We start from the raw sequence: 125,974 nt of genomic DNA, 5'->3' as shown, positions 1-125,974 counted from the left end.
AAAAATTTTTGGTAATCTTTTTTTTAATTTTCCAAAATTTTGATTTTTTTTTTAATTTCTTGAAAATAATGAATATTTCTTTTAATTTCTGAAAATTAAAAATTTGGATATTTTGTAAATGTTTGTCATTTTGAAGTTAAACCGTTTGAAAGTTACAAAATTAAAATTTGAGAGAGAGAGGGGGAGGGGGGAGAGAGAGATAGATAGGAGGGTGGGAGGGAGAGGGGGAGAGAGAGTGGGAAAAAAGAGGGAGGGAGAGAGAGAATAGATATATGGCAGAGGAGAAAATAGACGAGAAAATTTAGGTAAAATAGAGAAGAAAATAGAATTAAAATATAGAAGAATATAAAGCAGAAGATAGTGGGGAAGAATGAGGAAAATAAACGAAAGAATAGATGAGAAAATAGAGGAAAATAGAAAGGAAAACAGAGTAGAATATAGAAAGAAAATATGGGAATACAGAGGAGAAAATGGAGGGAAAATAGTGAAGAAATAGTAAAGTATGAAGAGAGAAAATAGAAGAGTAAATGGAGGAAAGTAGAGAAAAATATCGAAGCAAAGGGAGCAGAAATTGCAGGAGAAAATAGAGCGAAAATACAGAAGAAAATACGGGAGAATATAGGTGGCAAACAGAGGGGAAAAATAGTGGGAAGGAATCAATCAATCATATTTATTTGTCACAATTACAATAGCGTAATTATAAACAATGGTCAATAAAAAAAATTAAAATTCCATGTTCATATAGCTGTCAAAAAATTCATTAATATGATAAAAAGGATTATCTAAAAATCATTTTTTAAAACAACTTTAAATCTAAATAAGCTGAGTGGGCATTCTTAGGCAATCTATTAAACATATCTAAAGAAATAACATTGAACCATTTCTTGGTCTTTGTCTACCTGACCATGGGTGTTACAATATAATGATTATTTCTAGTACAATATTTGTGAAACTGGGTTTGAGAAGCGTGACTATTTAAACTAATCTCGGTATAGACTAAACAGTCATAAATATATTGATTAATTACAGAGAAATGAAGAAGAATTCTCTTGCAATTAAAACATCCTGATAGTGGACAGGAGTTTTGCTTGTAAGAGAATAATGTACTCACAATCTAGTGGTTAAAATTGGAAACATAGGAGGAGGAGGAGGAGGAGGAGGAGGAGGAGGAGGAGGAGGATCAAAAAAAGAATATATGTAAATTCCGTGAACTTAAGAATGAGGATGCCAGTCTAAGAATAAAACATATTTCTCTATTTATTATTTACCAATAAAAACTGTACAACTTCAAGTTGTCTAAACTTCTATGAAAAATTCCATATGAACTTAAATGTAGTCGAGGGCAAAATTCCACTAGGCAGGGTGTGATTTGTAGGAAGTGAGAATAACGGAAATTTCCCATGTGCTGCAAGAAAACATCCCCCATCTGCTCACACAATGTTTAACCACAGTCTAGTATATACAGTCACAAAGCTCAATATGTAGTAAATATGCATCTATAGATAGTTGCTAACCACTAGGATCGCTACTATCGCCTCATTACAAACAATGCGAAATAGTACCTGCACAGTCTATTGTTTCTAGTACCCTTATAAACTCAAGCTTCGTGACTGTATATACTAGACAGACTGTGGTTTAACTCTGTATTTTCTTCCAATTTATGAATTACATGCTTTCAGACAAATATTACCACTCTTTCTTTTTACTACTATCTCCAATCATTACACAAGTCTTATGCGTTTCTCCTTGTATGGAGAGTATTAATGACAGGAAAATTAATTTTAAAGAGGTTCTTTATTTAAAATTCACACATTTATCCAGTGGCGGCTCGTGGCTGAAAATGAGAGTGTACTATAATATGGGAAATTTACTTTTAAACAGTTGTTAAAATTTGGTTGATCTACTCACTAGTGGAACAGTATGAAGTTCATGCTGCATAATCTTCACTCAGTGTTCCCAACACATAAATTATATCCCTGTCAGTCTAACACCTGGAAATCCATCAGAATCCGTTAAAATAAAAAAAAATAAGACCACTTAATACATCTATATGAAAATGAAAGCAAATGTTAATGCAATTTTCTTATCATCTTGATTAAAATAATAATAATAATTCATTTACATCATCTGCCTCTAGTTCTGCAGTTTATGTGCTGGGTTGGTCTATGTTCCCTCTAAAATTAAACAATTAAAAATGACAACAGTTAAAAAAGTCAAAAGACAATGTAAATCATAATTTCCGCCAGAAAATCCGTCACCAGTCTTTTTCCGTTTGCTGCATTGAAATTCCGTCAGTTCTGACAGAACTGACGGAATTTCCGTCCAGTTGGAAACACTGCTGCCAGTTACTTTAAAATTCAATCCCTCCATGTCGGCAACCAGCAATCAAAATTTTAAATTCGAATAGCATTCCGGTGCATTCAAGCCATCTGTCGGAAGGTTTAAGGAGTAAAATAGGAGTACAGCATCTTTTAATTAAACTGTATTAAATATAGTACATATAAATAAGCTAATAATAAATGTTATAAACAATATGTTTCAGTTTTACAGGAAAGTTTAATAATTAGCATATGAATAAAATAGTCGTCCCTACATTCTGTGATCAGGACTTGTAAAATAGACACAAACTCACAAATAGTACACGACTGCTTCTCAGAGATGTTGTGATGTCCGCGTTGTTTGTAGATTGCAAACCATTTATACAAATAGTCACTCACTCCTGATTGGTTGTAGATTTTATAAAATGCCAATGCGAACGAGTCATTTCAATTCGCTGCTTTTCCTTGCAGCTCACACTGTTTATAATGGGAAACCATAGATTACATCACACAACAAGTGAATGTAAGCTCTCTGAACATGTGCAAGGTTCGCTGCATTTCACTGCAGTTCACTGCGATAAGGAAATCAGCACACATTACCGACTGGGACGTGCAGACAACACACAAGCTAAAGACAATAACAGTTTCCGATTCTGCGTGCATTGGAACGTGTAACACGAATGAAAGAAAGAAAATATAAATAAGATTATGTTAGGGACAGAAAATTAACTGTGTTCTCCAGCACTGCAGCATATGTAATTCATAAATAAATGTATTCTATACAAAAAAGAGTTGATTAATTCTTCCCCTCACCCCAATCAATGCAAAAATAATAATAAGTATTCATGTGAATAACCTAAAGAACAGGATTAAATACCAGAATAATATATTCCATGCTGACTATAAGAATAAAGATATAAAGTATAAGCAGCACTAAAAAAAAAGATAAAAAAATTAAAGTAAGTATATATAAATTAGAAATGTAAACGGAATTTAACCGCTAAAGTAATAAGTTAGCAGCTTTTACTTGTTCTACACATTTCCTTAACTGCCACTGCATGTATCGTCCTTTTAAAATATCTCATGTGTCTAATACTCCGAATTTGTCAATGAAATCATTATTGTTCTTGCTTCCCCCCACCCAAATATATGTAATAAAATTGGGAGAGATTATTTCCTTACCATAGAGCAGCAACTTGACCACATGTGCTCTCACACACCAGCCATGGAGAGATCATCTCATTGATGATTAAACACGGCAACACTGCTATTAGCAACTGTGTCTCAGCTTACCTCAGCTTTAGTAGAAACCAAATCAAGATTAGGTGTTGTACGCGTATATTCGAGTTTATAGCTTAAATTAATGACACATAGATATAAAATGGAACATTGAGTGTTCATATACGGTAAATACCTATTTATTAACATATTCAGTTCATACAGTCCAAAGACAATATCAGAAAAGATTCCCGGGTGTTGATATTAGAAGTTATCCAATGATCCGTGACCTTGCGAATAAATTATGGGTGACAGGAAGTGTTACAGAAAAGTAATGAAGATGTACTGACCTAACCCCTTCTGACTTTTTCTCTCTGAGAAACTTTAAAAAGATAAAGTGTATAAAAATAATTCAAACACCCTGGAAGAACTGAAAAACAACTTCTGGGAAAACATCACCCCATTTCTTAAATATCTGGACCAAGAAGAAAGGCAATTTCAGCATCTCCTTGACTTAATATGAGTGAGTAAATGATTTTACAATTGCTTATAATTAAACAATTATAATTTACATTAATAGTTGAGAGGATTCTCGAATCACAGATACCACACACTCTCTGTAACTACAGCATCACAGTCAGGGTGCGAATTAACGGGGGAGATGGCGGAATTTCCCCCTTGTTGGGAAGTTATCCCCCTCTCATAAATTCATATTAACATCCCTGCCAGAGATAACTTCTATCCCCCCCCCCTCACAAAATATAATTGTTTTAATATGAGTATACTTTATAAAGTATAAAGTAAGCAAAGAAAATAATATTGATATATTATCATGGGCAAGCTGACAACAATCAATAACTTAGGAATTACACATCTTATCTTAAGCCTGCTCATGGATATAATAATTGAATCAGTTGGTGGAAAAGGGGTAACATTCCAAAAAATGCGAAAATAAACTGAGATAGCAAAATTGTTCATATATCATAGTCCTACCTATTGAGCAGAAAAAGAGTAATATTCCTATCATCCTAATGCCAATGGCATGACCCATGTTTTGCCGTTGAGTAGAAGAACGGTAACATTCCAGGAATGTTACTTTTATTCCACTCAATAGTGGAGCACTATTGTGTTAGTTTTCATACTGTATGCAAGCACTGTAATAATCGTTTAGTTTCTTAGCTGTTTTAGTGCTTTGTTATTATAGGTGTTTCAGGTTATGTTTGATCATTCTTTTTTTAGTAGATTATTTTAGGACTCTTTATCAACATCTAGGTTATTTAGCGTCGGAATGAGATGAAGGTGATGATGCCAGTGACATGAGTCCGGGATTCAAAGCCGAAAGTTACACAGCATTTGCTCATGTTGGGTTGAGGGAAAACCCTAGAAAAAAACTCAACCAAGTAACTCGTCCCAACCGGGAATCGAACTCGGGCCACCTGGTTTTCCGGCCAGATGCGCTAGCCATTCCTCCACAGGTGTGGACTGTTTGATCATCGGTATTCTGTCTGCAAGATTTGGAAAATAATTTTTGAAGTTAGTGTCTTTGACTAAAAAAACAACAATGTCAGAAGAGGAAGATAATAAGCCAAGAAGAAAGAAAGGCAATGTGAACAAGAATACATATACAAAAGAAATGGAGAAAATATCTAGGAGTAGGGGAGAAGAGTTTGTAACCTACAAAGGCGTATTAGTCGAGACAACATTGTAACACCATTTTTATTATTGTTTCTTTTTCCACATTAGAAAAAAGTATTTGTGCACTTTTTTCGACAGTTACGTTATAAAGAAAACTTACTAATTGTTCAAAATATTTCTGTTCATTTTAACCAATATTCCATTTGACTGGAAAAAGAGTAACATTCCCAAACTTTAAACAATCAAATCTAAAAAACCAATTTATATATTAACAAACAAATATAAAGGCTGATATACTTGTAACTAGTAGTAAATATGACCCATTATAAGTTTTTTGATTAAATTAAAAATAAAGTCACAAAACAGTTTTCTTTTATTATCTCGAAAGCATGATTTTGGAATGTTACCCCTTTTCCACTCACCGATTCAATTATTATTATGATCAAGATGCAAGACAAGCAACTCAGTGCGACCAAGTGTTGAGCCGTATCGAATGAGGATAATAATAATAATGTTACATATGGTATTCTCTATCTTAATTCAACCCTGATCACAGTACATGGGTTAAAGGCTGGTTCACAATAAACCGGAAACGAGAATCGGAACGAAAACGAAAACGGTAAAATTGTTAAAATGTGTACATTTAAATGTAAGCATTCACAATTAACGAAAAGCTTGCCGGAGCCTGGGATCGGGAACGGAGAGTTGGCCAAGTTTCAACTTTGGCGTTCACGTTTCCGATCACAGCCCACTAGATTCATTCTATTGTCATCTAAAAGCTATTTTGTCATCGTATATTTTGTAGCAAGAAGACCATGACATAGCCTATGCATTATTTTGTTCTGTGCTGTGCATCATGGAACAAGTTTTATTTGATGAGATTCTAATTTTGAGTGTTGAGGAAAATCCTCACGTTTACAATAAGCGGCGCGCCTCGTATAAAGATGAGAAAATGAAGGAGAATACGTGGCTTTCAATAGCTGCATCTTTGAACATGATCGGAAGCGAATCATATTTTATTACTGTATTGGTTGTATTACACACTACATATTCATGCTTGAATTCAATAACTACCGTTGTGTTCATTTTTGTTCTATTACAAATGTTTCTTCTCTAATTATTTTACGTTATGGTAGACTTAAAATAGGTTGTGATAATAAATATGCATGGGCATATTTATAGTACCGTACCTAATGAAATGTTTCAGTTGAAATTTCGAAGTTGGTTAACCTGTGTTTATGTTGGCTGCATTGTACTCATGAGAGAATGTCATTGGTCAATTATACACAAATAACATCAGAATGCGTAATATCGACTTTACATATCGTTATTGACATACATATCGAAATGCATAGTCGTCTATGTTCTTGGTTTATTGTGAATCAAAAATTTTCATATTCACGTCCTCTGCTTCTCGTTTTCATTCTGGTTCTCGTTCCCGGTTTATTGTGAACCAGCCTTAATAATCTAGTTGTTGCTTCATGGTTAGGGAAATAATCTAGACATGCAGTATAATATTTCAGAACTTTACATACAAGCAAATAAGATTGGGCTATCTTCATTCCCCCTCCCATCAAGTCACACACTGCAACTAGGGATAAGGAAACCTTCACCAAAGGAAGATTACAAGTATATTTACACAATCAGGACATTATAAATAGCTCTCAGTCAGAGTCAGATGAATCTTCTTGTTTAGCGGTAGTGAAATCATACGATTTCCACCACTGTGAAAACTGCATAACTTTCTTCCGCTGCAAATCAAAATTCTCCCGTCGCTGCTTACGCCATATACTATGATCCAAATCCATCATTCCTCCTATTATTTCCTGCACAGAATTGATATAAATTACACACATTAATAATGCTAATACTAAATAAAATGTCATTTTAATATCTGTGTCTTTCCAAAGCATATAAATTATAACACTTACCTGTGCAAAATTTCTTGGGAACATTTTCTCATCTTCAATAACATGCGCAAACCCAGAATCTAGACCGAAATCCACAGCAAAATATGGTAATTCTTTTGGTACAGCTCTACGAACGTCTTTTCCACTCAAATCCACAAGTTTCTTGTTTGTTGCCCATTCTGTTTCACATTCCAGAATTGCTTTCTGTAAAACAGATCAAAACATTAACCACAACATCAGTAAAACATGACATGATGATGGACATAGGGACTAATGAATAAATATGATGATGATTAGTGCAATGACAACTTTGGAATCTGTAAGCTGCTGTTATATAATCAGGAGATCATAACTAACAGAGTCAGATAAGCCTTTTCGTACTGCTGCTGCTGCTGGGGAGGTGGTGGTGGTGGTGGTGGTGGTGGTGGTGGTGGTGCTGCTGCAGCTGCTGGGGAGGTGGTGGCAGTGGTGGTGGTGCTGCTGGGGAGGTGGTGGCAGTGGTGGTGGTGGTGGTGCTGCTGCTGCTGGGAGGTGGTGGCAGTGGTGGTGGTGGTGGTGGTGGTGGTGGTGGTGGTGGTGGTGGTGGTGGTGGTGGTGGTGGTGGTGGTTGAAATAGGAGAAAAAGTTTCAGCTATTAAATTTGATAATAATTGGAGAATATGTTTGTTGAAAATAGTAATTACCAGAGACCGGAAGTTTAGGCATTATGAACCATTAAAATAGGCAGGCAAAAAGGCATCATAAATAGCTAAAAGAGGCAGGCAAAAAGACATTATAAATAGCTAAAATATGCAATAAAAGGCAATTACAAAAACCTTGCACTAGACCCACAACCTTGCACTTTCCACAAAGGGATTTAGGCAGCAAGAAAAGCTTTACATAAGGCGAATGCAAATTGAGATTTTCAACTTTATGTTGCAATTACTGTTGGAAGCAAAGAAATCTTCTTCCCAGTAGCCTTGGAAAGTGCATTTTTGTGTTTGGTTGTACTGACATGTTGTGATATGAAATATTTAGTTAACTACAACAACGCCGTAATGAAAATTGAAAGAAAAATAACCGTTAAAAAATAACGTTAGACCCGCACTCATTGTTGCCTTGTCAAATAAACACAAGCGATATTAAAACGCTTATTGTTATACATTTTTGCACGGCAGCACCCATTGTTGCAAAGAGAATATGAACTGACTCAAAGACAATAATATACATTTGGTGAAGTCACTTTCATTGTAGCGGTTATAGAAATAAATTAAAATATACCTGTAGGCAATTTTTAATAATAACTGAATAAATAATAGATAAATAATCAAATGAAGGCAAAAAAAGCATTTATTTTGTAAATTAGGCATTTATATTAAGAAAGGCAGAAAAAAGCAACATAAAACTGTGACTTTTCAATCACAAAGGTATAATTCGTAGCCTACAGTTTTATTTTCAAAATGAAGATAGATTTAACACATTTAAAAAAGCATTCTGCCAAAGTTCCGGGCTCTGGTAATTACATTACTGGTTAGCATGTTGGTGAAAGTGGTAATGGCATTGGTGACTTAGGCAAAGCAATCAAACAATTTATTTACCTTGAAATATATGGGAGCTAAATCTCCTATTTCCTGTGGTACAGGTACACATTCCAGCATCATATGTGGGAACTTACGCAGATACATTGCAGTCTCGAAGAATATTACATCTTGATCAAACTTCTCTCGAAACATTTTAGTGAGCGTTTTTCTGAATGTCTGCAACAACAGCAACACAAATAAGAATGAAACATCTATGTTACTGAGAAAATGAAATAGAAAAATTATGTTTTACAATGCTGTGAGGAAAATAATAAAGAAGAAGATAATAAAAGGAAAGGGATTATAAAATCGAAGAAAGGAAAAGAATTTACTAGGAAAAGCACAAGAGAAAAAAAGAAACGAACAAAGGATTACAAATAAGGAGAAGAATAGGGAAATAAAAGACAATGAATGTAATGAAAAGAAAGGATTGGGGAAATGAAAATAGAAAGAAATGGAAGACAAGAATTGGATAGAAAAAAGAGAAGAAACGTTTAGAAAGCAAATTAATCGCCCCATGCAGAAAGGGCTTTAGTCCATTAGGCCTAGTTTTTTTTTTTCGTTGTTGGTAACTCTACAGCATCTATTAGATGCTTTATAGTTGTGCTAACAGATGGAGTTACTTGTCAACAATGTGACGCTTAAACGTGTGTTTAGGTTACTGCCCAGCGACAGTCCTGATGTATTTTTTTTTTTTTTTATTTATTTATTTATTTATTTTTTTTTTTTATCCAATGCCACCAGGTTGTCTTTTCGACATTTCTGATCTTCTCTCCTGGCCATGGCTTAGTTGTAACCCACTTCTGAGGTTGGGGCGCCTGGATGATTGGTTAATTAATATTAACCCAGCACACTCACAATCACACTCACATTCATACAAATTTCCAGACTCTAGACACCCAGGGAATTCTTCTTCTTCAAGAAAAATTCACCGAGCGCCGAGCCAGGGAATCGAACCCGGGACCTCCTGATCTGGAAGCCAAGATGCAAACCTAGTTTTGAGAAAACTAAAGAAAACATACTTTATTCCTTTCTGCATAGAACTCTGAGCCTGACACTTCAGTTTCTATCTTTCCAAGCATTGGACTGAATACCTTCTGCCGATGGAGTCACCCAAAAAGATATGATTTTCATCGATATCTCATTTTCTCAAAATTTGTGATTGAAGCCCTTTCTGCATGGGGCGATTCAAATATGAAAGAACTAGGAAAGAGAAAGACAGGAACGAAAGAAATGATTATAATTTATTGATTATTATATTATTCATCATAAATACAAATTTAAATATATATTTTACCTAAGTGTAATTAAAACTGGTATATTCCTTGGCATGAAACTGATGACTCCAATGTATGACAGAAACTACACACATACAATTATTTTTTATCCTATAATGTTCTAATTTAAACTAATGAATTTGTGCAATGTTTGTTTGACTCTTTTTTTTTTTTATAGAGTTTCACTGTATAATCTTTTAGTTCCCAAGATTTTTTGTGAACTATTGTACACTGGCAACTCTTTGAAGAAAATGGTCATACATGTCTAAAAACTCCAAGGCCTCTTGCTATGTTGACAGTGGTTTTCAGTCAGTCATGTCATTTTCTTTCTTTTCTTGTTCTTCGATGTGATACACCTTCACATTACTGTATAGCTGCTCTATATCTTTCTTCTCACATGGTGGAAGAGCACTGCCAGCTTTGAATGTGGAACCGATTCTAAGTTTGCCCCTGAATGTTGGACCAGACATCAGGGATCACTCCTGCACTAAAATTATCTTCATCAACAGAAGTAGCAGCATCTCCTTCGTATGCAGAAATGCATTTCCACTGAACCTAGCCTTCCTAAAGCAACTGAGATTGTTTTCCTTGCTGATTGAGTTCCATGCCTTTGCAAGCATTGACATTGCCTCGAGTATTGATAATGTATATTTGTCTTGACTGGAATTCAGTCTATGCAGCAAATTCAAAACATGGATCATGTAGAACTTTTGTTTAAGAGCTCTAATCAGAACTACGAACATCATTCAATTTTTTTTAATGTAGAAAACTTGTTAAAGCTTGTTGCATACTGTTATTTCCTTACTTCTTAGGCAGGAAATTCTTTCAAATGTTGTTGTTTTCTAATGCCAGGCGTTTGACAATAAAGTCATTTGAGCTCTTGCACTCCAATATTTTTCAAAGATATTATCATGGTCAGCCACTGAAGCACAGATTTTGAGATGTTCCGAATCCATTTCTTGGTTTGAGTTGCACAATGGGCAGTTAGGGGACTGATATATTCCAATTCTATGCAGATGTTTGGCCAAATAATCATGGCCTGTTGCCAACCTAAATGCAGCTACAGGCGATTTCTTTCAAATGTAAATGTGTTAAAACAGCAAAGTATAATTACTTTAATCATAAGCCACCAAGGTGATCTAGTGGCTAAAGCACTAGACTTATAATCCTGTGGACCCAGGTTCAATCCCCTGTGTACTACCCAATGTACAACTTATGTTGGACAAACACGGGTTTTCTCAGGGATCTCTGCTTCCCCTGTGGCACCCCAACAAATCTCCGTCATCATCTCATCTTATGGCGAGTGTAGTGTACAGCACAGCCTGGGCAATGACTCTGTCTACTCAACAGGCTTCATATGAGTGAATGTCGAAAAGTCAAGTACTCGCCATTAGCTAAAAAAAAAAAAAAACCTTGATCGTATACGAAATTTTGGTGCAAAATTATTCAGAAAAAACGTCTTAAGTGGTATCGTCCTAAACAAGTTTTCTTATAATGGAATAGAAACTAATGGAATACTGTAAATCAAAATAGATAGCAATAAAAAGAAAAAAATGAATTGAATAGAATAGAGCATACAGAATAGAAATACAAAAAACAGAAAAGATAGCATAGAATAGTTCAGACTAGAATGGATATATCGTTCTATAGTTAAATAACCAATAAAACGAGTCATAAAAAGAATAAGTAACAGCGAACAGGCAAAACATCAAAATTCAAAATGGAAAGAATCATTCAAAGATCCGAAACTAATTCCTGATCTACCTCGAAAATCTGCCGTGGCCATGTTTAGATTGATTACTGGTCATGATTGCTTCAGTAAACACCTCCATCGTATTGGAGTACTGAATTCACCTAAATGCTTACTGTGCACCAGAGAAGAGGACATGGAGATGGAGCACCTGGCTAATTGTGAAACTCTTAGGACATTTGTGGACCTTCCACCAAAATATTGGGAAGCAAGAAGGATGATGACTTCACTGTTAAATCCAGAGCATTAGATATACACACACACACACACACACACACACACACACACACACACACACACATAGTTAAATAAAACAGTATGAATCAAAATACATTGAATAGATGGAATAGAATATAAGAGATAGAATAGATTAGATATAAAAGAATAGAAATTAGAAAAGACTGAACATAATAGAAATGATAGAACAGAATATAGAGAGAATAAAATAGTAAAAACTGGAAGAAGTACACAGAATAAAAAGCAACATGACAATAATAATTTTTATTTAATTATATTTTCAAAATTGCTATTCATATCCATTATTGTATTTAACCATACACTAATTCCATTTCTACCTTCTACAGTCGATTAAAATGCCTTGTGTCAATTTGTCATTTATAAAACAGACGATATCTTATTTCTTAATGTGTTAAGGCAAAATAAAGCCCTGCCAGGATATGCATCCAGCACAATACCTTAATGTTAACACCCAGTCCACTGTTGTTTAGTCAACTGTCCGAAGACAGGTTTGAACCTCATAACTAACACCAGTAAGGCATCACTCATGAGGCAACTAGGCCAGGAGATAATGGGATAGGATGGCCAGTTCCTTTCCCCCTCCAATGCATACATCGCCGATTAATTATTAGAGGGATTTAATTTTCCTCATAGATGCCGATTAGGCATTAGGGGTTTTCACAAAGGACATTTAAACATTTGAAATGTGATTTTCAAACTTGTTATGTCTCACAAACACAACTTACTATGAATTAGGGATGAGCAGGGTCCGTCTATGCTTATCTACTTAACAAATATTAAATATTAAAATACTTGTCACATTTTATTAGCTTGAACGTTTTCGGCTTGAATAAGCCATCTTCAGAAAATTATGCCTGAGAATATATATAAATGTAGATTGGTACATGTAGTACAATGTGAACAAGGAGTTAATAATGAGCCTCTACTATAAACAATTGTGGACTCAAATAAATGTGAATAAAATAAAAAGCTATATAAGCTGTGGTCAATAAAATATTAAAATGTTAAAATATTAAAATATGAAATGTTATCCTGAGCTACAATTTGCTGAACCATCTGTGACAAAGCTCCAATGATGTCTTGAATGTAGGTAATTCAATATCGTGTGTGTGGTGATGGTAGTTCCGTACCCAATAGCAGTAGAGAGACAACTGTTCTGTTTATTGACCACAGCTTATATAGCTTTTTATTTTATCCACATTTTAATTAATTTGAGTCCACAATTGTTCATAGTAGAGGCTCATAATTAACTCCTTGTTCACATTGTACTACATGTAACAATCTACATTTATATGTATTCTCAGGCATAATTTTCTGAAGATGGCTTATTCTAGCCGAAAACGTTCAAGCTAATAAAATGTGACAAGTATTTTAATATTTAATATTTGTTAAGTAAATAAGCATAGACGAACCCTGCTCATCCCTAATTCAATGTATTAGCTTATCGGTCCTCATCATGTCTCTTAAATTTACAACTTACTATGTTTTTTGGTTTAGTTTTGCAACATCCTCCCTGGAGCAACCAGACACATTCTAATATGAATTTTTACGCAATCCTTTATCATTCTTAAAAGTATAGACATTAGCTACTCTTCAGAATGCAAAAGGTGTACAAGACAAAAATACAAAATGCTATTAAAAATATGAAAGTTTACTATTTCATCATCTACTCTGTACCAGATACCTGCACAACGGCCCAGCCCATGGGCTGCTTCAGCACTGCACCGCACTGGGCTATACAGTGTCGCACGGAACTAGCCCGTGATGTCACACTGCATCACTGCATGGGTCGTGGCGGACTGCTTTTGGAGTGGTTTAGTGCGGTGGACTTGTTTGTATCAAAGCATCGAGCCCAAGTTTCCGCTTCTACCAGTTACTTATGAATTGAGTTTGCGCGCGCGGGGGAGGGGGTGTGTGTGTGTGTGTGTGTGTGCGTGCGTGCGCGCGCGCGCGTGTGTGTGTGTGTGTGTGGGGGGGGGGGGGTTCGATCAACGATCAGATTTTGATTTCTGTTTTTCAAGATGAGTCCAAATAATGATACATCACAAAGAAAATACAGTCTCTGTGAGACTGCTATTACACTATCAAAGTTCTTTGACAAAGAATATTATATTATAGATATATTAATTTGTCCTACAGAATTTATCTGTAATATTGACACTTAATATTTTAGGAGAAAAATTCGATCCGGCACCGGGGATCAAACCCGGGTCCTTGTTTCTACGTACCAAGCCCTCTGACCACTCAGTTACCATTCAATCCACAGCACCGGACCGAACTCTCCTCCTTCGATGTTTCCCTTTGTGGCCTGACTCCAAGTTAGGCATATATATGTTGACGTGTATCCAATGTCAACAGCCATTATACTAGGAGCACACTCAGTTGAGTGACTTGTTGGCCGCAGTTATTATGCACTGCTAGCTAAGAGAATATTATAGATATATTAATTTGTCCTACAGTAATATATCTATAATATTCTCTTAGCTAGGAGTGCATAATAACTGCGGATTCCTGGTCAAGAAGTCATTCAGCTGAGTGCGCTCCTATTGTCTGTAGACATTGGATACACGTCAACATATATATGCCTAATTTGGAGTCAGACCACAAAGGGAAACATCGAAGGAGGAGAGTTCGGTCCGGTGCTGTGGATTGAATTCGGCGTAGCTTAGTGGTCAGAGCGCTTGGTACGCAGAACAAAGGGCCCGGGTTCGATCCCCGGTGCCGGATCGAATTTTTCTCCTAAAATATTAAAGAATATTATGGTAAAATATTTTATCAAAGATCTTTGATAAAAGATTGGGGTATATTACACTACATAAAATCCTTTAAAATCTTTTATAAAAGATTTTATCACACATAACCTAATATTAGGAACAAATCTCTCCTTTGTTCCACAACAATGAACACGTGTTCCGTGGATTTGTTGATGCTGATATTTACGCAAGTTGAAAAAGAAACGCCTTTGCGTTAAACTCCTGATCACAAAACAAATATGTGGTCAGGAGTTAAACCATGGATTGCAAGACGTGATAAGAGAGGTATACATCAGATCTTATTAAAAGAGCTACAATGAGAGGACTTGAAAAGTTATACAAATTATTATAAAATATTACTTACTTACTTACAAATGGCTTTTAACGAACCCCCAGGTTCATTGCTGCCCTCACATAAGCCCACCATCGGTCCCTATCCTGTACAAGATTAATCCAGTCTCTATCATCATATCCCACCTCCCTCAAATCCATTTCAATATTATCCTCCCATCTACTTCTCAGTCTCCCTACAGGTCTTTTTCCCCTCTGGCCTCCCAACTAACACTCTATATGCATTTCAGAATTCGCCCAGTTAATATAAATATCATATTATAAAAATTATTTATTTACAACATTTCATTTCCTACACATTCCAATATCACAATTTTTCCGGTAGCAACAGTCCAGTTATATTTGCATTCCGCAATACGTGGTACAGTCATTAAGTTCTAATACTGAGCATATAGTGGCGTTGTGGTGCACTATAGCGCATAGGTGGTGCCTTGGTATGATACCTTGTCAGTTAGTCTCTCGACCCAACAAGAGACAGTTGAGTGCATGCACTGCAAGCAGAACTACGGTCTTTGTTGTGATGGTGATTTGAATGCGCACGTCGGAACCCGAGATGTCACAGTTTGAGCAACGGGCAAACATCAAGTTCTGCCAGAAATTAGGCAAAACTGCTGCCGAAACGTTTCAAATGATGCAGCAAGTTTACGGTGAGGACGCAGTGAGTCGCAGTGTTGTGTTTAGGTGGCACCGACGTTTTTTGCAAGGAAGAGACAGTTTGGAAGATGATGTGCGTACTGGTCGGCCACAAACAATTCGAACTGAATGCAAGATCCAAGAAGTTGCAACGTTGGTGCGTGCTAACCGCTCCCAATCGGTAGACGATATCGCAGCAACAGTAGGGGTCAGCCATGGTACTTGCTACAAAATTCTGTCTGATGACCTGAACATGTCTCGTGTTACCCAGCACAGTGTGCCACGAATCCTGTCACAAGACCAACGTGATGATCGCATGACGATTTGTGGTGACCTCATCAGTAGTGTTGACGATGATCCGACGTTTCTCAACCGGATAATAACTGGAGACGAAACTTGGTGTTTCCTTTACGATCCGTAACTGAAACGACAATCCGCCACCTGGAAAACGCCGTTATCACCACACAGAAAAAACCGCGACAAGACAGGTCAAAAGGCAAGGTGATGCTTGAACTGTTTTTTGATTCAAATGGAAATGTTCACATGGAATTCATCCCAGAAGGTGCAACTGTGAACAAAACCCGCTACAAAGAGATCCTTGGCCATTTACGAGATTCAATTTGCCGTAAGCGACCTGAGCTATGGCGTATAAAGAATTGGCTGTTGCTACATGACAGCGCTCCTGCACATCGCTCTGTCCTTGTCCAAGAGGAACTTGCAAGAGAACAGGTGACAGTTCTTCCACACCCTCCGTACTCTCCTGATCTCGCACCATGCGATTTTTTTCTCTTTCCTCGCATGAAAGCAACCCTACGTGGGCGTAGATTTCATTCTTCCGAAGAGGTCATGACTGCCACAAAAGAAGCCATACGGGACCTTCCTGCCAACATCTTTCAACAGTGCTTCCAGCACCTATACCAACGTTGGCAAACGTGCATAATGGCCAACGGAGACTATTTTGAGGGAGGATGTGGTTCTGTTTAAATGTACGCTGTGTTATGCGGCATCTTGTGATACATCCAGATTCTTGTGGGAGCCTACCCTCCAGGCGTCAAGTCTTAGAACTTAATGACTGTACCACGTATTTGTATCAAGGTAGAAATTTTTTATCAAAGATAATAAGCTGCACTTACAGAGACCCGCAAATCCGTTGCACTTTTTTTCTAGACTTTATTCTGACTACCTCAAATGTTTCAGTCTTTAATATCTGGAAATAATGGCGATATCGAGGAACGGAATGCGGTGTTGTATTCCCCATTGACTTACTAAGCTCACAATAGCATCAAACTGGGAATCCGGAACACAAGCCGATTTCCGAGAAAAAAAATACCAACCTCTGATCCGCCAACATGCTCGCTGCCATAACTACGCCGTATGTGTAGTGAGAAAATAGCTGATAAGTGGAGCGAATAGAGCTCCTCGAACTCTATCTGTAGTGCAAAGGACAACCCTCTGTCCCCAGCCATATGGACGGTAGAGGCCAGCAAATTTAAAAAAAATGGTCATTTTGACTTTCTAAAACAGACACTTATCAGATTTTACTCTACACAAGGAGAATGAAGGGGCACACAGACCCGCCCTCTTCACAGTAGCATCCCCGCATGTTAACTAGTAATCATACGTAAAATGGAGCAAATCCGTTGCACTTTTTTTTCTAGATTTTTTTTCTGACTACCTAAAATGTTTCAGTCACTAATCTCCGGATATAATGGCGATATCGAGGAACGGAATGCGGTGTTGTATTCCCCTTACTTACTACACTCTCGATAACATCAAACTGGGAATCTGGAACACAAGCTGATTTTCGAGAAAAAAATACCTCTATTCCACCAACATTCTCGCCGCCATAACTCCGTCGTATCTGTTGTGAGAAATAGCTGATAAGTGGCGCGAATAGAGCTCCTCGAACTCTATCTGTGGTGCAAAGGACAACCCTCTGCCCACAGCCACGTGGACGGTAGAGGCCGGAAAATTTAAAAAAAATTATCATTTTGACTTTCCAAAACAGACATATCAGATTTTCTCTACACAAGGAGAACGAAGGGGCTCAGAGACCCGCCCTTTCCACAGTAGCATCATCGCATGTTAACTAGTAATCACAGTAAAATCGAGCAAATCAGTTGCACGTTTTTTTCCAGACTTTTTTCTGACTACCTAAAATGTTTCAGTCTCTAATCTCCGGAAATAATGGTGATATCGAGGAATGGGATGCGGTGTTGTATTTCCCCTTGGCTCACTTCGGACACGATAGTATCAAATTTCGAATCCCGAACTCAAGCTGATTTTCGAGAAAAAAATACCAACCCCAATTTCGCCAAACATTCTCGCCACCACAACTCTGCCATATGTGTAGTGAGAACAAAGCTGATAAGTGGGGTGAATAGAGAGACACGAACTCTATCTATAGTGCAAAGGACAACCCTATGAACCAGTCATATGGAGAGTAGAGGCCGGCAAATTAAAAAAAAAATGGTCATTTTAAATACACAAAACAGACTTTTGTCTACACAAGGAGAACAAAAGGGTTCAGAGACCGGCCCTTTTTACTTTAGCATCCCCGCATGTTCACCAGTGATCTCTAATAAAATCGAGCATATATGTTCTATTTCTTTTCTAGATTTCTTTCTGACTACCTAACATGTTTCGGTCTCTAATCTCAGGAAATAATGACGATACCGAGGAACGGGATTTGATGTTGCATTCCCCCTTGGCTCCCTTCGGACATGATAGCATCAAACTGCAAATCCCGAACACAAGCAGATTTTAAAGAAAAAATACCCCTATTCTGCTAATATTCTCGCCGCCATAGCTCCACTGTACATGTAGTGAGAATGAAGCTGATAAGTGGGGTGAATAGAGCTACTCGAACTCTATTTGTAGTGCAAAGGACAACCCTCTGGCCCCAGGCATATGGATAGTAGAGGCCGGAAAAATAAAAAAAAATGCTCATTTTGACTTTCCACAAGTAGAACGAAGGGGTTCAGAGACCCGTCGTATTTACTGTAACATCCCCGCATGTTTACTAGTGATCACCAATAGAATCGAGCAAATTCGTTCTACTTTTTTTCTATATTTCTTTCTGACTACCTAACATGTTTCAGTCTCCAATCTCCGGAAATAATGGCGATATCGAGGAACTGGATGGTGTGTTGTATTCCCCCTTGACTTACTTCGGACACGACAGCATCAAATTGGAAATTCCGAACACAAGCTGATTTTCGAGAAAAAAATACCAAGGCTTTTAACCCCTATTCCGCTAATATTCTCGCCGCCATCTGTCATAGGCTGCGAAGCCCAGTGCGATGGGCTAGGAAGCGGCCGCGTCAAGCAATGTTGGTCTTGGGTGGGCTGGGCTGCTTACGCATTAGGACTGGCAGCGCTGAGCGGTGGTCCAGCATGCAGGACTCTGCTCTGTACTCAGTCTGATCTTAATTGAAGAACTGTGTGCAATAACAGTGTTAATGTAATAAATATCTTTTGAGAAAAATTACATAAAAAAATTTCCAATTTTTAAGAACAAAATCTAATTAAACTTATGTCAAGGGCTTACATATTAATAAAATTCAAGATTTTATAATCCATAATAGTTGGGAAAATCTATCTACGCAATAACAGTATTAACCAGCTAACTCTTGTATTGCACTCAGCTTCTCATTATAGCTCAACCGAAATGTTAAAACAAACAAATCACTACTGTACCTGCAACTCACTCCAAACATCTTCATCCAGTTGTGTAGCACATGGGACGTGGTACATGGGCATTATAAAACAATGACCTTCCGTTAGCGACTGGTGTGGTGGTAAGCATAAATACGCCTGAAAGCAGAGAGATTTAATTAATTTTTTTATTTAGATTAACTAACAAATCAGATAATTTATTTCATTTAACTCAATTATTGTAGTAGTTCGACATTACTATTTTAGAGACTTCTTCTACCTTCATCCTACTCCTTTCTCTCCCTTATAGATCTCATTATCCTAGTTACCTCCATCTTCAGCCTTTTATCCTCTCTACATGACTGCTCACATATAAAGATATTATCCGAGGTCATTCAGAGAGAAACTGGACACAACTATGAAGCCTCTGATATGACCCACAGGGGAATGAGTAAGTGCAAAAATTAACTTTGTTTGCCTCGTTTCTGGTCTTATATTTTCAAATTATAAATTTAGTGTGTTATTGCCTTTCTCCCCGGCTGTTGATCATAAGCGCCAATTTATGGCAGGAAAGATTGCATAAGCACCAATGACAGTATTACAAAAGCATCAATGAACCATATCAAAATGTGCCTACATCAATATACAATGAAACATGGAAAAAATACATAGAAATGTAAATTTGGCAACATAGCTGCAGAAATACGCTAATTCTATTCACACATTGATTAGTATGATAAATATAATATAAACTAAAATGATTGTATTCAAACATACGATACGATACGATACGATATATGATATGGTTTATTCTCACACTAATCTCTCTGGTCCTGCTGGCCCTTCACATTTCTATCTTCAGGCCAGCAGTCCCGTTCTTACTATTTACAACTTTTACATTACCAGACTTGCATAGTTCATCTGATCATTCACCTTGTCCTCCATGTTCATTCATTATACTTGTTACTTACTATAGCCCTATTTCTACGTTTATTATCTAACCCTGCTTATCTTCTAATCCTATCTTCTACTACTTCCTATTCATAACAAAACCTAACAATTTCCTTTACTACTCCATATTCCTACAGTCCCTATTTATTTACATTTGATACTCTCTGCCCACTATTTAAATAAAATCATCATTCCTACTCCTAATTCTTAATCACTATTCTTCCATATTTCACTGCACACTTCTTAACTAATCCTTGAATCCACTAACACACCATTTTCTGAGATTATAAGAGGGTTTATCCTTGCTACTGCCCACTCGATTTTCACTATCTGCTCTATTTACTTTTACTATACTTCCTCTTCTTATCCCTAACTCTCCTTTTTTACCCCTATCATCTTTCTTGTGCTCCTTAATCTTTACCAGATGTTGACTCACGTAGCATTTGTTTCTCTTGCTGACACCACAAATGTCCCCGTCATTGCTCCCACTCTCTTGACACACTTCACTCCTATCGTGACATGGTGACATCATTATCGACTTCGCCCCCTCTCTACTTTTCACAGCCTTCCCTCTCTTTTCTTGTGTCAGCACAAAGTTCTGGATCTTCGTACTGTTCCATGCTGCTCGATCAGAATTTGCTGCATTCAACAAAACTCCAACTTCCGCATTCTCTTGCAGCAAATATATTATTTTCATTCATTCATTCTCCTGGCACTACAGTTCATGAAGGAACCTGGCCTCACCTATAGCTCTCGCCCAATCTTCCCTGTTCACAGCACACCTCCAATTCCTTATTCCCAGCACCTGCACATCTTCTCTGACATTATCCATCTACCTCTTCCTGGGTCGTCCTCGTTTCCTCCTACCTTCTGGGTGTTGAGCAAGAATCTTCTTGAGAACTCTCTCCTCTTCCATTCTCACAACATGACCCAAGTAGCACAATCATCTCTTCTTTGCTTCTGCTACCAGGCCTATTTCCCCATAGTCTTGATACAGTTTCTGATTATATATAATATACTACTCCCCCCTTTCACAGATCGCCCCAAAAATCCTCCCTTAACACCTTTCTCTCCCACATTTGAAGCCTATTTTTGTCTCGTTCAGCAAATGTCCATGTCTCACACCCATAGAGAATCACCAGTCGAATTATGACGTGGTACACAGTTAGTTTAAGCCTTCTTGAAAGCCTGGAGGATTTAAATAACTTGTTAAAGACTTATTACCTGCTGCTATTCGTGCTTTAATCTCAAAACATATTATATAGTTGCGAAAAAAAAATTGGACATACACAGGCCGTGTTTCAAAGCTACATTTAAAGCTGAAGTGAATTAGATAGTCGACTAAATAGTCGAATGTGACATAAGTCATGATCTAAAGCTGCATAGTGCATAGCAATGAAGTCTGTAGTAGCTTGTAAACAAAAATTCTTGCTCGACTGATGACTTGTTCACTAAATAAACATGGATGTCTCATTATCAGCAATTGGAGCTACGGAATCTGAAGACACTTTCGAAGTATAATGAAAGTATAATGTAGAATAACACATTAACGTTTAACATTGACATTGTTAGTACCCATTCTTTTAAGTATTGTAATATTTTAGGCCCTTATTTTTCCACATAACTCATAATAAAACTGCATTACTCTTCTTTACTTAGCGCTGCACTGTGATGTCACAGTTTTTAGAAAAATAGTGTATGAAGAAGGCCTTGATCCTAGTATACATGTCCAAAACTCCCTAGTGTACAGTTTGCTAGTCACTAGTGTGTAGTATGGACTTGGGCTTTGGAACACGGCCATAGATGCGTCATCAGCTAAAATATCGATTTCTTCATTTGATAAAAACTATAAATTACTTTGAATTGTTAACATAAAGATTTCACTGTCAATATCAACATACTGAATTTGCTCGAGTTTGTTAGTCAGAACGTGACTTGTATATTTTTCAATTGTAATACAGCTTCTTTCAAATTTATGAGAGCAATAGGAAATGACTTCTTTCCTTTCCTTTACACAGCCATTCGAACATTAAAAAAAAAAGGGTTATTTCCTTTTTTTCTGTACACAGCCATTCCAACATTCAAAAAGGGCTATCATTTTCTATCACACTTAACTCTATTGTATTATCTTGTTGGGTTTATCTTTTAATTGATCCTTTGCTATACAATTACAACTAGGCTATTCCGTAAAACATGGCTATCCAATACCTGAACATTCAATGCTTCATATATGCATGATTTCCAGACTTGCTTAAAATGTCTGTGATGCATGATTTCCAGATTTGCTTAAAATGTCTGTGATTTTGTCGTTAGTTACAATTCTACTTGAACAAGCTTTAAAAGCATGCTATTTCACCACCGCCCATTAGATGCATTTTTCAATACTTCTAACTTTCTCGCAATGTGCACGACACAACTTCGTTTGTAGCTGTGTTGTCAAATCATTCTTAGAGATAATTAATATTAGAGGAGAAAAATTCGCTCCAGCGCCAGGGATCGAACCTGGGTCCTTGGTTCTATATACCAAGCGCTCTCACTATTGAGCTATGCCGAAGTCCAATTCACAGCACCAGATCGAACTCCCCTCCTCCTGTGTTTTTCCCTTTGTGGCCTGACTCCAAGTTGGGCATGTACGTTGACATTTATTAAGTCAACTGCCATTATACAAGAAGCGCACTCAATTGAGTGACTTGGTGGCCGGGATTCTACAGTAATATGCACAGTAATCTGTACAGAAAGTGCACTGTTGCTAGAAGAATTCACTAAAGATTTTTTTTAATTTTTTTTTTATTTATATTCTGTAGAACCAAAAAAATAATAATCTTTAGTAAATTCTTAGAGATGCTTTCATTTATTGCTATTATTATGTTTTCAATGGCAGCATTGCCGCTTCAGTTGTGTCGTCACTGATGCTTATGACAGTCCTTATAAACAATAGTTGGTGCAACATAATTCATCGTTCTCCCCAAGCATCCAGTCATATGTACTTGAGATGTCTTTGTACTTTTAGTGTTAATTCAGTGTTGTATTTGCTACCATTTCTTGTGTCGTAATTTCAATGCATATTCTATACTTGACGACAATGACGAATTAAGTTCATCGTAAAACATATACTGGAATGAGACTATAATGGATCACTAGGATCTAACACGTGAAGGACATGATGGTGATGGTGATGGTGATGGTGATGGTGATGGTGGTGGTGATGATGATGATGATGATGATGATGATGATGATGATGATGATGATGATGATGATGATGATCTGGTTTTCATACTTTGTGTATATGTATCTTCTAGCATCAAAGATGAAAGAAATTTAAACGGTCTCTATCAGGAATGGGTTAAGTATAAATGCAATGAAGAGAAGTTACAAAAAATGTAGTAGTAATTGTACCTTATTTCCAATGGCCACAATAAGATGTTTCAGCATTGCCTTGCTATCAAAACACCAGTTGCAATTTTCCAGTACTCTGTCCACGATTTTGTGTTCTTTGATAGCTTGACTGCGTTCCCTTGCTTGTATCTTGCCATCAGACTCCTTCTGCCGTACACGTTCCGCGAATATATCATCCATATCATCATTATCAGTAACCTGAAAAGAAAAATTGATCAAATATTAATTTATTATCAAGTAACCAATCACCAATATTTATAATACTGGGTATTCATTTCAAAGTGTGTCATGACATCACTGTTGGTGAGTCAGTGATTCAAAGCGAGTTTCAACTTTTATGTCAGAGAAGTTGCCTATTAATCAAGGCATTCAATCTGAACTTGAGAACGTGTACGGTATAACTTGAACGTCGTAGCAACAGATGGCATTCTGTATGGTCTGTGTGCTACCATAACCTCTTTGGAACTGTGTTTTGAGCGGGCAAGTCATACGCAGGGTATTTGTTATCATCGGTTGCGTACAGCAACATTCCACAACACAAATCAAATACTCCGTGTCCATGTTGACCGTCGAAGTTAATGTCAACAAATTCTGTACGTAAGTAATCGTCTTAACCCTCTCCCCATATTTCACAGTAACAAAAAAACTCTCCTCAGTACGTGTTTCCAAACAGTTCACATTCCTGCCACTACCAGCATTACGGTACGTATCGGTAAGTACTCTTCTGAATGAACGCCGTACTTGCTAGGCAACTTCTCTGGCACATAGATAATACACCTCTGTGGAAGTGTAGAAAGATTGAATTCTCTAGGCTCATCAGCTAGCCACATGACGACATACAGTGAGCCATGACACACTTTGAATTGAACACGCAGTAGTACTAAGTAAAACAATGCTCCACTAATCACATAACTGTAGCATCTGCTTTCACGCAAGAGATCTGGACCCTATCTTGATTACCAAGTGGAATTCGTGGGGTCAGGGCATGTTTTCTTGGAGTACTCTTATTTTCTTTATCATCATTAAACCATTTCTCCATAATTCATTATAGTTAAATCATCCTAAAAATCCTCGACATGACAGCCCAAGGCCAACCAGCCAACTGCTAGCCTCACGTCCAAATGCCTCGGCAGAGGTGAACAACCATCCTACCAGTACACTAGCCAAAATTTCATGAGAAAGTTTCCATGACATCTTCGACCAGACAGCTACAGTAAGAGACTTACCATTAAACCATTTTTCTGTAATTCGTATGATTCTTGATGACACAGCAGTTTCTTTCTTCACTACCCAATTATCAAAGACAATATACAGATTCTTAGACAGAAAAAATCCTAAGTAGCATCCATCAGATGAGGAAGTAAAGAGTAAAGCCACTGTTTCAGGTACTAGGTTTACTGCATATAAACAATTCTTTGTCATGTGTAAAGAAACATAAAGGCAAAATTTTATGTAGGGTAAAGATGCCGAATGTGAGACACTTTTTCAAAAAACTATATAAATTCTGAAGTTTCTACAAATAAAATTTGACTGAGACTGAAGTTTCGATTTCAGTTTCTGCTTTGTATTCTTCATTGCCAATACTGAAAACAACCTAGTTTATTTTAACAGAACAAAGTGGTTATATTAACTATACTCCTAAGTGATATAAAGTAATTGATTAAATGGCGATCTTACTCGTGTTAATTATGTAAGCATGTGCGGCTTACAGCTGTTTTGGTGCTATTTGACACCATCCTCAGAGCCTACTAGATCTCGGCGCTATCTCAACTTCGCTGCCTATTGTGTGGATGCATTCATGTGATGAAGAGTTGTGTCAAATAGTGTGTGTGTTCTGAAATTGATCTGTATGTTGAGAATTTGACTGGGGTGTGTTTTAGTGTGTCTGTATATTTCATATTGTTCTAGTGTGTTGAGTTTTTGGTTTTTGGGTTGTATGTGTAGGATTTCCATGTCTGTATTTATGTTATTGTATGTGTGGTTAGCATTAGTTATGTGTTTGGCATATGTAGATGTATTGTGTCCTCTGGTTATTGCTTTAATGTGTTCTTTGTATCGAGTTTGGAATGATCTGCCTGTCTGTCCAATGTAGAAACTGTCGTAACTATTGCATGTGAGTTTGTATACGCCTGTGTGGTTGTATTTATTTGTTTGTGTTGTTTGTGTGTTGAGATGTCTTTGTAGGGTGTTTTCTGTTCTGTATGCTATGTTGTATTTCTGTTTTCTGAATGAGGATGCGATCTTGTGTGTGTTTTTGTTTTCGTATGTTAGTGTGATGTATTTCTTGTGTTCTTGTGTTTGTGTTGTGTTTTGTGTGTTTGTTGAGTTTTTGTTTTGTCTTCCTTATGATGTTATCTATTATGTTTGGGTTGTAACCATTTTCTTGTGCTATGTATTTGATTGTGTTCACTTCTTCATTGTAGTGTTGCTGGCTCATGGGTATGTTGAGTAATCTGTGTACCACTGTCCTGAATGCAGCATGTTTGTGTTGTGTGGGGTGATTAGATGTGTTGTGTATGTGTGTGGTGGTGGTGGTGGTGGTGGTGGTGGTGGTGGTGGTAGCATTTAATCAATTATTTATATTCAAGTGTTAAAAGTAGTGTACAAAAGATTCAACATGGATGATATGAAGTGTTAAAGTGTGTAATCAAGATGAATAATTAAACAAACATTTTTTTGTGCGAGATCGTGCGTAATTGCTTGCTTTCCGCACAAAACCAATACGCGGTAAGTGTGAAATACCACATTCAGTATTCCTAACGTAACACACATAACAATTTCCCTCTTCTTACTGCTTAAGCACCATATTCATTTTACTGCTTTAGGCTTTTAACATATTATTTTTAGAGACGTTTAACATAGTAATAATTATAAATTGGAAACTTACCACTGCAATTTCACCTAAATTGCACTGTTAATTATTGTTTTTAAATATTTGCAAAAATTAAGTAAACTCTACAACACCACAAAAGTTACTGCATTTGTAATGCAAGTAACATTAAGGAAGCCGTGAAAAAATCAACAATATTCCAGATGCCGATGTTATTATTGCAATATGTTATATAAATAATATTGTTGAAATATTAAAATGAAAAATAAATCATTACATAACCTTACCGTTTGTTTTAAGTTCGCATTTATAGACTGGGGGAAAAAAAAGACAGACGTATATCACAGCCTGCTGGAATATAGTAAACACAGAAAACATTTTATAGCAACAATGTTGAAGGTAGATATATTTGTTTTCCAAAGTTGCCGTCATTGAACAGAAACCAAGATGGAGATTTCATTGCAACTAATTAGAAATTCCTCTTTCAGGTATGTAATAAACGATCTTCGCACAAAATAATATACGATACACGAGCAGTATGTTTGTTTTCATGTTCTCGGAAATTAAAAAAGCTCAACTACGTTTCGCTTTTTCAATCTTTTCCTCGAACATGAAAACGTCAACATACCGCTCTTGTAACGCATATTACTATTTTGTTGACAACGCAATTAACAGTGTTCATTACAACACTTGAGGAGGGATTTTTACATCAGTTCAGAAACTGCAAGGTAAAAACTTCATTCACCAACAGGATAGTACACCATGTAACAAGATCTCAGTAGCTTCAGACCATAATATTGAGATTCTATTATGGCCTGTTCGAAGTTAGAACCTCAATCTTACTGAGAATCTCTGGAACTCAATGGCCATGATTGCCTCAGTAACATTTACACACCATTGGTATTACTATATTAGTGACAGACAGCCATTAATCACGATTATCTTTGATCACAATTACCGAAAATATGTGTAGGTACACACTAGATCACACTTGATCCCATCTGGTCAACAGCTCAATTACCAGAGAGGAAAAAGTTTCCACTATGTTCATACTTTCGATGTTTGTTTCCCTCCTGGACAACAGCATAAGGTCACACTTTCTTTCGATGTTCTTTTTTTTTATATACCATTTCCTGCACTCTGATATAGGAATTTATTTGTTAAAATTTCTTAGAGATTTTATAACCAATACAATTTATACCATTACTACTTATATTATTCTATAATGAAACGTATTTTTAAAGTGAACCCTAACCTCAACAATATTGTCGTAATACAGGCTCAAATTGAAAATTTACGAAGGAAATTAGTTGACTGAAGATTTTACTGCAATGAAATATCTTTCAGCTGTCTTTTCTTGTCCTCCATATATGAATAATTCCTCCACCATTTGTTCATAGATAAACTTATTTCTTTTTTACTCTTCTCAAATCTGCATTAAATTTTTCCCACACTTCTAATAGTAACAAAATGTTATTTTTAGCTATTCACTTCTTTTTTTCTTCTTCTTCTTCTCTGCCATATAATGCAATGAAAGGCGCACAAAATTCCACAGCAGCAGCTATCACGACTTACTCAATTATAGAAAACTTCAAAATATCAAGGTGGTTCAAAACCATGCCTCAATGCAATTTTATAGTTCTGAAAACTGGATTAAAATTCTGATCACCATCAGACATGTATACACTACAAGCATGAACACAATTAGATTGATAATCATGATTACAGTCTGTAATCTGTCACTAGTATTATGGAAAATCCTACATGTCTTTTCTGTAATCTTAATGAGGATATAAATCAAAATCATCTTCTTCAATGTCCAACTTTTACTCAATTTTTTAGTCTTCTTGCAAAATATTGGACTGCATGAGAGCAAATGGTATAGTCAACTATTCCAACATCAGATATCAACCAACCAACCAACCAACAATAAAGAGTTTCAAACATTAAATATCTGTATACAGTCAACTCCGGTTATAGTGAACCTCTGTGGACCAGCATATTTCGTTCACTATATCTGAGGTTCACTAAAACCGAAGTGTCTGTTTTTAAACTACTAACGTTGCCATACATGCAGTATTAATGTTCGTTTGGGTCAGACCACGTCCAATATCAGTACTAATGTTTGCTGTATCTTCCAACTTAAACACTTTACGCTTCGACATCCTCATGTTCACAGTTCGAAACTTGAATCTAATCTGGCCATGTAGGTAGTAGGCACTGACCGATTTCGCACCTCTTCCGATTAGAGGTATGCTACTGTGTACTCAGCCTTGGAATTTCCTCAGGTTCACTTCTACAAAGATGCGGGAGAAAGGGTTGAGGACCATTATACTCCAATCCTTCTTGTATTTACCCATTGGTCTCTACTTCCTTTTACAAAAGAAAACACTTTTTCTTCCTATTCTTCTAATAAGCTCTTTCAAAGGAGTCAGAACTAATCCTTCCTTTATCCCTCACTGCGCACTCTATTCTCTTTAACATGTTTCAAGCTGTCCACGAAGCTGAACAAATCCTTTGTCTTTCAATGCATTTAAGGTGTAGGAGGTTTGAGATTTTGTTCTGAACATGTTCTTGGAAGTTTATAGGAGAAAGGGTTTCCTAAATTACCATTTTGGCCATTTTTAAATTATATGTTCTTGGGAAGTTCTAGTTTTAGGTTCACTATAACCGAAGTGAGGGTTCACTATAAACAGAAATATTAATGTACTTTATAATGCATGCGGGTCAGGACGAACGATTTAGGTTCACTATAGCCGAATGTTCACTATAACCGAGTTCACTATATCCAGAGCTGACTGTACCTATATTTTACTTCACAATCTGGCAAGAGTGTAAATGGGTCTCCAAGTCACGTTAAGGTTATGGAAACAGTCCACAACTGAATCCACATTTTTCTGATCTATAGTCTGTTATACTAATAACACAACTATCTTACTTTCACATAAATCTACACAACAGAATGAAAAAATATTTTCAATCTTGAAATTAAGATTTACCTTGCCTGCCAGTTTTGAGATCATTTCTTCTTCATCTCTTGCTGTGCTCAATTTTTCACGTTCAAACTGGAAAAAATTAAAACCTCACATTAAAGTCTGAGAAATACAAAATTCCACACATTCTTTTAAACTTAGTAACCAGATACATTTCTCTATAAATCAGTCCACTCTTTCATATATATTATTAACTATACCAATGAAACAGTGCAATCCTAGCACTCTAATAAAATTTTAATAAAACTACAGACTATCAATTTTTCTATTCCTAGTACATTGAACACTCCAAACTCAGCGCAAATGCAATGACTGAATGCTATGACTTCTGAACAACATCATTTAACTATGTTTACAGAATTTCTCTCTTTTGAAATAGCAGATATATACTGGAACCTCTGAAGTTGTTCAGGTTCTGGGTAACATTAGTGTCCTTGGTGGGTTATTTTACGACACTGTATCAACATCTCAGGTTATTTAGCACCTGAATGAAGTGAAGGCGATAATGCCGGTGAAATGAGTCCGGGATTCAGCACCGATAGTTACCCAGCATTTGGTCATAATGCACTGAGGGAAAACCTCGGAAAAAACCTCAACCAGGTAACTTGCCCCAACTGGGATTCGAACCCAGGCCACCTAATTTTGCGGCCAGAGGCGCTAGTCATTACTTCACAAGTGCGGACAACATTAGTGTCACTAGGCATTCAAAGTGTAAATATATAAATAAATAAATAAATAAATTGTGTACATAAGGAGAGAAGGCATCTCATTACTTTCCTTCAGACCAATGATAGAACATATTATTATTTAAAAGTTAGTTTTACAACAAAAAAGTTTTGTGTAAGAACATTACCAAATCCTTCAACGAATATTTGTCATCATCTGCGAAGTACCGCACTCTTTTTCCATCTACATGTGTTTCCATCTTTTGTTTTCTTCTTCTTCCACCCACTGGCTCAGTGTGCTGGCCTGTTTGCTTTATAGGATGTATAAACCCTTTTGAGTCTGTCCGGGTAAGAACCACAGTTTCCTCTTCATCCTTTGCTGCTGACTTTGTGTCACTTGTTTCTTTGGGTTTCATTGTGCGGACTGCACGAGCTGCATCCAGCTTCTTCTTCAGCTCCTTTGCCAACGTCTAGAAAATGCTAATAAAATTAAATTCTGCAGAGTTGCTAGACAAGATTTATTTTCTATATTTTCATCTACTTATTACACTCTGGCTACTATCAACAGACATCTATAATGAACACAGATCAAATACCCCTCATTTCTCATGAAAAACAAGAACTGAAAAACTACAGTGGACTATAGTGGACTTTACGTTGTCAGCAAACAGCTGGATACATTAAGAAGATTGATTGATTGATTTATTGATCTACTTATTAACGATAATTTTTTTCCTCTTGTATGGATGAGAACCCGAAGGCTTGCATTGCAGTCTGAGGCGTATTGTGCTTACCACTCTTATTCTGTGAATGATAGGGTAGCCGAACGGCCATGCTCTTATACAAGTACAGCACACTGCACCATGGATTTAACCCGGGCTATTGTATGGATGATGATGATGATGATGATGATGATGATGATGATGATGACGACGACGATGATGATGATGATGAAAAAATTTAAATTTAAATTATGGTTTATTTAACGACGCTTGCAACTGCCAAAGTTATATCAGTGTTGCCGGTGTGCGGAATTTTGTCCCACAGGAGTTCTTTTACATGCCAGTAAATCTACTGACATGAGCCTGTCGCATTTAAACACACTTAAATGCCATCGACCTGAGCCAGGATCGAACCTGCAACCTCGAACACAAAAGGTCAGTGCTATACAGACTATGCTACCAAGGCTAACGGATGATGATGATGATGATGATGATGATGATGATGATGATGATGATGATATTTGAATTAATGATGGCGAAATGAGTTCGAGGTCCAATGCCGAAAGTTACCCAGCAAATTCTGCTTCGATTGGTTGAGGGAAAACCCTGGAAAAAACCCCAACCAGATAATTTGTCCCAACCAGGATATGAACCCAGGCCCGCTCGTTTCATGGCCAGATGTGTTAACCATTACTCCACAGCAGTATATGATGCATCCACAAATTACCTTTCCAACTTCCAATCCCATTAAAATAATGGAACCAGGTATCACAGTTTTTTCACTTAAAAAGAGAATGTTTTAAAGTTTTGTTTACGTTGGTTTCTCAGGTGTGCTGAGCAAGTGATGGAGAGGAGAGATCACATTTCCACAAAATGAATGTTCCACAAAGGCACAGTGTTTTTCCTGGTTTCTAGAGGCAAGATCAGACACACAGATCCAACGAAATTTCTGGACAAAATATGGAAGGAAGTTATCAAGATCAACAATCCTCGAATGGCAGAGAAAGTTTTTATGAAAATGGCAGTGTCCTGCAGTCATGGTAGTGGCTCATGTGGCAGGTGAGGCTAATGTGGGTATTACTATTATTGTTATTATTTTTATTTTTATTATTATTTTATTATTAGACTGGATTAATTTTAATATTTTGGTACATCATAGTAATATGATAAAGCATAAGTAATCACTTTGTTATTCAAGACGGCGCCATGTTCCGTTGAACCCCGGCCACTTAGTCACTCGTAATGAGTGCATCTCTGTATTACATGGGACAAATAGGAATACTGCTGCTCTCCGAGGGCGCCACTATCATGTTTATATGCGTGCTAGGTGGGAACGGGGAGTAGAGGGAAGAGAGAGAGAGAGAGAGAGCATGTACACAACCTGCAAAGATGCAGTAACGTACCTAACCGAGACACATATGAATAACTCGGAGCATGAACTTACATCGAATCGTAGCAGAGAAGACTACTACATGTCAAAATGTTATCCGTAGCTGGGAAAATGTTCTATGTTATAGGCATACATTGCGTGCCTGAAATGCTAACTTTCTCGCATTCTTTTGATACGTTTCTGACTGATTTTTCACTCTTTCCACTGCTTTCACTGTTCTTTTCATAGTTCTTTTCAGAGGAATAGCTAGACCACTCTTTTCTTCTTTACAGAATTTAAATACATTATATTTTATCTTTCTACTTTGCGAACGTATTTTTCCCGCAGTGACTTCCTAGCCGGAGTTTCCATGTTTCAAAATTACACACAATGTTACCACTACGTATAAAATACTTCTGAAGCAGTGTTGCCAACCATACAATATGAATCGTGCATGTACGATATTTTGGTATCATGTACGATCTTACAATCCAATCCAAGGATAGTGCGTAAAATGTAGGATCCTATTGGCAAAGAGATCATCTGCCATCCATATATTGTTGAATTGTCACTTGTCACCAATATCTAGTAAGTATTAAGCCCTGGTAGAAATGGTGTGAACCTGGCATCATGGTACCTAACATCATAGAGCTGCCATGAAGTAATTATAGATTAGGAAATCTCTACGATACTGTATAATCTGTAGTCTACTAGTCGTTAAAATTGAAGAATATTGCTGGAGAACATTAATTTTGGTTTACAAGACCAATATTTTTGTTAAATTATTAAAACTAATGAAAATTATCTTTTTTTCTTTTTAAGTGTAGTTTGTAATTTAAATATGTATTGTATTGATTAAGGCTGGTTGAGTGGAAGAGAAGGCCTTATGGCCTTAACTCTGCCAGCGAATATAAAACATTGTTGGTGTTGGTGTTGGTGTTGGTGTTGGTGTTGTTGTTGTTGTTGTTGTTGTTGTTGTTGTTGTTATTATTATTATTATTATTATTATTATTATTATAGGTTTAAGAATTATATGCACTAAAAGCTATGAATGCCACTGAATGTACTCTAGTAGATATGATGTTCATTGGGAGGGTTTTCAGGGGTAATTCACAAGACTACGAAATCTAACAATAGATTGTCACATAGATTGGTGAATAAGGCCAGTAATGGTATCAAAATAAAAGTCCTAACCATCACTTACACATCATCACTTAACATGTGACTCAGTTATCTACTTTTAGATTTCGCAGTCTTGTGAACTAGGCTTAGAAACATTCCCAGTGAACAACACATCCATTTCAATATGCTAGGTGGCATTCTTAACTTTTAGTGGATATAATTCCTAACAAAAATAATCAGTCAATAACACATGATACATGTTGAGAAAGAAGGACTCTGAGTTACTTCAGTAAGTATAAACAACTGTTACATACCTCATTTCCTAAAATTTCAGCCTTCACAAGTTTTGCTCCAAGATCATTCATTTCCTTGTCTGTGAGCATAGCAGATTCTTCACCTTTCTTCTCTTCCTCATTGCCATCATCATCTGACGATGGTGACGATGATGATGACTCTGCTTTTTTAGAAGATTTAACATCTTTTGGTTTATTTGACCCAACATATACTTTTTGATCTCCAGAAGTTTTCTTCCGCCAATTTCCGGATGAGGCACTGCTTCTGTACTTGCTAGAGTCAGGTACATTTTTTTCATGTATGCGAAAATCTCCACGTTCTAAAAGATCAATATCTTCTCCAGGTTTCTGAAAAGAACGTTTGGAATGGCGTTCAGAATTCCAGTCTCTCTTTGAGCAACCAACTTCCTCATCTCTATCATCTGGTGTCCGAAAAGATCTTGAAGTACTTTCACTGCTATCTCGATGCCTATGTGGACTATCATCTTCCCTAGGTTTATGAAAAGATCTTGAGCTACTGCTGATTCTGTCCTGATCATTCCTGGCTGATCTTCTTTCACTATCAGGCTTTCTTGTTCCATCTGTGTCATGTGTGTTTTTTTTCCAACTATTTCTCCTACTTTCTTGTTCATACTTATCATATTCTCTTTGGTTACTTCCTTGCTTTCTTTGTCTTCCACTTTTTTCCTCTGCTTCTGCTATCAATGTCTCAAGTTTCTCCAATGACTAAAACAAAAACAATACAAGTTTCCTCTATAACAATGCTAAAACTGAGTGGCACAGTTAAAATTGGTTAATTTGATATTGAATAATTCGAATTATTGGATAAATAATAATGTTCATTTCCACTGAAATTCCTATTGAAAACCAATGTTAAAAATGCAAGTTTAATTCAAATTTTAGAAGCTTATACTTGGACATAATGACAAAGTGAAAGGAAGCGACTAGAAGCATTCGAAATGTATATATGGAGTGTGTGAAGTGGACAGACAAACTAAGAAATGAAGCTGTGTTGGAAAGAGAGGGTGAAGAAAGAAAGATGCTGAAACTGATCAGGAAGAGGAAAAAGAATTGGCTGGGTCACTGGCTAAGAAGTAACTGTCTACTGAAAGTTGCACAGGAAGGAATGGTGAATGGGAGAAGAGTTCAAGACAGAAGAAGATATCAGATAACAGACGACATTAAGATATATGGATCATATGCGGAGACAAAGAGGAAAAGCAGAAAACAGAAAAGGTTGGAGAATGCTGGGTTTGCAGAGAAAGAGCTGCCCTTGGGCAGAAAACTATGAATGAATGAATGAATGAATGAATGAATGAATGAATGAATGAATGAATATTTCGATATTTCGGAACCAGGACTTTATTGATTTCAACGAAAAAAGGGTCCAATCTGGAATTCTAGCATTTCTTTAAAACCTCGGTTATTAATGATTCCAAGAATTACAATTCTCCTCTTCAAGTTTATAATGATCCACAGTTAGTGGAACCGAAAAAGATTGTTGCTACTGTTAATAGATTTCGTACTGTTATCCAATGACTGAACACTGGTACGAGCAACAGTGGGATGTTCAACAATATACAGTAGTTCTACAGATGTGTGTTCCTCTCCCATCAGTCAATAACTTGGAAAAGAACAAATTTGTAAAAACCTTCGTTATTGTGTGTACAGAAGTTACAGCGTTGCTGGCTTTTCAGCATTCACAATGTCGAAGCATGGAGCCATACACAACTCTAATGCTATCAATGAAAAGTTTAATTATTTTCTTATATTGGTAGATTAATTTTTGTGTGGATATGGAAAAAACATGAGCACAGTTCAGGTAAAATATTCGTACATTCCACATTCATTATTCATTACTAAAGACAGGATTTCCACGCAAATACATATTTTTATATAAGCTTGCTTGTAAACACTGAAATAATGAAACAATTATCTTTAGAGGCAATTAATATTAGGTACCCTCCACAAAACTGGCTTCATTTATACACCAATGGATCCTTGATCTCCAGTGAACAAGGTGCCGGTGCAGGTGTTACGTGCTGTCTCTTCTCACTTTATAGATCTCTTGGGTATGGAACAACAAGTTTTGATGGAGAAATAATTGCAATAAGTGAAAGTCTCAGGAATATTCTGTGCCACATCAATAAATTTAAGAATGCAGTTATATTGTCATACTCCAAAAGCAGCTATTCTATCAATAGTCTCTAAACACACACCTTCATCTCAAACAGCAGAAATAACTAAAATGCTCACTCAATTAATATCACTCAATAAAAGAATTGTATTCCAATGGATACCATCCCATTGTGGAATCCTGGGAAATGAGAATGTGGATGCTTTAGCAAAGAAGGGCAGCACTGCTACTTACAGACCTGTTACTAAATCTACGTATTACTCTGTCAAAAGATTTATTAAATCTACATACTTAGACTTCAACAAACAAAATTTGAGAACACAATCTCAAGGGAAAAAAATGGAACAATTAATTCCCGATTTATCTTGCAAATCATCTGTAGCTGCATTTAGATTGACAACAGGCCATGATTGTTTGGCCAAGCACTTGCACAGAATTGGAATATATCAGTCCCCTAACTGTCCATTGTGCAACTCAGATCAAGAAATGGATTCGGAACACTTCAAAATCTGTGCATCAGCGGCTGACCATGACAATATCTTTGAAAAATATTGGAGTGCAAGAGGTCAAATGACTTTACTGTCAAACGCCTGGCATTATAAAACAACAACATATAAGCTTGCTACAGTTCTCAAAATTTGTAAATATCCATTTTATGGCTTAGTGAGTCATAGAAAGTATACTATTTTCCATGCAGATTTGCATGTTTTGGCCTTCTCAGAAATAATGCACGTTTTTTTTTTTTTTTTTTTAATTTTAGATTTAATAGAGGATATTTAGAGGTTTATTACCAAGCACTAATTTCCAGACCCGAATTATCAGCTCTTGGTATTGGATCCAACATTTAGGTTTTCTCCCTTCTTTGTCTATCCTGATGATACAAGTAAATACATAACTCGGAATACTGGATATTTCTACATCTATGATACAGTGCACTCTAATCATTATGTAAAGCATAACAGATTTTTGAAGTCTGTAACAATAACTTACACCCCATCGTTCTGCTGCAACTTCTTCTAGAGTTCTTCCCTCTTCTGCTGCTTGTTCTTTAGCACGTTTCAGAGCTCGGCGTAGCCAGTCAACTCCTTGATCACCCACAGCTTTTGCAGGAAGTGAATGCAATTCCTTCTTGCCTCGTTCATGTTCTTCCTCTTGAGGTAAGCCAGTGCCTCCATCCTTCCAATAAGGATTTAACTCACGATCACTCTGTCCTAGCTGAAATAAAAGTACATTTATCAGTTACTTGTAAATATATCACATGTTGTTTCAAACAAATTTATACAGGCATAAAAAAGCAATAATGATAGATAAATTAAGCACAATATAATATGAACATTTCAGAAGATGAAACTAAGTCAATGACAAAAAATAATAAAGGACTTTCTAGAGTATAAACAACAAAACTATGGAACAAGTGACAAATTTTGTTATTTAGGAAGTGATATTTCACAGTTCGAATACCAAAAAGATATAGAAAGAAATTTAGAAAAACATGTATAACAGATTACATTGAATTCTGAAAATAAATTGTGGTATATAAACACATGAGAAGAGGAATCCAAATTCGGCATCATAACATAATTTCAAAACCACGTTTCCTTAGTTGAAAATCTGAAATTATGAACATCTGTAACGTATGTTAGTTTAAAATTTTAATTGTGTTGTGATATGTTTTAAAAACATGTTTATATTCATTTTTAACGAAATGCATGTGGCTACACTATCCCAAAATTATGCATCAATGATAATAGTATTTGCTTGTTGACAAGCCAAAAAAATATTTCACAGGAAACTAGAATTTCATGGTTTATTCAAATGTTATTTTGTTCTTGAAAACTCATGAGACTCATAGCTGTCGAGTAACTGTTCAGCGATATAAGCAATGAGAGGGAAAGAAACTAGGCACCCTACCCCATTGGGTGGTATGTATAAAGCTACAGTATTACCTTTTGCTTTTACTGTAGAAGATTCTTGAAGTAGAAGTAGGCTATATACTTCGTTTTCTATGCATAAACTTGATACTATTACTATGAAGTATGTACTACATGTCGGTAGTATAAACTATCAAGAGTATTCGATTATTATCGATTATCGACAGTATTTCGGGTTTATCCACTAAGATTCGTTAGTTTTTGCCTTCCATGTATTTATAATAAATTTTTGGTGGGTGAAATTGATTGTAGTCGTTAAAATTTAGTTGATTTAACAAGAAAATGGACGATTACAATGAAGTGGGAATTGTAAAGAGAGAGATATGGAGAACAACTGCTGTTTGTTAATCTACTAAAAGAATAACCAGCATTATTGAACAAATTGCAAACTTCTACCACAAGAAGTAACAAAGAAAACGCCATCTAGGTTATGAACGTTGAGATGAAAGTTTACAGTGGTAAAAAAATTGACAAAAAGCGAATTATGAAGAAAATAAATAACATGAAAATTAAGTAAAGTCAAAATCAGACAGATCCAAAATGTTATTCATTAAATTAACATGTAACCTAAATATTGTAGGCATATGGAGTTTTTTCACGTAAATTAAATGTATCGGTATTACAATTATACCTACATCATAGAATCATTTTGCTAAAAATATATTATTTTTAATAATAACCAAAATCAACTAACAGAATTCCAGTTCAGTTATTTCAAAATCATCTTTTGAGTAGTCCATTACAAAAATTAATCACATGACATTTTTTATTCATAAAACCTAAGATATAACTTCTTATAATCGCGTTCGGATGGTTTTCGTCTTTCCTTGTAGGATTTTCTAGCATAAATTTACATAAATTCTGCCATTTTAAATGTTCTTCTTCTTCTTCCCTTCAAGTATTAGGCCAAATGGCCTGTTACAATCTCACAGTTGAATTTTCAATCCAGCGCTTCTTTGGACGACCAAGAGATCTCTTCCCATTTGGACGATAGTGGAGCATGACTTTTGGGATTCTATCTCAATGCATGCGATGCAGATGATTTATCCAGTTGTTCTGATGTTTTACGTAATTAATTACAGGTTCTAGTTGTAGTTCTTCCATTACATCTTCATTGCGTTTATGATCCCATTTCATATATCCCGCTGTATATCTCATAAATTTCATTTCATTAGCCGTTATTCTGCTTTCGTCTTTCTTCCTCTATGTCCATGCCTCACTGCTGTAACAAAGTACAGGTCTCGCCAAGGTCTTGTAAAGGCGAATTCGAGTATGCCTTTGTACTAGGGAAGGTTTCATAATGGTGTTAATTATTCCCATTGTTTTGGTGTATTTAGAAATTTTCTGTGAAATGTCTACTTCATCGAAAAAAGATAATGTGTATCCGAGATATGTAAAATAGTTTATCCTTTCTAATATTGTTGAATCTAAACATATTTTGCTAGGCACAAGGTATTTTCCGCAGAAGGCCATAATTTTAGTTTTTTCTTTATTGATTTTCATATCATATTTAATTCCAATTTTGTTAAAATTAAAAATTAAACGTTGTAATTCATCTTCTAAGGATGCCACCAGAGCTAAATTGTCTGCAAAAAGTAATGAATCTAGTTGTAAATGTCTATTCAGTTGTATATATCCATGAGGCAATTGTTTCCATTCTCTAATTATTTGATTCATATTATAATAAATAGCAACAGATGAACGGGATCGATAATTTTAAATTGTACAAACCCTTATGCTAAGCTAACAAGTCTCGAACAGGGCAAACTACGATTTTTCTTAGTTTATACTTAGAAGTAGAAGTATATAGGTCTTGTTATGCATACAAATAGTAGTTTATACTATCAATTCCAGCATAAACTAAACACAGCCTTCTAGATCAAGTTTCTGTTACACAGGAAAGAATTTACCATGAGTTTTTATACATAAAGATCGTAGTATATACTACGAAAACCTTAGCAACGGCATAAACTTTAATTTTATGCATACCACCTGTTATCTCCTGCTTAGTTGCCTCACAAGTGATGCCTTATTGATGTCACTTATAAGGTTCAAACCTGTCTCCAGACAGTTGACTAAATAACAACAATCTCACGATCTGTCTCTAGCATGAATATTTATCCAATATCAGTACAGTATTCTCTGTGGTCTTCAGTGAAGATTCAGCACTATGGCTGCCATTTGTTATGTCTGTTTAGTATGTGAAGTTCGGTAAAAAATATCGAACCCCCATAAAATTAAATGCTCATGAAAAAGATTGATTTGTTAAATAAGAGAATAAAATTATATAACTCACATTATCTAACATATATCTATCTTTTTGTCTTTGTTCTTCTGCTTTACTTAGCCGTCCTGACTGTTGTCTCAATTGTTCACGTGACACAGATGGGAACAAGCCAGGTAGAGTCATCCATTCATCCCGCTCTGTTGGAACTTTACTTTTCTCTGAAAATTTGAATAAATACAACAGCATAAAATTTAAATCTTGATCCCAGAATAAAACCAATAATAAAAATCCAAACACAGCATTATCCCCACTGATTAGTAATTTATCCTTCCCCAGTATGAACCATCTGGACAGTAGAACATTCAGTAACAAATCTGGAGCATCGTATGAAATGCAAGCTGAATAAGACGAAATTAATCAGTGAACTATGAGAGTTATTTCGAAATATATGAGTCGGTTAGAGTCATAACTCACATGCTCCAAAAAATGAAAAATCGAGACACCGTTATATTCCCTTGCGGTTATCCGCATAGAACACGATTCAGAGGTTAATTTTTCACATTTCTTACATGATGCTTGTGTAAACAGGCGACAAACTTCCCGATTTCTGTCAAAAGTCTCATGATCCTCTGGATCTTGTGAGTTCTGTTTCATAGCGCTTCTCGACCAATCACCGATCAGTATTTTCCTCCCGCTTCTCCACTTCTTGTTGTGCAGAATAGGGTTGTGGATGAGTATCTTGCATGTGCGTTGTTATTTTTATAAATATCAGTGAATTTAGCAGCTGTGATTGAGAATTTCGTAAGTATAACATTATGGAAGTGCATGTATTACCAGTTGGAGAGAGAGGATGACCACGGAAATATACAGCAGCTCCAGAAATAACGAAAAGAAACCAGGCCAAATTAGCAAGGTTAATATTCCTTTCTGATTCTGCTTGGCTCCTACTGATATATTGGTAAATTAACCAGGGCCGAGTGTTTTATCACAATCATAATATATTCAAGTTCTACATGATGGCGCCATGAATAATAATTAATCAATTCGACAATACTGAACATATGTGCGAATTGATGGAAGCAGATATTAATCTTGTGATACAAAGGAATGTAGTAACGAAAGTTTGAGTTTTGATAAAATTTATAAAAAGTATTTCTTCTGTAGGTTGTAAATTGAAAAGTCAACTCAAATAAGGGGAGAACTAGCTTTTCTAAGAAAATGTAGTTTTTTCTCGTCTCTAGAATGTTGTGTCATAATTGCAATAACTTTGCCATAGCTTAGCCCACTGGAATTTAAATTTCCACCATAAATTCTCAGACTGTTCCTGAGAATACCTAATTTCCCTATTCCAAGATTATTTGTGACTTATCCTTCTCTTTGACTGGACCCCTCAATTTATATTGTACTATATTATTTTGTAAAATGTACTCATCTGAAGAATTTAATAATTAGAAACCTATTCTTTTACATTGAATTTAAAAATATGCTTGAGGTAATGTTCTTGTGTATTATTTTAATTTGTTACTGTCAAATCTCACATGATCCCAACTGGTCACTTTCTAAACTGACATGTACCAAACGGAGCACTCTCAGAACACTCATGATCCAAAGGTCATTGTCAAAACTCGTATGATCCATAATTTAAAGCTAAATAACGTTTACTCCTGTATAAATAAATATGGTTACAAATCAGAATAGTAGTTTTTAATCATTGCTATTTCATTTATTAACCTTCATTGTGAAGAAAATGGGCTCCAAGTATTACAAATATGTTTTTCCTCATTTGTGAAAATTTTCATTTTTGGAACGAGTTATGATTCTAACCAACTCATATGAAAACGAATTTTTTCCCATACGCATTTTATTGAAAGTATTCTCTTACAATTGACTGTGAAATCAAGCAAAGGATATAGTGACAGCAGAGAATGCACATTTAAGATGAAGTTATTTTTTTATCTCAAAAAATTAAACTGCACATGGGTTACATCAAGATTAATTTAGGTTGGTCCACAATACACTGGGAACGGCAACCAGAACGAGATCGAGTACAGAATGTAAAGCAATATCAATAACAATATGTAAAGTCGATATTATGCATTCTGATGTTATTTGTGTATAATGGACCAATAGCATTCTCTCATGCCAGCCAACATAAACACAGGTTAATCAACTTCAAAATTTATGACACAGAATATTTAAGAATTCAATTCACGTGCATCAGTTTGGTCACATAGACACATAGCATATAACGAAAGTGATTCTACTGAATATGTGGATTAGTTAGAAACGATGGATGAACAAGTAATTATGTTACAGCTGCCTTGCTACAAAATATACGACGATCAAACAGCTTCCATTAGCTCGTAGAGTTCTATCCCACTGGTAGATGGATTTGCGAGTAGGAGGATTCACATTCCATTCCCTCTATATGTGCCACTGAACACGTGTAACTGAATTCAATTCTGCAAACCAGAGCTCGCATTGAACTTTTTGCTGTAATGTCCACTTCTCCATTGACAAAGAACTAGACTGATAAATGCAAATTTTCATTCATGCAACAATAAACTTGAAACGAAACATTTTACACAACAATGGCCATGAAACACTAAGCTTGAAACAAAACACCGCACACAATGACCATGGAAAAGCTATAAAATGAAATCTTGGAGAGTTTTTCTAGTGATTGAGCTTTACATACCTTAAGGAATTATAATATACGGTTGTGAAATTATAAGCTATTATTTCTGTATAGGCCTACTCTTAGTGTGGACACGGTGTATTATAAAACAATAATGCTACCATTTTTGCTTGCATAATTTGCACTCCACGTATTTGGCGCACCCTAATTTTTTAACGATTAATTATTTTGGATTTCTGTTTTGCTCTGCATATTTTACACTCAACTCATCAATTAATGATTACTGAATATATTAATAAAAAAATAATCTGTGGTATAAAATCCATGAAGAACCCAGACCAACCAGCCAGTTGCTGGCTTCACGCTCACATGCCAAAGCAGAGATGGACGATCATCCATCCAGAATGGAGGTATCGTGTGGTTAGCACGATGATCCCCCCAGCAGTTATAGCTGGCTTTCTCAACAAGATTTCGCTACCTATCGTAGCTCCCCAAATGCATCACGATTCTGGGTGGGCACCGGTCCCATACACTGGCCGAAATTTCATGAGAAAATTTCTTCCCCCATGAGGACTCGGACCAGCGCACATTCCGTAATGCGAGTCCTAGGCAGGATGCCTTAGAACACAACGCGGGACAATGAATATACAGTAAAACCCTGATAAGACGCTGTTCAAAGAACCGCATTTAAACCGCGTATTAGGCGGGTATACTAATTTTAGACTTATATACAGTATCTATTAGCATTTCTCTTCATTGAAATACATGATTCATGAAAGGTAATACAATATTACTCTATTACTGTAATGTACGTTAAAGACATTTACGATACTATATGTATGTACTGTACTTAATTCTTTCCAAAAGGCTCATTTATAGTTGTTTGCCGTGTACGTGTTCTCCAAGTCCTCATGTTTGCCACACTTCACTCTCTTGCGCTTACACCCTCCCGACGTCGCAGCTGCAGTGATTGAGTTGCGATTTTTTATTATCGGTCTTAATGTCGATGATGGGATTCCTAATGAATCAGAGAGTTGTTTCTGATTAAGAGTACTGTTTTCATCGTACTTTCGTAAGATTTCCAATTTTTCTGGCACAGAAAGCGCTTTTCGTTCATTGTAATCACATTCACAGATACTTCAATACACAAAGGACAACAAACTGACCAGCAAAAATTTCCAGAATTTTATTACGGTCATGTGAAGAATGTTGTGTAAGAGAGAGAGAGGATTAGCAAGAGGGTGGATTATTGTAACTGTATGTGAGCTGCACTGGTAAAGGTTTAAATGTGCAGGTAAAAGGTCGAATACCAATACTTTTCAGGTTAATGGCACCAGTAACTTCAATGACCAAAATGTTTCATTGCTGAAAATTACATCGAAAATATTCCGCAAAAGTAGCATATTATGCCGGACTTGAGCACAACAAACGGGGTATTTTATAAAGGCGTTATATATGAAAAGTTCAGGGACCGGACAAAGAAAGCGTATTACACGGGATAGCGTAATAAGCAGGCGCATCTTATCGAGGTTTTACTGTATTATGATATGTATATATAGAATACATTCATTATGTTTACAATAAATTCAATCATTGCTAAATCAAAATTATGAAAATATTTTATTACTACAAAACTGCAATAAAATATTGGCACAACTTACTATATTCTCAATCACACTAGAATAAAACCTATATCAAACCTTACACTAAAATATTCCGCGTATTTTACTCAACCCAATTTTTAGTGGCCAGAAAGGATTTTAAAAAGTGTGCAAATTACGTCATCAAATACTTTTTTTTTATTACATTATACCTCAAAATGAGAATCACAAAAATACCTTGGCTCTGCTCTGAAATAGATTTCTTCTCAGTTTCCTTCCCACTTGATAGTGGATCCGTCTTCTTCCCATTCTGTTCTGACAATGTACCAACACCAGTCTTGGAAGGGACATCAACACCTTTCTCAACCCACTCTTCATCCTCACTGTCATCATCACTGTCCTGAAAACTGTATACTTTATAGTAGGGTATTGTGTAAGAGTATCCTATTGTTTTTACATTTCAATAACTGAAACAGTCATAATTTGTTTCTGCAAAACCATAAATTATTCTGTTCAAATTCTTCAGCTACTTATGATGTAATTTAACACTCAATAAATGCAAATACGTCAACTTTCAATATACAAAAATATTCCCAAATTATTGCAAAAAATGGACCTAGAGCCAAATTTGGACACATTGTAACTCAAATACCATCATCATCATTATTAATATTAATTACATAAATCTGACCTTGTAAGCTATGTTCACGCTCGAGAGAAAACACTGAGTCATATACATAGTTAAAGAATGCATGTTTCTAGTCCTAAGCATTGGATAAAGAATGATCAAGACATGGTGGACACCTTTCAACCTTAATAGTAAGCAGCCTATGGAAAACAATTTGAACACATTTTTTGTACGATTAATTAATTCTGAATTTTCATGGCAATATTATGTCAATTCGCTTTCAAAGACCATGTTAATTTCTGCACCTATTCTGCAAACCAAAGCCTTGAACTAGCAAAGCAATTAGACACGGGAATTTTACTTGAAGCAAGTAAAGAAATAGGTTTGGAAGTAAATCCCGAAAAGACAAAGTATATGATTATGTCTCATGACGAGAATACTGTACGAAATGGAAATATAAAAATTGGAAATTTATCCTTTGAAGAGGTGGAAAAATTCAAATACCTGGGAGCAACAGTAACAAATATAAATGATACTCGGGAGGAAATTAAACACAGAATAAATGGATTTCAGTCAGTTAATAATATGGTGACTGCTCGGCAAGGACTGGTAATGATAATAGTAATAATAGTGCTGTAATGGCTACTGATCATACAAATAAAGGAATTCGTTCTGGTTTTATATTAATTGGCTTTATATTAATTGTTGTGGAAATGAAATTAACAGCTCCTAAAATGTTATGTTTTATTTAACGACACAACTGCAGAGGTTATATCAGCGTCGCCGGATGTGCGGAATTTTGTTCTGCAGGAGTTCTTTCACATGCCAGTAAATCTACTGACATGAGCCTTTCGCATTTAAGCACACTTAAATACCATCAACCTGGCCTGGGATCGAACCCGCAACCTTGGGCATAGAAGGTCAGCGCTATACCAACTTGCCAACCAGATCGACCACAGAATAAATATGGGAAATGCCTGTTATTATTCGGATGAGAAGCTTTTATCATCCAGTCTGTTGTCAAAAAATCTGAAAGTTAGAATTTATAAAATAGTTATATTACCGGTTGTTCTATATGGTTGTGAAACTTGGACTCTCACTTTGAGAGAGGAACATAGGTTAAGAGTGTTTGAGAATAAGGTGCTTAGGAAAATATTTGGGGCTAAGAGGGATGAAGTTAAGGAGAATGGAGAAAGTTACACAACGCAGAACTGCACACCGTGTATTCTTCACCTGACATAATTAGGAACATTAAATCCCGACGTTTGAGATGAGCAGGGCATGTAGCACATATGAGCGAATAAAAGAATTGTATTCTAATGGATACCATCCCATTGTGGAATCCTGGGAAACGAGAATGCGGATGCATTAGCAAAGAAGGGCAGCACTGCTACTTACAGACCTGTTACTAAATCTACATATTACTCTGTGAAAAGATTTATTAAATCTACATACTTAGACTTCAACAAACAAAATTTCATAACACAATCTGAAGGGAAAAAATGGAACTCTCTGCATCATAATCCACAGTTAATTCCAGATTTACCACGAAAATAGTCTGTAGTTGCATTTAGATTGGCAATAGGCCATGATTGTTTAGCCAAACACCTGCAAAGAATTGGAATATATCAGTTCCCTAACTGCCCATTGTGCAACTCAAACCAAGAAATGATTCGGAACACCTCAAAATCTGTGCTTCAGTGGCTGACCATGATAATATCTTTGAAAAATATTAGAGTGCAAGAGGTCAAATGACTTTATTGTCAAATGCCTGGCATTAGAAAACAACAACAACAACATATGAGCGAATCCAGAAATGCATATAGCGTTAGTTGGGAGGCCGGAGGGAAAAAGACCTTTGGGGAGGCCGAGACATAGATGGGAAGATAATATTAAAATGGATTTGAGGGAGGTGGGATATGTTGATATAGACTGGATTAATCTTGCACAGGATAGAGACCAATGGTGGGCTTATGTGAGGGCAGCAATGAACCTCCGGGTTCCTTAAAAGCCAGTAAGTAAGTAAACTTTAATAGTGTTTAATGAATGAGTTACGAAAATAAATTTATTCAGAAAATGAGATTTTATCAAGATGATTCACCAGTGGAATAAGCAACAGAAAGCTGATTTAATGCCAGTAGTGTTAAACAGAATATTTTGTACTTCCTGCTGTTTGCGGCATCCATTTTGTTTTGCATTTATACAAAAGATAAAATATTCCATTTTAATTTCACACTTGAACGTGGAAACCTGTACACAACGGAAAAAATAATTAGGATCATGTTACTTCCGTCTTGAACAGTTTTACTGTTGTGTTATTTGTTTCTAACATAATAATAATTACTACTTTGCTAGTGAAATATTGCAACTTACAGAGCTGGAAGACTTTCTCTTCTTTTTAGCCTTTTTCTTTTTCTTCTTATGTTTCTTTTTCTTTTCCTTGTCTTTGTCTCCTTTTATCCTTGCTTCCACAGAAGGAAGAATCCATTTATCATCGCCTCTAAGTCGAGCTTGCTCTTCTTTCTGCTTCTTGCGGTAATAGTCTTCCTCAGCCTTCAGAATTGAAAAATAACATTCAGAGTCTTAAAGAAAAAGTTAATCTTTGTTTATTGTTGAACAACATTTATGTCTTATGAGTTGAGAAAAATTTATTACATGTTTAAAAACTATTCTGTGTAAATAAATTAGTCTCAAATAAAGTGAGGTTACACAGAAGTAAAGTTAGTTGTATAAACCAGAGTTCAACATTGGTTTCTATACAGGCAATATTTTTTAACTATCATATTACAAGTTGTATGAATGATGTTAAGTGCTCGCCATTAGATTACAAATATTACAGTAAGTATAGACACAAATATAAATAAATTCTAACAACATGCTTTATCACCTAAAAGATGGAGAAAGACAAGTAATTTTAGACAATAAAACCACATATGTTAATGTTCCACTCAACAGCTAGTGGGCGGCAAAATCGACCCACTACACATTATGTGTACAAGAACATATTTGGAGGGGCAACATGCACATCATTATGTGTTGTATCGTTGTTGCTTAACTCTTAACCTCAGATCGTTTCCATGAGATTGTATTCGTTATTTATCCCTTTACTTCAAATTATTTCCATGAGATTATATTATTTTGTTACTAAATTAAGAACTATTTGAATTTCTGATTTGATGTCATTTTTTATTATATTTAAACTAGTGCTGTTGATCGATCAAAATATTTAATCGATTAATCGATAGATTGATTGAGATGAAAAATGTTTTAATATACTGTAATACACAATTATTGTTAAATTTAACTTGTGTTCGGTGAAAATCATAAGTATTAAATGTTGTAAATCTGTATATATTGTATAGTTATATTACAAAACAACTATCTTAATTACTTACTAACATATTTATTATGAGGCTTATAATTTATTGTGTCAATTTCTCCAGGTATTTTTGAGAGAAACATAAATAACAAAAAATATGAAGAGTCACCTAGTTAAAACTGCTTCATCCATGATTTTAAACATGTGAGTGCATTCACATGCTCCGAATTAAGTGCCGCTCTATGTTTAGTAACAATGTTTCCTTAATCACTAAACACGAAAAATTTTTTTTCTGTCAAGCACTTCTCCACTCTCATTCAATTTAAATCCAAACGTTTCACTGAGTTTACCTCTCAAATTCTCATATGACATAATGGAGTTTACACTTTCCTCAAACCACAGAAAAGTTTTTTTTTTTTCTTTATCAAACTAAACACATCAATCTTCATACACAAACTCAGTACAGAAACTGCAACTGCAAAAGTAGAGCGGTCGAAACCCGAAGACTGGCTCCTCTTGTAATTGAATTACCAGATTTTAGAAAGAGAAGAAGGTAGTTACGCTCTCACTTGCACACAGTGTAGACATAGTTATTTTATAAGGGATGAGGGGGACGAATCCCAGAAAAGTATGTATTTCATATGCTAGGAGGATGAGCTGACAACAAGGTGGAAGTTTTCTTGGAAAACCATAAAACTTAATAAGGGTTTCACATTGATTCAACTTTCAATAGAGGTAGACTAGGTCAGGCCTCATATCTCCATCTCTTTCTGAAGTGTTTGTGCAAAGATTTTTTCTACGCTACCTAGTTTATAGTCAGACAGTAAGAGTAAATTGTGCTTTTAAGTAAGCAATTTCCGAGAGAGAAATATTGCCGGAATTTTTAGTACGAGTTTTGTATTAACAAAATAATAATTAATATCAACTACAACCGATTAATTTTAATCGACTCGATTATTTGATTAAATATTTTAATTGATTAACCTTACAACAGAAATTGATCGATTAATCGATTAAATCCCACAACACTAATTTAAACATATAAAAATATGAGTATACATTGATTCTTTACAACAGTACAGCATTTAGTATATATAAGGAAAACTTTTAGTGCACTAATTATTTTTATTGGCCTGAGCTGTCCAATTGTACTTTGTATTTAGTTAGGGTTGTATTCATGAATTTTCCAAGTTCTCTTGCATTGTATCAGTCATGTTTGAGAGGAACCTTCCAATTTTTTCTTAACTTATTCTTGGCTTTTGAGTTTTGATTTTTTAGTTTCTTTCCAAATATGTCAGATTCCTGTTACATTGATGCAGCTCAAGGAGGAGCTGATGGCAAAGCCTGTTATTGCTGCAGACTTCGTTAAATGTCAATGATGTTTGAACAAGTCCACCATCCATATGCAACACTACTAACAAGTGTATGCCTGGAAATAGGTTTTGCTTAGCATACTGCTGTTCAAAAAGGACATTGGGTAACAGCTTACTTAGCTCCTCAGCTTGGGCAATAAAATCTCGCGATATGTACGTTACATTATAGACGGAATGTATTGGCTTGTCTTATAGTAAGAGTTGGAACTGTCTACTGATGTAAATACATTCAGCATGACATTTTTTGTACGATTTCTTAGTAATATCGGCCCTATACTGCTGAAATTCACTGTTCTAATGTCTACTGCACTACTACGAATTAAAATTAATAGCACTGAATGGAAGTCAGCTGTAAACTAATGCTCTCTGACGTCCCTTTAGCCTAAGTTATCTGTCCTTACTAAAGTCTATTCACTGAATTTTTAATTCTCATGTCAACAAATGCAACTGTGAACTGATTTTTGCAAATGACTTGATAATGTGGAACATAAAAATATAGTTTCATAATATGGTAGTGTTTTCAATGAAGGACATATCTAATTTTCATGCACATTTCCACAGCCAAATACATTTTATTTCAAAATATATATTATTACTAGAGAGCGGAATTCTAGGCCCCAAAAAGTTGCATTTTAGGCGCCTAAAATAGTCTCTTAAACTCCTTTATTTAGGCTCTATAAAATAAAAATAGGCCTTGTTTTGTTAAAGAATGTCACTAATATAAAATTTAACATTTATTTAATGCAAAATTCTAGGATTAAAAGAAACTTCTACACATTTCACATTTTACAAGGGTACACATGCATACACAAAATGAAGACATTCTGTCTTTAAGTTAGTGTTTTTCATTCACCAAATCACATTTCCATAGTTTGCTTCACAGTAGATGATCAGCATCCATTGTGGCTATTGTGTTGTTCACTACTGTACTTACAAATGGTGAGAAAAAAGGAAGGGGTTGTTATCTGTCTTGGAATGTAAGAGAATGCTTATTCAGATACAACCCAGAGATTTTGTGTTAAATTGCTGACAGAGGAAGATATAATATAATAATAATAATAATAATAATAATAATAATAATAATAATAATAATAATAATAATAGTAATAATAATAATAATAATAATAATAATAATCTGTCCCGCAGTAGTTCTTTTACATGCAAGTAAATCTATTGACATGAGCCTGTCGCATTTAAGCATACTTAAATGCCATTGACCTGGACCAGAATCGAACTTACAACCACAAGCACAGAAGGCCAGCACTATATGACTACGCTACCGAGGCTGACTGAAAGTTGGAATTTTAGGATTGAAAGATTGTAAGAATGAGAAGGAGTGGCCTGGAAGTATTTCTCTATTGTGTCGTTCACTGCTAGGAAGGAGCTGTTGTTATCTGGTATGAAACAGTTACGAAAAGTGATGCAAAAATTTAAAAAAAAAAAAACTTAAAAATAGGCACTAATGTCGAAATAGGCATTTTTAGGCACTATAAAACCCCTTTATTTATACTTATATTTCCATGAAAAATGTAAATATTAAATCTCAAGCTTGTACGTATCAAGAAAAAAAAAAGGTTTTTGCCTAAATTCCGCTCTCCAATTATTACCAAAAAGGGGTATATCAGTAACTGGAAATAATGTTTTAAAATACATTACTGGTATTGGCAACAGGCATTGAGCTTTAACTTTAACTCAAGAGAGTCAGACCGCGTATCAAAGCTACATTTACAGCCGAAGTGAACTAGAGTATACACTAAACAAACATGGATGTCTCATTGGCAATAAAATTGGGGTTATGAAATCTGAAGATGACCTTAATAAAATGTAAGTACAATGTAGAATAACACGTTAACATTGAACAGTGACATTGTTAGTGTCGTTTTACATTTTTTAAACATTGCAATATTTCAGGCCCTTATTTTTTCCACATATTTCGATTGTTGATAGCAAAACGTAATTTTCACAGATATCTTTTGAACATCTTTTACATTTATATAGCTTTCTACGTTTCTTTTCTAGGGTCTGAGTAAACTACCATTCAGTCCATAAACCTGAGAATCAAGTTTATGAATTGTTCACTGGAAAACCGTTTATAATCACAGAATTAAGATTTCCAAAAAATAACAGTTGATAACTCGTAATGAAACTGTATTAGGACAATGCCTTCTTAATTTAGTGCTACACTGCTGTGAACAGTATGGAATGAAGATAAATGCCAACAAGACGAAGACCGTGGTCATAGGAAGAAAAGTAAAGAAGGTATCCTTGCGAATTCTCTTAAAAAAAAACATAAAAAACATAACATAAAAAAAAGATTAAAATTTGATAACACAATCTCAAGGGAAAAAATGGAACTCTCTGCATCATAATCCATAGTTAATTCCCGATTTACCACGAAAATCGTCTGTAGCTGCATTTAGATTGGCAACAGGCCATGATTGTTTGGCCAAACACCTGCATAGAATTGGAATATATGTCTCCTAACTGCCCATTTTGCAACTCAAACCAAGAAATGGATTCGGAACACCTCAAAATCTGTGCTTCAGTGGCTGACCATGATAATATCTTTCAAAAATATTGGAGTGTAAGAGGTCAAATGACTTTATTGTCAAACACCTGGCATTAGAAAACAACAACAACTTGCGAATTCTAAATGAGGCAATAGAGCAAGTGAACAGCTTCAAATACTTTGGGTGTACTATAAGCAGTAACATGAGCTGCTGCCAAGAAGTCAAAAGGAGAATAGCAATGGCCAAGGAAGCTTTTAATAGAAAGAGGAGCATCTTCTGCAGACATCTGGAGAAAGAACTAAGGAAGAGACTAGGGAAGTGCTTTGTATGGGGCAGAAACATGAACATTACGACGAAGTGAAGAGAAGCGAATAGAAGCATTTGAAATGTGGAATGGAGAAGGATGGAGCATGTGAAATGGACAGATAGAGTAAGAAACGAAGCTTGCATGAAGAAAGAAGGAAAGAGAACATAACTGATTGCACAAGAGCGACATAAGGAACATGGGTGCTAGAAAAGAGATGCATGTAGATTAGAAGAGGATAAACAAGTCAGAACATGTTAAAGGGGGCATTAAGGCAGGTAAAAAGGGCATGTTGAGTTCAAAACAAGACTCAGAAAGTGTAAGTGAAAAAAAAGTGCAGAAGGTGTGAGTGCAGTAGTAGAAGAAATAGTGATGGAAAAAAAAATAGTAACAATGTAGAAGAGAATATCAATAGCAATAAAGCAGAAATATGGTAGAAGTGAACAGTACTTAAAGGATTGAACCAGAGAATGTGGTAATGGATGAAATGAGGGGAAAAATGGATATACTAGTACATGAGATAGTGAGAGATGGGTGTGAGAGCATAGAAAATAAGATGAGTGTTTCGAAACCGAATAAATGAGAATAATGTTATTGTAGTAAAGAGTTAAGGTGAATAGTGTTAATATAGTAAAAAGTAAAGGGGAATAGTATTAATATAGCGGTAGTGCGTTTTGAGTTATGTAAATTGAGTTGATAGTTGAGAAGAAAAGTGGTATTTGATCTGTTGGGTAGAGAAATTCATGATTTTAATAACAGAAACAAAGGAGAGAAAAGTAGATGATGAGGAGAAAAAGTAATAAAATGGCAAATAATGGAATGAGTTATGAGGCTTCCTAAATACAGGAATGTCAAGGTACACCGTGACATTATAGATGATGTTTGACTAATAAATATCATATCTTATCATAACCAGTGAGGGAAGTGGAAGAAAATCAGAGGTGGTATGCTACCCCAAGATTTTCCGCTGACATACCCCAATTTAAAAAAGGTATACAACATAGACATACATGATGTGTACAATAAATATTGTTTCGTGCAGTCAATAACGCGAATCTTCAAAGTTTACGCAACATATTAAATTTCTTAATTAAATAATTTCAAGTTACTTCAGTTATTTGCTAGATTATTTTGCAATGTCCATTGAGGCTTATCATTTAAAATACTGTTAAAGTTTCAAAGTGCCTTAATTAATTATTAATAAAAAGTGCAACAACAACAAAAACGACACAGTCACTAAATTGGCAACAATGGCCACCAGAAGCTACAGATCATAGCCTTCTATACTTGAAATATTACCATTGTAAGCATTCCAGAGGTTGACTTATCAAATAAACGTGCCTAAATACACATTAACTACAGTTCCAAAAGGCTATGGTTTAGATTTACGAAGCAAACAGATAGTAAGTACTCTTTGCTGTGAAGAAATATATACGGTAAAGAAATTATTACGGATCACACTTTTTCAGTGATGGTATCTATGTCGTTTTTCACTAAAGGTATGTTTTCTGGCCATATAAACCAGTGGCTTTATTCCATACCGGCGCATATTGTCTCACTTCCCTCACTGATCATAACTGAAGGGTACACGGGAAAAACGATCAAGGTCCATCAAAAATCGAAATTGAGTTAATAATGCTATTTTATAGTGGAAAGGAAGTACTATCATGTGGTCTAGCTAGTAATAAGAAATATTCGTTCTTGACATTCCACTACGTCAATTTCTATTAAATACACACATAACAAAGTATTAAGCACTTAAACTTTAAAATTAGTTTTTCTCGAAACTTTATAAAAATGGACCTTGATCGTTATTCCCGTGTACCTTTCAACTGATTGCAAAACAGACTCTCACGATGATTTGAACACGGAAATATTTGAAAATTGACTCCAGAACACACTAATGAAAAACCTTTCTCTAAATGAATGTTGTGCAATTGTGGGTGATAATGCAAGTTATCATCCAAGTTTGTAGCTGTAGCCCTAACTTTTTGAACAGTTCAGTAATACAGAGTCCCCTATTTATAAGCCAACCCGATATCTGTTTGCTGTTTCTGTTGGCAGAAGGAGACGTATAGTTTGCCAGTTTACAGTGATATAAATGGTAAATCATACATCACGAATGCATGACATCATGAACATGAATACAGGAAGACATGTTCAGAGTCGTCTCTCTCTGTAGTTATGCAATAATGTACAGTACAATATGGTTCACTACAATTTAGAACAACATATATTTATGACTGTTACATGATGCACAAAAGCTTTAAAAAGTGTAAAATAAGTTCGAAAGGAAAGTAAGTTCATCGAATGTAATAAGAGACGTGTTCATGATAACATAATTCTGTAGTAATGGTTATTAGAGGAGAAAAATTCTCTTCAGCACTGGGGATTGAACCCGGGTCCTTGGTTCTACGTACCAAGCACTCTAACCACTGAGCTACGCCTAAGTTCAATCCACAGCACCAGGGAAAAAGAGTGGAGGAGAGGGATTCGATCCGGAGCGCATTTTTCTCCTCTAATAACCATTGTTATCATAACATATAGGCCTATATATTCTGTAGGACCAAAAAAATTAATCTTTACCTATAATTCTGTAGTTTTTGGTCAGAACATGATAATTCCAGAAATTACCTGTTTTAGCTGAAAGCGCAGCCCTATACCCGTGATATCTCCATATGTTATTTTCATTTATGTAAACTAGAATTACTTATGATTTGTATAGGAAAAGTAAAAATAAAAATGCTTGTATCTCAAAACAGGTTTATTGGAGTTATCATGTTTTGACCAAACACCACAGAATTAAGAGAAGAATGTGATTTGCGAGATCACCTGATTTAAATCCGTGAGATTTTTATATGAAAGGAAAACTGAAGGTGAAAGTTTATAAATATAATCCGCATATAATAGAAGAATTAGAAGTTAATATTAGTCTGGCTTTAATAATGATGACTACACTGGCAAAACTTCAAGGAGTATCACAGAATTTACTCAATAGGTGCCAATTGTGTCTGACTGTGAAGGAGAGTAAATTTATTGAATGTAGGCCTACTTTCTGTTGTTCATAAGTACATCGTTTACTTGCTTTTGCTCGCAGAACTTGTTTACTTGCTTTTGCTTTCCTGAGAGTATTCCATTGGCATATGACTAGCGCAGACACCTTATAAATAGAGAATCCTGTAAAAAGGTCACGTTTGCAAATTAGGCCTACCTTCTTTAATATCCCTTCTCTTGCTTTCTTTTTTTCTGCTCTTTCAGCTTCCTTCACTCTTGCACTTTCAAAGTTAATGTAAGACATTTATAGGTTATATCTTGCCAGCTCTGTAACATAAAAAAACATAAAATCTGTAAAACTTTAGGTAATTATCCAGTTATGTGTAGTCCAAAATTGTAAAAACACTAATTATATTATAAACAACAAAAAGTCATAAATAATAAAAGTCTTCTAACCTTTCTCATTAGATTAAATATTCATAGAACTCTTAACAAACACAACACACTGCTATATAAAGGTAGATTTCATTAAGGCAGACAAAAGAACATCACAAGCTGCATAAATGAAAGTTATGAAAAGAACTGCTATCCTTACACTCTTCGACTATAAAAAGATATTTTATACAAATTTTAAATCGAACAAATTACAAAATGTAGCCTATAAAGACTTCCCACAATCAGTCCCTGAATGCTAGTACATACAAAAACAATATAATTTAACAGTTGGAGGAAAACTGTATGAACGTATTTCAAAATGTTCAAGTGAAAATGTAATAGGCTTAAAATACAGTGAATACCTGCATTGTTTACTTACATGACACACGTACGATGCGTAGTATATGATATCAAATAACATAAAATATAATTGTGGCTAACCGTAATGTATCGTATCAAAACTGTTTTTTGTATCCTAACAGAAAATGTATTCTCCTATGTCAATGGATTATAATCATAGATTTAGTATGTATATTGCAAATAGACTCCAGATGCCTGACAAGAAGTAGCAAATAAGTGTTAAGAAATACTTTTAAAAATGAAGAACATATTGAGGTTATATATTGTAAACAAAAATAATCACAAGTAGCAATCGAGAGCGATTACAGTGCTGCCAATATTTACCATACATATTTCCGTACGGTACGGTCTACCAACATTATTTCATACCCATTTTACAGGTGGCGACACTATTCACAAAACGTCTTTGGTATCACAGCCATCTTCAGTTGAAGGCTCTGGTATGTATGTATGTACAGATCGATTCAACGTTATTGGCCCCTGTCCTTGGTTGTTTGGCTGGTGAGCGAATTGTGTGCTACGTTATAAGAAAGACATTTTTATCACAAATGTGCATAGGAGGGGAAGAGGAAGAATGAAAAATAATATCTATGCTCTTAGCTGAGGGACACTCATGTCAAGAAAATATGTCATCATCACATTGTTTAGTCAACAGACGTAGTTGTTAGTAACGGCACGTGTGGAAGAATATTGTTTTTTTTTTTAAGTCAGAAAGTATCGCGACATGATAAGAAGGAAGTATTAGGCGTCATGACTGCGCGGCCTGACCTGTGTGGCCCAGCCCGCCAGTAGTGATGAGTAACTCACTCTTAGTAGACTACTTACTTTTTGCTGGGGCCAAAATCCCTGAATCAAGCTGTATGTATACATTATGAAGGTTTGAATAGGTTTGGTTGGGCTTGGTTAAGTTTACTTGGCTTAGTTTAATATTCTCCTACATTATTTCTAACCTTCTATTGATGAGGAGGATACAGAACACTTGCAGCTACTAGAAATTCGTGGACTCGGTTCTCCAAAGGGTTACAGTACCGGAACACGTTTTCTGCTTGATATCCCAGGAAATTATCTCTCTTCCTACCAGATGTAGGAAGAAACTCGCTCATGTTTCGCCACGTCTTCTCGATGGTATTTATGTGTACACCACTGTCGTCACACTCGAGACTCTCTTCGCTCTCTTGGTCTATTACACCACCCCTCTCCGTGTCCACGAATTTAATACAGTAGTTTTCCCTCAAATGCCGGAATCTCTCCCCTTGCAAGCAGTCGTAAGATTTCCAGCAATCGGAAACTACAGTACTGCCTGGTCGAATCCACTGTCTGATAATATCTACCAGAGTATTGCTGTCTCTGGCTTTTCCTGGTAAAAGAAAAAAATGTTTCCTGTTCTTTCGTTCAATCCCTCCAAAAACCCACTGTCCTTCACCACGCCTACCACAATGGTATTTTCTTTTGCCGAAGATGGCCTCCACTATGACCCCAGGACCACCAATCTCCGTTGAATTCTTTTGCATCCAGTCCTCACAAACTTCTCGACAATAAGACGACCAGTTGGAAATAGTTTCCGTACTCAGTCCTAGTTCGTGTTGTATTTCCCGGTAGCGCAGTCTGTCCAGTAGCAACCAATACGCTACAAAACTAATGACTGTTTTTGGAGGTAGATTTCCTTCGATAAATGACCCCTTTTTTCCAGAGATTTCTTTTCTGCATGTATTTGTGCCACAACGGTGTGCAAGTGTTTTACGTGACCATGATAAATTCACAGTATTCCCACACCGATCACAGAGTATTGATCTTCTCAATATTTCATGTGACAACAAAATATCTTTACATTCTTCGTCCGTTAATCTATTACATCTATTTATCGTAATATCGCACCCGCCACAAACTGCCATCGTAACTTATCTGAAACCGCCACACCATCATTTGACTTCGCGCTCAATTCCGAACTACGAAGAAACGCATTTCCCTCCATCAACAATGCTGCAACTTTTCAAAGGTTGGCTACATTAATTCTACGACTTCCGCTAGAAGCCGCACTAATAGAATGCGTATAACACAGCCAATAAGAGCCCTTTCAATGGATGTGGACACAGCCAATCAGAACACTCTCAATGGATGCTCTTCCTGGTTCGTTTCAATTCATCTATAAAACAAGAATGCATTATAATACGCATTGACAACGGAAACTCGCATAGCATATGGTTTCGCTTTACTCACCACCCAACGAACCCCTCCCCGAACCCCTTCTATACCACAACAACCTCCAGAACATCAAATAGCAACCGACATGGCAGACTTCAAACGAACACAGCCACTTCCCCAACCTCTTGCTACTGTTCTACAACTGCAGCATTGCCAACTCTGTTAGAAAGTTTATTACTAACTAGCTCGTAGAATCTGGTGGAAAAATCTGTCAGACAAAATGTTTTGTATTTTTAATTCTATGACTCTTGTTTACTGTGACGAATTAATGTTTTTGAATCACAATTATATACCATGAAATTGAGAACTAGCAATTGTAACATGATTCACACATCACTCAGCAGTTAAATGAAACATGTTAAATTAAAATTTTCAATCCCAGTCCCTCGCCACTCTTTTTATAACACAAAATTACTTCTTTTATGCATGAATTTTATTAACGTATTATTATGTCATATTATGACGAAACGTTTATAATGGTTGCCCTCTGTTACAGTGTTATGACACACAGAACAGTTTCATGTACAAATTAGATTTTTCAATTAGCCAACTTAATGAATAATCTGGCATTCATCATATATTTAAAATTTTACTTTTTACTAGTTGAATAGCGTAGCCAATTAATAATTTCAATGCTTAAGCCACTTGTATAACTGTCTACCCACCCTCCCTTCTTCCCGCAGGAAATAGTGGAAGAATCACCTTGAGTTCAACACGGATTATAAATAATGCGTCACTTTAGAGACCCCTTGCAATTTTTGGTTTCTAGTCAGGATTGTCTGGGGAAACATCATACACTCAGCCTGGTAACCTCTCCTGATTTCCCCTCTGTTTGCCAAAGAGGAAGAAATGGATATGAAACATTTCCCATTCTGTGAAACTCTGAAGCTTCATGAATAGGCCTACACACTGTACCTTACTTCTAAATATTGGGAAACACGAAGGATAATAACTTTGACGTTGACTCCTCAACATTAGATACACATACATTGTTATAATATAGAATTATATCTATTTCTCTACGATTTTTTTTCAAATAGTTCCTGGGGCTTCTCAAGTAGACTATAATCACTACTTCAGGTATGCAAGGATAGAAAGTTCTTCACTGTTAAGAGAAAATATCCTCTCGGTTCTAAAATAATTTGTTACTCTCGAGTTAATTAGTAACTGACGGAAGGTTCAGAAAAAAAGGATAGGTTTGTAAAATTTTTATAACATGAATAGGACCTACATACTGTAGGCTACCACAAGTTAAACTGTACAAGTCAATTGCCTTAATTTGTATGCAATCATTAAAATAAAACTCCATCATATTACTTAGGTATTAAATGATTTCGTTTAGGTAAGTCTTGTGAAAAATGATTCAAGAAAATAAACCATAAAATATGAGTACCTACCAGTGACGAAATAAGGTGTAAATACTGGGTAGACTGAAAAAATCTGCTTACCTTATATCTTTTTATACAGCAGATGTTTCTCGGCTTTTCTATAAAAATTTTTTGTGACACAGGTTCCACAATAAGATGATGACCACTCATTTTCATCCCAAACAGAATACAGATATAACTAGGGACGAAAATTCCATGCAAATGCATGTTTTTTATAGGAACATAGGACATAGCTCAAACTTACCGTAAAGAGGGGTGACTTTGAACAGTAATTTAGCGCCTTTCTAAATTAAATGCTGTACCCAATTGCGATAAAACTGTTTAAGTTGTCAATACACTAGTTCAGTTCTTTCGCAATGGGGTACAGCATTTAATATAGAAAGGCGCTAAATTACTGTTCAAAGTCACCTCGGCGTTCAAAGTCACCCCACTTTACGGTATCCATTTCATTACTTTCTGATTCCAAATATGTGTACTTTTTCCGTGTATATTTGCATGTTTTGCCCTTTTCGGAGATACGAACATGCATAATGCATATTTAAGCAATTTTTATCTTAATATACATTACCGGTATATTCAATTTAAATGCATGTTTTAATGGTTTAGAGTGGACATCTCAGTTCCTCGATTTTTATGTCCCTTACTTTAACTTCAGGAAACAGGATAGAAGAAGGAAAAGAAAAAAAAAACTAAATAACAGAAAGTTCATTCAAGTTTGCACCCATAACTTCTTGCAATGTAGAGAAGTCATTCTTTGCCTACAAGTGCAGAAACCTCACAGAAACCAATTTAGAAATGTTGTTAGTTGTTAACTATGAAAAAAAAAAAGTGAAATAAGAAATTTGGAACAAAATGGAAGTGCATATTTTAATGTATTTTTCACTTGATCGTGCATGTTTTATAGTTTGATAGTGCATAATGCATGAATATTTTGGGATTTTATAGTGCTTGAAATTCTCGTGTCTAGATATAAGAATATAACTTATTTGTCTCAGAGCACCTTGTTAGTCAAGGATATTTCTTATATCATGAAAATTTTTATTTTGTTTTCCTCCATCTACTATCTTTGTAAACACATTTTGTTCATACATCCGACTTGAAAACGGTTTCTCTTTTAATTCTACAAATAATGACCTCAATGTTCTCTCAGTATGCGCCATTTTACGCGAAAACTAATATGTAACACACACACACGCATGCACTTTTGATTAAACTAACATTCAACATTGAAGTGCATTCACAGAACACCAATATAACACGATGTATTATTGTAACAAAGAGGCTAGCCGCATTTCGCACTGAGCTGTAGCGAATTGATATCCCCTCCTAGGTTTCCTCTCATGCTTGCGAGTCAAGGTCATAGCAGAGGCTTCTGTCACAAGCCTCTCGCACTGTACTCTTCATCCTGGAGTGACTGTCAACAGTGAACGTAATGTATGGAAGGATAGGAGTGAAACCAAGTGTTGTGATACATTGTTATTACAAACTTACAGGCCTGCTGTTATTAAGTATAATAACTCAAATTTTTTAGGTAGACTAAGCCTCAAAACTGTCTTAAGAGCTTCGTCACTAATACTTACCATACTGTTGACATAGAGTTGATCCATGTGTCCATGCTAATGGAGTATGTTCCTATGTGTTTCCCATGATATGTACGCAAATTTGTAGAAAATGAGCTCGAACACAGAAATAAAGCATTTCTGGACCTATGTTTATATAACATATTTTCATCCTCTGCATGTGAGAAATAGTATTTCCCTAAAGTTTTGACATAACTTTTAATTATACTCTGTACAGAGGTGCCAACCTATCAGCTGGATTATCAGTAACCCCATGCACCACTTCTGGCAAGTCTCATGTGAAATATATTATATTGTCTATAACTACACATTACCTGTATTTCTTCCATGAAAAATAAAGAAGTGCTCTGTGGAATATTTTGCATCTAGCAGCTGTTTTTCTGCAAATTTCTTCTTGAAGCATACTTCTACTTGTGATATCTTGATCTTCTGGATCAGAAGTGATCCCAGTGTTGATGTGTTTAATGCAGGCCTTAATTCCGTCTGATTTTTCCTCAACACTGAAATCTTTTTCCTTAGGAGAGTCACAGCGAGATACAACTTCACTTAATGTTTTATACCGACTTTCTTTTCTTAAATTTGCAATTTTGATCCTAGTTGCATCTATTCTAGATTCTTTTATACATTTATAATGTACTCAGGAAAATATCACATTTGCAAGCTGCAAATTTCTCTTGAAGTTTGCCATATTCACCTTCATCAACCAAATTTGGGAATCTTTGAATAAAATATTCAAGAAATGTACATGAAACGTTTCTTCTGTATGCAATATCAACTACTTCTGCATGCTTGAGAAATTCAGTCTCAATTCAAAATTTCTTTACACATTTTTTTTACTATACTATATAAAATTTTGTTTTTCCGTAAACATTTTCTCTTTGGCTGTAATCCCGTAATAGTGAGAGGAAAAACCGTAATAATTACGAAAAATCCGCAATAGTTGGCGCCATCGGTGGATCCAGGGACTCTTGGGTGGCTAACCTCGAGCCAATAAGACAACACTTATATTTAAGTTCACGGAGTTATTTTATTTTTATGAAATTAAATCTCACAGTTTTATTTCCGCTTTATATATTATATAATATGAACGTCACCAAAGTATTTACTAGGGGCCAGCATACGTCCATTGAATATTTAGCAGCAGTCGGGACTGGTGAGTGGCAATAATAGAAAAAAAAATTAGCCCCACTTAAGGAATCCTGGATCCGCCACTGGTTTGCACCTCTGCAATTTATGTAGTATAAATAAATCACGTTATAAAATTAAAAATTTCCTAATTTGCTGAGATCCATTTCTAAAGGTATCAACTACTGGTACCTTTACCTTACCCATCACTGGAATTGTTGATAGTGAGATGAGGCTGAGGATTCACCATGTGATTACCTGACACGTGCCTTACAGCTGGGGGAAAAGCTCGTAAAATTCCAACGAGGTAATCAGCGCAAATGAGAATCGAACCCACGCCCAAATGAAACTCCAGATCAGAAAGCAAATGTGCCTATCGCTTGAGCTTTGTCGGTGGCCAAAGATTCATGTTACGTAAAAGAGGAAAAACTACAGCCCTTTTCTCCCTCTGCCTCAGTGAGATAACTTAATAGGCTTTGTAAAATTGCAGCAGTCTGTGATGCTTGAATCAGGAAATTATAAAAAATAGTTTCTGGCATCATTGCGAGGGTTCTGGGGATTTCTGCAAATTGTTAAAAAGTTGTGGATAGGAACGGGAATGATATAGTTCAGTACCTGATATTAAAAGGTGCTTAGGGTTAGCCATTCCCATACCTAGATCAATTCTTTGAGCTGGTGGTTAGCATGATGGCTTCCAGATCTGGAGGCCTTGGGTTCAGCTATCAGGAAATTTTCCTTGAAGAAAAAATTCCCTGTGTGTCTAGAACCTGTGAGTGTACAAAATTCCCTCTGCGTGTCTAGAACCTGTGAGTGTACGAGGTTACTACGAGTAATTAACCAATCTTAAAAAAAAAAAACCTTTTCCCTCCATTCTCATACCAGCTAATACATAATATGGAGTTGCCACTGACTGAAGGAGTAAGGTACTGATATACAAGAGGCGTTCAGAAAGTAAGGGCCAGTAACATATTACATGAGTAATGAAATTCAGTTCATGATCTAGTTAATAAATTATAACCTGTGTAACTTGGGAATAATAACTTAATGAGAAATCAATTCAGAAATCCCGGAGCTCTGTTCTTCAAGAATGGGTTCCCTCTAGTGGCCGCCCTCTGCACTATGTCATAGATGTCTATGAACGTAGGACTGAAGTCCACACGTGCTGAGGTGCACTCGTTATGAGTGACTAGTTGGCCGGGATCCGACGGAATAAGCGCCGTCTTAAATCACGAAGTGATTTACGCATATCATATATATTATTTTAATGTACCGAAGTACATATATTTCCATGCAGACATTCTGTGTCATCATACGATGAAAGAGTAATGGAACGGAGAAAAATTCTCTTCCCCATACGATTCATTAAAAAAATTGTAGGTTCCCATACGCTGTATGATCCCGTATGGTCCCCATGACAGCACTGGTTACAGCCACACCCATGTACAATGACATTTTTTTACCTCATTTAAAATACAAATAAAAAATGCGACCTAAACTCGTAACTTAAAAAAAAAAAAAAGAAAGATAAATCTTGCATTCTGCATTTAGAAGTTACATTGACAAAACTCCATGAGGAAACACTGCACGGTCAGTCACATGCTAGCTATCTACATATGATCCACCAATACCATAGCTACTTCTATCTCCTCTGATCCCTGTCAAACTGGGCCACATTCATCAAGAAGAAATTTACTAATATATACTAAACTCAACTTCTATATGATTTTATAAGTACCACAATTTTTGTGTTTTGGTCTTTTTTTTTAATGTATATTTCGGAATCTAGTACATATGTCTGCCTCTGTATGTAAGGTGGATGCTCCTGTTATGGCCATGTTCCTGATATGGCCACCCCCCTATTGTGAGTTAGTTAACCAAAAAATCCGCTAAATTGCAGCAGCATCCAATGAAAGGGCATCCTGGTATGTCACTTCATCGTTTTCCATCCAGTCAGGTTGAGGAATATGGCGTCAGTTGCCTGTTTTGCGGTTTTCATGTGACCTCTTCTTATTTTTCTCTAGTAAGTCTTTGTTTTATGCATGTTTTTCAAAGACTTGTTTCATGAAAACCATTGTACTCCATTCAGTTTTTAATGTTCTGTTGATTGGTGTTGTCGTTGATGGCGTATCTTTTACGAGTTGTTTATAATCAAACGATTTTCGTGAAAGCTTACCTGCTCCTGATATGGCCATATCAAATGCACCATGGCTATATCAAATCCACCATGGCCATATCAAGTTCATTTCACTTCTATTTTTTCACCTGACAAATTTACATGCCTTATAGCTGGGATTACGCAAAAATTTTGTATTTTGAGAAAAACAACTTAATTTTTTATGAAAAAACTGTTTTGACTACACTTTTGAATTATAAAAAAGATTATTAAGTGTCATTTTTATTCATTTTACACCAAAATTATTTAATTTTAGCACAACTGTGCTATCAAACTGAAAACAATCACGATTTGTAGAACATGGAACAAGGATGGCCATATCATGTGCACATGTTCCTGATGTGGCCACTAGGTAGACTTTTGGAATTTGGGACTTTTTGGACAATTAAAGCTATTTTTATGGGGAAAGGAAATTGTTTTAATTAAGTCCATTAGACTGAGAACAAGTAAGAAAAAAGTGGTTTACATTTTTTTTTCAAAATGGCGGCTAGAAAAATTCTCAAACCTTAGCATGGCCATATCAAGGACACCTACCTTAATTAAGTTCTGACCTGAATTATATTTATCTCTGGCTACGGCCCTATTTTACCTGAAAAGGGCAATTCTAATGTGATTTTGCAATACCTTTTAAAGAAAAAAAAAACAATGTGGCGTTTGGATTCACTTTACTTCACAAGAAGTAACTAGAATTTGCACGAATTCTATTTTGTCAAGTGCATAGCTTGTATACGAAACAGTCCCTTATTTTTCTGAACTCTTCTTGTAAAATCGATCACATTTAAGTGAATAAAACAATTTTAAGAGACATATCACACATTTATTCTCTTAAGAGATGAAAAACAGACACAGGAGGGGAAAACAAAAAAGTAATGAAGTGTGGTATGTAAACTCCTTTACAATGTTTTTTTTTTTTTGGAGTGGTTCTTGTTTTTATTCTGCTGGCATGCAAAGGCACCTACGGAAGGCATTTAAATCTAATATTCTAATAATGACTCAACTAGAATATGAACTACATTCTGCGCGTGAATGAATTAAGCATGTGAGGATGATATTGATGATAATAGTCAACACACAAACAATAAAATGAATACAATGAAGGAGAAAAAACAGACTCGATAGACAACACGTGGCCACAACTGGTAATAAAAATATATATAGCAATACTGCACCAATATTATTTCACATGTTCTCTCAACAATGTTCTCACCAAGAAGCAGTAACACAGCAAAGTGGGGCCTCCACAGCATGCATCAAAATCAACAGTTAGGATTCTAATGTCCCATTTGACTGGTGCTAAATTACCAAAATTACTTATCAAGATTTGATCATAATGGTCTGCATCTGTCAAAGCCTGGATTCAGATCCTAGGCAAGACGTGTTTCTCATTTCACAATCATCCCTGTTTGGGATAAGGCACTGCATGCCCCGTGGTTCGATTGTAAGGCTTATCCAGCAACCAAAATCAAATTCCCAACAAAATACATGTACAGTAAGGAAAGATAATCATATATCAAATAAATTTTTCATTTAACAATATAAAGAATGGAATTATTTTATATATCTGATTCACGTACTGAAATCAAAATTGTTGTAATGTCATATCAAATATGTATGCAATAATTACTTCTCTTAAAAGTCGAAATTATGCTTTGTGTTTGAACTTCAATGCTCATTCCAAAGGCTCAATTAATCTCATACTTAGTGCTAAAGAAAAGAAGAAAACGTTACATATATATTTTAATTCTTACCAACTTTGATTTATGTTTTATGGAAGCACTTACTCCAAATACATACTGTCTGGAAGATACTTCAGGAATATAACAGAAATATTCATTTACATATCAATATGGAAACATAATCGTTCTTTAGACGTTAAATTATTTTCAATTTTGAAACATGGGCATGTTTAACTCGTAACATGAACCAAATTGTTAAACTTCCCATTACCCTGTGCCCACCTTTTCTTAGTATGGAGAGGAAAATGCCAATATTACATCAAAGTAACTCTAATGAAAAAGTTTATAATCCTTCAACATATCAATACAAATATGCCTGCAAAACATACATAACCATTGCTTCCTTGGGTTATGTGATCAATTATCTTCAAGTTTATTTATGTTTCAAATTATATCATTAAAAATTTTACTCAAGGAATTTCAAAACAAATGTGCAGAAGACAAGACAAAGCTACAATTTCACAATGTCAACAAAACAAAAATGTTATAATATTGGCCTTCCAATAGAAACTATTAGAAGTCTGAATCCATACAAACAATACAAACTATTTAATATTTAGTAAATATTTTCTATCAAATTATGATTTTAAATACACCAAGTACCTTTACTTATTAACCGTAAGACATTTGCTCACAACTGTAAGACGAATCGTTTCTTTGAATTCCAAGTTTCATGTAGATATGAAATAACCAAAACTCCAAACTGATTTCATCAAAAACAAAATACAAGCGACATCCACCTTGACGGCAGAACCTACTCTACGCTTTTCAACATAATATTTAAATAAACAACATAATGAATCATGTGGAAACAAAATGAATTTCAAATGTTGAAACCAAGACTTCGTCACTCATTCCTTGTGTAAAAACTCTTCTCAATATTTACGGTCGAGAAATACAATCGATATAATAAGTTGTATTATCACGTGACTTTAAATGTTATATAATTTAAAGCAATTTTACATACATTTCTCTTACTCGTTTTCACATTTTGTATGAATAAAAAAAAAGTATAACTGAAAACTTTCCATGGTACCTTATCACAAAGCAGAATTAAATCAAATTAAATATAAATTACAAGATACAATTTAACTCTACCTATAACAGCAAGAGGAGTGCAACATTACCAACCCTTATAGAATTTGTACAGTTACTTTCCCATTATACTTCTCTACAACACGAGCTTTGTACTGACAGATTCACTTGAAGTTACAGCAAGTATTAACTCTTAATTTTGTCGATACTTGAAAGATTATTCCTCACCCTACACACTCCTCCTTTACCAAAGTGGATACTTGTAACTGCAATTCCAACTTCGTTCATGGCTACAGAGGACTGGTTTTGCAATGTAGCCTGGAAGACCCTTTCACATAGGTTTGGTCTATTCATGTACAGCATAATCATCAGTTCAATTTACACAGTGACAGTGGTAAGCAGAATAATTATTAAATAATTATTTTAACATACATAAAATCAACTTAGCATTGGTATGAAGCAATCAGAAAGTTTGATGGTTAAAAATACGAAGAAAAAACAAAAGCATTCCCCCTTCCTGAATTAAAAAATTAGAGCTGAAATAAAGTTTACAAAAATTTCGAACTTTATAGACATACTTCCTTGTAAAAACATCCTTGTCCATGCATTATAAGAACCAGGGACATAAATAAAACCCCATATGCCTTCAAGACCCTAGTCTGTTTCCTCATTCCCATTACACGTGCCAGATTCTTGGAATGGGTAACTGGACTGTCATAATTTAGCACCAGAAATAAGGAGCACGAAACAAAATGTTTCCACTCCCCAGAGACTAAAGGAAGGAGGGCTCTGCAAGGAAAATAGACATAATAGCCAACCAATTGTGTGATCAGGTTATGTCTAATCTGAACAAGAAAATATGGACAGGGGGAAGCTGTGTACCTTGGTTCTGTATGTCTCACGCTAAGCATTTTCTAAGAATTATATCTAAACGAAAAAAGATTTTTTATAAAATAGCATTTGAAAAAAATCCTACCTGAGTGACCACACAAACCATTTTTTTTGTTTCATTTTTATAAATATTGATTTTTACTTTTTAAATTAAATATATTATATATATATTCTGACTCTATATTAATAATATAATAATGTAATATCTATTCTCTTTACAAGTTATGGTACAAATGCTAGGATGATAAGCATTTTCGTGAAACACAAAAATGCTCATATTTCTGTTCCTTTAGAAGACTTTCACAAAATGTTACATTATTTATTCTTTGTTGTCCCTAATTTTTTTTCCATTTACAGTTTCAACAAAGTTGGTCTCCTCATTACAACATTTTGTTTCATTAAGGCTTTGATGATATATATATATATAATTTTTAACTCTCTCTCAATCTCTCTCTCTCACTTGCGAACATTCAAAGGCCCTCATGTCCTTGATGTTCAACACAGATCCACATCTTAGGTCCACATGTAGTTTGCCATTATCACACACAATTTCACATAATCACTTTCGTAGATTGTGACCATTCACTGAAAGAAGTCCGCCTTGAAAAGAAAATAACAGAACATAAGAAAGTGACAAATCATGACATCAAAATTCAGGGCTGTTATAAACCTATTCAAATTATACTAACTTATCACATTGTCTAATAAGCCCCGGTTATACAAAAAGGATTACAATTCTCAAAGAAATTTAAAATATATTTCAATACAATCAAGGATGTTTAAACCACTAGTGACGGTTAATATTTAAGATGAACTTGGATTTTACAAGTTAGTTGTACTACGTCTCAAATGTGGGCCCAACATCCTTCATCGATCCCGGCAATTCTTCCACGTTCCATCTGCTCTGATTATTATATTCTTGAAACATAAAACTCCATCTCTGCCTATGTGCCCTCGATGGAAAATGTTTTACAGATTCATTGCTGATATATACACTAAAAATTAAAATTTGTCATGAGGCAGAGTGTTGAAGTTTGATGTTTGTGAAAGAACTACCACCTTCCAAAGACCTGGCTGTCAACTAATCTATCACTTGGTAAGTGCCAACCTCGTGACACTCGACTTGTGCACGTGTTGTTAACACACATGCAGCAGCTCTATTCCGAATCTGCCAGTAAGTTTCAGCCAGGATTCTTTAGGATACGACGCTGTCGAAAATCGTAAACTCGGCGGCAGAAAAACACCAGCTCGGGAGCAACGCAGCCAGGAGGCTGTCTGTTCTCTCGTGGATATCCGTGGTGTTGTGGTACTACCAGACCTGGTTCTCTCACGCCATCTTCCAACCTCCGAACGCACTTACGATACCTGCAATCATTAATTATATTTATTTATCTATTTATGTCCATAACAGGGCAAAGCCCCAATTACAATAGACAGTACAGATAAAAAAAAAACATAGAATTGAATACAACACGAAAAAAAGAGGTAAAACAGATACAAGTGTAATTACAAATTAAAAATGGAAAAGAGAAGGAAAAAAAAAAAACAAATAGATACCACCTAAATAAAAGACACAGATACAGATATAAATGAAAAACACCAAATAAAAACAAATCAAAAAGAGCCAAGTACAGACATCACAGCCAAAAATGCAAAATGTAGGCGTAGCTATAATTGGCAAATTGCAGAGCAAATACAACAACATGTTAATAAATTCAATATACAGCACTACACAGCAGGCCCAATAGGCTCAATTAATTTATTAAAAAAACTCACCAATACAGAACATGTGTTTCAAGTAATGCTTTGCACAGGGGCGTATTTTGCGGGCTATCGGGGCTACTGGTGGTAGCCCAAGGAAATTACAAAAGAAAAAGTTTATAATATAACATAATGTAATAATTTTGTATTATTAGTTTTACCATAGTAATTAAAATTAAAGTAATTGTTAGATATATTTTGTGTAATAATAGGGTCAGCGGTAGCCCAAACCCTTTAACCAGTATACGCCACTGGCTTTGCATAACTTTTTCTTGTACATATTGTACGATAACGAAAAATCTAAATCCTGTTTATTTGATAGATGATTGTAAGAGCGAAGCATTAATAAAAGTGGTGACATTTTATGAGATGTTTTTGTTGTCTGTAAATAAAAGAGAGATCGCTTTCTCAAATTTGATTTATCAGTATTGAAACTAATTAGCTGTAGAAGATCAGGGTTGTCTATTAAGCCATTTATGGTTTTGAACAAATACATTTGTTGTGCTGTTATCCTGCGACTACTGAGAGATGGTACATTAAATTCAACCAGCATGCATTCATAAGATTGGAATATGTTGCAACATGAATGTTTTTTTCATATAGCAGTTTTAGGATTTTATTCTGTACTCTCTCTAGAATGACCGAGTGAGAGTGATAGTGAGGGTTCCAAACTATAGATGCGTAGTCTAATTTACTTCGTATTAAACTATTATATATTTTTAAGACAGTTTCAACATTCCTGAAATCTTTTGAGTTTCTGTAGATGTATATGTGGAGTCAATTGGAGAATGATTTCATTCAGTGGCAGCTGCTGATTGGGATAGTTTACACTACAACCAGAAGAATGAATGTAAATTATATTTAAAACAAGTAATAATTCATTTTTCATTTAATACCATATCCATAAATTACATATATTTCGTTACAGTGGGTGTTTCACTCAACAGTAAGTATAGTTCGCCCATCTGTAGGGGTACCGAACAAACCAGTGTTCATACAAAAGGTTAACTTTCTCGCAGCATAAAAGTCTTGAACGGTCTTGAGGATTTGGAGGAATGTGAGGGGTAAAACATGTAACATGGTTCTTATGGACCTATAATGACTGGTTAACACCATAGTGACGAAATGCAGTGCGTCTGTTTCAGCTTGCGTGTTACATTAATTATATTCGGTTAATTCTTTATTAGAAAAGTCACTTTCATCTCATAGTTTACAAGAAATGAGCGAAATAAAACATCTGGATAGACCAACCCTGCATCTTGATATGTGTATCTCAAAGTGCGATAATTACACTGAACAACAAGAATTTTGCTCCTACTTAAAACAATGTCTCTTTTATGGTTTGGAGTGCGCTGAATCCGAAAAATGCATATCTTTTTTTCGTACCACGTAAGGTTTTTAAGATATACTATGATTTCACTTTTCGATAAGCGCTTCCCCAGGAAACATCTGGCGCGGATTGGAGGTTGTAAACCAAAACAAAGCTAATGCATTTTATGAATTTATGACATTTCCGGTTTCTTATAATTGTTGGCATGTTCTTTGTACTTCTAATAAATAAACAGATATTGGTCCCCTCTATTCAGTAAATTTCATAACAGTTCAAAGTGAGATCTACGCAATGAACAAACAAGGGTGCGATTTTCAGTATTTAAAAGACAAGTTTACTATTTTGAGTGAAGGTAAATTAAAAGAGGGCATTTTCATCGGTCCAAAAATTCACAAAGTTATGGCTGACTCGTTTGAAGAAAAACTTTCCGTTACAGAAAAAAATGGCATGGCGCACTTTCAAAGATGTTTGCTCAAATTTTGTTGGAAATTCTAGGACAGACAACTACAAAGAACTTGTGGAAACCATGTCAAGTGCATATGAGAAAATGGGGTGTAATATGTTTACATTCTCACTTGGATTTCTTTCCTCCTAATTTTGGAGTGGTAAGCGACGAGCATGAGGAAAGATTTAATCAAGAAATATCTAAATTTAAAAGGCGATATAAAGGAAGATCATCATCCAGTATGCTTGAAGACTATTGTTGGTTGCTTGTAAAATACAGTCTCGGGTCTATTTATAAACAGAAGTCATTCAGAAAATTCTTTTAAATGTAAGTTCAAATTCCGAGATTTTTCTCATTATACGCATGAAATATTTTTATTGTTGTTGTGTTAAAAACTATGTAACATAATTTTTGTATCCAGTGCACATTTTTCAAGTATTATGAGGCATTCTGAATCCCTAGTGTCTTGTAATTTTACCAGTAGCAGTGAAAAATAAGAAAGATAAGTTTTTTCCATAAAAACTTCGATTCATTTTCCCTGGAAAATGGTGCGTGATGGGGCAATTTGAATTTTAAATTCAGATTTAGGGCACACATATTAGTAATATTCACCTATTTTTATTTCGGAGCAAGACAAAAAGTAAAAATTTGTTGTTCAGTGTAATCAATGTAGAGGTTGTTCTGGAAAAAGGTTCCAATATTTAGAGAGGAGATAGCATGCACCAAAACAAGAAATAAAAGTCCTACAAACATGGATCCTAAAATTAATATCTTCTGAGAAGTGAGCAAATGTTTACAAAAAAGAGTAATTAGAATAATAGTAGGTGCCAAATCTAGGGAATCGTGTAGGACTATTTTTAAAAAACTACAAATAATGCTCATGGCTTGTCAATATATTTTTACATTAATAATTTTCCTCGTATGTAATCGTGAAAACTTTATAACTAATTCAGGAGTTCATAGCATAAATATGTGTCAATACTCCATCGGCAAGCCTATCGTGCTATCAAAAAGGAGTGTGTTATATGGCAGTAAAAATATTTAACAGCATCCCTGTTGATATAAAAAATGAAATTCAAAGCATGAGATTTCGGTTTGGAAGTAAATCCCGAAAAGACGAAGTATATGATTATGTCTCGTGACCAGAATATTGTATGAAATGGAAACATAAAAATTGGAGATTTATCCTTCGAAGAAGTCGAAAAATTCAAATATCTTGAAGCAACAGTAACAAATATAAATGACACTCAGGAGGAAATTAAACGCAGAATAAATATGGGAAATGCGTGTTATTATTCGGTTGAGAAGCTCTTATCATCCAGTCTGCTGTCCAAAAATCTGAAAGTTAGAATTTATAAAAGAGTTATATTACCGGTTGTTCTGTATGGTTGTAAAACTTGGACTCTCACTCTGAGAGAGGAACATAGGTTAAGGGTGTTTGAGAATAAGGTGCTTAGGAAAATATTTGGGGCTAAGCGGGATGAAGTTACAGGAGAATGGAGAAAGTTACACAACACAGAACTGCACGCATTGTATTCTTCACCTAACATAATTAGGAACTTAAAATCCAGACGTTTGAGATGGGCAGGGCATGTAGCACATATGGGCGAATCCAGAAATGCATATAGAGTGTTAGTTGGGAGACCGGAGGGAAAAAGACCTTTAGGGAGGCCGAGACGTAGATGGGAGGATAATATTAAAATGGATTTGAGGGAGGTGGGGTGTGATGATAGAGACTGGATCAATCTTGCACAGGATAGGGACTGATGGCAGGCTTATGTGAGGGCGGCAATGAACCTTCGGGTTCCTTAAAAGCCATTTGTAAGTAAGTAAGTAAGTAAGCATGAGATTATTTAGGGTCAAATTAAAGAAGTATCTAATTTCTCACGCCGTCTGTTCTGTAGGTGAATTCATGACATTCAACAATGTTTCATGAAATTGATAATAAAACTTTGTGTTGTACTTATAGATTATATTGTAAACCTGTTCTGTATATATTTCAACTAGACTGTGACTATAAATTTTATTAAGACTTTATAGTAGTATTAAATTTTTTTACTTGTTCCATATTCTAGCTGTAAAGCAATGTACAAATACCATGGAATGTTAATATATATAATCACTGTAAGAGCAGCATATCTTCCACTGGAAGCTCTTTGCCAAGAAACAAATGAGGAAACAATACAACTGTTTGTCACTACGTATCAGTTTCGTACCTATTGAATAAGAGCATGTTTTGTTTCTTGCCAAAGAGCTCACAGTGGAAGATATGCTGCTCTTACAGTGATGGTAAACATTTTGCTCATTTCTCAGAAGATATTAATTTTAGGACCCACGTTACTGTTACAACAAAACATGATTCGATTCAACAGATATGAAACTAACTTACTCGACTGGTACAGCAATAATTACTGCAGTGTAGAATCAGTTTACGATTATGAACTCAAATGTACTGTCATCTGCTTAAGCGTCATTCATTCATTCATTTATTTTATTCCATAGATCTTACATGACCAATGAAGCTTTAAGATGTGGAACATGTCAACATTTTACAATATTACAATTACAATTTTTACAAATTTTTATAGTTTTACAATTTAGTAATTTTCTACAATTTTTACAATGTTGTACAATTTTTTTACATTTTGGCGAGATGTCCTCTTGATACAAACACAAACAAAGGTAAGCTGTGTAATACACAGTGGCAAACAGTTGCAATCTGTTTCCTCATTTGTTTCTCGTCAAACAGCTCATAGTGGAAGATATGTCACTCTTACAGATAAATTAATTGCAGGACTCTTTTATTTATTGTTTTGATGCATACTACCTCCTCTCTAAATATTGGACCTTTTATTCAGAACACTCTGTGTGTGGTTGTGTGTGTTTTTTTTTCCAAGACATTTTTCTATCCCTTCTACCCTATGACCATGTCATTAAGGGATTTCCAAGAATTTCAACTGATATTTTTAGGTTGAGAAATTTTTTCTTCATTTCTTTCACCACAGAGATGAAGTTGGAAAAAAAAAAGTTTTGGAACTCGTAATTGTGTATAAATGTCTCAGAATTTCGCGCGCACTGCAAAATAAAAAATTTCACTTCAAATTGAACTTGTCGCTATAATTACTGAATATAATATCAACACATTGATCATAGTCATATTATGATTCGCCAAGATACTACAAGATCGCTTTAATATATTTTTTATCGCATTTATCGTTAATGCGAAAAAAAAAGAGTGCCCCTAAACATATGATACATTAATTAACCACTTCTTGAAGTGAGCAGCTGCCACTAGTTTCATTACATATTTGCATTACAAAGCAACCAACTAATCTTAGGGATTACTGACGAAGTATTGTATACTGTTAGAAAACACAGGCAGGGTATGATGTTTCGTGGGATAGAAGAGACTGTCTGAAAAGTAATCTATGAAGGTAATTAATTATGGTGGAAGATTTCTGGGCTTTTGCGTAAAATCACAGATCAAGAAACTTCAAAGTTTCGGAGCTAAATATCAGTCCCACTATCAGGAGAGGCAAGGAAAGGGAAGCTACCTATAGCATGAAAAACTTCAGAAGCATGTATCGACTCTGAAATCAAGTGTGATAAGAAAATAGGAACCTATTTAAACTAATCCTGGGCATGACAACAAGTATGTTGGTAATGTGTGGTTATCACGATGATCCACTCGGCCACTACAGTTGGTTTGTGGAACAAGATTTTCCTACCTATTGTACAGTAGTTCTCCAAATTCATCACAATGCTGGTTGGGAATCAGTCCCATACACTGACTGAAATTTCATGAAAAAATTTCTTCCTTCAAGAGGAATCAAACCAATGCTCATTTCATAACGTGAGTCCAGGCATGAAGCCTTAGACCACGAAGCCACAATTTGAGGAAACTATATTGAGAGCTATTATTCAGGACTAAATGGATTCAACATTCCTTCCCTTCCCTAATGATAGAGTTGATATATAACTCAGAATCGTAGGATGTTTCTACAGTGCAAAAATTCAGAAATCTTGCACCACGTTGAACAAATTGTAAGATCTCTTCATGTTCAATAGCTCAGGAGACGACTAAGAAACAAAAATTTAACAAATGGTGTTCCTTACCTCAAAAAGGTAAAGAAGTTGTCTTATTCAAAGAATTTACACCGGTCTGCCAACATATGCGTAAATAGTTCTGTGAATCTTACAAGCAATGGATGGAAAGATGGTCTACAATTATTGACAGCTCATGTATATTCTGTACGTGCTTTACCAGGGAGATTTCAAGACAGCAACTATTATTGGCGCTGCCACAGTGAGACCGAAATTATTGCACACATCTCGGATTTCTGCCATTTCGGTAAAACATTAAGGAATATCTGTCACCACTGTATAAGAACCTTAACTGCCAATGCTCTAAGAGCAAAAAATTGTCTTGAACATGAGGAGGTGCATTGTATCTTCCAATACGGATCATGCAGAAGGATAGACATGATTGCTATTCCACCAGATACATCATACGATTACATAACTGACCTACAATACGAACTGAAGAGCTCGAAATCTGGCCCAATGACGTCCATCAAGAAAAATGCGTAATCTACGAACCTACGATACTTCCATACTTCTTGGACCAATACCATCTATCGTCCATAGAAGTAATTTGGATAATAATTGGAGCGAAAGGAACAACACCCAGAATCTTTGTAATATTCTGCAGAAAATTTGGATTGATAAATGAATTATTAGTTCAACAGAATCTGCCCTTAAAGGTTCATTGACTATTCTTAAAAATTATTGGTATGCTATATTAAACTTTACTACACTGCGATTGTATTTCATCCTAATTAATTTTTCTCTAGCATTTTTTATTAATTTATGTTCTTACTTATTATTCTTTACTGTCTAATGTACCTTTAAAATTTGTTTCATGTGCATATCTTGTTGTATACCTTTTATCTTTCCTGTTTTAAGTAATTTTCAAATTAATAATGTTTTCTGTACGTGTCTTGTTTTGTGCACTTTGTCTTTTGGCAGCCACTATTTTAATAGAAGTTGAATACTGTAAAGTTATTCCGATAAATGTATAATTGAAGACATCCCCAGAAAAAGAGACCAACATCAGATTCTTGAAATATGTAATGTAGGTGGAAAAAGTAATTTTAAAACATTCACAACAATAAATTATTGTGTTCAACGGCTGATTAATCCTAGAAATTTCGTATCCAAATCAACCACCCAAAAAGCTAACCAACAACACTAAAGTTTTTAAATAAAAAGATAAACAAAAATAAACTTTTATCCTTGTTTAGTCAAATAGTTGTGGTAATAAATATAGGCCTGATGAAATATGCCCCTGAAATTAATTTTCTTTCACCTGAAACATGAATTACAGTTATGTTGATTGCATCCTTATTCTAGGGAGGTCTTCGATTATTAAATTAATTATAGTTTAACAGGTCGATGTTTCTTCGAATTAAGTTTGCATTGTATTATACCGTATATACATGAATACTTTGTGCCATCGAATAATCCACGCACCCTAATTTTAGGAGGTAAAATTAAAAAAAATTGAAAAAAGAAAATTGGCTGTAACTTATGTTTTAATTACAAGAAATTAATCCTACATAATGATAAAGGATCCAGTGTTTGAGGCGAAGCGGTACCAACCTTATTTCAAATAATGCACACACCCCAGTTTTCTTTGATAAATTCCGGAAAAAATATGCGCGGAGTATTTGCGTATATACGGTATTTTAAATTATGTAACTTTTCTTGTGTACTAACGATGCCATGAATGTTTGTAATCATTATTACAGCTAATAAAATAAATAATACAGTGTATAAGATTTCATTACCATTATGTAGTATGTCATACCTGCAGTACTCGTTGAATGTGAGTACATAACATTTATCTTCAATGCAGGCAACACTGTTAATATCCTTATGCTTTGAGGCAAATATCTCATCCTCCATGTCATCTGGTCTACGGCCATGATCCGTGTGTTCAGGTCGATAGTACCACAGCAAAGACACCATCATCTCACCTAGACCAAGATTCACTTCATTAAAGGATGATTTTTTGAAGAGGAAAATTTGCAAAATTTACAAAGAAAAACATTTTCATACTTTCACCCTCTAAAACACATATGTAAACCAATCATATGTGCTTCAACGGTATACTGGAAAGAACAAAGTAAATAACTCAAGCTATAAACTCATAGTCGTGCATTTCTAACTCAGGCACAAGGTATTGGATGTAGAGTTTCATACTCGATTAGCTTTATCCCAAAGAAAAAGGAAGCCAATTTTATAGGTAGCTAGGCTGCTTTCAGAGGCATTACGGTGAAAAGTAACATTCCTTTATGATGCTGAGAGCTGACCTGGTTTATTGTAAGCTCGTTGATATTTACTAACACGCGTTCCAGAGCACCTTCAGTAAACAATTATTACACAGTTTAAAAACATTGTCTCAGAAGCAACATGTAGAAGAAGTCTCAAGAAAAGAAATGACGACAATATTCATGTTTCGGGTTTTCTATTTTCAAACAATGTAAACTTTAAAGAAATGTGTACTGTTCTCCAACCAGGAGATAAACCGTGAAAGGAATGTTCTTACTATAGCGTCATCTATTGGAGCAAAGTAGATAGATAATATTAGAGTTATAACGTCAGTTTAAAAATCATGCGCTCTCCTGCGTATGTTATTTCCTGTATGGAGGGATTAAAAGACCAGGAGATTAACAGTGATCTAATTTTGTAACTAGGGTAGTATAAAAATGTGTATATCAGTGTTATGGTTTGTGCTCTGAGAGATAGCCAACAGAGATACGAGTACCCACGTGTGTGACCTTATGACATCTTATGACATCAACATTCATTCACAGCATCACCCCGCTTCGTTTCATTCCCTGGAGACTTTCTCGTGGTTGGAGTACAGTACGTTTATTTCACGAAGAGGGATACGGATAATTGCTATAAATTATAACGGTTTGCTTCGTACAATTTTTTATTATAGTCCCGTTGCTTTTTTTTTTTCCCGCAGCCAATCACGTTGCAGGTCGGCTATATTTAAACGTGTGCGTCTTGTCATTCGCTGCTGATGACGTTATGCACTTCCTAAGGCTCGATAAATACTTAATATAATCGCCCGCCATTTTGGCTCTTTCGTTGGCGTTCGCAGAAAGCACACGAGGACGTTATTTGCCGCTCAGTTATTTGCTCAATTACAGTGCGTTTGATTGATTATCATAGGAGCTACGACATGATAATGTTTAACAGTGCGGCAAATAGATTTCTCGTCTGGTAGCTCAGCAACGACAGAAAAAAAATGGTGAATGATACTACCTACCTAGACTTTATAGAGCCATCACTTCCTAAGGCGTAAGCAAATAGGAGGAGTCACGCCGGAAATAACAGCGACTTGACTATAACTTGTACCTCTAGGACACACAGATCTCATCTCAGATGCATGCTATGTTTCATGAAAAAAAATTACATCAAATTTTCTTTAATTTCATCATTGCGTTTAACCCACTACCTGCTGGATTACATCCTGAAGCTGCGTAAACTGTCTTCTCGATCAAAGTTATTTTGCCACTAGGTGGCAGCCAGTGTCCACCACTATTAACATTATCAGTAGGTTTGCACCAGCACAGTTCAGAATTGATTCTGAATTCCCAGTTCACTGTTCCAACGTGCTCCAGTACTTGTTCGGAACAAGTGAAATTGGTTCTCGATTAGGAACAGAACTGGGAATTCTGAACTGTTGACGCATGCGCAGATGGTTTAATCCGAAGCTATGGTTGGTGAGTGATTTGAAAGGTGATGGTGATATATTTATGACGAATTAAGCTCGGAAGATGAATAGAATTTCATAGGAACAGGCCATAATAAGCTTAAATCCCTGATCACATATAACAGACTAATCAGCATAATGGACTTTCAAGGCAACCACTTTTATCAATTTCACTAAGCTGCCATTTGGTGACTGCAAAAGAAGTCACGTTATAACCCTTATGAAATTGCATGGAACAACTCTACTTCCATCTAGCGGTCTTACGATGATTAGGTGACCTTTGCATATTACTATAAAAGCTGGGTTATAAATTTTGGAATTACAATAAAATGATGTAATGTGCAAAATGAGTCACTGGGTACATGTAAATGTATTATACTATCTCTTATTCATAACTGTATTTGGTTTGTTATGCCACCCATTTTTCACGAAAACAAATTTTTAATTGAAAGCTGCCTATATGATGCTCAAAAAAGATTTCGTAAAATTAGGCCAACATAATATTCTCTATGTTACCCAAAAATATAATTTCAGTAATGTATTGCCATTTTATCAGAAACTTACCATCGTCAGGGTTCTCCCAAAGAGCAGCAACCTTGGCAACAAAAGGCAAATCTGTTTTCCTGGGTCCAGATTTCAGCAAGATGCAATCACGGGGGCAGATGACATCTCCCTCTTCATGACGCATCAGAGGATAGCACTTCCGGGACACCAGTACATCGTCACTCTGAATAACACATTGCAAAAATCACTTGTCAAAAAGGAATATAAGAACGTAAACACTCTGTAGTAGTAGAAAAACGCTTCCCACTGCGTCGAAATTCAATGTGGTCAGGAAATCCATAAATGTTGCTCGAAATCCGCAGCTTCATTTTCTTCTCGGAGAAAACCTTTCTAAGGATTTTATCTCCCTTGACATGGTTTGAACCCGGGAATCTCTTTTGCAAGATAAAATAATGGATCTTGAGCAAGAGAGACGTCCTGGTTAGCCAAATGATTGTGATAATGATGAGTTTACTTCTGGCCATTTTAGGCAAGTATAAGAACCATGTTGTAGAACGTATACTGCAAACAAAGCTTCATATTTGATCAGAAATTATCAAAAACGTAAACTGATAGTATTTGAAAATAAAGTATAGTAAGGAAGATTTCTGGTCCAGTTTTTGATTCAGCTGAAAGTATGTGGAAAATTAGAAGTAACAATGATATTTGTGAATTATGTAGGCCTAGATCTCCAATCACAAACATAATAACTACAAAAAGATTAAAATGGGCATGTTGTGCACATGGATGACAGCAGAAATGTTAATAAGATACCATTCATAAAAAATCAAAAGCAAAAAACCTCCAGGAAGACCAGGGAGTAGATGGAAAGATGGAATCATAAAAGAATACCAGAGCAAGGTATTCGTAACTGGGAGGACTTAGTAATGGGCAAAACAGAGTGGAGGTGCTTTGTAAGACTGGTGCAAAGTCGACATTCTTCATATTGATTGATCTGTTGATTGATAAGAACAATGTCTCTGAATGGAGGAAGCTTGTGAATGAGGCCAAGAATTTCCTGAGGTTTGGAATGCCAGAGAAGTATGGTAAATATGTTAAATAAGCAAGAAGAAGAAGAAGAAGAAGAAGAAGAAGAAGAAGAAGAAGTAGTAGTAGTAGTAGTAGTAGTAGTAGTAGTAGTAATAATAATAATAATAATAATAATAATAATAATAATAATAATAATAATAATATTTGTACAACAGTTGCCCAAATATCCAGCAAAGATTAAAGCATTTCGTTAATGAAGTATGTTCATTTTATGGTCATAATATAAAGACAGTTTGTAATGCTAATTATAGAAAATGCTGTGCATGCAGAGAATCATATCAAATATGTATCATACATTATTTATATTAACAACAAGAAGGTATTTAAAATTAATTCTAAGTGTAAGAGCACATCAGCCAGTGCCCAGTTCTAATATGAGCGGAACATGATTGCCCCTCCTCTTATTTACATCAGAAACATTCATATATGAATTGTAGTTTACCTACAGCACAAATAAAAAAAAAACTTTATTGTACTCAACATAACTGGAAGATGTTACACAGTAAGACAAACTTGCCTTAATTAAATTTACTACAAATTCTGGTGCCTGACGAGAAAACAAATACAGTATACTTACTGAAAGAAACACTTTGCTTTCAAATGGATCTCCTTCGAACTTCCAACCATTGGACCACTTGGGTGATTGTTGTAAGGGTTTCTTTGGAGCAATTTTCCTCGACAACAGAGTTACGACTGTTGCCATATCCTGAGACCCTGCATGCTGCTGTTGTGTCTGCTTCTTGAGCGATGATGCACCATCATTCCGAACTGGAGGACCAGGCTTTTTAGACTGATCCTTCCTGCTGCCTGTAGATGCTCTCCTAACGGTAGAAATGGAGGAAGGGTTTTGGGATGAGGGACAACTAGACGCCTTTCCTCTGGGTGTATTAGAATCTGCATCATCACTTGAATGGTCGGATAAGGAATCACGCAAGCTGTGACTGCGTAACATGTGATTTACTCTCCCTGACAAGGAACTGTGTTCTGATTTTTTGCGCTGGTAGACTTTCTTACCCTCCATACGTGCACGACTGGCGTTCGTTTGAGTCACACGATTCAAACCGTTCAAACAACTGGGAGGCTCGTGTTTACCTGCTTGATGCCTCAGAGATGGTTTCTTTTGTTGAGAAAGAACACCATTGATCTTAGTTTCTGATTTCTTTCGATCAATACTCTTGTTCCCTGGTGTTTTCTTACTCAAAGGAGCAACATTCGAGCTAATGTTCCTCTTTGAAAGAGGCTCCAAGATTGTCCGCCCTTTTGCTACAACACTTTCCACCACTTCGTCAACCTTCTTCATTGTTTCACCATCTTTTGATGCAACAATCTTCTTCATTTGTTTCATTCTTGATGGATATATTTTCGTCTGCATTCTCTGTTCTTTCAATGGTTTGGTTAATCCCTTCTTTTTTGATGGTACAGTCTGAGGTTCTTTGTTTTCTGTCAAATCAGCATCATCAAGCTTTCGTTTCCTTACATTGTTCTTTGCATTGTGCAAACTGCAGCTGTTTGAAGACAGGGGCTGCATTTTCTGCCCATTCTTGCACTTGGTCTGAGTTTCAAGAGGAACACTGTTCACTTGGTCCTGTGCTTCACTTCCTCCGTCAGTCTTTTGAGACTCTTGGCTTGATACAGACAGTCTACTGGTGTCACCATTTGAAGTTGAAAGATTACGTCTTTTTGGCACCGATGTATCTGTTTCAGCCTTTGTAGTTGTAGTTGTTGTATCACTCCCAGGTTGTATTTTCCTCTTTCTAGACGAACCATTCCTAAATATGGTTTTACTGCCATTTTGAACCACTCCTTGAGAACTGCTGTTATCAACAAACACTTCCTTCTCCAAGTTCCTAACCTCTAGTTTTACACTATTGTTCACCATCTTAGTATCCACAATTGTTATGTCTTCTGGTTTTGTCAAGACCACTTCTGATGAAATGTGTCTCTTCTGAAAATCTACGTCACACATCAATAACGGAACATTATTGATAGCTGTTGGCGACTTCTTCTTGTTTGTCCTACACAAAATCCCATCTGTGGGTGACACAACCTTGCTTATTGCTAACAGCCGATGCCTAGAAATGTCTGTTTTTCCCACAGCCTCGTCACTTGGTAACGTGGTTGTATCACTGCCGAACTCTTTGTCTGGTTTACTCTGAAGATCTTGTGCTGAGTCCAGTGTCGACATAAGCTTTGTTTCCCCTACATAGTCCTGTACCACTGGTTCTTGTTTGCTTGTCGCTTCAAGCTTCGATTGTGCCCCGGTGCCTGTCACATCTAGCTCCCAGCCTCGCTGCTGAAAGGCTGCTTCCTCTTGGGCATGGCTAGGATTCCGAGCAGAAGCAGTTGCCGGTGAGGGAGGTGGAGGCATTCCAGCACTTCCACGAGCAGGACTAGGTGGTCCCAAAGCTCCGGGAGGCTCCAGAGGCAATGCTAGTGCCACAGGTGGCAGAGGGAGCTGGTGAAATGAGGCACCAGATTCCTGCACTGGCTGCGGCTGCTGCTGTTTTGTAGTGATATGTGGCCCCTTACCATCACCAGTAAGAGGCCCAGTATGGACGTTTTTTGGACACGACTGCATAGGACAAGGGCAACTCTGGTAAGCTGCATCTGTGGGAAAACCACATCATATCACCCTACGGAAATATGAAACAAAATTATTTAGTGAACTTGTGACCAATTCGTAATTAATGAGGTAACAAAGCAATAATCTAAGTAATTAAGCAACCAACTATAGATTGTCCAGAACTTTCGACTTGACACATGGCACCTTTTAGCTCATGTTCGGCTTGGCTTTCAGTTAGTTAGCGAGTGTGTTGTTTCGATTTAAAATACTGTTTAGTTCTATTATTGTAGTATGTTACAAGCAAGCAATAATTATTGTTTTTATATAATATTCATCTTCGTTATTATCAGTATGGTGTGATGAGTGTACATTCTAGTTTCTGTAAGACACTCTAGTGATGATCTGTACAATGTCGGAAGGAAAGAAAGGCGCGTGGAGAACAAAATTAATAATATTCGGCAAAATGCTCTGCTAAAGGGCCAAGGAAGGAAATGGTATGCAAAATTCGAGATTATTTTGATAAGGAAAAATATTACAGTGGGCTTATTTTGCCCGCAGCGCAAGTTGTAAAGAGAACTACTGTTTGGGTTAAAATTCCTGTTATAAAAATTGGAAAAGGATAAGATCGTACAAATGAAAAAGCTGGACTCTAAACACTTGGAATTCTGGGGGGAGAAAAACTAAAAGTGTGCAGAGAAAAAATGTGTAACGAATATACATGCTTTCAGTAATATGCTATCCATATTTACTCTTATTACGAGAGGAAAAAGCACCCGATCCTCTTAGAAAACGACATGTTCCCCTTCGTGATGTAGTCCTTTTCAATGGCAGCAAATCCTCTCTGAACATTGTTATTAAGGAACTAAGATTTAGATATAAGAAAATCAACAGTTGCAGGATTCTGATGGAGAGAACAGACATTATCGCATGGCGGTGAAGATTTCTAAGACGTATGATGCAGAACATTTTATAAATTGTATGGCTAGACGGAAGTTCGATTAATGCTGACCACATGTTGGGGAAAGATTGGACAGATGATTCAGATGAAGGGTTTCTATTTATATAGGACTCAGCTCATCAGTCCTAAGAAAAATTCAGGACGGTTGCATCGTCTTACCTATTCCGTAACTTCTTGAACTCACGCTTTTGTTTTTTCGCCAAGTCATGTCATGTATAAAGTGCTCGGATGTTTGAGACTATACTGGGAATATACTGAAGCAGCACTGAGCCTAGTTGTGTTCGAAGACAGTTGATGGAAATAAGTCCGTATTCACGAATTTGTTAGAGGCTCCCCCCACCAAAAAAAATAACACCCTTAAAATGGAATTAACCATACCACAAACAAGGAAACGCAGACGTACAGTGCTCCAAAAGTACTATATAATATTAAGTTATACCCTTCTGATTGAAGTTCTGGCTCATATCGTCGTTGTTCCTACAATAACTCCTATGTGCAAAATATAAAATTGTTCAGTAGCAAGAAAAACACATTGATTCATTGTATGACAGTGGTACATAGGAGATTATGAAGTCTTACAGTTTCGAAAGAAATATAATTATATATAGGAGATATTATTATCTGCTGTATCACTATTTAAGTTATTTAATGGAGCAAAAATCTGAAAATCGATAAATATGTCACAGGAGTTATTGCAGGAACAACGACGATATGTACTCTACATCTATTATCAGGCATCTCACTTAAAAGATATGTGTCATAGGAAGAACAATTGTTTGTATGCATCTGAAATCTTATTAGTGAACTATGTTACTGATCAGCGAGGAGGAAAGGAACTGGCCACTCTACCCCACTATCTCTTGGCTTAGTTGCATCATGAGTGATATTTTTCTGGTGTCACTTATGAGGTTCCAATCTGTCTTCGGACAGTTGACTAAACTAATAAGTTATAAGGACCTCAACAAGGAGACGGATTTGGATGTTTGTTTTACATATTGAAAAAAAAAATGAGCCAGGGATATTTTCAAAGATATTATCACTTACAGCCTTTTTTATCTCCAGTCTTCAGTCGTTTTTAACAAACAACTTCTAAACACCCTGTGTATCAATTTTTTAAGTTCGTTTTCTTCAGTTTGATTTCAATTTACTTCTTGTTATAGTTCATCAGAGGGTCATTATCTTTTCATTTATCACTTTTAAAGTGTATTTCATAATTTTTCTGGTTTAATTATTTTTGTAAGATGAAAGAGAACACCTTAACTCTATCAAAGTGAAAGGTAAATAATAAATAACATAATTTTGTTATAGCAAATGTGACACATTACTTATATCCTCCCCCAAATTTAAGGAGCTGGCTACGTGTCTGCCTCAGACGGTCTCATTCCAATTCATTTTTTGATTTTGCGGATAAATCAGTTCAAGATTATACATTTATTTTAAAGTTTTCCAATCATATGATTTATCATTTTTTTGAAAATTATTATTTGCTAATACATCTTACAGAGGAAAGTTTATGAACGTTTTCGCCTATACGGCATCATCAGATATTCAAAATGTTACAACGAAATCTAAACGCAAGTCCATTCAGGTATTCAACAGTAATAAGCATAACAATGATTTAAATAATTAATCAGGAGTTATATGTAATAAAATCTGATATTGGTGTGAGAAATGTTCAATTTGACTGATTTGTGTAGTTTCGCCAACTTGCCAAAAAGTAAAATATAAAAAATATAAATATGAATGTAAATTACATAGTGCTCATGTTACATTTTGTTTCACGTAGAATCTGTCACACAGACATTTAGTACAAATATTTCACATTTTATCAATTTTAACAACAAATATAATAGTGACATTCAGCAAAATGTTTCGTTGTAACATTTTGAATAGGCCTATCTGATGATGCCGTATAGGCGAAAACGTTCATAAACTTTCCTCTGTAAGATGTATTACCAAATAATAATTTGCAAAAAAAAAAAAAATAAATAAATAAAAAAAAATGATAAATCCTATGATTCAAAAACTTTAAAATACATTTATAATGGTCTCATTCCAGTTAAACTCTGAGTCTCAAAAGTTTTATACAAGGAAAATAATATTCCAAGTCGAGAAAAATTATGAAACATTATAAAGTTAGGTGTAATTAAATACAATTTGAAAACGTACGTACTTCGTTTCCGAGAATCCCTTTTGAATCAATCGCGGACCACAAGTTGGGAACCGCTGGCTTACGTCATTCCTTCCGACCGCCTGTGATTACTTCTCACTACTTCCCAAGGGCTACTTCCTCACTCCCATACTTGTCTCTCATATTCCCTTCATAACAGGGCCCGTGAGCTAAGTCCCATACTGTACCTGTGTGTCTTCTGCCTGATCGTCTTCTCATCCTCTGGTATTCAAATCAAAAAAAAAAAAAAAAAAAAAAAAAAAAACTAACGATCACCACGAATAAATGAACAATGTAACGTTCTGTAAGTGGTTTTAAAACAAACTTTCAAATAGCTTAAATATTCAACCATCTACAATATATTATCATTCCGTAACTCACAATACGACTAGAACCATGGAAACAAAGAATAATGACATGATTCCAGTGTTGTTGCGGAACAATGTGCCTGTATGGGATGACTTGAAAAAAAAAAACAACTAATGGAGCTAGAAGCCCGAAATAAACCACAGTTTCCATTGTATGTTGCAGATGAATTAGCCAATAGATATGGGCATAAAGTAATAAGGCTGAGTCCTTGCCGCTGCATCTTCAATACGATTGAGATAGGATTTGAGCGCAAATTAAAATGCATGTAGCTGTTAGCAACACAAAGTTCTTTACAGTGCCAGAAGTTGAAAAGATACTGAAGTGAGATTGTGGAAAATATTAATTCGGAAAACTCGAAGAAAGTGATTGACCATACAAGAAACTAAACAGAGGAAATATGTAAAAATGAAGTTGTCATTAAAAATTGTGTGGAATTGATAATACAATGTGATCCATTTGGGTATGGATAATATTAATTTATTATTATAAAGCTATTATGATAGCAAAAATTTCTTGCTGGTTATATTACGATTAAAAGATGGGAATTTCCATATATGGCAATCAACAATCATAATCTGAAAGGACAAATGAAAATCGTACATGATTAAAATGGCTGCTACAAATCAACAGCGGACACAATGTGTTCTTTAGTATACTAAATTTGAGAGTGTAAAAAAAAAAAAGAGTTCAAAGGGAATTTCAATGTGAGTATGGTGTGCGTAATGTACCAAAATACGATTCCATAATGTTGTAGTATCGAACATTTGTAGAAAAATGTTCTGTGTTAAAAAACATTCAGGACGTCGCAGGCGAAACCCAGTACGAGAAGCAGCTATCTCTTGGCTTGGCCCCCAAACTCCCCAGATCTAACCCCTCCTGACTTCTTCGTGTAGGGTTTTGTTAAAGACATTGTCTATTCACATAAACCCAGGAACATTGATGATCTGAGAGTAAAAATTACTCAAGCTTTTCAACAAATCACCCCTCTTATGTTACAACGGACATGGGCTGAATTGCATCACCGTTATGAGTTGTGCAGGGTGCGCAATGGGGGTCATGTTGAGCTCTGAGGAATCTCCCATCTTTCAGTGTTGTATGCACAAAGTTTCAACAAATAAAGTTCAGTACCGTAGTAGCTTAAATGTTTTACGGTGTTTTATCCATATTTTATCCATACCCAAACGGATTACCCTGTACATTTAAGTTCTAGTGATAGTTCAGTGGACAGCAATAACGATTCTGAACTCAATGAAGTTTTTCCCTTGTAAAAGTGCCTTCTGTCCTATCTGAAGAAGAAACACTCTTTCAGAAAATTTGTGAAACTGCCGAGAGTAGTAATGTAAATTATAAGTTATTTTCTCCATAATTTTAGTATCATTAAGTTACCTTAAGTAATCGAATCTTAATTCTTTTATCGCTCTTATGACAGTATTACAATACGTGATTACTACTAATAATAATACACAAATGTTAATGCGCAATGTTCAACAAGTTTTGTAAAAAAAAAAATCATACGTTCATTCCAGCTGTTCGTTACTGAACTACTGCACTTTTTTAATATATCGGTAGCGCACTTGTACTTGCGCATGTGCTGCACAACACGACAACATTGTTTCTCTTCTCTGTCTGGTCGGAAGTATTCTGGACAAGGTATAATTGGTTTCAGAAATTTATCAATTTTATTAGTTACACATCGCATTTATAAAATAAAACCATCTGCCCTTCAATAAGGTGACCACAAGGATCCAGAAAACAAATACATATATAAAAGTTTACAATGAAATAATGAAAATACAAACAATATATATCAAAAGAAAATTAAAGTGAATCATCATATTACTTGAAATAGAGATGAAATTGCAGAATTTGAATTGAGTCCTTTGGAATTTATCTAAGGATTTTCTCTACACTGTGAATTCCTTTGATTTTAAAAGGTTATAGGTGAATTTGGAGGTGGTATCACGAACTCCAAAAAGAAATCCGTGTCTGACCAACGATTAGCCATGGTATACTGCTTGCTAAAGAAGGAATGCAAGGTTCATAGATGATTCTTTTTTCATCATCATTCTTACTGAACTGAGAGACTTGTTGCCACCATTACATATCCTAGATATAGAATTCTACTTGGAGTGAAGTTAATTCGATGAAGTTAATCATCTTTGATTTCTTCTGATGATAGTTCCACATTTCTTTACAACCAAGTTACTTCATAAATACTTAATTTGAAAATTAATTGATTCTAATTACACTAAGGTGTTTGACATATGGGTAAAAAGGCATTTTAAGTACCTAAATTATTTTTCTGTACTATTAACGATGTACTGCCTCAATTATGAGCGTTTACTCAAGGAGCTTATGTGAAATAAATAAATAATATGGACATGAAAATGTTCCATCACGTATCATTTTTTGATAAATAAGAAAATAGGTGCGTAAAATCTTAAAAGAAGTTAAATGATACATAATAGAACCCTGTATCATTCGGAACTCTTCATAGGTTACTGACATCTGCTTTTACATGCATTTCCACTTCTTTTCAATGATAGAGAACTCTTGAGTCATTATTCTGTACAAAGTTTGTTTGTGTAAAAGTAAGGTTTTGTTAGTTTTATTGCTTTATTGCTCCAAGCGGGAGGACGAGAGGAAATAACTGCAAGGATGGGCTCTCAGGGTAAGGGACTCACATTTAAGATTCAGTTTAAATTGATTTTGTCTGTGTGAAGTTCTTGTGTTTTCAAGTGATTTTTGCAGTTTTTTTTTTTTCCTCATAATGGAAACATTCCGTCGCTCGTGTGTAAATTCATGATTCATGATAGTTTTTACTATATCTGTGAACAATTCACAGTGAAAAATCAGCGTAGATCATTAACAGAAAAGGTAAAACAAGCATACTAGAGTTATTTTGAATGCCAAGTGGGTGATAAAAGCAAAAATTGGGCATTCCATATGTTTTTAGTTGGTTTTAACGACGCTGTATCAACTACTCTGTTATTTAGCGGCGATGAGACTGGTGATAGCGAGATGAGACCGAGGATTCGCCATAGATAATCTGAAATTCGCCTTACGGTTGGGGAAAACCTCGAAAAAAAAAACTCAATCAGGTAGTTAAGTCCAAGCGGGAATCGAAACCACGCCCGAACGAAACTCCGGATCGGCAGGCAAACACCTCAGCCGACTGAGTTACGCCGGTAGCCCACCATATGTTCTGCATAACTTATTATTCAAACCAAATGGACAGAACTCGAACTATGCAATGGTGTCATTCCGCCGGTTCACACCGGTTAACGCGAACAGCTTGTTAAATTTGTCTCAGTTGGCAGAATCGGTTGTTAAACATTGTAAGTTAAAGATTAGCTTCTTACAGAAAGGAAGAATATTAATTTAACACGAAATTATCGAGCATTTTAATATTGCAGAAAAATTAATGTAAATCATCGACAATACAGCTCGAAGCAATCAAATGTTTTATTATTATATTGTTTCCTGTCCAAGTGTGCAGGCATTCAGGACAGAAACATGATATGCCTGCAACCTTGAAACGCATCTGCGATTACTTCGGCAGTCATCTAATCTTTCCACTTCCAATACTCGTAAATTTTACTAGTGTTTTTTGTAAACGACGAGTATTTTCCGCCAAAAATACAATGCGTGGCATGCTAAGAGGTGACGATGATGTACTAAATATTGTGTCAAATTAACTTAATGTAACAGATGGTATAAGTGTATGTGCAGATGCATCTTGAGATGTTTGAAACAATTTGTCGCAATGGTCATACTGTATGTGCAAAGCTGATTAGTCGGTATTGTGAATATTCTGTATTCTTCTTCTTTTTCGTAATATGAGTCAGCATTTGTGAGTTTTGATATTACTCTGCAATCAGCCCCTTATTACCTTACACTATTTAATAGTTTTGATATTAAAATTATGAAATTTGTAGTTATTAGCGGAGATAACTGAGTGTTAAAAAATTAGAATGATACTACTGGAACTAGGGTAAATTAGGGTCTGTTGGACAGTCGGGCATGTTGGACACTTTGTACTTTAACGTGTTACCTCGTCACTTTTGGGCACCACATTCTGCTAGAGGTCAATGACGGAAGTAGCCATGAGTGGGGCTACTTCTGTTATTGACTTCTAGCAGAATGTGGTGCCCAAAAGTGACGAGGTAACACGTTAAAGTACAAAGTGTCCAACATGCCCGACTGTCCAACAGACCCTAATTTACCCTATGCCTTTTGCAGATCCTATGATCTGGCGTGAACCAATTAGCTATGGAAAAGAATGTTCATTCTGTACTACAAATATTACGGGTTATTAAAACAGAACCAAATCTGAAGTGCAGATGCATTTGAGTTTTTGTATTCTACAAACAGACTATTATCCAACTAGACTGCATAGTGAAATATGTACTTAATATATTAATGTTACTATTAGAATCCATGTTATATTAGGACAAAGAAAGAAAAGAATTTTATCCCTCAATCTGCACAATCCATCTCACTTTAGCATACTTAAACCTTACGCGGTACAGGCTTTTTAGTGTTATTTTCGTGATTAGGAAGGTCGATTTAGTTAAAATGACCTGAGTTCGTCCTTGCGGCTGACAAAAAAGTTTAAATTTGTTAATTATTGGTGATCAATGATCATAGCTGACGTTATGAATAGACTTCGAAGTTCAGGTCCCGATGGAGGAGATACAGGTTAACAGATAACGGAGTGTTGGACGAAGGTGGGTGAACAGGCTAGGGCTTGTTTACTTTTTCCAGTCTGGTTGGAGTTTCGTACGTACTCGCATTTAAGCTGGGACAGTTGGGACTACGTGAAGTTATTGCGATGTCGAACACGAAATTCAAGTGGAAAGAATTTTTAAATATAAATTATTAAATTCCTTTCACAACAAAAACCTTGCAGTAGAAATAAGTAATTTTATTTGAAATGGCGAAATGTGTCCCAATTACTGGCATAAAAAAGTCTTAATTATGGACTAAAATTTATAATGACATGATTCTGAAGTACCGGTATCTATATTTAAAAATTATGCTGCATAAATTCAAATTAGAAATATAAGATATTTAGAATACGTAATTTAAATTAGTATTACTTATTATATTTAACATACGTTATATTTTAAATAAGTGTCTTGTTAATTTGTGATACCGGTACTTCATTTTAATTAATTTGATTCTCACTTTATACTACGGTGTGATCCGTTTGGGTATGGATAATATTAATTTATTATTATAAAGCTATTATGACAGTAGCAGAAAATTTCTTGCTGGTTATATTATGATTAAAGGATGGGAGTTTCCATATATGACGATAAACAATGCATAATCTGAAAGGACAAATGAAAATCGTAGATGATTAAAATGGCTACTACAAATCAACAGCGGGCACAATGTGTTCTTTGGTATGGTGTGCGTAATGTGCCTAAATACGATTCCATAATGTTGTATAAACAGGTTCTGTGTTAAAAAAAAAAAAACAAACATGCAGGAGGTCGCAGGCGAAACCCAGTACGAGAAGCAGCTATCTCTTGGCTTGGTCCCGAAACTCCCCAGATCTAACCCCTCCTAACTTCTTCGTATTGGAGGGTTTTGTTAAAGACATTGTCTATTCACAAAAACCCAGGAACATTGATGATCTGAGAGTAAAAATTACTCAAGTTTTACAACAAATCACTACTCTTATGTTACAACGGACATGGGCTGAATTGCATCACCGTTATGAGTTGTGCATGGTGAGCAATGGGGGTCATGTTGAGCTCTGAGGAATATCCCATCTTTCAGTGTTGTATGCACAAAGTTTCAACAAATAAAGTTCAGTAGTAAATGTTTACGGTGTTTTTATTTTATCCATACCCAAACGGATCACCCTGTATTTTGTTATCACGTTAACCTACAAAAGTTTCATTTTGACTTCTTACTAATACTAAATTCTTACTAAATAGAACACTTCAGTTATTTTCATTTTAAGTGCTATAATTTTATCTTAGTTTCTTGGAATGAGGTTTATATTAAATAGGAGATATTGTTTTCTAATGTTTTAAATAAATATTGCTTTTTATAGTAATCTAATTAGTTTCAGAGCTGTGACCTATGTTTTATAATTATTGTGTTTATGTCGCTTTTCCTTACTTTGTAATTTATGTAGGTCTACAATTACAAATGATGTGTGTTCTGATATTTTAATAATGAAGTATTATTATTATTATTATTATTAAAACTGTTACAAAGTACCTTTGTAAATAGTACTGCCTTGTATAACTGCTTAAAGACCTAAGAATAATATTACATTTCTACACCCTAGGGACGATAATGTCACAGTCTACTATATACAGTCACGAAGCTTGAGTTTTGAGGGTGCTAGAAACAATAGACTGTGACGGTACTGTTTTGTATTGCCTGTAATGAGGCGATATTAGCGATCCTAGTGGTGAGCAACTATCTAATGTTTGCATATTTACTACGTATTGAGCTTCGCGAATGTATATACTAAACTGTGATAATGTGATGTATTCTAACCAACGTAATAAATTTACATTTGTCCTTCAGGCAAACATTAAATGTCTCAACTTCGAAGTCGAGTTATGCATTTAAATAGCAATTTATGCTCTGGACTCATATAAGTACAAAATAATTATTTGTTACGAAATTCGACAACACAGGCATTAGCTGTGAACAAAGAAATTTCCTTCAAATACAGAAAATTCTGCATGCAACAGGAAGATAAAAATATTGCAAATTCACTCCTTCCGGTACTGTCCAGTTTACTACTCACCTATGAAGGCCAGACTCCTTGTGGGGGATGAATGCGCATAGCAACCAGCCGCCCCAGGACCTGCACTATACCCCGTGTAGTACGCTGGCGGTGGATACGGGTCTACAATTGACACAGGTGGAGGAAACGAATCCACCAACGGGGGTGGAGGGGGGTTGCTCGACACTCCAACAAGAGGTGGTGGCGGCGGCGCCGCCGGGGGCTGGTAACTACTTGCAGAGCCTGCTGACGAGCCGGTCACAACCATCTGTTGGCTCTGCTGACTTTGGCCGGAATTCTGCTGACTTGCGTTGGACGCCGGGCTCGAGTAGAGATCCGAAGTGTAATACTGTGCCGGGTGGGGTGGAGGAATGTAACGTCTGTAGGACGACGGGGGCGGTGTCGAGTAGGACTTGTGGTGGAAATACGAGGCGGGAGGGTAGCTCGCCGAGCTCGAGTAACAGAGATCCTGGTTATGGTAATGCGTGTGATGCTGCTGGAGGGACGGAGGGTTGGTGGCGACTGCCGAGTACTGAATGCTAGCCGAAGAGGGGGGCGAGGGGTAGTACTGCGTGTGCGGGTAGTTGTAGGTGTAGGACTGGTGATGGATGTGCTGGGGGGTGGAAGGTGTTGGCGGCGGAGGATAAGACTGAGGGTAACGATAGCTGGCTTGGTGCGGATGCTGCTGAAGAGGTAAGGGTTGGGGTACTGGCGGTGGAGGGGCCACTTCTCCACCCCCGGAGCATGATGTTGCCGTGATGATCACGTCGTTGTCCGACTCGTCCCCGCCGCTGCGAGCACCTCCCCCACCACTGCCACTAGACGTTGCTGAGACGAGCTGCTGTGGCACTGGTGGTGCAATTGCAGTTGTGCTCGATGTGGGTACCGACACCGGGCCGCTGTGGCCCGTTGCGGAGGGCGGCGGTGTTGGGTTTGGGGATGCTTCTAACGTTGGCAGCACTGCAGGCGGGACCTTGCCAGTATTGGTGATACTGCTGCTACTGCTACTGCTCGAACTGTGATGATGGTGATGTGTGGAGATCAGAGGGCCTGCAGGCTGGTAATAACCTGTAACACAATTACAAAGTGTTTTAGTCCCCATAACTTGCAACAGAATTATTATTATTTTTATTTATTTATTTAACCTGGTAGAGATAAGGCCATCAGGCCTTCTATTCCCCTCTACCAGGGGATTACAACTACAATATTAAGAATATAATTACAATTGAGGGGCTTAGAACAAAAAGCAGGTAAGTGACATTATTTAAAAAAAAATGAGGTAAGTGCGTGTTGTGATAACCCAAAAGGATGTTTCTTTGGGATAAAGTCAGGTAAGTGATTACACTGTGCAGTGCTGCTATATGGGCATCATTTCACCGAACTAGTGTATAATATTTCATTGCATGTAGAACTTTAACTCTAATTACCTCAAAACTAGGTTTCCGTCACTTACCTGCTTTTTGTTCTAAGCCCCTCAATTATAATTACAATTAATATTAAATTTACAAATACAATAAAAATCAAAGTACTAAAAGATTAACTGATTAATAAAAGCTAGACAGTTTATTGTAAAAGTTAAGAAGAAACATTTCTTTTATTGATTAAGTAAAAGTTAAACCTACTCTACGCAGTAAGAAAAGGCTTAATAAGCTTGCTTTTGAACGGTACTAAATTCCGACAGTCTATGATGTCACTGGGTAGGGTATTCCACAAGCGCGAGAGCGAGATTGTGTATGATGATGAATACGATGATGTCTTATGTGTTGGTATGGCTGGTATGCTAATATTTACTGAAAATAAAGTTGTTAATTACAGAGCTGGCACCAAGAGCGAATTCTACTCTCTCACGGAGAGCCATATGACTTCTCTCCAGCTTCGTGTTACTCTAAAAATGTTGTATATTCTCGAACAAAGACGTATTCACGTTAAAACGCCGATAGAACAATGATAAATAAAATAAAACTTCTCAGAATTTGTAAATTACTTACAATAAAACTTATGTATGATTAAATTAGATGTCTTATTCATTATTAACTAAGAAATCTTATTTAATATTAAATAAAATGACTGCAATGATTAAGAACCTAAAGCAACTAAATAATTTTACTTAATACAATAAAGAAGTATTTCATAGCCAGTGCCAGCGTTTGTAGCGCGTGTCCTAGAGTAAAAAGCCAGACAGTGAGCACTTGTTGCCAGTGCAGCTGAGAACGATACACTCAACACGCCACGTCTGCAGTCTGCCCACTGCGTCAAAGGTAAGGCACTCGTACTTCGCGTTTCTATCCAGTCAGTGGCATTTGTTGCCACTTCGGCTCCTAAACAGATGTGACATCAGAAATGTCAGCTTTCTCGCCCACATTTCTTGGCAAAGATAAGATACTCGCTCTCAACGTTCCCTTTACTTATTTCATACGCCAGAAACGGTGGCACTGGCTGTAACTTATAAGTGTGTAGCCCTATATTCAGTCCAAGTAACACTACCAAGCCATGTTTTCTTCTGAAATTAACATAAATTGAAAACAGCGGCTTAAATAGACGTACACCACAGCAATGGTAAAATGTCACAAATATTTTCATTTTTTAACTTGCTAGATGGTATTATTGACTGACATTTCACAGGGTATGTGATAAGGAAAAGTAACATCTCATAACATTCGTCAATAAAATACTGCAAATTACTTAATACGAATTTATTGAGAAAAAGAATGTGAGGAATTTAGGACCACATCAAATTCCACCCGTTTATAGTTGAGACCAGCGGTTGGTTTGTTAGTAAAGGAACCTAAGTTCTTACAAACCCCCTAACAGTCGAACACACAGGTTCCGCCATACGGCAGGCGTTAATCTGAGCAAAAACTCTAATTGCATGGGGAGCCCACTTCCTCCAGATCGAACAGACTTATGGTTTCTCCCTGTTTCGTCCGGTTATGTTGTCCTGTACATATGTAGGTGCAGCTGGTATGTGAAAAGTTATTAAAGTTTCGCCCCTGGCAATCAGTCCCAGTACCACTGCTTGAAAGTAACTCCACGTTCTTGTCAGTTCGAAAAAAAAAACGATAGAAATATATACATACATATATATATATATATATATATATATATATATATATATATCTCTTCTTATTCAACTTATTCCTCAGATCGGTCATTGAAGTACGAACACTGCATATTTCAGTAAACGGCATAAATAATAATAAAAATACAGAACGTTCCATGAAGTTATCGAACTTTTTAGATGATTTCACAAATGAAGGGTTCAGAACCATAGTGGGCCAAGCGTCATTTACTAAAACCGTAGAAAACAAGGGTTAAAATGACGTTATCACCATAATTCAATGGAAACATATAGCAAGTAATGTAAAGTATACACATTCAAACTAAATGGTGTCAATCTTCATTAAACTATGGTATTCACTTAACTTTAACCCTTGCTTTCTCCGTTTTTAATAAATGGCGCTTGGCCCACTGTGGCTCTGAACCCTTCAAATGTTCTGAAACTTGACATTGTTGTTCAATCATATTTTCATTTTTGGAAAACTTTGTTGAAATAATAACAGTTCTGCTCACCTAAAAAAGGGGATATTAGGCCTAAAAGTATGCATAAAATACACATCAGAAAAGCCATCTAATGAAAATAGGCCTATCCATTATTTTAGCATCTTATTTCACAACTTGAAGTTCGAGTGTCTTCTTGTTGGTCTTAATAGGTAGATCGAAAGCGCTGTGTAATTCTGTAAATATATCAATATGTAGGATATTGCGCACTACCAAGTTGCACTGTTCTAATTAATGAAAGATATCTAAGTATTCTGGAGAGTTTGTGTCTCTTTATTTGAGAGAAGGGGCAGAACTCCACAAGAAAAAGACGTCTTGCTAGATGAGCCAAATAAATGTAAAATATAGTATAGGTAATGTTGAAATGTAATGTACGGATTTTTGTGAAATTCTGTGCTTCAAACAATAGATATGATAGCAGAATTTCTTAACAATTTTAGACAAGTGAAATGTCCACGAAAACTTGATATCAAAATGAGTTCAAAATATCCTAATAACTTAAATGAGAGCTCCCAAAATTGAGAGATGACACTGAACGCAATAAAATTTTTCGAATTTTATATTTAAAAATGTCTGCAACTTTCTATTGCTACTCCTAGCACTAGTAAAAGTGACAAACTGATATCAGTATACAAATTGAATCTACTACTACCACTACCACTACCACTACTACATGGATCATATGCGAAGTCTAAGAGAAAGGTGGAAAATAAGAAAGATTGGAGAATGTTGAGTTTGCAGTGAAAGATCTGCCCTTGAGCAAAACACTATGAAAGAATGAATTATTATTATTATTATTATTATTATTATTATTATTATTATTACTTTTTCTTTCAGTATCTAGTGTCGAGGTCATGAAAGCATGGTACTCTACTTCCTTGGCCCCTAAGCGCTTTCATGGCGTGTAAAGGGGATACCTATCTTTACCTTTCCTTAAAAAGCCCTTAAGGAAGACAAGTTTCATTTAAGGGAAAGAAAAAATAATATTTCAAAATTAGTTTGTCATATTTTACACCGTTATTATGATGAAACAAAAATGTCCCCCCCCTCCTACATAAGTTATCTAATTATTTTTTCCATCAGGGAAACAATTAGGAAGAAAAAAAACTGACAGTGGAACCTTCGTTCCGAATAATTTATCGTAAATACGTCTTATATTAAAATTAGTTCTATACAATGTATGAAAATGTTCAAAATGTCCATTTATGTTGTCTTTTATTCCCCATTTATTTTTAACATACTCTTATAATTGAAAAATTCGATTTAATTTGAATTTATACTAAAAATAAGTCTATGTATAGCCGCGTCGCTTTATTTCCGGCAGCCAATCACGTTGTAGGTCGGCTATATTTAAACGTGCGCGTCTTATCTCTGGCTGCTGATGACGTTATGCACTTCTAATGTTGCCACATATTTTAAGTTTCAAGTTGAATTTTGAAATTATTATTTTCTCTTCAGTTACTCTTTCAGAACTTCAATTTTTATAATTTAGGCCTACAAGTTAGTTACGTATTATAGCAGCTTTGTTCCCCGTAGTTGGTAACCCTTAATTCATAACCTCATGCTGCCTCTTAGATTTCAATTATTTATATCGCTGTTCTTTACCTAGGAATGATGTCCCCAAGTAGCCTACAACATATTCACACTTTCTTTTTAATATGTTCAATATTCCAAGATGTACTAGTAAGAAAAGACGAGCGCATTAAAATAAAGAAAAGTGTAAAAACTGCCGCATAAACATCCTCGATGGTAAAATATCAATTTGGTAAGCAGCAATGTGTCAACATTTTCCTTAGTGCTACTTCTCCAAAACTTTTACGACCTTCTTTAACTGTGGTACATGTTAGTTGACATATTGTAGGTATAGCCATCATTAATACTAAATGTAACTCGATAACCGATATAAGCAACGAGAAACCCGTTGAAGTGTGGGCCTGTTAATTATAACTTTTTATCTCACCTAGTTCTTCTATAAAAGGTCAGTTTACTGCTGATTTCGTTATAGAAATTTTACAGTTAAAGTTCTCTGATACCTTGTTAAATGTATTTAAAAGCTATATTTTGTAATTCATTTTCAGATTTTGCCAGCAGAACATCACTGTCAGCAAATAAAAGTCAAACATAAAAAAATGTACAGCTATTATGTAGCTCCAATGCATTATATAGACTCGGATTTGCGTAATAAAATCCCTAGTGGAAAAAAAAATGTACGGAACACTGCTTTGGTATGGAACGAGAAAAAAATTTAGAATAATGCAGACTTGCGAGAAAACGCATGAAAATGCCGTAAGTGGCAACTCGAGTCAGCCAGCCACTTGCCATCGTGATCAGTGTTGCCAACCATGCGACAATTTTCATTAATCATTCCTCTGAATTAATTCCACTTTGCTTTCCATAGGAAGAAATTATCACGTTAATGGAATGCATTTGAGTTTATTCTATTCTTTCGGCACTCTCTGAATAAAGGTTTTAAATCTGTTCCACTTTCCGTCAAGATTCTCAGTTGAGAGCCCGCATTCTTCCCAATCAGTAGCAAGCTTGCATCAGTTTGCTATCAAGTTAAACACAATAATTCAATAATTATGATAATTGTCTGTTCGTAGCTGCCGTTGGTGCCTTTTCTGTGGGAGAAATGATTGAAAGTTCATTTCGTATTGTGTAAAGCTTTGATAGTATGGCATTACTTTTAGTATTGTTTGTTTGCGATAATTTTGTGGAAAATCCGATAATTTTTAGACTACAATTCCATAATTTTGTGTTTGAAGGTTGGCAACATTGATCGTGACTGAACATTACGAAGATAGATGACAGCTCGCCTTGCCTTTGACTCTCATCAACATTATCATTATTATTTACGTATAAAGCACAGCATTGTATGTGTAGGCCTATAGGTTATGATCTGACAACGCTGGTTTTGCTTAGACCTATGTAGCGCGGCTAGAATTCGTAACGGAACGATCCATCTATGCAAGCCGTAATCTTGCCACTATATGTAGGCCTAGACGTTACACTACTAGTAAATTTGAAACGATAGAATACGAATACAATATTACACATATGCAACAGACGTCAGATAATAAATCAGAGCTCACACCTGATATACAAGTTATACTGGCGTCGCGTTGGTCAGATGCGAATGAAAACGTAACTTAGGCAATAGGTCTACTGTAGTTTTAAAGAACAAACATTGTATTACCTGTATGCGTTGGCGGTATTACCACATTTTCATTATTATTACCAGTAGCTATGCTAATGTAACACGCAACATCCATAGAAAGCATATAACGGATAGACATTTTGCTGTCTGTAACACGTCAATTCATATCCAATACCACCACTATGCACTGACTGTTTCAAACACTTGACACTGTATGTAGCGGAGAATTTCATTGTTGACAAACATTCGAGAAGGCACAGGCACTAAAAAGCAATATCACCAACATTAGAAACGTAATTTTCCCTAAAAATAAATATAATGACAATGGCTTATACATAAGAAAATCATAATATGCAACACGTCTTAAGTTTTAAAAGTTGCATTACCGTATACATTTGGATTTTAAATATCTATGATAACGTTCGGAAATTTCCAACTAGATTTATATCGCAGCAGTCGAAAACTGAACTTATATTACAGCCATTTCATGACGTAATACGGTATTACTGATGGTGAAGATGACCATAACCTCAAGAAATCGAATAATAAGAACGTTTAAGAAAGTAATCTGATAACTATGAACGTATATTCGGCTATATTCTTGTCTTCAGTTTTGTTGCTTACAAAATTTAAACATTTCCGAATAATTAAAACAAGAAATAAAAACAGATCTCCATCAGTACAGTGCTTTTTGAATACAGCGAAACGAATTCACTCACACTGTTAGACGAATTGTGTTATAATATTTATTATTAATTATTTAATAATATTTATAATATTCTTTATCTAGCAGTCCATTAACCTATAAAATATTGTGATACTTATGGGTTATTATTAATATAGTTAGCCTACATCGTTGAAAGCTCTTTCGGACAGGAATTATAGATATGAAAAGTATTTACACGAATCCCTATGCAAAATTAAGATAATCTTATTAATAACGAAAATAAAATAAAGCTAGAAGATCTTTTTTCACTGCAAATTTTTAGTTTTCTATTCCAAATGTATTGTCACAATTTTATTTATCCCTTGCCAAAATAATTTAGAGGTCAAGCAGAACAATAGAGAGCCCACCAGCGTAATCTTACTGTAGGGGTAACGTTTGTCACTAATGATCCGAGATTAAGCTCTGGTATGGGGTCGACTCCTGCTTGGGCTTGGACCGATTATCTAGTTAGTATTTTTCCAAGGTTTTATGTAATTGTACGGCGAAACCTCAGACTATATAGCGTCGTTAACCGATCAAAATAACTGTAGACTCACACGAGGTCGATGTTTGTAAACGTAACTTATTCGGTTTTTGCATACATTTATTCATTTTTAAAGGCTACCATTACTGATAGGTGAATGTTCATAATTTAATACTGTTTTACAGTTTCTTGAAACGGATCTTTTTTCATAACACTCCCGGTTACTTAACAAGTAAGCAATGTACTATTTCATTATAAATCATTAATGAGTAATGATATTCAATATTTTTTATCAATGTGAGCGATTTTGATAAGTACTAAAATAATATTATATTCAAGAACAAAAATGACACGATTAACAAGAATACGAGCAGAGCGAAATTCATACCGGTTGACCCTCTACGTCAAAACAACTTATAACCAGAGCTAGGAAGTTGGTACCAAAATTTTTAAGTTGTGTGAGCTTGGACTATATCTCTACCGAATGAAAAGTAATAGAGCGTCTCTCAATGTCGATGAAGCAGAACGACTAACATATACAGCCGGGTGGCAACCAAACATGTGCTCCAATCGTTCACAGCCTCAGAACAATAAAATAATAAAAAAACAATAATTTGTAATTATATTCTAAATCAATTTACCCATACATATAAAAATAACATACAAAGTATGCAATTATGATTCTAGCCTCATTATACAAAATAATAAACATTTTCATTTTATCAAAAGAAATACTCCTTTCAGGTTCAGAAAAAAAAAAAACAATATTTGTACATTGAAAATATTCGTTCTAAGAGTACGTCACAAGACGTTACTGAGCAAATCTGAAATATGATACAGTAGGCCTAGACCTATATCGTACTATAATCAGGTGAACAACTATTTTGTGAATCTAATAGTGTATCCCGTATGTGACACATACTATTACACCCTATTGTTTTCAAAAAAATGTTTCGTTTCTATGTAATGACAACTATAGGAAGTTCGTATCGTAATTCCGATGTTGAACTTGGATTGTAACGCAACCGCATGCATAGCAGCATGAGACGTCAACATTTAAGGGGTTAGGTACAGCTTACAGCAGTAACATTTTGGAAATAGTCAAAATTTTTTCCTCCTTTACTGTATCTTTCACAATAATTAAAATTAGTATGTGTAAAACACTGTTCTTCTGCTATATGATTTTTTTTACGATTAAAAAGAATTATAATTTTTTTTCTTTCAAAATGCAGTTCACTGTGCAGTGATGAAGCTTTTCCCTCATAACTCAAAAACTATCCAACATTCTGTGATTAAATTTTTTGTGCGTATTTATGCATGCCATATCTACAATATGATGCAAGATCACTTCTTTCTCTACCTTTGATAGATTGTCTGATAAAAAATAAAATTCATTTAAAACAGGGTCAAATATCAGTATTTTCTTCTGACACAAAATAAAAAAAATAATATATTTATTAAGGAATACATTGTAAACATGAGTTTCAGCAATAAAATAAAATACAGAGAACATGAAAAAGTTAACAAGTTTATGAGTTATGAGGGAAAACTTCATTACTGCACAGTGAACTACCACCATTATGAATTTTGATAAAAAAAATATATATATATAATTTTTTAAATCGTAAAAATATTTTTTAATATAGCAGGACAGTGTTTTACATAGGTATACCAATTTTCATTATTGTGCAAGATATAGTAATGGAGGAAAAAACCTGTACCTAACTCCTTAACGAAGTATAAAAGGGAGAAAAAATAAACGTGACACTTCTGTCTGCATAATTATTTAATAACAGATGAGTTTACTTCTTTCGAATCATGCATAATATTCACATTACGTAAATAATACAGTAATAACAGACTGCCTCACTTTGTTCAGAACCTAAAACATTAATATAAATTAGCAATATTAATATTCTTCAAACTATTTACGATTCTACACAGCTCCACAGAATGCCACTATGCGTTTGTGAACATACTGTGAATCATCTGCAGCGAGCGGCAGCAGGACGAGGCGCAGGTGACAGCTACTGTATACTCCTCGCTGTACTCAAATGAAATCTACTGCTCTGGTACGAACTTCCTACTTATGCTTATAACTGTAAGTTATAACATAACAGTAGAAAGAGTAGAATGCGTGGTCCATAGTTAAGTCACAGTCTAGTATATACAGTCACGAAGCTTGAGTTTATGAGGATACTAGGAACAATAGGCTGTGCAAGTACTATTTCGCATTGTCTGTAATGAGGCGATAGTAGCGATCCTAGTGGTTAGCAACTATCTATGGATGCATATTTATTACGTCTTGAGCTTCGTGACTGTATATACTAGACTGTGGTTATGTTGCTATCTTATGAAACGCGGTTTCAGCGAAGGTCTGTCAAGAGGAACACTGATATCGCCACGTAAGTGTGGAATGTTTTCTTCTGTTCTATTCATATTATGATTTAGGTTTAGATATTATTAAAATGCAAAGATAGATATTTTATGTGAACTTGTGAATAATTCAACCCTACTTCCTTGTCCGATTTTATTTTCGTGTAGTGAGAAATAAACTCAACACTCTAGTACCAGCAGATATAATTTTCGGTTTCGTATCTATCTTGTATATTATGAACGTGTAGATAAAAGAACTGTTAACACAGAACAGTGATGATAAAAGCTGTTTATAATTAGGGATTGGACATTCGAATCCTCGAATCCCGCGAATTTTGGAAGGGATTCGAGATTCAAAAACTAGAATCTTCGCATTTTTTATCGTTTGAATCCTAAACTAAAAGCTGTTAAAATTTAAAAACTTTGGAAAGATTAGTTTAACCCTGCGTTACTCATGTTATAAATATTCTCACCATTGCTCAGGTGGGGTTTCACAAACCCCATTTTAAATAACTAATATATTTTTCCGCAAGTTTCAGAAATCAGATAAACGCAATTAAATATACTATTCTTAGTTAATTTAAACAATTTCTTAAGTGAACTCTTCTGGATGTGATTGAAAGGTATACAGATGCACAGAGTACACACTAGCTCCATCTCTTAGATTTTCGTTGAAATATACGCACCGGGGTTTACCACACCCCACCTGAGTAATGCAGGGTTAAACTTCTTTGACGTCCAATAGACGCCTTTACTAGAAAAAACAACGAGGTATCCGCCTGAATACCACACTGTTTTCTACAGGGACATCATTTTATTTTTACTTCAATTTTTATTGTACCTGAGTTTTTGAATGTACTTCACTCCCACCCCTTCTACTAATGAAGTTCAACTGTCCTCGACACAGATCCAAGACCGCATATACAGACATAGTAGCCTTACGGTCATAGAAAACAGTACGTTCCAAAAATATGTTCGCGTTTTCCACCTTTCAATATTGAATCATTTTCGCACAGGTACTGTCGTCCATTTGCCTACGTCGTATCCCGGTTTCCCCCACCAGCTTTTATTCGCCTCTCTGTAAAGGTTAGTGGCTGGGCTGTCCTAGCTCTTTTCTGAGAACATTAATTTCTGTTAAGAATTGGACGTCTACGTAATATTATACAACTGTTTGAAATAACTTAATGTGTTTAAATATCCATATTATGATTATTTTTCAATTTAACTTTATTCTTTATATCGTACGCTAATGTGCTGTGGACAGTATAATATACACTGCATAATGAATACGTTCGAATGGCTAACTCAGTTCGTGAGTAAAAACACTCATTGTTAATACTGTACTGTATTTTGATTAAACAAAAACCTAATGAAAGTTATCAAACTCAAAATCGCGATATTTCCTAGTTTACGTAAATGGATGAACTACTTTTCTTCCCTCCTGTACCTAGTAAAGTGATTTGTTTGTATATTATGCCAGTATCATCGAACTCCAGTCAAGAAGGAGGTAACAAGCGGTGTTGATCCAAAGGTAGAGCCAGGTTAATATTAAAAATGTTAGTAAAAATAAAATGATGTCCCTGTATTTTCAGTACGTCATCTTATAGGAATCTTCCGGAACTTATATTGTATGAAAGATTCCAGAGATTCTGGATTGGGGATTCGGGAACTCCTATTCTGTGATTGATAGGGTAACCAAATGGCCGCGCTCTCGTAACAAGCCGCACCGTGAACTCACTGAATTTCGATCTATTTTCATTTTTTTTTTTCCAAGGAAGAAATCCAATCTTTCTACACTTGTAACAAACTCCGCAGCTGACTACTAAAATGGAGGGAATAAGCTGATTCACCAATGTTACCAACTTCGAAAGTAATGCTGTAAATGGCAGTGGCGGACCCGGGTCTATTTGTAGCGAATTTCAAGCTGAAGAGAATTGTAGAAAATGACAATTTTTCCTCAAGAAAAAAAAAAACAATCTAGAATACAATATCTGCACGAACTGGCACAAATATTTTTAATCAGAAAACAATAATTGCACTAGAAGTCTTTCAGATATATCTAAGTCCATTACAAAATTCACTGATCTAAGTCAATCCATTCTGGAGTAATTATTTTGTTTGTACACAATATATAATTTTTCAATGAATTTCATAACAGACGAATTGTTACCGGTATATAATCCACAATTTTGAAGATAGACAGATTGGGTTTGCAGTAAAAACTTCACTTTTCACAGGAATTTGGCCACTTATGAACATCAAGGAATTTAATATAAGGACAGGAGTGAAACATCACTTATGGAGGAGTGCCCTTAAACGTTTAGTAAAACCTGTATTTAAAAAACTTAGTTTTATAGTCATTTCAATATTTTTAATAACATTCTTAAGTTACGCTGTATGACTGTCAATTATTCTTCAATTCTTCCAAGAGCAGAAGCTCTGTTTGAAACTGAGTACCCATTATTTATTATTATAGTTCGACGTTGAGGCACATTTACGCTGAAGTTAAGTACACATAGACTAAAACAGTGTTTACAAAGCAGCTGGAAAGGTAGTCTCTCCCCCCGTATACACAATATAGGTCAAGCGAGGAAAAAATTAAATGTTCGCCTTAAGGACAAACGTAAATATTACGTTGATTGGAATACATCGCATTATCGTCTCTAGGTTGTAGAAACGTAATATTTTTCTTAGAATCGTTCTCGACATAGCAATGATTTCACGTAGTCCCAACCGAGATCCCAACTGTTCCAGCTTCAGTGCTAATACGTAAACCGGAAAAAGTAAACAAGCCCTAGCCCGTCCAACACTCCGCTATCAGTCAACCTGCATCTCCTCCATCGGGACCTGAACTTCGAAGTTTATTTATGGTTGCTAGAATTTTCGTAGTAATGACTAGGGTGACCAGATTCACATTAATAGAAAAGAGGAACCAAAGCTTCAAAAAGCAGGACATTGTTCGAAAAAAGAGAACAAACTATGTACTAGATTTAGGACTAGGCCTATATTATACTAATTACGTCAATATCTATTTTCTTACAAAATATTTACAGTACAGATTTAGGCTTACATCATACTTAAAAGTATGTTAATATTACAAAGTAATTATGATAAAACTTGATAAAAATGATTTTAGAGTTAGCTATACATTAAAGTCAAGGGAACTATAATTATTAAAGAGAAAAGAAAATATCTTCGGAATATGTATTATATGACTTTCTTGTGTTAAATTCTATCGTACCTGGTTTACATGTTACTCTGAGGATGACCCATAATAGGTCGAAACCAGGTACGATAGAATTTAACACAAAGTCATATAATACATATTCCGAAGTGATACAGTGTTAAAAGTTGTGTAGTGTAGTGTATTTATTAACATTCCATGGTATTCATACATTGCTTCACAGCTAGAATATGGAACAAGTCAAAAAACTTAATACTATTATAAAGTCTTAATTTATAGTCACAGTCTATATGAAATATATACAGAAGAGATTTACAATATAGTCTACTAATACAACACAAAGTTTTAGTATCAATTTCATGAAGCGTTATTGAATGTCATGAATTCACCTACAGAATAGAAGGCGTGAGAAATTAGGTACTTCTTTAATTTGGCCCTAAGTAATCTTATGTTTTGAGTTTCATTTTTATATCGATAGGGAGGCTATTAAAAATGTTTACTGCCATATAACGCACTCCTTTTTGATAGCACGATAGACTTGCCGATGGAGTATTGACACATAGTTTTTTGACGTGTATTTATGCTATGAACTGTTGAATTAGTTACAAAGTTTTCACGATTACATAAGAGGAAGATTATTAATGAAATGATATAGGCCTACTGACAAGCCATGGGCATTATGTGTAGTAATCAAGATGTATAGAAAATATCTATTTAGATTTAGGCTTAGGCCTGCATTATACTTAAAATTATGTCAATATCTATTTTATTACAGCATACTTATGATAAAACTTAATAATATAAAATGATTTTACAGTTAACTATATGAAAGCCAAGGGAACTATAATTACTATCAAAATACTGTACATAAAAAGACCGCACAAAATGTGAATTTAATATTACCACAGTCTACTATATACAGTCGCGAAGCTCAATATGTAGTAAAAATGCAAACATGGGTAGTTGCCCACCACTAGGATCGCTACTATCGCCTCATCATCGCAGATCTCTCTCCTAGTAGACGACAGAATATGTTACACTTTCGTTATCGTATTCTTTTGGAAAAATTAACACCTTCCTTCCATTATTGAAATATTAAATGCATAAAGTTAATTTATTATTTTAATGAAGTATATTAAATTCCACCATAAACTCGAAGATACCTGCAAGAAATAAGTAATATAATTTTTATTTGTACAAAACGAACTGAAATTTACTATAATAGTTTCACTCGTTCAAGATTATAGCGATAATTAACTATGAAACCAATAAATATTAATTTGCATTTCCCTTTACAACAATAATAATGGAAATATGAATTAATGGAGTAACTTACGCGTACCGGTACTTGTAGCGTAGGCTTACGTAGTTAACAAAGTGGGATGAGGTTAAGCAATAATAATCACACCAGAATTGGAAATAAAACGTGATCAATAAATTTTATTGCAACAGACTTTTTCTACGTCTCTAGTAAAGCAACAAATAAAAATAACAACAAAATTAACAGCTATAATTAAAAACATATCCTTTGAAAAAAATAGGCCTAAGCAATAATAATCCCACCAGAATTGAAAATAAAACGTGATCAATAAATTTCATTAAAACAAACTTAATTTTTCTACGTCTTTAGTAAAATAACACATAAAAATAATAAAATTAATAGCGACAATTAAAAATATATCCTCTGAAAAAAAAAGTAGACCTAACCTTTATTTCTCTGGAAATTTAGCAGCCTAAGTGACAGAACTTTAACCAGTATCTAATGTCCTTTCGGTTAGACTGAAACATTTCATTGTGAAATTTAAGGATATAATGTATTCTAACAGTCACAAAGAACTTCAAAATTAAGAGATTTGTTTCTGCACAGCATTCTTGTGTAAACCCAGGAACCTTTCTGAATCTTTCGGAAATAGGACAAAGGATAACTCTGGCTCTTTCTCTTACTGTTGCCACAATTTATAGCACTACAAACGTCTCCTCCTTGTCCCATATTATTATTCCAATTATTATATTTTAGCCATTAACATTTTCATTACAACAAATAACTAACATTTCACAAGCATCAATGTGAAATACGCAACGACCTAGCACTCGATAGAAATACGACACAGTCCAAAGTCGACCATGGACAGTCTATTGTTTCTAGTTGCTAACCGCTTGGAGCGCTTTATCACGAGATTTGCAAAAAAACACCTCAAGCTTCGCGACTGTATATAGTAGACTGTGATATTACTTTGTAAGCAAATAGAGTTATGATCGTTGACAAAGAATATATTTCGTCGATGCTGCTGCCACCTACAGGCAAATTACTCGAAAAAAGCGCCAAATCAGATAATTTCAAAATATCAGGCATACAAGTTACGAAAAGGAGGACATTTCTTGATTTTTAAAAAATCCATCCGAACCCCGGACAGAGACCTAAAAAGGAGGACATGCCCGGACAAAAGAGGACGTCTGGTCACCCTAGTAATGACTCTGTTGACTGTCTGATTGCAAAGAATCGATTAAAGAACGGGGCGGCGAATATAAACTACTTCGGACAGCAATTGTTATGAAACGCGTAAAATGTGAAACAAGAAAATATACATAAAAGTCAGCTTCATGACATTAATTTTTTCATGTTGGTACGGCTATTGAGAAGTTCTGGTAACGTCCAAATAGTTTTGCAAGTAAAAATTTCATTTTGCATTCCGATTCAGGAATCAGATTACTCGCTTAGTTGCATATGTCAAGTCGCTCAATCAAATCACCCACTCTATGCGTTTCCTCGGATGAAGCCGTACTCTGATTTCATTACTTCCGTGTCCTTGGAAGCAGTATAATCCGTATCAGAATTGGAGAGGTGGCCCCCTGTCCAGGACAATCCAGTGCTGCCCATGGAAACCTATACTTTTGAGCTGTCTTTTAAGCAAGAACAATGTTTATGTGGGCTACTTCAAGGTCAAAGACCCTATCTGAACTTCCTTTAGATATTCCTCCATTGTCACGGACGGTGATTCGTTGAAAGATGTGTCTTTCAGTGTTTAGGACCAGAGACCCGGAACAGGTCAGACCAGATGTATAAAAACACAGATTCCATGTCATGGGAATTTCAGTTTTATCGTTTTCTTTGTCGCTTGTATTCTGTTGAACACGAGTTTAAACTTTAGATCTCTTTAATTCTGTATAAACCGAGGGCGTTGTAGTTTGTAAAATACGTGCTTTGCATCAACAAAAAGTAGGCGAAGACATCATTCTCTTAATACCCTTGCTTGAAATTCTGTTTTCATTTTCAGTAATATTCTACCAGCTGTGAAATGTAGAAAGTTGTAGGGTCTATGTTAGATAATTCCAACTCTTAGCTCTTTCGTAAAATGTGCATTCCAAATATATATCGGTATACAGATATTAGGTCCACAAATTCAATATTACAAGGTCTACGTAAGTCAATGTATTATCCAACTCTTAGGAATTACATTCGATATATTATACGCAGATCTAGTATATTACGGATCCTCTAATTGAGGTTCTGGGTGATATGCATGGGTACATCTATTATCAGATAGTACATCTCACTTGACGGTATGTGTCAGAGAAAGAACAATATTGTTTGTATGCATTCTGAAGTCTGACTAGTGCAAATGTAGTTAGTCGGTGATGTATGCAATGGAGAGAGAAAGGAACTGGCCACCCTACCCCATTATCTCCTGGCCTAGTGGTCTCATAAGTGGTGCCTTCTTGGTATCACTTGTGAGGTTCACGCTTGCATGGATTTATCGAGTCTTTGTAAAATTGTAACATGTGCAATTGCCGAAGTTTTCGTGTAGATGTGATGAAAATAAAATCATGGCTCATTGTGAGAAGATTTTTCCCGTACACGTCATGAAGAATCATAAAGGAGGAAGTACATATAGAGAATGAACGGTAAGAAATGTCATACATTTCAGGAGGTTATTCTTTGAGATATTTCAAACAAAGCTGTTTAATACACTATTGCTTGTTTTTGCTTTTCAAGATAAAAGCTTATTTATATGAAACAGTTCACAGCGTGTTTTGCGAAAGTGATTTATTTAATTCCCAATATTCTCAGTCAATTTAAGAGAGCAGTGTATTATGACAATAAATAATTGAAAGAATTTTAGTTTTCTTCTTTAAATGTGCAGAAATTTGAAACGAATAAATATAAGTTTTCGTTCTGCAAAATAATTTTACAAGTTACATTTGTTCGGATCAAATAAGGACGTAGCTGCAATAAGGACCCATAGCCCCTTAGGTCCTTTTTCTGGAGAATGCATAAATCGATTCTCCGTAGTTTCTTTGTTATATCCACAAACTTTCGTTGAGAAATTTTGAACAGTAATGCTGATAAACCTGTTTATTTTAATATATGTTATAGGCCCTGCACTGTTTTTAGAAATTTCAACTCTATATATCTCAGAACAGCATTTTGGAGTATGGGCCCTTATTGCAGCTACATTTAAAGGACAAAACTAACATTCATTCTTTCTATCATTTATTATCATGGAATGGAATTTAAGTGAGGGGGGGGGCACGGATGGCTCAGCACTGCGACCTGTTGTGATCTACTGCGCTATGGAATGAGTTGCGTGCCATAGATCCCCTACGCGCACCAACCCAACCACATGACTAACAACCGGTCCCTACAGCCAACAGAAATCCATATACCATTCCTGCTTCGGCAACTTCCCCCAGGATCTCCCCGTCGGTCCGAGGCGAAACTCCTCCCCCGAGTAGGTCCGCCTTGGGTGCCATTGCAGAAGCCATCCAACGTCATTTAGCTACATTCCACGGAGGCCCGTCGAGAGAGTCCGCCTGTAGAGTAAGTTGAAAAACCAAACACGGGATGATGAGAAAAGGATGATGGGGAAGGGAAGGAAGTAGCGAAGATGAGTGGGGTTCCAGTCGTCTAATAAAGTTACCTGATATTTATCCATAGGAGTGAGGGAAAAACCTCGAAGAAACCTCACCCAGGCAACTCGTCCTTACCGGGAATCGAACCCGGGACCGCTGGGTTCGGAGACTTGCTAACCCCTCAGCCACAACGGTGGACCATCTATTATCATAGATACACTGCTCTCTTAAATTTACTGAACACAATGGAAATGGCTTTCCAAAAATATGCTATAAAATATTCCATATAAAACAATTTTTATCTCGAAAAAGAAGCAAAAACAGGTAAAATTATGTTAAACTTTTTTATTTGATTCATCTTGTATCATTTCTTTTAACTGAACAGAAACGCTTGTATTAAAATAAAATGTTGGTAAGCTTGTAAATTAGATGACAGAAATGTGCGTGTTAATGGTTATGTGCAATTCATTCGATACAATAACGCAATACCTCCTATTGTTTTGAGATGCACGACAGATCGCGGATATTAAAATACCGATGCGAAAAAAAAAGTATTTTTACCTGCAAACAAAACCATAGGGCAATGTTTTATTAATTAGATTTCACATTTAAATGTATAAACTACCCACCAGACGGTAAAGTAATTCAATACTAATGTCACTGTAATCTAATCATGCACCGCGAACATAAATATTGAAATACAATTTTCCGTGCTCTGACACAGACAATATGAGATTAAATTATTGCTAATTATCGTGTGCAGTGTGTCGATTTAATAGCCACTCTTTGCATTTTCATTGACAAGCCGCCATATTTGTCGACGTCGAATATAAAAATGAGTATACATGAACTTCTAAGGGGTTACATCAACAGCGGATAAAGTCACACCGTAAACGGGATGCGAAGACACGACCGTACACGCAGTGGTAAGGTATGATTGGTTTGGTTTTCAAATACAAACATTTGACAATTGCAATGGTTTGAAAGCTGTATAAACTTAGATCAAATACGCCTAATGATGTCTTACAAAATTTAGTACCGTATCTAAAAACCATCAGGCAGTATTATATTAAGTTACCTTGTATATATCTATTAATTTGAGAAAAATTCGTTCCGGCACCGGGAATCGAACCCGAGACCTCTCAGGTCTGCGCGCTCTTTCCATCTAAGCTATACCGGGACACGATCCAGGTGCCGGCCGAACTCTTCTCCTGTGTATCAATAGTCTACTACTACCTCCATTTTAAGACATTTAAGCTACGTATGCAGGAGCGCATAATTAAATGACTTTATGGGCGTTTTCGACAATAGTTTATGAATACTGTTAACATTGATATATACAACCTTGTATACCCTTTTCGCTGTAAGAAAAATCTTAATGTAAACACAAGCACGTTGTCATACCCGTGATTGGCTCCCAGTAGAAACACTCACACGACGCAGGAAAATATAGTTCCATATTTGAAAACCATAACCTTGTATTATTTGAAAATAAAAATTGAATTCTGGTTATTAAATATGAAGAAACATATAACTTCACTCATATGTAAAACGCTATGTAAAAGAAAAGCTATTTTTATATTTTGTTATTTACGTTATAAGCGGATGAATACAAAGAGTAATAGCAAGGTAGTCTGTTGTTGTAGGTAATTCTCTGGCGTCACTTGAGTTTGTTCTCGTAAGCATGGCTTCTGCATCCTCAATGTGTGTGTGTGGTTACTAAACACAAAGTGAAGAGAAAGAAATAGTATTGAATGTATATAGTAAGTTAAGTGAGTTGAATCCAATTAATTAATTATGAAGTAACTGTTTCCTAAGCAAAGAAAGCATAGTAGTGAGGTTAGGTCTACTTTAACGAGTAGCGGTAAATGTTTAACATGAAACAGAATGTACAACAGTAGGCGGGATCACTTATTGAGAATCTCTGGCGCCAAACTGCGGCCAATCAAGCCTCACTTCAGTCACGTGCCATTGTTTACTGTAGGATTATTCTTACAAAGAAAAGATCATAGTTTCGAAGTACGAACGAAGAATCGTTTAACATTTAAATATGTGAACATGTAAATTGGTTGCAATTATTAGGCCTATCTCTCAAAATATTGAACCAAGAAACTTAAAAATTTCAGAAACGAGATAGTGAAATACATATTCATGATACTATGCTACAATGAGAGTCTTTTCAGAATGTACAACATATTGGATTGATGCAAACGTTCGTAGCGTTTTTTCGCTATGACGAAAGTTTTTATTTGAGATGAATAAAAGGCAAAAATCAGTAATACATTCTCCTACATTATCAATGGCTCTCTGCCAACGGTGGGGTATTTTTCGATTCCGCGTCTGAAGAAATCTGCTGGTTTGAAGTTAAAGAAGTCTTCAGCCAAGTTTGTAAAGAAGCATCTTCGTTATCAAAGGAATTTCCTTAAAGATTGTTGAATAAAGAAAGGAAAAGGTAAAATCTGAGGGCGCAAGAACGGGGGAATATGGGGGACGTCGAGACACCTTCCAACCAACTCCTGGATAGTTGCTTTCGTCATGTTAGCGGAGTGCGGGCGTGTCTTATCGAGTTGCAGCAGCACTTGATGAAGTCTTCCATGTCGTTTATCATCTGCGGCCGCAAGGCATCAAAGTTGTTGGTAATAAATGTCCGCAGTTATGATTACATTCTTGGGAAGCAATTCGTAGTACACGATGCCTTCTTTATCCCACCAGACGCATAACATCAACTTCTGTGTGTGGACACTAACTTTACTACGGGGTGGTGTGTGTTGAAACACAGAACCATATCTGCAGTGCTTTCTCCGATGGCATTCTCCCCGTATATACAGCACAAATGTTTCGCTGCCTTTGCTTCTTTATTTATTAAACGCGAATAGAAGAATATGTCGGAAGTGTTCGTTTTTCCTCTTCCCTTGACACTCCATCTTCTGTAGCCCTCAAATAGCACAAACTTCCTGAAATCCGCAAAATTCAAGGCGCATTTACAAGTCTACTACTCCAAATAACAAATGATAAAGTAATATCTTAATGACGTAGCGCTGTGATGACAAAGAAGGCTACGAACTTATCTATCTACCTAATATTTAGACCTACATGCATAACCTATTAGTTTAGTTCTCAGTTTTACTTTAGTTAACATCTAATAGCATAAAATATCCAATGTAACACTTTCATAATGTATCACTTTCTTTTTTTTATTTTATTTTATTGGGTTATTTTACGACGCTGTATCAACATCTAGGTTATTTAGCGTCTGAATGATATGAAGGTGAATAATGCCGGTGAAATGAGTCCGGGGTCCAGCACCGAAAGTTACCCAGCATTTGCTCGTATTGGGTTGAGGGAAAACCCCGGAAAAAACCTCAATCAGGTAACTTGCCCCGACCGGGATTCGAACCCGGGCCACCTGGTTTCGCGGCCAGACGTGCTGACCGTTACTCCACAGGTGTGGACATCATTTTCTTCCCAATGGACTAATTCATTCTTATAAACATTAAAGAAATATATTTTCTAAGAAAAAATGTACCCAAATCTTCAGAGAACAATATTAAAAAGAAACTCGCATTACAACGTCCTATACAAACTCGTCTAAAAAAAATAACGGAATATATATAAATCTAATACATAGGGTAAAGTTGCCTAATTCCATCATACTTTTTTTCCCACTGAATGTCACGGTATTTGATATGTTTCTAAGAACTTCACCGATGTCTCGAAGTAGGCGAAAGATGCACTCTTTCGAGAAAAATGTCTGTCACTATGGTCGAAAGGCAAAGCTTTGACTGACATTCAATTTTAAAAAAGTATCACGAGATTAGGGATATCAAGGAATTAGGCAACTTTGCCCTACAAATCGATAGCAGGATCAGGATAGGTGAAGAAATGTCAGAAAGAAGTGAAAATGGGAGAAGAATACGTCAAGGATGTCCTTTATCACCTACACTGTTAAACATATACTTGGAGCATTTATTAAAGAACTGTGTCCAGAACATGGGTGGAGTGATAGAAGAAGATAAAGTGCATAAGATTTGTTGATGATACGGTGTTGTTAGCAGAAGAGGAGATGATACTAAGAAATATGCTACTGGAGCTAAATGACAGCTGTGAGCAGTATGGGATGAAGATGAATGCAAACAAGACGAAGATCATGGTCATAGGAAGAAAAATAAAGAAGGTAAACTTGCGAATTCTAAATGAGGCAGCAGAGCAAGAGGACAGCTTCAAATACTTGGGGTCTACTATAAGCAGTAACATGAGCTGATGCCAGGAAGTCAAAAGGAGGATAGCAATGGCCAAGGAAGATTATAACAGAAAAAGGAACATCTTCTGCGGACCTCTGGAAAAAGAACTAAGGAAGAGACTAATGAAGTGCTTCTATGGAGTGTGACATATGGGGCAGAAATATGGGCATTACGACGAAGTGAAGAGAAGCGAATAGAAGCATTTGAAATGTGGATATGGAGAAGAATGAAGCGTGTGAAATGGGCCGACAGAATAAGAAATGAAGCTGTGTTCGAAAGAGTAGGTGAAGAAAGAATGATACTGAAACTTATCAGGAAGAGAAAAAGGAATTGATTGGGTCACTAGCTGAAAAGAAATTGCCTACTGAAGGAAGCACTAGAAGGAATGATGATCGGGAGAAGAGTTCGGGCCAGAAGAAGATATCAGATGATAGACGACATTAAGATATATGGATCATATGAGGAGACAAAGAGGAAGGCAGAAAATAGGAAAGACTTGAGAATACTGGGTTTGCAATGAAAGATCTGCATTCTGGTGCTTCATACAAAATGATCAGCGACATTTTGAATCGGTAATTGTTTTTGTTCATCGTAACGGAGTTGATTTCGTTAAATAAATTAAATGGATATATTATATAAAGAGTATTTACAGTTAATGTGTATCATGTTTACTATTATGTTCTATAATATATATTGTATATACTAGTTCAGTATTATTATCATCGATCTAATTATTTTTCTGTAATATGTAGCACTAATATTTTGTACAGAGCTAGTGTTTATATGGTTAAAAAGTAGCTGGACAGACCATTTCAATTTAGTAGCAATTCCACTTACAGCTGTCATGGTCCATTATTATTATGTACCGAAGCTAGGTTATAGCTTTCGTAGCGTCCTGATGTAAGCATTTAGGGTCAGAGATTGAACTCTAAAACTCCAGAATATACCAACCGATAACTTCCCTAACTTGTTTGGGAATGAAAATGCGCTGCCTGATTATAACTAAAAGAATCTATTACGTGAAGTAATTTTATTATGTAGCCATGACTTTATGTCTTTATCAGATGAGAGTTGCATTTTTTTTAACATAATTCCATCGTCTTTCGTCAGGTTTGAACTCGCGTACCAGAGTCCGGGTATTAACTAGAACGCCGAGGACGAGATTAAGATATTACTTCTACACTGAGAAGTGGACCGGCAACAACCTACCAAATGCGAGCTGTCGACCTACGAGTTGACCTTGTTCTTCCTTTGTTAATAAATCAGTAATAGTTACCGTTTTGTTAAACCCGATGCTACAATGTGATCAGAGGTGGTGCAACGTACAGTTAGGCTGTGTCACTTCCGCATCACGTGACTGAAGACCGAAGACAACTCGTGTTGGCCAAGGCAGAGAGCGAGCTGGATGCAGTAGTGTAGTGTGTATGACCAGGAAACTGGTTTCCAAACGGGAAGAGATTTCAGAGCTGCTGCTGCTCTGAGAAAGAGAGGGAGAATAGAAAGAAGAGAAGAATTGCCATTTATTGCTGTAAGGCAAATGTTGAGGTGGAACGACCAGGTCTTCATGAGAGTCGAGAACAAAATGTGGGCGATTTACTCCCAACCGTGGAGATCCGGTTGTTCTGTGAAAATGTGAAGCTGCAACTTTAATCAAAGAACAGAGCTGACTGCAGTAGCTGCCTTATTCCCCCGAGGCCCTGTTCCTTGTCGAAGAGAGCTATTTTCAAAGTTACTACAGTGAGACAAAACAAATCGCAGTAACAGTTTCTTTTCAACTTCTGGTTGCATCAACGAACAAAATGAAATCCTCGTTCGACGTTATCTTGCATTCGAAATGTGAAGAAAAGCTCGGTTAACAATAACGTAACATTTAACTGTAATGTGACCGTTGAAAAATTTATAGCAATAGCCCAGGGCCTGATTTAGGCAGGAGCCTATGGTGTGTCTGCCCAGGGCCTCATGATTCTGGGGCCTCAAAATCCAGACACAAACCTTTTTTTAAATTAATTATACAAAATGAGATAGGCAACAGCTCTGCCAACTGAAAATCAGAATTGAAAAATAAATAATTACGTAATGAATTATATTATTAGGGTGGCCAGACGTTCTCTTTTGTCCGGACATGTCCTCCTTTTTAGGCCTCTGTCCGGGGTCCGGGAAGATTAAAAAAAAACCAAGAAATGTCCTCCTTTTCGTAACTTGTATGCCCGATATTTTCAAATTATTTGCTTTGACGCCTTTTCAAGTAATTTGTCTGTAGGTGGCAGCAGCATCGACGGAATATACTCCTTGTCAACGATCATAACTCTCTTTGCTCCTTCTTGTTATGGTCGTTGCTCAGAGGTAGCTAGTAAATCGAGGTGCGAATGTAAATCTAAATATATATTTTCTATGTTGAATCAAATACATAGCACAAGAAAATGGTTACAACCCAAACATAATAGACAACATCATAAGGAAGACAAAACAAAAACTCAACAAACAAAAAAACACACAAAACACAACACAAACACAAGAACACAAGAAATACATCACACAAACATACGAAAACAAAAACACACACAAGATCGCATCCTCATTCAGAAAACAGAAATACAACATAGCATACAGAACAGAAAACACAATACAAAGACATCTCAACACACAAACAAATAAATACAGGGACATCATTTTATTTTTACTTCAATTTTTATTGTACCTGAGTTTTTTTAATGTATTTCACTCCCACCCCTTCTACTAATGAAGTTCAACCGTCCTCCACAATCAAGGCCACATATACAGTCAAAGTAGCGTTACGGTCATAATAAACAGTACGTTCTAAAAATATGTTCGCGTTTTCCAGTGACGAAAGAGCTTTCAATATTGAATCATTTTCGCACAGGTACTGTCGTCCATATGCCTACGTCGTATCCCGGTTTCCCCACCAGCTTTCATTCGCCAGCTAGTGGCTGGGCTGTCTTAGCTCTTTTCTGAGAACATTAATTTCTGTTAGGAATTGGACGTCTACGTAATATTATACAACTGTTTAAAATAACGTAAATAAAAGGGCCTTGTTAAGTATTTAACTGCCACGTGATTTCCTCCCTTTCTACGACCCTACGACATAACCACTTGGACGGACAGTAGATATATGACTGAGTAATTTTATATTTTCGGATCGGGCAGAAGTGAAGATTGAATTTACAGTACGTAAGGTACTCTTTTATAGAGTAGGTACAGAATTATTTCAACATGAATTACTAGTACGAAGAACGAAACTGGTAATTGGAATTAAGTACAATAGTCTATAGTGCGATAATATGCACATTAGAACTGAAGCCTGTATCGAAATGAACGGCCACCATTGTCAAAAATGTGTTTAAATATCCATATTATGATTATTTTTCAATTTAACTTCATTCTCTATATTGTACGCTAATGTGCTGTAGACAGTATAATAAACACTGCATAATGAATACGTCCACGTGGACAGCTCAGTTCGTGAGTAAAAACACTCATTGTTAATACGGTACTGTACTGTATTTTAATTAAACAAAAACCTAATGACAATGATCAAACTCAAAAGCGCAATATTTCCTAGTTTACGTAAATGGATGAACTACTTTTCTTCCCTCCCATACCTAGTAAAGTGATTTGTTTGTATATTACGTCAGTATCATCGAACTCCAGTCGTGGAAGGGGGTAGCAAACGGCGTTTATCCATAGGTATAGGCAAGTTAATATTAAAAATGTTAGTAAAAATAAAATGATGTCCCTGTACAACTACACAGGCGTATACAAACTCACATGCAATAGTTGCGACAGTTTCTACATTGGACAGACAGGCAGATCATTCCAAACTCGATATAAAGAACACATTAAAGCAATAACCAGAGGACACAATACATCTATAAATGCCGAACACATAACTAATGCTAACCACACATACAATAACCTAAATACAGACATGGAAATCATACACATACAACCAAAAAACCAAAAACTCAACACACTAGAACAATATGAAATATACAGACACACTAAAACACACCCTAATCAAATTCTCAACACACAGATCAATTTCAGAACACACACACTATTTGACACAACTCTTCATCACACGAACGCACCCACACAACAGGCAGCGAAGTTGAGATAGCGCTGAGATCTAGTAGGCTCTGAGGATGGTGTCAAGTAACACCGAAACAGCTGTAAGCCGTACATGCTTACATAATTAACACGAGTAAGATCACCATTTAATCAATTATAGATATTTTCTGTTCTCTTTAATAATTTTATTATAGTTTCCATTACTTCCATAATTATGTAGCTAACTGTAATTTAATTATTATTTTCTCATAATTATTTTGTAATAAAATAGATATTATCATACTTTTAACATGATAAGCCTAAATCTGTACTATAAATATTTTGTAATTTTGTAATAAAATATATATATTTAGACGTAATTTAAAGTATAATATAGGCCTAGTCCAAGCCTAAATCTAAGTACATATTTTGTCCTTTTTTTACGAACAATGTTCTCACTTTTTAAGCTCTGTGTCCTCTTTTTTATTATGTTAGAAAACGCATCATAAATCACTTTATTGTTTCAAGTTTAATGTCATAAGTTGATTGCAGAGTTTAATGTGTTCAATTTGTAAAAGTTTTCTACTAAGTACAGTTTATTCAAACTGTAATAGTAGGCCTGTTTAAATAATTAATAATGAATTCAGCAGCCACAGTCAACATTGTCAGTTCTCATCTGCATCGAGTATTAAACCAAATGCCTAGTGCTTGTGTTCCTTGCAGCTTACATAATTTCTGTTGGTATAGGACCATTATCGATGTATCACAGTCTACTATATACAGTCGCGAAGTTTGAGGTGTTTTTTTGCAAATCTCGTGATAAAGCGCTCCAAGCGGTTAGCAACTAGAAACGATAGACTGTCCATGGTCGACTTTGGACTGTGTCGTATTTCTATCGAGTGCTAGCTCGTTGTGTATTTCACACTGATGCTTGTGAAATGTTCGTTATTGGTTGTAATGAAAATGTTAATGGCTAAAATATAATAATTGGAATAATAATATGGGACAAGGAGGAGACGTTTGTAGTGCTATAAATTGTAGCAACAGTAAGGGAAAGAGGCCAGAGTTATCCTTTTTCTGATTTCCGAAAGATTCAGAAAGGTTCCTGGGTTTCCACAAGAATGCTGTGCAGAAACAAAACTCTTAATTTTGAAGTTCTTTGTGACTGTTAGAATACATTATATCCTTAAATTTCACAATGAAATGTTTCAATCTAACCGAAAGGACATTAGATACCGGTTAAAGTTCTGTTACTTAGGCTGCTAAATTTCCAGAGAAATAAAGGTTAGGTCTACTTTTTTTTTTCAGAGGATATATTTTTAATCGTAGCTATTAATTTTGTTATTATTTTTATGTGTTATTTTACTAAAGACGTAGAAAAATTAAGTTCGTTTTAATGAAATTTATTGATCACGTTTTATTTTCAATTCTGGTGGGATTATTATTGCTTAGGCCTACTTTTTTCTTCAAAGGATATGTTTTTAATTATAGCTGTTTAATTTTGTTGTTATTTTTATTTGTTGCTTTACTAGAGACGTAGAAAAAGTCTGTTACAATAAAATTTATTGATCACGTTTTATTTCCAATTCTGGTGTGATTATTATTGCTTAACCTCATCCCACTTTGTTAACTACGTAAGCCTACACTACAAGTACCGGTACACGTAAGTTACTCCATTAATTCATATTTCCATTATTATTGTTGTAAAGAGAAATGCAAATTAATATTTATCGGTTTCATAGTTAATTATCGCTATAATCTTGAATGAGTGAAGCTATTATAGTAAATTTCAGTTCGTTTTGCACAAACAAAAGTTATATTAACTTATTTCTTGCAGGTATCTTCGAGTTTATGGTGGAATTTAATATACTTCATTAAAATAATAAATTAACTTTATGCATTTAATATTTCAATAATGGAAGGAAGGTGTTAATTTTTCCAAAAGAACACGACAACGAAAGTGTAACATATTTTGTCGGCTGCTAGGAGAGAGATCTGCGATGATGAGGCGATAGTAGCGATCCTAGTGGTGGGCAGCTACCCATGTTTGCATTTTTACTACATATTGAGCTTCGCGACTGTATATAGTAGACTGTGGATGTATAGTGGTTACTAGAGTCAAAGTGTTTTTGTAGGAATGTCCATAATTAAAAATGGAATTCCCAAGCAAATTTGAGTTCGGAGCCAATAAAACAAAACGGGAAGCTATTTAAATTCAACAACAGGAAAAACAACACTGATCATTACAACAATTTTTAGGGCGTTTCTCTGAATTTTAGAGGGATTTTAATACGATATAGGGGGGTTTCTTGTTCCTTGGTTGGCAACACTGCGTACACCACTAAGCTCGTCCGTGACTATCCAGAATGCACCACAGACAGTGGGGCTACATTTCACTCGTAATTAATTACGATGCAGAATTGCTGAGATGTCACAAGGGAAGCGGGGTGTCCGGAGAAAGCTCCTGTGTTGCCTGGACCACGGATTTGCCCAACACCAGTTATAAATTCAGAGTGGATCAATCGAGATTTGAACCCGGGCCCCCTGGGTCAGAGACTATCCAGAGTATACACCACGAGCGGTGATATATACTGCACTCGTAATGAATTATGAATATGGAGATTTGTTGAGATACTACAGAGGTACCGGAGCTCCTGGAGAAAATCCCCGTGTTACCTGGACCACGGTCCTCGGTAAAGGTAAGCGTTCACTACATCGTATCGCACTCATCGGAAAAAGACAATCTTTGCTGTAATTCTTATGTAACTGCGTTCACTACATCGTATCACACGCATCGCCTCTCGGCAAATCCATCCACGTTTCTCGGATGAGCAACTTTTCCGATGCGTGCGATCATGGCCTCCTTTAATAAGTCAATTTTAATTGCTCAACTGTTACTATTATGTTGTGCCATGTTCAGTGTTGCGCCAAAATGGCAGACGGAAAACTTATTTCGCTTGTAGAAAATTGCGAAGAATTATATAATTTGAGGCGTTCCCATTACAGTAATCAAGTCATTGGTCTCACACACACACACACACACACACACACACACACACACACACACACACACACACACACACACACACACACACACACACACACACACACACACACACACACACACACACACACACACACACACACACACACACACACACACACACACACACACACACACACACACACACACACACACACACACACACACACACACACACACACACACACACACACACACACACACACACACACACACACACACACACACACACACACACACACACACACACACACACACACACACACACACACACACACACACACACACACACACACACACACACACACACACACACACACACACACACACACACACACACACACACACACACACACACACACACACACACACACACACACACACACACACACACACACACACACACACACACACACACACACACACACACACACACACACACACACACACACACACACACACACACACACACACACACACACACACACACACACACACACACACACACACACACACACACACACACACACACACACACACACACACACACACACACACACACACACACACACACACACACACACACACACACACACACACACACACACACACACACACACACACACACACACACACACACACACACACACACACACACACACACACACACACACACACACACACACACACACACACACACACACACACACACACACACACACACACACACACACACACACACACACACACACACACACACACACACACACACACACACACACACACACACACACACACACACACACACACACACACACACACACACACACACACACACACACACACACACACACACACACACACACACACACACACACACACACACACACACACACACACACACACACACACACACACACACACACACACACACACACACACACACACACACACACACACACACACACACACACACACACACACACACACACACACACACACACACACACACACACACACACACACACACACACACACACACACACACACACACACACACACACACACACACACACACACACACACACACACACACACACACACACACACACACACACACACACACACACACACACACACACACACACACACACACACACACACACACACACACACACACACACACACACACACACACACACACACACACACACACACACACACACACACACACACACACACACACACACACACACACACACACACACACACACACACACACACACACACACACACACACACACACACACACACACACACACACACACACACACACACACACACACACACACACACACACACATTACGTAACCAATATTTCTTTCGTTTCTTCCTCTTCAATTAAGACGCATGAAGTAATTACAAATTCTTATTCGCTAACAGTCATAATTAATAGACCTAACCTCAACTCCTCTGTTTTCAGCAATGTCAATATCGTACGACGTCAAGTTTCAAACAGCTGATAGGGGAATCCGATGAGGCGATGAGATACAGTGAACGCACTGCACTTAAAATATCCGTTGCGTGCGATTCGTACGAGGAGGGCGATACGATGTAGTGAACGCTTACCTTAAGAGATACTTAAGCAGTCCTACGGGTAGCACGCTCGTGTGGGCGAGAGTCTATGCCGCTCCTGATCTAAGACGTGCTTTGGATTGGCGATACAGAATACGCGCTGGTTCGAATCTTCATGGTAGAAGAAATTTTCTCATGAAAATTCGACTAGTGTATAGGAACGGTGCTCACCCACATGACGAAAGTGGAGAGCTACAATGAGTAGCGTAATCCGGTCTAGTGAACTAGTTTCACCGGTTGGGGAATCAATATACAGCGGCAGCTCTTGTTCGACAGAAATCAAGTTCGACATTCTATAGTTCGACTGTTTACGTAGGACAATTACACACGACCTATACGGGCACTAAGAAATGGGTTTGCCATTTGAATGGGAACTGGTTCTGTGTCTTGTAGTGATATTTTTGTTGAAGGAAAACAGAATATTTTATAGATTAGGACATCCATATTTTATCACTGATTTTAAATTAATGAACTCTTATTTTTCTATTTGAGAATTGTGCCGTTTGTGAGACGGAACTGTCGAAACCCACTGTGGTACTAGAAGCGCATACACAACTCTCGGGGCGGGCAGGAAATGCAAGTACAGAACTGTATTCGTTATGGATAACCAATAAGAATTTGTATTCATTTCACCTGCCACACCCACTACCCTTATTGGACTGAACTTTCAATTCTGTTCAGTCGAA

The 125,974-nt window shown here is 35.8% G+C and overlaps 2 protein-coding genes across 4 annotated transcripts; both read right to left on the bottom strand.

Moving 5' to 3' along the window:
- Positions 1-6,816: 6,816 nt before the first annotated feature.
- LOC138703161 (CWF19-like protein 2) lies at positions 6,817-58,462 on the bottom strand. Of its 3 annotated transcripts, none has more exons than XM_069830823.1 (14): positions 58,335-58,462; positions 55,540-55,649; positions 47,196-47,375; positions 44,432-44,594; positions 40,025-40,173; positions 36,788-37,012; positions 33,682-34,386; positions 30,343-30,624; positions 29,496-29,561; positions 23,667-23,864; positions 19,362-19,478; positions 8,659-8,817; positions 7,103-7,285; positions 6,817-6,997 (listed from the first exon to the last, which is right to left on the bottom strand). In XM_069830823.1, exons 2-14 carry the CDS (start codon positions 55,624-55,626, stop codon positions 6,836-6,838), a joined length of 2,676 nt encoding a protein of 891 aa, XP_069686924.1. In that variant the 5' UTR covers positions 55,627-55,649; positions 58,335-58,462; the 3' UTR covers positions 6,817-6,835. The 3 variants fall into 3 exon arrangements, with proteins under 3 accessions (XP_069686924.1, XP_069686923.1, XP_069686922.1); XM_069830822.1 differs by lacking the exon at positions 58,335-58,462 and adding an exon at positions 57,068-57,769; XM_069830821.1 differs by lacking the exon at positions 58,335-58,462 and adding an exon at positions 56,137-56,276.
- A 6,926-nt stretch (positions 58,463-65,388) lies between these two features.
- On the bottom strand, positions 65,389-104,770 carry Hers (Histone gene-specific Epigenetic Repressor in late S phase). Its single transcript, XM_069830071.1, has 6 exons — positions 104,740-104,770; positions 94,007-95,053; positions 81,743-83,772; positions 80,137-80,299; positions 77,653-77,821; positions 65,389-69,612 (listed from the first exon to the last, which is right to left on the bottom strand). Exons 1-6 carry the CDS (start codon positions 104,768-104,770, stop codon positions 69,429-69,431), a joined length of 3,624 nt encoding a protein of 1,207 aa, XP_069686172.1. The 3' UTR covers positions 65,389-69,428.
- Positions 104,771-125,974: the final 21,204 nt, after the last annotated feature.

The sequence above is a fragment of the Periplaneta americana genome, chromosome 7, assembly GCF_040183065.1.
Source record: "Periplaneta americana isolate PAMFEO1 chromosome 7, P.americana_PAMFEO1_priV1, whole genome shotgun sequence".
Taxonomy (NCBI): Eukaryota; Metazoa; Arthropoda; class Insecta; order Blattodea; family Blattidae; genus Periplaneta; species Periplaneta americana.
Note: the sequence above shows the minus strand (reverse complement) of the source record. Positions and strands in the feature narration are given on the sequence as shown.

Bases quoted from the DNA above. Each gene is read 5' to 3' on its own strand.
- LOC138703161 (XM_069830823.1), bottom strand. From the start codon at position 55,626: ATGTCTTACATTAACTTTGAAAGTGCAAGAGTGAAGGAAGCTGAAAGA. The intron at 40,174-44,431 runs GTATTTTTGTGA...TCAAATTTTCAG, and splicing joins TATTTCAGAGCAGAGCCAAG to AGAAAAGTAAAGTTCCAACA. The intron at 19,479-23,666 runs GTACAATTACTA...CTCTGCTTTCAG, and splicing joins TTGTGGCCATTGGAAATAAG to GCGTATTTATGCTTACCACC.
- Hers (XM_069830071.1), bottom strand. From the start codon at position 104,770: ATGGGGTTTGTGAAACCCCACCTGAGCAATG. The intron at 95,054-104,739 runs GTGAGAATATTT...ATTGTGTTACAG, and splicing joins GAAACCCCACCTGAGCAATG to GTTATTACCAGCCTGCAGGC. The intron at 80,300-81,742 runs GTAAGTATACTG...TGTGTTATTCAG, and splicing joins AAAGCAAAGTGTTTCTTTCA to AGTGACGATGTACTGGTGTC.